Genomic DNA, 122,500 nt, shown 5'->3' with positions numbered 1-122,500 from the left:
ACCTCCCCTACTGATAGCAGCACCTCCCCTACTGATAGCAGCACCTCCCCTACTGATAGCAGCACCTCCCCTACTGATAGCAGCACCTCCCCTACTGATAGCAGCACCTCCCCTACTGATAGCAGCACCTCCCCTACTGATAGCTGCACTGCCCCTACTGATAGCAGCACCTCCCCTACTGATAGCAGCACCTCCCCTACTGATAGCAGCACTGCCCCTACTGATAGCTGCACTGCCCCTACTGATAGCAGCACCTCCCCTACTGATAGCAGCACCGCCCCTACTGATAGCAGCACTGCCCCTACTGATAGCAGCACTGCCCCTACTGATAGCAGCACTGCCCCTACTGATAGCAGCACTGCCCCTACTGATAGCAGCACCTCCCCTACTGATAGCAGCACCTCCCCTACTGATAGCAGCACTGCCCCTACTGATAGCAGCACCTCCCCTACTGATAGCAGCACCTCCCCTACTGATAGCAGCACCGCCCCTACTGATAGCAGCACCGCCCCTACTGATAGCAGCACCGCCCCTACTGATAGCAGCACCTCCCCTACTGATAGCAGCACCTCCCCTACTGATAGCAGCACTGCCCCTACTGATAGCAGCACCTCCCCTACTGATAGCAGCATCTCCCCTACTGATAGCTGCACTGCCCCTACTGATAGCAGCACCTCCCCTACTGATAGCAGCACCTCCCCTACTGATAGCAGCACTGCCCCTACTGATAGCAGCACCTCCCCTACTGATAGCAGCACTGCCCCTATTGATAGCAGCACCTCCCCTACTGATAGCAGCACCGCCCCTACTGATAGCAGCACCTCCCCTACTGATAGCAGCACTGCCCCTACTGATAGCAGCACCTCCCCTACTGATAGCAGCACCGCCCCTACTGATAGCAGCACCTCCCCTACTGATAGCAGCACCTCCCCTACTGATAGCAGCACCTCCCCTACTGATAGCAGCACCGCCCCTACTGATAGCTGCTTTAGTACAGTTGTCTTTATATGACTGAGACATGTGGTTGTCTCCCCAAGCTACCTTAAGGTGATGGTACTACCTGTCAGTTCCTCTGGATACGAGTGTGTGTTGAATCTCTAACATGTAAATGTGTATTTGTGTTCCTCGCTGCTGTTGATGGTTCCTGTGTCTCCAGACTGATCGCCTCATTATCAAAGGAGGAAAGATCGTTAATGATGACCAGTCTTTCTACGCAGACGTCTATGTGGAGGATGGCACCATCAAGTAAGAAGTTACTGTTAACACACACACAGATACACACACACACACACACACATACACACACACACACACACACACACACACACACACACACACACACACACACAGATACACACATACAGACGTCTATGTGGAGGATGGCACCATCAAGTAAGAACTTACTGTTAACACACACACACACACACACACACACACACACACACAGATACACACACACACACACAGATACACACACACACACACACACACACACACACACACAGACAGATTGACACACAGACAGATTGACACACACACACATACATACAGACAAAGACACAGGCAGACGGAGAGGCAGACAGACATATAGACACAGGCAGACAGACAGGCAGACAGAGGCAGACAGAGAGGCAGACAAACATAAAGACACAGGCAGACAGACATATAGACACAGGCAGACAGAGAGGCAGACAGACATAAAGACACAGGCAGACAGAGAGACAGAGAGACAGACAGACATAGAGGTAGACGGAGAGCCAGACAAACATATAGACACAGCAGACAGAGAGGCAGACAGACATATATACACAAGCAGGCACACACACAGACAGGTAGGCAGACAGTGAGGCAGACAGAGAGGCAGATGGACATATAGACACAGGCAGACAGACAACCAGACAGAAAGGCAGACAGACATATAGACGCAGACAGGCAGACAGAGAGGCAGACAGACACACAAACTGTTGTTGCTGTTAAAATGTGACCATTGTCCTGTACCATGGCCTGTGTCCTCCTCACCAGGCAGATCGGTGAGAACCTTTTAGTTCCAGGAGGGGTGAAGACGGTTGATGCCTACGGACACATCGTGATCCCCGGTGGCATCGATGTGAACACCAGCCTCCAGACCTCCCAGCTGGGAATGAGCCCTTCAGATGACTTCTACCACGGGACCAAGGCTGCCCTGGCAGGGGGCACCACCATGATCAGTAGGGTTCCTCTATTATACTGCTGACCCTAACCCTAACTAACCCTAACTAACCTTAACTAACCCTAACCTTAACTAACCCTAACTAACCCTAAACTTAACTAACCCTAACAAACCCTAACTAACCCCAACCTTAACTAACCCTAACCTTAACTAACCCTAACTAACCCTAACCTTAACTAACCCTAACTAACCCTAACCTTAACTAACCCTAACCTTAACTAACCATAACCTTAACTAACGCTAACCTTAACTATCCATAACTAACCTTAACTAACCTTAACTAACCCTAACTAACCATAACTAACCCTAACCTTAACTAACCCTAACTAACCATAACTAACCCTAACTAACCCTAACCTTAACTAACCCTAACCCTAACTAACTCTAACTAACCATAACTAACCTTAACTAACCCTAACTAACCTTAACTAGCTCTAACCTTAACTAACCCAAACCTCAACTAACCCTATCTAACCCTAACTAACTCTAACCTTAACTAACCCAAACCTCAACTAACCCTATCTAACCCTAACTAACCCTAACTAACTCTAACCTTAACTAACCCAAACCTCAACTAACCCTATCTAACCCTAACTAACTCTAACCTTAACTAACCCAAACCTCAACTAACCCTATCTAACCCTAACTAACCCTAACTAACTCTAACCTTAACTAACCCAAACCTCAACTAACCCTATCTAACCCTAACCTTAAAACCTCTTAAGGATCTGGGTATTTTACATACCCAAATCTAACTGCCTGTAGTTCAGGCTCTGAAGCAAGGATATGCATATTCTTGGTACCATTTGAAAGGAAACACTTGAAGTTTGTGAAAATGTGAAGGGAATGTGGGAAAATTTAACACAATAGATCTGTTAAAAGATAGTACAAAGAAAATACCAAACGTTCTTTTGTATTTTTTTTGTACCATCATCTTTGAAATGCAAGAGAAAGGCCATAATGTATTATTTCAGCCCAGGTGCAATTTAGCTGTTGTCCACTAGATGGCAGCACTGCATGTGCAAAGTGTTAGACTGATCCAATGAACCATTGCATCTCTGTTCAAAATGTTGTATCAAGACTGCCCAAATGTGCCTAAACTTTTCATGTTCAAAATTGTGCACTCTCCTCAAACAATAGCATGGTATAATTTTACTGTAAATTGGACAGTGCCGTTAGATTAACAAGAATTTAAGCTTTCTGCCCATATCAGATATGTCTCTGTCCTGGGAAATGTTCATGTAACTTACAACCTCATGCTAATCGCATTAGCCTATGTTAGCTTAACTGTCCGTTGGAAGGGACACTGATCCCAAAGAACTAACCCTAACTAACCTTAACTAAACCTATAGCACTGAGGGAGAGATCTAACAGTATAGTCTATCCAGTCCACAGAGATAATATACAGTAATATACAGCACTGAGGGAGAGAGGGTAGGGTAGCCTAGTGGTTAGAGTGTTGGACTAGGAACCGGAAGGTTGCAAGTTCAAATCCCCGAGCTGACAAGGTACACATCTGTCGTTCTGCCCCTGAACAGGCAGTTAACCCACTGTTCCTAGGCTGTCATTGAAAATAAGAATTTGTTCTTAACTGACTTGCCTAGTTAAATAAAGGTAAAATAAATTTTTAAAAATAGAGAGAGTAGAGTCTTTCCAGTCCACATAGATAATATATTATATAGCACTGAGGGAGAGATCTAACACTATAGAGTCTATCCAGTCCACTGAGATAATATATTATACAGCACTGAGGGAGAGATCTAACACTATAGAGTCTATCCAGTCCACAGAGATAATATGTTATGTAGCACTGAGGGAGAGATCTAACACTATAGAGTCTATCCAGTCCACTGAGATAATATATTATACAGCACTGAGGGAGAGAGAGAGAGATCTAACACTACAGAGTCTATCCAGTCCACATAGATAATATATTATATAGCACTGAGGGAGAGATCTAACACTATAGAGTCTATCCAGTCCACTGAGATAATATATTATATAGCACTGAGGGAGAGATCTAACACTATAGAGTCTATCCAGTCCACAGAGATAATATATTATACAGCACTGAGGGAGAGAGAGCGAGATCTAACACTATAGAGTCTATCCAGTCCACAGAGATAATATATTATATAGCACTGAGGGAGAGATCTAACACTACAGGGTCTTTTCAGTCCACAGAGATAATATATTATATAGCACTGAGGGAGAGATCTAACACTACAGGGTCTTTTCAGTCCACAGAGATAATATATTATATAGCACTGAGGGAGAGATAGAGAGATCTAACACTATAGAGTCTATCCAGTCCACAGAGATAATATATTATGTAGCACTGAGGGAGAGATCTAACACTACAGGGTCTTTTCAGTCCACAGAGATTATATATTATACAGCACTGAGGGAGAGAGAGAGAGATCTAACACTATAGAGTCTATCCAGTCCACTGAGATAATATATTATGTAGCACTGAGGGAGAGATCTAACACTACAGGGTCTTTTCAGTCCACAGAGATTATATATTATACAGCACTGAGGGAGAGAGAGCGAGATCTAACACTATAGAGTCTATCCAGTCCACATAGATAATATATTATATAGCACTGAGGGAGAGATCTAACACTACAGAGTCTATCCAGTCCACTGAGATAATATATTATATAGCACTGAGGGAGAGATCTAACACTATAGAGTCTATCCAGTCCACTGAGATAATATATTATACAGCACTGAGGGAGAGATCTAACACTATAGAGTCTATCCAGTCCACAGAGATAATATATTATACTGCACTGAGGGAGAGATAAAGAGCTCTAACACTATAGAGTCTATCCAGTCCACTGAGTTAATATGTTATGTAGCACTGAGGGAGAGATCTCACACTATAGAGTTTTTTCAGTCCACAGAGATTATATATTATATAGCACTGAGGGAGAGAGAGAGAGATCTAACACTATAGAGTCTTTTCAGTCCACTGAGATAATATATTATACAGCACTGAGGGAGAGATCTAACACTATAGAGTCTATCCAGTCCACTGAGATAATATATTATATAGCACTGAGGGAGAGATCTAACACTATAGAGTCTATCCAGTCCACAGAGATTATATATTATACAGCACTGAGGGAGAGATAGAGAGATCTAACACTATAGAGTCTATCCAGTCCACAGAGATAATATATTATGTAGCACTGAGGGAGAGATCTAACACTACAGGGTCTTTTCAGTCCACAGAGATAATATATTATATAGCACTGAGGGAGAGATAGAGAGATCTAACACTATAGAGTCTATCCAGTCCACAGAGATAATATATTATGTAGCACTGAGGGAGAGATCTAACACTACAGGGTCTTTTCAGTCCACAGAGATTATATATTATACAGCACTGAGGGAGAGAGAGAGAGATCTAACACTATAGAGTCTATCCAGTCCACATAGATAATATATTATACAGCACTGAGGGAGAGATCTAACACTATAGAGTCTATCCAGTCCACAGAGATAATATGTTATATAGCACTGAGGGAGAGATCTAACACTATAGAGTCTATCCAGTCCACTGAGATAATATATTATACAGCACTGAGGGAGAGATCTAACACTATAGAGTCTATCCAGTCCACTGAGATAATATGTTATGTAGCACTGAGGGAGAGATCTAACACTATAGAGTCTATCCAGTCCACTGAGATGATATATTATACTGCACTGAGGGAGAGATAAAGAGCTCTAACACTATAGAGTCTATCCAGTCCACTGAGTTAATATGTTATGTAGCACTGAGGGAGAGATCTCACACTATAGAGTTTTTTCAGTCCACAGAGATTATATATTATATAGCACTGAGGGAGAGAGAGAGAGATCTAACACTATAGAGTCTTTTCAGTCCACAGAGATAATATGTTATGTAGCACTGAGGGAGAGATCTAACACTATAGAGTTTTTTCAGTCCACAGAGATTATATATTATATAGCACTGAGGGAGAGGTAGATCTAGTATAGGGAGATTGATAGTTTGAAGGCTTTGAAGAGAGGGAGGTTGGGGTGGTATAGGGAGAGGGAGGGAGGGAGGAGGGGGTGGTACAGGGAGAGAGGGGTGGTATAGGGAGAGGAAGGGAGGGAGGAGGGGGTGGTACAGGGAGAGAGGGGTGGTATAGGAAGAGGGAGGGAGGGAGGAGGGGGTGGTACAGGGAGAGAGAGGTGGTATAGGGAGAGGGAGGGAGGGAGGTGGTATAGGGAGAGAGGGGTGGTATAGGGAGAGGAAGGGAGGGAGGAGGGGGTGGTACAGGGAGAGAGGGGTGGTATAGGAAGAGGGAGGGAGGGAGGAGGGGGTGGTACAGGGAGAGAGGGGTGGCATAGGGAGAGAGAGGGAGGGAGGGAGGAGGGGTGGTACAGGGAGAGAGAGGTGGTATAGGGAGAGGGAGGGAGGGAGGTGGTATAGGGAGAGAGGGGTGGTATAGAGAGAGGGAGGGAGGGAGGTGGTATAGAGAGAGGGAGGAGGGGGTGGTACAGGGAGAGAGAGGTGGTATACGGAGAGAGGGGTGGGAGAGGGATGGAGGGAGGTGGAACAGGGAGAGGGAGGGAGGTGGAACAGGGAGAGGGATGGAGGGAGGTGGAACAGGGAGAGAGGGGTGGTAGAGGGAGGGAGGTGGAACAGGGAGAGGGATGGAGGGAGGTGGAACAGGGAGAGAGAGGTGATTATTAATGGAGAGGGAGGGAGGAGGCGGTGGTACAGGGAGAGGGATGGAGGTGGTATAGAGAGAGGGAGGGAGGTGGAACAGGGAGAGGGAGGGAGGTGGAACAGGGAGAGGGAGGGAGGTGGTATAGGGAGAGGGAGGGGTAGGGCAGCTGCCTCTGGGTCAGATCAGAGGGAGACAATTTGTGTTTCTTTGTGGCAGCGAGTGAGACAGGCTGAGAGGGAATCTCTCTGAGCGGTTATAGACGGGGGGGGGGGGGGGGGGGGGGGAGAGAAAAAGGGGGCAACGGAGGAGAGCATGTCTGAGTGCTGCAGTTAGATCATCTGAAACAGGGTCACGCTATCCAAGCCTGTCAGAGAGACTTTACTCTGAACTCTTTACCCTCAAACCGTCCCCCTGCTCCTATTGGATCTGTGTAAACAGCAGCACAGACCCCATACGGCTGTTATGTGAGCTGTGTTTTTAGGGATGGAACATTGGAGGAAATATCAGCCTGATGTTTTTAATGGATACTGCTGTGACTTTGCGTCGTCTACGTTATTCGTGGATCGTCATCGATCTTGAATGAAAGAAACTGAGTTGAAGTTCACTGCTCAGTGTGTGGTTTCCTCTCTCCCCTGTCAGTCCCATAGTTGACCCTGTCCTCCTCTTCTTCTCTCCTGTCCTATAGTTGACCTGGTCCTCCTCTTCTTCTCTCCTGTCCTATAGTTGACCTGGTCCTCCTCTTCTTCTCTCCTGTCCTCTAGTTGACCTGGTCTTCTTCTCTCCTGTCCTATAGTTGACCTGGTCCTCCTCTTCTTCTCTCCTGTCCTCTAGTTGACCTGGTCTTCTTCTTCTCTCCTGTCCTATAGTTGACCTGGTCTTCTTCTTCTCTCCTGTCCTATAGTTGACCTAGTCTTCTTCTTCTCTCCTGTCCTATAGTTGACCTGGTCTTCTTCTTCTCTCCTTTCCTATAGTTGACCTGGTCCTCTTCTTTTTCTCTCCTGTCCTCTAGTTGACCTGGTCTTCTTCTTCTCTCCTGTCCTATAGTTGACCTGGTCTTCTTCTTCTCTCCTGTCCTATAGTTGACCTGGTCCTCTTCTTCTTCGCTCCTGTCCTCTAGTTGACCTAGTCTTCTTCTTCTCTCCTGTCCTATAGTTGACCTGGTCCTCCTCTTCTTCTCTCCTGTCCTCTAGTTGACCTGGTCTTCTTCTTCTCTCCTGTCCTATAGTTGACCTAGTCTTCTTCTTCTCTCCTGTCCTATAGTTGACCTGGTCTTCTTCTTCTCTCCTGTCCTCTAGTTGACCTGGTCCTCTTCTTCTCTCCTGTCCTATAGTTGACCTAGTCTTCTTCTTCTCTCCTGTCCTATAGTTGACCTGGTCTTCTTCTTCTCTCCTGTCCTATAGTCGACCTGGTCCTATTCTTCTCTCCTGACCTCTAGTTGACCTGGTCTTCTTCTTCTCTCCTTTCCTATAGTTGACCTGGTCCTCTTCTTCTTCTCTCCTGTCCTATAGTTGACCTGGTCTTCTTCTTCTCTGCTGTCCTATAGTTGACCTGGTCCTCCTCTTCTTCTCTCCTGTCCTCTAGTTGACCTGGTCTTCTTCTTCTCTCCTTTCCTATAGTTGACCTGGTCCTCTTCTTTTTCTCTCCTGTCCTCTAGTTGACCTGGTCTTCTTCTTCTCTCCTGTCCTATAGTTGACCTGGTCCTCTTCTTCTTCGCTCCTGTCCTATAGTTGACCTGGTCTTCTTCTTCTTCTCTCCTGTCCTCTAGTTGACCTGGTCTTCTTCTTCTTCTCTCCTGTCCTATAGTTGACCTGGTCTTCTTCTTCTTCTCTCCTGTCCTATAGTTGACCTGGTCCTCTTCTTCTTCTCTCCTGTCCTATAGTTGACCTGGTCTTCTTCTTCTCTCCTGTCCTCTAGTTGACCTAGTCTTCTTCTTCTCTCCTGTCCTCTAGTTGACCTGGTCTTCTTCTTCTCTCCTGTCCTATAGTTGACCTGGTCTTCTTCTTCTCTCCTTTCCTATAGTTGACCTGGTCTTCTTCTTCTCTCCTGTCCTATAGTTGACCTGGTCTTCTTCTTCTCTCCTGTCTTCTAGTTGACCTGGTCCTCTTCTTCTCTCCTGTCCTATAGTTGACCTGGTCTTCTTCTTCTCTCCTGTCCTATAGTTGACCTGGTCTTCTTCTTCTCTCCTTTCCTATAGTTGACCTGGTCCTCTTCTTCTTCTCTCCCGTCCTCTAGTTGACCTAGTCTTCTTCTTCTCTCCTGTCCTATAGTTGACCTGGTCTTCTTCTTCTCTCCTGTCCTATAGTTGACCTGGTCTTCTTCTTCTCTCCTGTCCTATAGTTGACCTGGTCCTCTTCTTCTCTCCTGTCTTCTAGTTGACCTGGTCCTCTTCTTCTCTCCTGTCCTATAGTTGACCTGGTCTTCTTCTTCTCTCCTGTCCTATAGTTGACCTGGTCTTCTTCTTCTCTCCTTTCCTATAGTTGACCTGGTCCTCTTCTTCTTCTCTCCTGTCCTCTAGTTGACCTGGTCTTCTTCTTCTCTCCTGTCCTATAGTTGACCTGGTCTTCTTCTTCTTCTATCCTGTCCTATAGTTGACCTGGTCTTCTTCTTCTCTCCTGTCCTATAGTTGACCTAGTCTTCTTCTTCTCTCCTGTCCTATAGTTGACCTGGTCTTCTTCTTCTCTCCTTTCCTATAGTTGACCTGGTCCTCTTCTTCTTCTCTCCTGTCCTCTAGTTGACCTGGTCCTCTTCTTCTCTCCTGTCCTATAGTTGACCTAGTCTTCTTCTTCTCTCCTGTCCTATAGTTGACCTGGTCTTCTTCTTCTCTCCTGTCCTATAGTCGACCTGGTCCTATTCTTCTCTCCTGACCTCTAGTTGACCTGGTCTTCTTCTTCTCTCCTTTCCTATAGTTGACCTGGTCCTCTTCTTCTTCTCTCCTGTCCTATAGTTGACCTGGTCTTCTTCTTCTCTGCTGTCCTATAGTTGACCTGGTCCTCCTCTTCTTCTCTCCTGTCCTCTAGTTGACCTGGTCTTCTTCTTCTCTCCTTTCCTATAGTTGACCTGGTCCTCTTCTTTTTCTCTCCTGTCCTCTAGTTGACCTGGTCTTCTTCTTCTCTCCTGTCCTATAGTTGACCTGGTCCTCTTCTTCTTCGCTCCTGTCCTATAGTTGACCTGGTCTTCTTCTTCTTCTCTCCTGTCCTCTAGTTGACCTGGTCTTCTTCTTCTTCTCTCCTGTCCTATAGTTGACCTGGTCTTCTTCTTCTTCTCTCCTGTCCTATAGTTGACCTGGTCCTCTTCTTCTCTCCTGTCTTCTAGTTGACCTGGTCCTCTTCTTCTCTCCTGTCCTATAGTTGACCTGGTCTTCTTCTTCTCTCCTGTCCTATAGTTGACCTGGTCTTCTTCTTCTCTCCTTTCCTATAGTTGACCTGGTCCTCTTCTTCTTCTCTCCCGTCCTCTAGTTGACCTAGTCTTCTTCTTCTCTCCTGTCCTATAGTTGACCTGGTCTTCTTCTTCTCTCCTGTCTTCTAGTTGACCTGGTCCTCTTCTTCTCTCCTGTCCTATAGTTGACCTGGTCTTCTTCTTCTCTCCTGTCCTATAGTTGACCTGGTCTTCTTCTTCTCTCCTTTCCTATAGTTGACCTGGTCCTCTTCTTCTTCTCTCCCGTCCTCTAGTTGACCTAGTCTTCTTCTTCTCTCCTGTCCTATAGTTGACCTGGTCTTCTTCTTCTCTCCTGTCCTATAGTTGACCTGGTCTTCTTCTTCTCTCCTGTCCTATAGTTGACCTGGTCCTCTTCTTCTCTCCTGTCTTCTAGTTGACCTGGTCCTCTTCTTCTCTCCTGTCCTATAGTTGACCTGGTCTTCTTCTTCTCTCCTGTCCTATAGTTGACCTGGTCTTCTTCTTCTCTCCTTTCCTATAGTTGACCTGGTCCTCTTCTTCTTCTCTCCTGTCCTCTAGTTGACCTGGTCTTCTTCTTCTCTCCTGTCCTATAGTTGACCTGGTCTTCTTCTTCTTCTATCCTGTCCTATAGTTGACCTGGTCTTCTTCTTCTCTCCTGTCCTATAGTTGACCTAGTCTTCTTCTTCTCTCCTGTCCTATAGTTGACCTGGTCTTCTTCTTCTCTCCTTTCCTATAGTTGACCTGGTCCTCTTCTTCTTCTCTCCTGTCCTATAGTTGACCTGGTCTTCTTCTTCTCTGCTGTCCTATAGTTGACCTGGTCCTCCTCTTCTTCTCTCCTGTCCTCTAGTTGACCTGGTCTTCTTCTTCTCTCCTTTCCTATAGTTGACCTGGTCATCTTCTTCTCTCCTTTCCTATAGTTGACCTGGTCCTCTTCTTTTTCTCTCCTGTCCTCTAGTTGACCTGGTCTTCTTCTTCTCTCCTGTCCTATAGTTGACCTGGTCTTCTTCTTCTCTCCTGTCCTATAGTTGACCTGGTCCTCTTCTTCTTCGCTCCTGTCCTCGAGTTGACCTAGTCTTCTTCTTCTCTCCTGTCCTATAGTTGACCTGGTCCTCCTCTTCTTCTCTCCTGTCCTCTAGTTGACCTGGTCTTCTTCTTCTCTCCTGTCCTATAGTTGACCTAGTCTTCTTCTTCTCTCCTGTCCTATAGTTGACCTGGTCTTCTTCTTCTCTCCTTTCCTATAGTTGACCTGGTCCTCTTCTTCTTCTCTCCTGTCCTATAGTTGACCTGGTCTTCTTCTTCTCTGCTGTCCTATAGTTGACCTGGTCCTCCTCTTCTTCTCTCCTGTCCTCTAGTTGACCTGGTCTTCTTCTTCTCTCCTTTCCTATAGTTGACCTGGTCCTCTTCTTTTTCTCTCCTGTCCTCTAGTTGACCTGGTCTTCTTCTTCTCTCCTGTCCTATAGTTGACCTGGTCCTCTTCTTCTTCGCTCCTGTCCTATAGTTGACCTGGTCTTCTTCTTCTTCTCTCCTGTCCTCTAGTTGACCTGGTCTTCTTCTTCTTCTCTCCTGTCCTATAGTTGACCTGGTCCTCTTCTTCTTCTCTCCTGTCCTATAGTTGACCTGGTCTTCTTCTTCTCTCCTGTCCTCTAGTTGACCTAGTCTTCTTCTTCTCTCCTGTCCTCTAGTTGACCTGGTCTTCTTCTTCTCTCCTGTCCTATAGTTGACCTGGTCTTCTTCTTCTCTCCTGTCCTATAGTTGACCTGGTCTTCTTCTTCTCTCCTGTCCTATAGTTGACCTGGTCCTCTTCTTCTCTCCTGTCTTCTAGTTGACCTGGTCCTCTTCTTCTCTCCTGTCCTATAGTTGACCTGGTCTTCTTCTTCTCTCCTGTCCTATAGTTGACCTGGTCTTCTTCTTCTCTCCTTTCCTATAGTTGACCTGGTCCTCTTCTTCTTCTCTCCCGTCCTCTAGTTGACCTAGTCTTCTTCTTCTCTCCTGTCCTATAGTTGACCTGGTCTTCTTCTTCTCTCCTGTCCTATAGTTGACCTGGTCTTCTTCTTCTCTCCTGTCCTATAGTTGACCTGGTCCTCTTCTTCTCTCCTGTCTTCTAGTTGACCTGGTCCTCTTCTTCTCTCCTGTCCTATAGTTGACCTGGTCTTCTTCTTCTCTCCTGTCCTATAGTTGACCTGGTCTTCTTCTTCTCTCCTTTCCTATAGTTGACCTGGTCCTCTTCTTCTTCTCTCCTGTCCTCTAGTTGACCTGGTCTTCTTCTTCTCTCCTGTCCTATAGTTGACCTGGTCTTCTTCTTCTTCTATCCTGTCCTATAGTTGACCTGGTCTTCTTCTTCTCTCCTGTCCTATAGTTGACCTGGTCCTCTTTTTCTCTCCCGTCCTCTAGTTTACCTAGTCTTCTTCTTCTCTCCTGTCCTATAGTTGACCTGGTCTTCTTCTTCTCTCCTGTCCTATAGTTGACCTGGTCCTCCTCTTCTTCTCTCCTGTCCTATAGTTGACCTGGTCCTCTTCTTCTCTCCTGTCCTCTAGTTGACCTGGTCCTCTTCTTCTCTCCTGTCCTCTAGTTGACCTGGTCCTCCTCTTCTTCTCTCCTGTCCTATAGTTGACCTGGTCCTCCTCTTCTTCTCTCCTGTCCTATAGTTGACCTGGTCCTCTTCTTCTCTCCTGTCCTCTAGTTGACCTGGTCTTCTTCTTCTCTCCTGTCCTCTAGTTGACCTGGTCTTCTTCTTCTCTCCTGTCCTATAGTTGACCTGGTCTTCTTCTTCTCTCCTGTCCTATAGTTGACCTGGTCCTCTTCTTCTCTCCTGTCCTATAGTCGACCTGGTCCTCTTCTTCTCTCCTGTCCTATAGTTGACCTGGTCATCTTCTTCTCTCCTGTCCTATAGTTGACCTGGTCCTCTTCTTCTCTCCTGTCCTATAGTTGACCTGGTCTTCTTCTTCTCTCCTGTCCTATAGTTGACCTGGTCTTCTTCTTCTCTCCTGTCCTATAGTCGACCTGGTCCTATTCTTCTCTCCTGTCCTCTAGTTGACCTGGTCTTCTTCTTCTCTCCTTTCCTATAGTTGACCTGGTCCTCTTCTTCTTCTCTCCTGTCCTCTAGTTGACCTGGTCTTCTTCTTCTCTCCTGTCCTATAGTTGACCTGGTCTTCTTCTTCTCTCCTGTCCTATAGTTGACCTGGTCTTCTTCTTCTTCTATCCTGTCCTATAGTTGACCTGGTCTTCTTCTTCTCTCCTGTCCTATAGTTGACCTGGTCCTCCTCTTCTTCTCTCCTGTCCTATAGTTGACCTGGTCCTCTTCTTCTTCTCTCCTGTCCTATAGTTGACCTGGTCTTCTTCTTCTCTCCTGCCTATAGTTGACCTGGTCCTCTTCTTCTTCTCTCCTGTCCTCTAGTTGACCTAGTCTTCTTCTTCTCTCCTGTCCTATAGTTGACCTGGTCTTCTTCTTCTCTCCTGTCCTCTAGTTGACCTGGTCTTCTTCTTCTTCTCTCCTGTCCTCTAGTTGACCTGGTCTTCTTCTTCTCTCCTGTCCTCTAGTTGACCTGGTCTTCTTCTTCTCTCCTGTCCTATAGTTGACCTGGTCCTCTTCTTCTCTCCTGTCCTATAGTCGACCTGGTCCTCTTCTTCTCTCCTGTCCTATAGTTGACCTGGTCATCTTCTTCTCTCCTGTCCTATAGTTGACCTGGTCCTCTTCTTCTCTCCTGTCCTATAGTTGACCTGGTCTTCTTCTTCTCTCCTGTCCTATAGTTGACCTGGTCCTCTTCTTCTCTCCTGTCCTATAGTTGACCTGGTCTTCTTCTTCTCTCCTGTCCTATAGTTGACCTGGTCTTCTTCTTCTCTCCTGTCCTATAGTCGACCTGGTCCTATTCTTCTCTCCTGTCCTCTAGTTGACCTGGTCTTCTTCTTCTCTCCTTTCCTATAGTTGACCTGGTCCTCTTCTTCTTCTCTCCTGTCCTCTAGTTGACCTGGTCTTCTTCTTCTCTCCTGTCCTATAGTTGACCTGGTCTTCTTCTTCTTCTATCCTGTCCTATAGTTGACCTGGTCTTCTTCTTCTCTCCTGTCCTATAGTTGACCTGGTCCTCCTCTTCTTCTCTCCTGTCCTATAGTTGACCTGGTCCTCTTCTTCTTCTCTCCTGTCCTATAGTTGACCTGGTCTTCTTCTTCTCTCCTGCCTATAGTTGACCTGGTCCTCTTCTTCTTCTCTCCTGTCCTCTAGTTGACCTAGTCTTCTTCTTCTCTCCTGTCCTCTAGTTGACCTGGTCTTCTTCTTCTTCTCTCCTGTCCTCTAGTTGACCTGGTCTTCTTCTTCTCTCCTGTCCTCTAGTTGACCTGGTCTTCTTCTTCTCTCCTGTCCTATAGTTGACCTGGTCCTCTTCTTCGCTCCTGTCCTATAGTCGACCTGGTCCTCTTCTTCTCTCCTGTCCTATAGTTGACCTGGTCATCTTCTTCTCTCCTGTCCTATAGTTGACCTGGTCCTCTTCTTCTCTCCTGTCCTATAGTTGACCTGGTCTTCTTCTTCTCTCCTGTCCTATAGTTGACCTGGTCCTCTTCTTCTCTCCTGTCCTATAGTTGACCTGGTCTTCTTCTTCTCTCCTGTCCTATAGTTGACCTGGTCTTCTTCTTCTCTCCTGTCCTATAGTCGACCTGGTCCTATTCTTCTCTCCTGTCCTCTAGTTGACCTGGTCTTCTTCTTCTCTCCTTTCCTATAGTTGACCTGGTCCTCTTCTTCTTCTCTCCTGTCCTCTAGTTGACCTGGTCTTCTTCTTCTCTCCTGTCCTATAGTTGACCTGGTCTTCTTCTTCTCTCCTGTCCTATAGTTGACCTGGTCTTCTTCTTCTTCTATCCTGTCCTATAGTTGACCTGGTCCTCTTCTTCTCTCCTGTCCTCTAGTTGACCTGGTCCTCCTCTTCTTCTCTCCTGTCATATAGTTGACCTGGTCCTCCTCTTCTTCTCTCCTGTCCTATAGTTGACCTGGTCCTCTTCTTCTCTCCTGTCCTCTAGTTGACCTGGTCTTCTTCTTCTCTCCTGTCCTCTAGTTGACCTGGTCTTCTTCTTCTCTCCTGTCCTATAGTTGACCTGGTCTTCTTCTTCTCTCCTGTCCTATAGTTGACCTGGTCCTCTTCTTCTCTCCTGTCCTATAGTCGACCTGGTCCTCTTCTTCTCTCCTGTCCTATAGTTGACCTGGTCATCTTCTTCTCTCCTGTCCTATAGTTGACCTGGTCCTCTTCTTCTCTCCTGTCCTCTAGTTGACCTGGTCTTCTTCTTCTCTCCTGTCCTATAGTTGACCTGGTCCTCTTCTTCTTCTCTCCTGTCCTATAGTTGACCTGGTCTTCTTCTTCTTCTCTCCTGTCCTATAGTTGACCTGGTCCTCTTCTTCTTCTCTCCTGTCCTATAGTTGACCTGGTCTTCTTCTTCTCTCCTGTCCTCTAGTTGACCTAGTCATCTTCTTCTCTCCTGTCCTCTAGTTGACCTGGTCTTCTTCTTCTCTCCTGTCCTATAGTTGACCTGGTCTTCTTCTTCTCTCCTGTCCTATAGTTGACCTGGTCTTCTTCTTCTCTCCTGTCCTCTAGTTGACCTGGTCTTCTTCTTCTCTCCTGTCCTATAGTTGACCTGGTCTTCTTCTTCTCTCCTGCCTATAGTTGACCTGGTCCTCTTCTTCTTCTCTCCTGTCCTCTAGTTGACCTAGTCTTCTTCTTCTCTCCTGTCCTATAGTTGACCTGGTCTTCTTCTTCTCTCCTGTCCTCTAGTTGACCTGGTCTTCTTCTTCTTCTCTCCTGTCCTCTAGTTGACCTGGTCTTCTTCTTCTCTCCTGTCCTCTAGTTGACCTGGTCTTCTTCTTCTCTCCTGTCCTATAGTTGACCTGGTCCTCTTCTTCTCTCCTGTCCTATAGTCGACCTGGTCCTCTTCTTCTCTCCTGTCCTATAGTTGACCTGGTCATCTTCTTCTCTCCTGTCCTATAGTTGACCTGGTCCTCTTCTTCTCTCCTGTCCTATAGTTGACCTGGTCTTCTTCTCTCCTGTCCTATAGTTGACCTGGTCCTCTTCTTCTCTCCTGTCCTATAGTTGACCTGGTCTTCTTCTTCTCTCCTGTCCTATAGTTGACCTGGTCTTCTTCTTCTCTCCTGTCCTATAGTCGACCTGGTCCTATTCTTCTCTCCTGTCCTCTAGTTGACCTGGTCTTCTTCTCTCCTTTCCTATAGTTGACCTGGTCCTCTTCTTCTTCTCTCCTGTCCTCTAGTTGACCTGGTCTTCTTCTTCTCTCCTGTCCTATAGTTGACCTGGTCTTCTTCTTCTCTCCTGTCCTGTAGTTGACCTGGTCTTCTTCTTCTTCTATCCTGTCCTATAGTTGACCTGGTCTTCTTCTTCTCTCCTGTCCTATAGTTGACCTGGTCCTCCTCTTCTTCTCTCCTGTCCTATAGTTGACCTGGTCCTCTTCTTCTTCTCTCCTGTCCTATAGTTGACCTGGTCTTCTTCTTCTCTCCTGCCTATAGTTGACCTGGTCCTCTTCTTCTTCTCTCCTGTCCTCTAGTTGACCTGGTCTTCTTCTTCTCTCCTGTCCTCTAGTTGACCTGGTCTTCTTCTTCTCTCCTGTCCTATAGTTGACCTGGTCCTCTTCTTCTCTCCTGTCCTATAGTCGACCTGGTCCTCTTCTTCTCTCCTGTCCTATAGTTGACCTGGTCATCTTCTTCTCTCCTGTCCTATAGTTGACCTGGTCCTCTTCTTCTCTCCTGTCCTATAGTTGACCTGGTCTTCTTCTTCTCTCCTGTCCTATAGTTGACCTGGTCTTCTTCTTCTCTCCTGTCCTATAGTCGACCTGGTCCTCTTCTTCTCTCCTGTCCTCTAGTTGACCTGGTCTTCTTCGTCTCTCCTTTCCTATAGTTGACCTGGTCCTCTTCTTCTCTCCTGACCTCTAGTTGACCTGGTATTCTTCTTCTCTCCTGTCCTATAGTTGACCTGGTCTTCTTCTTCTCCCCTGTCCTCTAGTTGACCTGGTCCTCTTCTTCTCTCCTGTCCTATAGTTGACCATGTGGTCCCTGAGCCTGGTGCCACTCTCCTGGGGGCCTACGACCAGTGGAAGGACATAGCAGACAGGGGGTCCTGCTGTGATTACTCCCTCCACATGGACATCACCCGCTGGCACGACGGACTCTTTGAAGAGATGGAGAGTCTGGTGAAGAATAAAGGTATTGTTTCAGGATGTTCTGGATCTACCTGTGTAGATAGTACCTGATGTTCTGGATCTACCTGTGTAGATAGTACCTGATGTTCTGGATCTACCTGTGTAGATAGTACCTGATGTTCTGGATCTACCTGTGTAGATAGTACCTGATGTTCTGGATCTACCTGTGTTGATAGTACCTGATGTTCTGGATCTACCTGTGTAGATAGTACCTGATGTTCTGGATCTACCTGTGTAGATAGTACCTGATGTTCTGGATCTACCTGTGTAGATAGTACCTGATGTTCTGGATCTACCTGTGTAGATAGTACCTGATGTTCTGGATCTACCTGTGTAGATAGTACTTGATGTTCTGGATCTACCTGTGTAGATAGTACCTGATGTTCTGGATCTACCTGTGTAGATAGTACCTGATGTTCTGGATCTACCTGTGTAGATAGTACCAGTGTCTGTCTTCAAATCTCAATCTGTCTGACACAAAACCACCCAATATGACTCTTAAATCGTATCTGATACTGTGTTGTTACTGGTGTTGTCGTAATGTATCTGATACTGTGTTGTTAATGGTGTTGTGGTAATGTGTCTGATACTGTGTTGTTAATGGTGTTGTGGTAATGTGTCTGATACTGTTGTGGTAATGTATCTGATACTGTGTTGTTAATGGTGTTGTGGTAATGTATCTGATACTGTGTTGTTAATGGTGTTGTGGTAATGTATCTGATACTGTGTTGTTAATGGTGTTGTGGTAATGTATCTGATACTGTGTCGTTAATGGTGTTGTGGTAATGTATCTGATACTGTGTTGTTAATGGTGTTGTGGTAATGTATCTGATACTGTGTTGTTAATGGTGTTGTGGTAATGTATCTGATACTGTGTTGTTAATGGTGTTGTGTTAATGTGTCTGATACTGTGTTGTTAATGGTGTTGTGGTAATGTGTCTGATACTGTTGTGGTAATGTATCTGATACTGTGTCGTTAATGGTGTTGTGGTAATGTATCTGATACTGTGTTGTTAATGGTGTTGTGGTAATGTATCTGATACTGTGTCGTTAATGGTGTTGTGGTAATGTATCTGATACTGTGTTGTGAATGGTGTTGTCGTAATGTATCTGATACTGTGTTGTTAATGGTGTTGTGGTAATGTATCTGATACTGTGTTGTGAATGGTGTTGTCGTAATGTATCTGATACTGTGTTGTTAATGGTGTTGTGGTAATGTGTCTGATACTGTGTTGTTAATGGTGTTGTGGTAATGTGTCTGATACTGTGTTGTCAATAGTGCCGTGGTAATGTGTCTGATAATGTATTGTTAATGGTATTGTGGTAATGTGTCTGATACTGTGTTGTTAATGATATTGTGGTAATGTGTCTGATACTGTGTTGTTAATGGTGTTGTGGTAATCTATCTGATACTCTGTTGTTAATGGTGTTGTGGTAATGTGTCTGATACTGTTGTGGTAATGTATCTGATACTGTGTTGCTAATGGGGTTGTGGTAATGTATCTGATACTGTGTTGTTAATGGTGTTGTGTTAATGTGTCTGATACTGTGTTGTTAATGGTGTTGTGGTAATGTATCTGATACTGTGTTGTTAATGGTGTTGTGGTAATGTGTCTGATACTGTTGTGGTAATGTATCTGATACCGTGTTGTTAATGGTGTTGTGGTAATGTGTCTGATACTGTTGTGGTAATGTATCTGATACTGTGTTGCTAATGGGGTTGTGGTAATGTATCTGATACTGTGTTGTTAATGGTGTTGTGGTAATGTATCTGATACTGTGTTGTTAATGGTGTTTTGGTAATGCATCTGATACTGTGTCGTTAATGGTGTTGTGGTAATGTATCTGATACTGTGTTGTGAATGGTGTGTGGTAATGTATCTGATACTGTTTTGTTAATGGTGTGTGGTAATGTATCTGATACTGTGTTGTTAATGGTGTTGTGGTAATGTGTCTGATACTGTGTTGTTAATGGTGTTGTGGTAATGTGTCTGATACTGTGTTGTTAAATGGTGTTGTGGTAATGTGGCTGATACTGTGTTGTTAATGGTGTTGTGGTAATGTGTCTGATACTGTGTTGTTAATGGTGTTGTGGTAATGTGTCTGATACTGTGTTGTTAAATGGTGTTGTGGTAATGTGGCTGATACTGTGTTGTTAATGGTGTTGTGGTAATGTATCTGATACTGTGTTGTTAATGGTGTTGTGGTAATGTGTCTGATACTGTGTTGTTAATGGTGTTGTGGTAATGTATCTGATACTGTGTTGTTAATGGTGTTGTGGTAATGTATCTGATACTGTGTTGTTAATGGTGTTGTGGTAATGTGTCTGATACTGTGTTGTTAATGGTGTTGTGGTAATGTATCTGATACTGTGTTGTTAATGGTGTGTGGTAATGTATCTGATACTGTGTTGTTAATGGTGTTGTGGTAATGTGTCTGATACTGTGTTGTTAAATGGTGTTGTGGTAATGTGTCTGATACTGTGTTGTTAATGGTGTTGTGGTAATGTGTCTGATACTGTGTTGTTAATGGTGTTGTGGTAATGTGTCTGATACTGTGTTGTTAATGGTGTTGTGGTAATGTGTCTGATACTGTGTTGTTAATGGTGTTGTGGTAATGTATCTGATACTGTGTTGTTAATGGTGTTGTGGTAATGTATCTGATACGGTGTTGTTAATGGTGTGTGGTAATGTATCTGATACTGTGTTGTTAATTGTGTTGTGGTAATGTATCTGATACTGTGTTGTTAATGGTGTTGTGGTAATGTATCTGATACTGTGTTGTTAATGGTGTGTGGTAATGTATCTGATACTGTGTTGTTAATGGTGTTGTGGTAATGTATCTGATACTGTGTTGTTAATGGTATTGTGGTAATGTATCTGATACTGTGTTGTTAATGGTGTTGTGGTAATGTATCTGATACTGTGTTGTTAATGGTGTTGTGGTAATGTGTCTGATACTGTGTTGTTAATGGTGTTGTGGTAATGTATCTGATACTGTGTTGTTAATGGTGTTGTGGTAATGTATCTGATACTGTGTTGTTAATGGTGTGTGGTAATGTGTCTGATACTGTGTTGTTAATGGTGTTGTGGTAATGTGTCTGATACTGTGTTGTTAATGGTAATGTATCTGATACTGTGTTGTTAATGGTAATGTGTCTGATACTGTTGTGTAGTTTGACTTTGAATCCCCCATGAGTCTCATGAGGAGCTGCTTTCCTGCTGCTCTGCCTCCCTCATGTCAATGGAACACACACACACACACACACACACACACACACACACACACACACACACTCATTAATCCACACAGACACACTCACTAATCCACACAGACAGCCATGCAGCCCACCAACTCTCTCTCACCCAGCTGAACTACACTCACTCATGCACTCACACACACACAAAACCACTCACTCACTCACACACACAACCACACACACACACACAACCACACAACCATATGCACACACAGGAGCGCACAGACATATACACACATCTGCACATGCTTGTGATTTTCAAATAAGAGAAATTCACACACACACACACACACACACACACACACATACACACACACACACACTGCTGCTCTACCAAGCCTCCCTCATGTCCATGGAACACACATACACATACACACACACACACACACACACAAACACACACACATATACACCTGTGTCCGTGCAGCTAGACGATTACTGCAGGTGACAACACAACACTAGAGACACATACTGTACATGAGATGATGTCCACACTCACTAATCCACACAGACAGCCAGACAGCCCACCAACTCTCTCTCACCCAGCTGAACTACACTCACTAATCCACACAGACAGCCAGTCAGCCCACCAACTCTCTCTCACCCAGCTGAACTACACTCACTAATCCTCACAGACAGCCAGTCAGCCCACCAACTCTCTCTCACCCAGCTGAACTACACTCACTAATCCACACACACACACACACACACACACACACACACACACACACACACACACACACACACACACACACACACACACACACACACTCATTAATCCACACAGACACACTCACTAATCCACACAGACAGCCATGCAGCCCACCAACTCTCTCTCACCCAGCTGAACTACACTCACTCATGCACTCACACACACACAAAACCACTCACTCACTCACACACACAACCACACACACACACACAACCACACAACCATATGCACACACAGGAGCGCACAGACATATACACACATCTGCACATGCTTGTGATTTTCAAATGCGAGAAATTCAATTCCTTGAAATGGTTTGAAATGTGTTATGTTTGAATTTATCCAGGAGTCAATTCCTTCTTGATCTTCATGGCTTACAAGGACAAATTCCAGAGCTCAGATAGTCAGGTAAGTTTTATTTCTTCAAACAATTTATTCAGACGTCTCTAAAATGTAATGTAAACAATAACCTTGGGTGTTTCTCAATATGCGTACTACCGTACTCCGTACTCTCACGCTCCAAGTGTATTTTCTGAGGACGTTCTCTTGAGTAAAACATTCCATTTGAGCAGCACTCCCCCTACTGTATTACCTCACCACCCCTACTGTATTACCTCACCACCCCTACTGTATTACCTCACCACCCCTTACTGTATTACCTCACCACCCCTACTGTATTACCTCACCACCCCTACTGTATTACCTCACCACCCCTACTGTATTACCTTACCACGCCTACTGTATTACCTCACACTGAGCAGCACTCCCCCTACTGTATTACCTCACCACCCCTACTGTATTACCTCACCACCCTTACTGTATTACCTCACGCTGAGCAGCACTCCCCCTACTGTATTACCTCACGCTGAGCAGCACTCCGCCTACTGTATTACCTCACGCTGAGCAGCACTCCCCCTACTGTATTACCTCACGCTGAGCAGCACTCCCCCTACTGTATTACCTCAGCACTCCCCCTACTGTATTACCTCACGCTGAGCAGCACTCCCCCTACTGTATTACCTCACGCTGAGCAGCACTCCCCCTACTGTATTACCTCAGCACTCCCCCTACTGTATTACCTCACACTGAGCATCACTCCCTCTACTGTATTACCTCACGCTGAGCAGCACTCCCCCTACTGTATTACCTCACACTGAGCAGCACTCCCCCTACTGTATTACCTCACGCTGAGCAGCACTCCCCCTACTGTATTACCTCACGCTGAGCAGCACTCCCCCTACTGTATTACCTCAGCACTCCCCCTACTGTATTACCTCACACTGAGCAGCACTCCCCCTACTGTATTACCTCACGCTGAGCAGCACTCCCCCTACTGTATTACCTCAGCACTCCCCCTACTGTATTACCTCACGCTGAGCAGCACTCCCCCTACTGTATTACCTCACGCTGAGCAGCACTCCCCCTACTGTATTACCTCACGCTGAGCAGCACTCCCCCTACTGTATTACCTCACGCTGAGCAGCACTCCCCCTACTGTATTACCTCACGCTGAGCATCACTCCCCCTACTGTATTACCTCACGCTGAGCAGCACTCCCCCTACTGTATTACCTCATGCTGAGCAGCACTCCCCCTACTGTATTACCTCACACTGAGCAGCACTCCCCCTACTGTATTACCTCACGCTGAGCAGCACTCCCCCTACTGTATTACCTCACGCTGAGCAGCACTCCCACTACTGTATTACCTCACGCTGAGCATCACTCCCCCTACTGTATTACCTCACGCTGAGCAGCACTCCCCCTACTGTATTACCTCACGCTGAGCAGCACTCCCCCTACTGTATTACCTCACGCTGAGCAGCACTCCCCCTACTGTATTACCTCAGCACTCCCCCTACTGTATTACCTCACGCTGAGCAGCACTCCCCCTACTGTATTACCTCACGCTGAGCAGCACTCCCCCTACTGTATTACCTCACGCTGAGCAGCACTCCCCCTACTGTATTACCTCAGCACTCCCCCTACTGTATTACCTCACGCTGAGCATCACTCCCCCTACTGTATTACCTCACGCTGAGCAGCACTCCCCCTACTGTATTACCTCACGCTGAGCAGCACTCCCCCTACTGTATTACCTCACGCTGAGCAGCACTGCCCCCTACTGTATCACCTCACGCTGAGCAGCACTCCCCCTACTGTATTACCTCACGCTGAGCAGCACTGCCCCTACTGTATTACCTCACGCTGAGCAGCACTCCCCCTACTGTATTACCTCAGCACTCCCCCTACTGTATTACCTCACGCTGAGCAGCACTCCCCCTACTGTATTACCTCACGCTGAGCAGCACTGCCCCTACTGTATCACCTCACGCTGAGCAGCACTCCCTCTACTGTATTACCTCACGCTGCACCTCTGTCACGAACCGGCTCAAAGCCCGTAACAAAGGGAGACAACGTGGAGATAAGGAGTAACAAAATATGTATTTATTAACTAAAGCAACTAAGGAAAATATACAATGGTGTGTGTAATCAGTAATCAGTAGTGTAAGTGAGTGTTATGCATGCATGAATGTGATAATGCAGGGTGTTGAAAGGTGCCAAAGCAAACAAACAAAAGGCCACCAAGAACCACAACACGATCTACAAAGGTGTCTGCATGGAGAGAGTCTCCCAGCATGAATGTGGAAGAGGTCTATTTATCCTGGGAGACACCTGGCCCAGGTGTTTCCCATGTAGCTGACGACCCTCCCAACTCCGCCCACCGGCATCCTAATAAGGAAACAAGAACAAAAGAGAGGATACGGCAGACAGAGTGGGAGGGTCGTCACACCTCCACATTCATTGAACCTTCTTCCAGCCAGGACAATGGCAACAATAGATACCAAACAAGAGAAGGCTTTTAGAGCATGAGAGTGTGGAGCACGGTCCTCTGCATTTTGATTAACCCCCCCCCCCCCCCACCCCCACACTCCTTGTTTTTATCTCTTTCCCATGCCAGATGTATGAGATGTTTGGTATCATTAGAGACCTGGGGGCCATCGCTCAGGTTCACGCTGAGAACGGGGACATCATTGACGAGGTAGGCTACTGTACTGTTGACTTGAAAGACTGGCCTTTGACAGTGACTGGGCAGATCTCTCCTGGGCAAAGGTCATCTTCAGTTGACATATTTCTATCTATATAGGAGCAGAATAAACTGCTGTCTTTGATTGCACCATGTGAAGTGTAGTTTCCGTCTTCCCCCTTCTATCTATATAGGAGCAGAAGCGACTACTGGAGCTGGGGATCACTGGGCCTGAGGGACATGTGCTGTGTCACCCAGAGGAGGTAGGGACTTCCTGTCTCTGTGTAAACAATAGCCTCATTTACATGATCACACTACAGTATCTTGTTATGAGCCTGTGTTACTGCTAGTGACAGAGTGGTTTGAAACCGAGAGACTAGACATGCCATTGCTTGTTGAAAATACCTTGTGGATGAATTTTCCACTCTCAATAATAATGGAAATGAGACTGAATATTGTAATCTCAATCAATCAATCACATGTATTTTATTAAAGCCCTTTTTACATCAGCTGTGGTCACAAAGTGCTCAAACCCCAAAGAGCAAGCAATGTCAATGTAGAAGAACAGTGGCTAGGAAAATCTCTCTAGAAAGGAAGGAACCTAGGAAGAAACCTAGAGAGGAACCAGGATCGGAGTGGCCAGTCCTCTTTTAACATTTTTTTAAATATTTATTTAACTGGCAAGTCAGTTAAAAACATTCCTATTAACAATGACGGCCTCCCAAAAGGCAGAAGGCCTCCTGCAGAGACGGGGGCTGGGATTAAAAATAAATAAATACAATATAAATATAGAACAAAACACACATCACTAGAAGAGAGACAACACAACACTACATAAAGAGAGACCTAAGACAACAACACATAGCAAGGCAGCAACACATGACAACACAACATGGTAGCAACACAACATGACAACAACATGGCAGCAACACAACATGGCAGCAACACATGACAACACAGCATGGTGGCAACACAACATGACAACAACATGGCAGAAACACATGACAACACAGCATGGTGGCAACACAACATGACAACAACATGGCAGCAACACATGACAACACAGCATGGTGGCAACACAACATGACAACAACATGGCAGCAACACATGACAACACAGCATGGTAGCTACACAACATGACAACAACATGGCAGCAACACATGACAACACAGCATGGTGGCAACACAACATGACAACAACATGGCAGCAACACATGACAACACAGCATGGTAGCTACACAACATGACAACAACATGGTAGCAACACAACATGGCAGCAACACATGACAACACAGCATGGTGGCAACACAACATGACAACAACATGGCAGCAACACATGACAACACAGCATGGTGGCAACACAACATGACAACAACATGGCAGCAACACATGACAACACAGCATGGTAGCTACACAACATGACAACAACATGGTAGCAACACAACACCACATAAAGAGAGACCTAAGACAACAACACATAGCAAGGCAGCAACACATGACAACACAGCATGGTGGCAACACAACATGACAACAACATGGCAGCAACACATGACAACACAGCATGGTGGCAACACAACATGACAACAACATGGCAGCAACACATGACAACACAGCATGGTGGCAACACAACATGACAACAACATGGCAGCAACACATGACAACACAGCATGGTAGCTACACAACATGACAACAACATGGTAGCAACACAACATGGCAGCAACACATGACAACACTGCATGGTAGCAACACAACATGACAACAACATGGTAGCAGCACAACATGGCAGCAACACATGACAACACAGCATGGTAGCAACACAACATGACAACAACATGGTAGCAACACAACATGGCAGCAACACATGACAACACTGCATGGTAGCAACACAACATGACAACAACATGGTAGCAACACAACATGGCAGCAACACATGACAACACAGCATGGTAGCAACACAACATGGTAGCACCACAAAACATGGTACAAACATTATTGGGCACAGACAACAGCACAAAGGGCAAGAAGGTAGAGACAATACATGTTGCAAAGCAGACACAACTGTCAGTAAGAGTGTCATTGATTGAGTCTTTGAATGAAGAGATTGAGATAAAACTGTCCAGTTTGAGTGTTTTGTTCCAGTCGCTGGCTGCAGCGAACTGAAAAGAGGAGCGACCCAGGGATGTTTGTGCTTTGGGGACTTTTAACAGAATGTGACAGGCAGAACGGGTGTTGAATGTGGAGGATGAGGACTGCAGTAGATATCTCAGATAGGGGGGAGTGAAGGGGTGTTGTATGTGGAGGATGAGGGCTGCAGTAGATATCTCAGATAGGGGGGAGTGAGGCCTAAGAGGGTTTTATAAATAAGCATCAACCAGTGGGTCTTGCGACAGGTATACAGAGATGACCAGTTTACAGAGGAGTATAGAGTGCAGTGATGTGTCCTATAAGGAGCATTGGTGGCAAATCTGATGGCCGAATGGTAAAGAACATCTAGCTGCTCAAGAGCACCCTTACCTGCCGATCTATAAATTCTGTCTCTATAATCTAGCATGGGTAGGATGGTCATCTGAATCAGGGTTAGTTTGGCAGCTGGGGTGAAAGAGGAGCATTTTACGATAGAGGAAACAAAGTTTAGATTTAACTTTAGCCAGCAGCTTTGATATGTGCTGAGAGAAGGACAGTGTACCGTCTAGCCATACTCCCAACTACTTGTATGAGGTGACTACCTCCAGCTCTAAACCCTCAGTGGTAGTAATAACACCAGTGGGAAGAGGGGCATTCTTCTTACCAAACCACATGACCTTTGTTTTGGAGGTGTTCAGAACAAGGTTAAGGGTAGAGAAAGCTTGTTGGACACTAACAATGTTTTGTTGTAGAGCATTTAACAGTATAAGACTGTATCATCTGCATATAAATGGATGAGAGAGCTTCCTACTGCCTGAGCTATGTTGTCGATGTAAATTGAGAAGTGCCTTAAACCACTGCGCCACTCGGGAGTCGTAGTGTTACTCAAGTGATTTGTGGTCGTCACTAGTTACCACAGCCACAAAGTCATAAACCTATTTCTCCCATTTCTCTTCTTCAAATCTGATTTTAAACCTAAGCCTACACTCTTAGAAAAAAAAGTGTTATCTAGAACCTAAAAGGGTTCTACAGCCGTATAACTATTTTTGGTTCCAGGTAGAACCCTTTTCGTTTCCATGTAGAACCCTTTCTACAGAGGGTTTTTACATGGAACCCAAAAGAGTTCTACCTGGAATCAAAAAGTGTTCTCCTATGGACACTTTTGGTGTGTAACCTGAACCACACTGCAAACCTTATGCCTAAACCGAACTTAAAATACATGTTTAAAATGATGATATTGCCAATTTTGACTTTGTGGCTGTTGTACCTAGTAGAAACCGTGATTTGTGGCTGCAGGTAGCCTAGTGGTTAGAGCAGGTAGCCTAGTAGTTAGAGCAGGTAGCCTAGTGGTTAGAGCAGGTAGCCTAGTGGTTAGAGCCAGGTATCCTAGTGGTTAGAGCAGGTAGCCTAGTGGTTAGAGCCAGGTAGCCTAGTGGTTATTGCAGGTAGCCTAGTGGTTAGAGCAGGTAGCCTAGTGGTTAGAGCAGGTAGCCTAGTGGTTAGAGCGTTGGGCCAGTAACCGAAAGGTTGCTATATTGAATCCCCGAGCTGACAAGGTAAACATTAACTGCTGACAAGGCAGTTAACCCACTGTTCCTATTCCGTCATTGTAAATAAGAATTTGTTCTTTAACTGACTTGCCTGGTTAAATGAAAAATAAATGTTGGTTGAGATGTTACAGTAAGGTTTTTTAATTTGTGACCACTAGGTGGAGACAGAGGCAGTGTACCGGGCCATCACCATCGCCAAGCAGGCCAACTGTCCTCTCTACATCACCAAGGTGATGAGCAAGTCGGCTGCTGATGTCATCGCCAAGGCCAGAAAGAAGGGTGAGACTGGGTTTAGCGATTCAATAACAACTTTATTTTGAAATAATTTCTGTATCATACATTCTTTGTTAACTTTGATGGCTAAACACATTTGTTGTTGACCTGGCAAAAAATGTCTGAAAAAGCTGATATTTCTTGTACAAATGCCTCGTCTTTTTTCATTGGATGATTTTCAGGCATGGTGGTTTATGGCGAGCCAATCACAGCCAGCCTTGGGACAGACGGATCACACTATTGGAGTAAGAACTGGGCTAAGGCAGCAGCGTTCGTCATGTCCCCGCCCCTCAGCCCAGACCCCAGCACCCCCGACTACCTCAACTCCCTGCTTTCCTGGTGAGAACACATACGCTGCGTTTACACAGGCAGCCCCATTCTGATCTTTCCCATTTATTGACAAAAGATCTGATTTGATTGGTCAAAAAATACAATTTTGTTTTGCAAAAGATCAGAATTGGGCTGCCTGTGTGAACGCAGCCATAGAGACACAGAAACTAGAATGAAGACAGAACGTTTCTGAATTCTATCTGAATTACTTTGTCTGCATCTAGCACATACTTCGAAGCTCTCACGGACACCGTTGGAAGCTCTCACGGACACTGTTGGAAGCTCTCACGGACACCCTTGAAAGCTCTCACGGACACCCTTCAAAGCTCTCAAGGACACCCTTGAAAGCTCTCACGGACACCCTTCAAAGCTCTCACGGACACCCGTGAAAGCTCTCACGGACACCCTTGAAAGCTCTCACGGACATTGTTCAACGAAGAAAAAGTACAATCACCCTAAAGCAACCAGAAAACAGATTACAGCTTCTGTTCTCTTAGTCATCCCTGATGGTGACTCACTGTGCTGTTCTCTTAGTCATCCCTGATGGTGACTCACTGTGCTGTTCTCTTAGTCATCCCTGATGGTGACTCACTGTGCTGTTCTCTTAGTCATCCCTGATGGTGACTCACTGTGCTGTTCTCTTAGTCATCCCTGATGGTGACTCACTGTGCTGTTCTCTTAGTCATCCCTGATGGTGACTCACTGTTGTTCTCTTAGTCATCCCTGATGGTGACTCACTGTGCTGTTCTCTTAGTCATCCCTGATGGTGACTCACTGTGCTGTTCTCTTAGTCATCCCTGATGGTGACTCACTGTGCTGTTCTCTTAGTCATCCCTGATGGTGACTCACTGTGCTGTTCTCTTAGTCATCCCTGATGGTGACTCACTGTGCTGTTCTCTTAGTCATCCCTGATGGTGACTCACTGTGCTGTTCTCTTAGTCATCCCTGATGGTGACTCACTGTGCTGTTCTCTTAGTCATCCCTGATGGTGACTCACTGTTGTTCTCTTAGTCATCCCTGATGGTGACTCACTGTGCTGTTCTCTTAGTCATCCCTGATGGTGACTCACTGTGCTGTTCTCTTAGTCATCCCTGATGGTGACTCACTGTTGTTCTCTTAGTCATCCCTGATGGTGACTCACTGTGCTGTTCTCTTAGTCATCCCTGATGGTGACTCACTGTGCTGTTCTCTTAGTCATCCCTGATGGTGACTCACTGTGCTGTTCTCTTAGTCATCCCTGATGGTGACTCACTGTGCTGTTCTCTTAGTCATCCCTGATGGTGACTCACTGTGCTGTTCTCTTAGTCATCCCTGATGGTGACTCACTGTTGTTCTCTTAGTCATCCCTGATGGTGACTCACTGTTGTTCTCTTAGTCATCCCTGATGGTGACTCACTGTTGTCCTCTTAGTCATCCCTGATGGTGACTCACTGTGTTGTTCTCTTAGTCATCCCTGATGGTGACTCACTGTGTTGTTCTCTTAGTCATCCCTGATGGTGACTCACTGTTGTCCTCTTAGTCATCCCTGATAGTGGCTCACTGTGTTGTTCTCTTAGTCATCCCTGATGATGACTCACTGTGTTGTTCTCTTAGTCATCCCTGATGGTGACTCACTGTGCTGTTCTCTTAGTCATCCCTGATGGTGACTCACTGTGCTGTTCTCTTAGTCATCCCTGATGGTGACTCACTGTGCTGTTCTCTTAGTCATCCCTGATGGTGACTCACTGTGCTGTTCTCTTAGTCATCCCTGATGGTGACTCACTGTGCTGTTCTCTTAGTCATCCCTGATGGTGACTCACTGTGCTGTTCTCTTAGTCATCCCTGATGGTGACTCACTGTTGTCCTCTTAGTCATCCCTGATGATGACTCACTGTGTTGTTCTCTTAGTCATCCCTTATGGTGACTCACTGTGTTGTTCTCTTAGTCATTCCTTATGATGACACACTGTGTTGTTCTCTAAGTCATCCCTGATGGTGACTCACTGTTGTTCTCTTAGTCATCCCTGATGGTGACTCACTGTTGTCCTCTTAGTCATCCCTGATGGTGACTCACTGTGTTGTTCTCTTAGTCATCCCTGATGGTGACTCACTGTTGTCCTCTTAGTCATCCCTGATGATGACTCACTGTGTTGTTCTCTTAGTCATCCCTTATGGTGACTCACTGTGTTGTTCTCTTAGTCATTCCTTATGATGACACACTGTGTTGTTCTCTAAGTCATCCCTGATGGTGACTCACTGTTGTTCTCTTAGTCATCCCTGATGGTGACTCACTGTTGTCCTCTTAGTCATCCCTGATAGTGGCTCACTGTGTTGTTCTCTTAGTCATCCCTGATGGTGACTCACTGTGCTGTTCTCTTAGTCATCCCTGATGGTGACTCACTGTTGTCCTCTTAGTCATCCCTGATGGTGACTCACTGTGTTGTTCTCTTAGTCATCCCTGATGGTGACTCACTGTTGTCCTCTTAGTCATCCCCGATGATGACTCACTGTGTTGTTCTCTTAGTCATCCCTTATGGTGACTCACTGTGTTGTTCTCTTAGTCATTCCTTATGATGACACACTGTGTTGTTCTCTAAGTCATCCCTGATGGTGACTCACTGTTGTTCTCTTAGTCATCCCTGATGGTGACTCACTGTTGTCCTCTTAGTCATCCCTGATAGTGGCTCACTGTGTTGTTCTCTTAGTCATCCCTGATGATGACTCACTGTGTTGTTCTCTTAGTCATCCCTGATGGTGACTCACTGTGCTGTTCTCTTAGTCATCCCTGATGGTGACTCACTGTGCTGTTCTCTTAGTCATCCCTGATGGTGACTCACTGTGCTGTTCTCTTAGTCATCCCTGATGGTGACTCACTGTGCTGTTCTCTTAGTCATCCCTGATGGGGACTCACTGTGCTGTTCTCTTAGTCATCCCTGATGGTGACTCACTGTGCTGTTCTCTTAGTCATCCCTGATGGTGACTCACTGTGCTGTTCTCTTAGTCATCCCTGATGGTGACTCACTGTTGTTCTCTTAGTCATCCCTGATGGTGACTCACTGTTGTTCTCTTAGTCATCCCTGATGGTGACTCACTGTTGTTCTCTTAGTCATCCCTGATGGTGACTCACTGTTGTTCTCTTAGTCATCCCTGATGGTGACTCACTGTTGTTCTCTTAGTCATCCCTGATGGTGACTCACTGTTGTTCTCTTAGTCATCCCTGATGGTGACTCACTGTGTTGTTCTCTTAGTCATCCCTGATGGTGACTCACTGTTGTCCTCTTAGTCATCCCTGATGATGACTCACTGTGTTGTTCTCTTAGTCATCCCTTATGGTGACTCACTGTGTTGTTCTCTTAGTCATTCCTTATGATGACACACTGTGTTGTTCTCTAAGTCATCCCTGATGGTGACTCACTGTTGTTCTCTTAGTCATCCCTGATGGTGACTCACTGTTGTCCTCTTAGTCATCCCTGATGGTGACTCACTGTGTTGTTCTCTTAGTCATCCCTGATGGTGACTCACTGTTGTCCTCTTAGTCATCCCCGATGATGACTCACTGTGTTGTTCTCTTAGTCATCCCTTATGGTGACTCACTGTGTTGTTCTCTTAGTCATTCCTTTTGATGACACACTGTGTTGTTCTCTTAGTCATCCCTGATGGTGACTCACTGTGCTGTTCTCTTAGTCATCCCTGATGGTGACTCACTGTTGTTCTCTTAGTCATCCCTGATGGTGACTCACTGTTGTTCTCTTAGTCATCCCTGATGGTGACTCACTGTTGTTCTCTTAGTCATCCCTGATGGTGACTCACTGTTGTCCTCTTAGTTATCCCTGATGGCGACTCACTGTGTTGTTCTCTTAGTCATCCCTGATGGTGACTCACTGTGTTGTTCTCTTAGTCATCCCTGATGATGACTCACTGTTGTCCTCTTAGTCATCCCTGATGGTGACTCACTGTGTTGTTCTCTTAGTCATCCCTGATGGTGACTCACTGTTGTCCTCTTAGTCATCCCTGATGATGACTCACTGTGTTGTTCTCTTAGTCATCCCTTATGGTGACTCACTGTGTTGTTCTCTTAGTCATTCCTTATGATGACACACTGTGTTGTTCTCTAAGTCATCCCTGATGGTGACTCACTGTTGTTCTCTTAGTCATCCCTGATGGTGACTCACTGTTGTCATCTTAGTCATCCCTGATGGTGACTCACTGTGTTGTTCTCTTAGTCATCCCTGATGGTGACTCACTGTTGTCCTCTTAGTCATCCCTGATGATGACTCACTGTGTTGTTCTCTTAGTCATCCCTTATGGTGACTCACTGTGTTTTTCTCTTAGTCATTCCTTATGATGACACACTGTGTTGTTCTCTAAGTCATCCCTGATGGTGACTCACTGTTGTTCTCTCAGTCATCCCTGATGGTGACTCACTGTTGTCCTCTTAGTCATCCCTGATAGTGGCTCACTGTGTTGTTCTCTTAGTCATCCCTGATGGTGACTCACTGTGCTGTTCTCTTAGTCATCCCTGATGGTGACTCACTGTTGTCCTCTTAGTCATCCCTGATGGTGACTCACTGTGTTGTTCTCTTAGTCATCCCTGATGGTGACTCACTGTTGTCCTCTTAGTCATCCCCGATGATGACTCACTGTGTTGTCCTCTTAGTCATCCCTGATGGTGACTCACTGTTGTTCTCTTAGTCATCCCTGATGGTGACTCACTGTTGTCCTCTTAGTCATCCCTGATAGTGGCTCACTGTGTTGTTCTCTTAGTCATCCCTGATGGTGACTCACTGTGCTGTTCTCTTAGTCATCCCTGATGGTGACTCACTGTTGTCCTCTTAGTCATCCCTGATGGTGACTCACTGTGTTGTTCTCTTAGTCATCCCTGATGGTGACTCACTGTTGTCCTCTTAGTCATCCCCGATGATGACTCACTGTGTTGTTCTCTTAGTCATCCCTTATGGTGACTCACTGTGTTGTTCTCTTAGTCATTCCTTATGATGACACACTGTGTTGTTCTCTTAGTCATCCCTGATAGTGGCTCACTGTGTTGTTCTCTTAGTCATCCCTGATGATGACTCACTGTGTTGTTCTCTTAGTCATCCCTGATGGTGACTCACTGTGCTGTTCTCTTAGTCATCCCTGATGGTGAATCACTGTGTGGCCCTCTTAGATGATGACTCACTGTGCTGTGATCTGACTGTCCTGTTCTCTTGGTCCACAGTGGTCTGACTGTCCTGTTCTCTTGGTCCACAGTGGTCTGACTGTCCTGTTCTCTTGGTCCACAGTGGAGACCTTCAGGTGACGGCCAGTGGCCACAGTACCTTCTCGACGGCCCAGAAGGCTGTTGGGAAAGACAACTTCACCCTCATCCCTGAGGGAACTAACGGCATCGAGGAGAGGCTAGCCATCGTCTGGGAGAAGGCTGTGGTATGTTTTGTTGTTTTATTTTCTAAAGGTTTATTTTTTGTCATTGTATGCTTTACAGGGAAATAAAGAGTTTTTGTAGTTGGCCTGATTCAAAGTGGTGCTGCAGCTGTATATATGATCTGGAGGCAGCAGTTTAGACAGCTAGATCACCGTAGGGCACCCCTGTTTCTGTTGTTGTTGTTGCTTCTTCTTCTTCTTCTTTTTTCTATTCTTCTTCTTCTTCCTGTTCTTCTTCTTCTTCTTTTTTCTATTCTTCTTCTTCTTCCTATTCTTCCTATTCTTCTTCTTCTTCTTCTTCTTCCTATTCTTCTTCTTCTTCTTCTTCTTCTTCTTCTTCTTCTTCTTCTTCTTCTTCCTATTCTTCTTCCTCTTCTTCTTCTTCCTATTCTTCTTCCTCTTCTTCTTCCTCCTATTCTTCTTCTTCTTCTTCTTCTTATTCTTCTTCTTCTTCTTCCTATTCTTCTTCTTCTTCTTCTTCTTCTTCTTCTTCTTCTTCTTATTCTTCTTCTTCTTATTCTTCTTCTTCTTCTTCTTCCTATTCTTCTTCCTCCTATTCTTCTTCCTATTCTTCTTCTTCTTCTTCTTCTTCTTCTTCTTCTTCTTCTTCTTCTTCTTCTTCTTCTTCTTCTTCTTCTTCCCCTTCTTCTTCCTCCTATTCTTCTTCCTCTTCTTCTTCTTCTTCACTGGTTTTCACAGTGATGCGATATGTCTTTAACAGTAACGTCTTTGCATTGTTGTATAAAAGACAGCTCTCTCCTGATCGTGAAGAGGATGTGTTGTTCTGTATTCCCCAGGCGACAGGCAAAATGGATGAGAATGAGTTTGTTGCGGTGACGAGCACCAACGCTGCCAAGCTGTTCAACCTGTATCCTCGTAAAGGAAGGATCGCTGTGGGGTCAGACGCAGACATCGTGATCTGGAACCCCAAGGAGACCAAGACCATCTCAGCCGCGACCCACGCACTGGTACACACACACCAACACACCAACACACACACACACACCCTCCCTCTCTCCTTCTCTTTCACAGTCAACCTCCAGACATCATTCAGACATTCCTCTCAAATGTGTCTGTCTGCCTGTCAGGGAGGAGTTTTGTCAGTCTGTCTGTACAATGATATCATGTTTGAGCTGGATGTTCATTATTCTGTCCTTGTGTGTGTTTCCAGACAGTGGAGATTAACATCTTTGAGGGCATGGAGGTCCGGGGAGCCCCGGTTGTGGTGATCAGCCAGGGGAAGATCGTCCTGGAGGGGGGAAAGCTGAACGTCACAGAGGGCTCTGGACGCTTCGTACCCAGAAAGGCTTATCCTGACTTCATCTACAAGAGGATCAAAGCACGCAGCAAGGTAAGAGAAGAGAGGTAAAGGCTAACCAGGTTAAGAGCTAGGGGCTACGAACCAGCAGGGTAAGAGAAGAGAGATGAAGGCTAACCAGGGTAAGAGCTAGGGGCTAACAACCAGCAGGGTAAGAGAAGAGAGATGAAGGCTAACCAGGGTAAGCGCTAGGGGCTAACAACCAGCAGGGTAAGAGAAGAGAGATGAAGGCTAACCAGGGTAAGAGCTAGGGGCTACGAACCAGCAGGGTAAGAGAAGAGCGATGAAGGCTAACCAGGGTAAGAGCTAGGGGCTAACAACCAGCAGGGTAAGAGAAGAGAGATGAAGGCTAACCAGGGTAAGAGCTAGGGGCTAACAACCAGCAGGGTAAGAGAAGATAGATGAAGGCTAACCAGGGTAAGAGCTAGGGTCTAACAACCAGCAGGGTAAAAGAAGAGAGATGAAGGCTAACCAGGGTAAGAGCTAGGGGCTAACAACCAGCAGGGTAAGAGAAGAGAGATGAAGGCTAACCAGGGTAAGAGCTAGGGTCTAACAACCAGCAGGGTAAGAGAAGAGAGATGAAGGCTAACCAGGGTAAGAGCTAGGGGCTAACAACCAGCAGGGTAAGAGAATAGTGGTGAAGGCTAACCAGGGTAAGAGCTAGGGGTTAATGCTGGCAGGGTAAAAGCACAGCAGGGTAGGAGATAGTGGCTAATGCTAGCAGGGTAAGAGAACAGCAGGGTAGGATATAGTGGCTAATGCTAGCAGGGTAAGAGCTAGGGGCTAATGCTTGTAGGGTAATAGCTAGGGGCTAATGCTTGCAGGGTAATAGCACAGCAGAGTAGGAGATAGTGGCTAATGCTTGCAGGGTAAAAGCACAGCAGGGCAGGAGATAGTGGCTAATGCTTGCAGGGTAAAATCACAGTAGGGTAGGAGATAGTGGCTAATGCTTGCAGGGTAAAATCACAGTAGGGTAGGAGATAGTGGCTAATGCTTGCAGGGTAAAAACAGAGCAGGGTAATAGCTAGGGGCTAATACTTGTAGGGTAATAGCTAGGGGCTAATGCTTGTAGGGTAATAGCTAGGGACAATTGCTTGCAGGGTAATAGCTAGAGGCTAATGCTAGCAGGGTAATAGCTAGAGGCTAATGCTAGCAGGGTAAGAGCTAGAGGCTAATGCTTGCAGGGTAATAGCTAGAGACTAATGCTAGCAGGGTAATAGCTAGAGGCTAATGCTAGCAGGGTAAGAGCTGATGAGAAAATTGACCTACAGATAAATTACAGAAGCAGGGTAAGAGCTAGGAGCTAACGGCTAATACAAATAATATTACATTGGATTAACGTAGCGCCTTTTTACCTACTGAGGTACTCAAAGAGCTTTACATAGTAAGGGATAACTCACCTCATCCACCACCAATGTAATGGCACCCACTTGAGTAATTCACTTGACCGTTTTGTGCCAAAAGGTTTACCACTCATCAGCTAACATGGTGTGGAGGTGAGGAGTGATATATCCCAATTAGGAACGAAGGGGTTGATTAGGTGGCCATGATGGAATGGGGCCAGGTTGGGAATTTAATAAGCTAATGAAGACAAAGATGTTCTGTCCAGAAAGAGAAGCAGTAGGGGTGTTAAATGTCCTTGTCATTATCGTGTTGCAGATCTCACTTGAAGCAAGAGGGACATTTCATTGTCTTAAAGCTTTTGCCACCATTCAGTTGTATAATTTCTCAAAGCCCGCAGCAGAGTAAGAGATAAAATCAGAGAACCAGTGAAAGGTAAGAGCTGAGAGCTAAAGAGGAATATGAACAATCCATCCTCAAATGGCCCTGTCATTATCCTGTTGCAGAAGTCACCTAGAGCGAGAGGTAAACTTTACAGACAGAGGCCTGAAACTCTTACCACATTAGGTTTTTAAGAAACTGTGCTTTTGAAGTGCACTTGCAGCAATTTAAACACTAACGGCTAATGGCTAACGGCTAACGGCTAAGTCTAATGGCTAACGGCTAAGTCTAATGGCTAACAGCTAATGGCTAACGGCTAATGGCTAACGGCTAAGGGCTAATGGCTAACGGCTAACGGCTAAGGGCTAATGGCTAACGGCTAAGGGCTAATGGCTAACGGCTAAGGGCTAATGGCTATGCAGAGTTAAGAGTGTGATAGTATAAAGGTCCATCCCAACTTGTGCTTTTACAAAGGTGGCATAACTCTCTTTCCACCCTTTACTTACTGTATATTACACAGTAAATCACTTTTTAATGACTTTATCCTTTACATGACATTCACCTGACATTCTCTCCAGATGCTTGACAATCTACATTACCCTTTACATGACATTCTCTCCAGATGGTTGATGATCTACATTATCCTAACATGGCATTCTCTCCAGATGGTTGATGATCTACATTATCCTAACATGACATTCTCTCCAGATGGTTGATGATCTACATTATCCTAACATGACATTCTCTCCAGATGGTTGACGATTTCTATTATCCTTTACACGACATTCTTTCCAGATGGCTGAATATCTACATTATCCTTTATCAAATCAAATCAAATCAAATCAAATTTTATTTGTCACATACACATGGTTAGCAGATGTTAATGCGAGTGTAGCGAAATGCTTGTGCTTCTAGTTCCGACAATGCAGTAATAACCAACAAGTAATCTAACTAACAATTCCAAAACTACTGTCTTGTACACAGTGTAAGGGGATAAAGAATATGTACATAAGGATATATGAATGAGTGATGGTACAGAGCAGCATAGGCAAGATACAGTAGATGGTATCGAGTACAGTATGTACAAATGAGATGAGTATGTAAACAAAGTGGCATAGTTTAAAGTGGCTAGTGATACATGTATTACATAAGGATACAGTCGATGATATAGAGTACAGTATATACGTATGCATATGAGATGAATAATGTAGGGTAAGTAACATTATATAAGGTAGCATTGTTTAAAGTGGCTAGTGATATATTTACATCATTTCCCATCAATTCCCATTATTAAAGTGGCTGGAGTTGAGTCAGTGTCAGTGTGTTGGCAGCAGCCACTCAATGTTAGTGACATTCTCCTCCCTCTCTAGATGGCTGATGCCCGTGGCGTCCCCCGAGGGAACTATGATGGACCGGTCCATGATGTCATCAGCATGACTAAGTCAGTGCCGGCCACTCCCTCCAGCAGGGGGCCCCAGTGCCCAGGGAAGGGCCCCCTCGGCCCCACCAGGAACCTGCACCAGTCTGGTTTCACCCTATCCGGTATGGGTAAGCTTCATCTACTCTTTACTGGGTGTGGATGTTTCTCCTCACTTTTTTAATTGAACCTTTATTCAGGGTTATTCTCATTAAGATCAAGTCTCTTTCACTCTCTGGAAGTACCAGACAGGTGTAACAGATGTGAAACGGCTAGCTTAGTTAGCGTGGGCGCTAAATAGCGTTTCAATCAGTGACGTCACTTGCTCTGAGACCTTGAAGTAGTAGTTCCCCTTGTTCTGCAAGGGCCGCGACTTTTGTGGAGCGATGGGTAACGATGCTTCGAGGGTGACTGTTGATGTGTGCAGAAGGTCCCTGGTTCGCGCCCGGGTATGGGCGAGGGTACGGTCTAAACTTATACTGTTACACAGGAAACTGTCTCCTTTTGTCTTGATGTCAGGGCTGTATTATTTCATTATTTATTTGTCCTTCCTTTTCTCTCTGTGTCTCTGTCTATAAGCATCCTAATCTCTCTCCCCCTTCTCACTCTCTCTCCCCCCCCCATCTCCCTCTCTTCCACGCTCTCCGTCTTCCTCCCTCTCCTTCCTTCTCTCTCACTCTGACCATCTCACTCCCATTCCCTTGTTTCAGGCAATCATCTTTCTAATTGGGAGTCCTGTTTTATCCTGTCAGTCTTATTACAGTCTAACTTCTAGCTCTGTTTACTGTCTCTGTTGAACCACACAGGACCAATTATAGCTACAGTATAGCTGTAGTTACATCTAAGGTCAGGGATTTGGGAAGCTGTACAATGGTAATTTCAAATCATAGTTATACTGTCTTACTCCTATCAGAACCCAACATGTACTCAATTGTTTGTAACGGATCTTTGTTCTTGTTCTCCGATACAGGAACTCAGATTGACGACCACATCCCACGACGCTCAGCACAGAGGATCGTGGCGCCACCCGGTGGCCGCTCCAATATCACCTCCCTGTCGTGAACCTGGGAGCTCCTTGCTCCTCACGTCTGCTGTAGGGAGAAAAATAAATCAACTACTGTAGCAATTACCAACTACATCAATCAAAACAAATCTCACCCGGCTTCCAGAACTAAACTCAACAGTGAAACCTGAACATGCAATCCTCTTCTCAGATACAACTGTAAAACAGTATACAGATTAGAACTACATTTACCACTAGTAGTTACCAACAGTATACAGCATAGAACTACAATTACCACTAGTAGTTACCAGTCATTCTATTTCTATGGTAGACACACCAACTGGTAAAACCCACTAACTTAGTACTTTGATCTGTCATCCTTTATCAATATTGTGATCAATTCCTCAATCAATTTATCTCATCACCCATCAATAGTCAACTGTCCCTGTCAGATCTCCATAGCATGCAGTTTAAACAGTCTCTGTCTCCTCAGTCAGATAACCGTCTCTCTCATCGTCTCCTCAGCTTCACTATAGCTTTACTAACATGGTGATACATGAGTCCTAGATGAAAGTAGTTCTCTTTAGACCACAGAATGCCTCTCAGCTCTCTCTCTCTCTCTCTCGTCGTAGTGATGCCTGCTTCTGCTTTCGCTTCAATGCTTCTAAGAAACTCTGTAGTTGAGTCCAACATGGAACTCTATTCCCTAGATAGTGCACTAGAGGACAAAAGTAGTGCGCTATCTAGGGAATAGAGGGCCATTTCAGACTGACGCGAACTTGTTGTCTCTCTCTGTTGTTATTTAGTCATGGCTGTAGGCTATTTAGGCTTCATCTTACCGTCTCTTACTGTTATATGCATGACTTTTCCTCTTCATCGTTACTCATTACAAATACAACAAGGAAAATAAGTGCGTGTTACTGTTACTGTGAACAGACTGTAGGGACAGTCCTCTAGTCACGCTTGTCTTACTATTATTATGATGTTTTATCCCAATGCAGGTGAGCTAACTTTGCTTCCATGGTATATTCAGTCAGTCAGAATAGGAACTTCGCCAATCCTTCTATTCAGTCAGTCAGAATAGGAACTTCGCCAATCCTTCTATTCAGTCAGTCAGAATAGGAACTTCACCAATCCTTCTATTCAGTCAGTCAGAATAAGAACTTCACCAATCCTTCTATTCAGTCAGTCAGAATAAGAACTTCACCAATCCTTCTATTCAGTCAGTCAGAGTAAGAACTTCACCAATCCTTCTATTCAGTCAGTCAGAATAAGAACTTCACCAATCCTTCTATTCAGTCAGTCAGAATAAGAACTTCTTCAATCCTTCATGTCTATATAGGAGGTACAGGGAAGCCCATATCATCTGTATATCTGTGTTTTTGTCTTTATAGCACAGCCATGTTCCACTGTCATCGTGTGACTTTTATATTTTTTGTATATAAAGACCAAACATCCTGGTGCTTTGAAACCCTAGCCTGGTTCAGCCATACTGAATGCTCCACTGACTTGGTGAAACAGAGCATAGCAGTCAGGATTCCAGGCTATCGAACACCCACGTTGTAACCAGGGATACACAGGGATACGTGGAGCTGTCAACAATAAAACAGTGGTTTTAAAAGTCTTTCGCTTTAAAAAAAAAACCTGACTCTTATTTGTAATGATTTTATTTAATTTTCTACCATTTCCTTTCTCTCTTTTTGTAGACTTCACGTTTGTACTTTTACATGGTCCGGTTGAGAAAGTGAACTTTATTTTGTTTGTTTGTTGCCTAAATAGACATCAACAACATTACCGTTGTTCTTGTTCAACAGTGTTGTAACTCGGTCAGTCTTTGGAAAGGTTGTTTGCATTCGTTAAGTGGTCATGTAAAAAAGGGCAAATGAAGTGGTCCATTTTTAGTCTTTTTCTACTGTTTCTGTGTCCAATGGAAATAGGATTTGTGTCCCGAAAGCTAATGTAAGCATGTCCTGAATAAAGTTTGAGGGGGAAAAGTGTAATTGGTTTATATTTGTTATTTGTAATGACAATGTCATAACATGTCTTATATACAGTTGATGTCGGAAGTTTACATACACTTAGGTTGGAGTCATTTAAAAGTCATTTTTCAACCACTCCACACATTTATTGTAAACAAACTATAGTTGTGGCAAGTTGGTTAGGATATCTACTTTGTGCATGACACAAGTCATTTTTCCAACAATTGTTTACAGACAGATTATTTCACTTATAATTCACTGTATCACAATTCCAGTGGGTCAGAAGTTTACATACACTAAGTCGACTGTGCATTTAAACAGCTTGGAAAATTCCAGAAAATGATGTCATGGCTTTAGAAGCTCCTGATAGGCTAATTGACATCATTTGCGTCAATTGGAGGTGTACCTGTGGATGTATTTCAAGGCCTACCTTCAAAATCAGTGCCTATTTGCTTGACATCATGGGAAAATCAAAAGAAATCAGCCAAGACCTCAGAAAATGAATTGTCTGGTTCGTCCTTTGGAGAAATTTCCAAACGCCTGAAGGTACCACATTCATCTGTACAAACAATAATACGCAAGTATAAACACCATGGGACCACGCAGCCATCATACCGCTCAGGAAGGAGACGCCTTCGGTCTCCTAGAGATGAACTTACTTTGGTGTGAAAAGTGCAATCCTAGAACAACAGCAAAGGACCTTGTGAAGATGCTGGAGGGAACAGGTAGAAAAGTATCTATATCCACAGTAAAAATGAGTCCTATATTGACATAACCTGAAAGGCCACTCAGCAAGGAAGAAGCCACTGCTCCAAAACTGCCACAAAAAAGCCAGACTACAGTTTGCAACTGCACATGGGGACAAAGATCGTACTTTTTGGAGAAATGTCCTCTGGTCTGATGAAACAAAAATAGAACTGTTTGGCCATAATGACCATCGTTATGTTTGGAGGAAAAAGGGGGAGGGTTGCAAGCTGAAGAACACCATCCCGACCGTGAAGCACAGGGGTGGCAGCATCATGTTGTGGGGTGCTTTGCTGCAGTAGGGACTGGTGCACTTCACAAAATAGATGGCACCACGAGGAAGAAAAAGTATGTGGGTATATTGAAACAACATCTCAAGACATCAGTCAGGAAGTTAAAGCTTGGTCGCAGATGGGTCTTCCAAATGGACAATGACCCCAAGAATACTTACAAAGTTGTGGCAAAATGGCCTATGGACAACAAAGTCAAGGTATTGGAGTGGCCATCACAAAGCCCTGACCTCATGCCTATAGAGAATTTGTGGGCAGAATTGAAAAAGCGTGTGCGAGCAAGGAGGCCTACAAACCTGACTCAGTTACACCAGCTCTGTCAAGAGGAATGGGCCGAAATTCCCCCAACTTATTGTGGGAAGCTACCCAAAACATTTGACCCAAGTTAAACAATTTAAAGGCAATGCTACCAAATACTAATTGAGTGTATGTTAACTTCTGACCCACTGGGAATGTGATGAAAGAAATAAAAGCTGAAATAAAGAATTCTCTCTCCTATTATTCTGACATTTCACATTCTTAAAATAAAGTGGTGATCCTAACTGACCTAAGACAGGGAGTCTTTACTAGGATTAAATGTCAGGAATTGTAAAAAACTGAGTTTAAATATATTTGGCTAAGGTGTATGTAAACTTCCGACTTCAACTGTAGATTCAATATGACTCTGCACAAATCAAGTTGGTCTCTTACATGTCTCTCTGTTGTTTGTGACATCTCCATTGGTACATAGTTAACTCATCTGAGTGTGTGTGTCTGTGTGTGTGTGTGTGTGCCTGTCTGTGTGTGTGTCTGTGTGCGTGTGACTATATGTGTTCCTGTGTGTGTGTGTGACTGTATGTGCAAGACTGCATGTGTTCGTGTGTGTGTGTGTGTGGGGGGGGGGGGGACTGTGTGTGTGTGTGTGTGTGTGTGTGTGTGGGACTGTGTGTGCGTGACTGTGTGTCTGTGTCTGTGTGTGTGTGTGCGTTACTTGTCTGTCTGTGTGTGTGTGCGTTACTTGTGTCTGTCTGTGTGTGTGTCTGTGTCTGTGTGCGTGTGAATGTATGTGTTACTGTGTGTGTCTGTGAAAGGTTAAGAACATGGCTGCGTGCCAACGAGCCTCTACTCTGGAGGGCTGGAGGATCCAGTTCCCTCTGTAAGGAGTCACATGACAAAGGTGCTCTGGTCTGACACACACACACGCACACGCACACATACACGCACACACACACCAGACAGACAGAAACAGGTGCCATGTCATCCCAGGATTATAATGTGTTGTGTAACAGCTGGGGTATGGTTCATGTGATCTGAAAGTTTATGCTCCCTCACTCTGCTGTGAAAGTTTACGCTCCCTCACTCTGTTCTGAAGGTTTACACCCTCCCTCACTCTGCTCTGAAAGTTTATGCTCCATCACTCTGATCTGAAGGTTTACGCTCCCTCACTCCGCTGTGAAAGTTTACGCTCCCTCACTCTGCTGTGAAAGTTTACGCTCCCTCACTCTGCTGTGAAAGTTTACGCTCTCTCACTCTGCTCTGAAAGTTTACGCTCCCTCACTCTGATCTGAAAGGTTACACACCCTCCCTCACTCTGCTCTGAAGGTTTACGCTCCCTCACTCTGCTGTGAAAGTTTACGCTCCCTCACTCTGCTCTGAAAGGTTACACACCCTCCCTCCCTCTGCTCTGCTCTGAAAGGTTACACACCCTCCCTCACTCTGCTCTGAAAGGTTACACACCCTCCCTCACTCTGCTCTGAAAGGTTACACACCCTCCCTCACTCTGCTCTGAAAGGTTATACACCATCCCTCACTCTGCTCTGAAAGGTTACACACCCTCCATCACTCTACTCTGAAAGGTTACACACCCTCCCTCACTCTGCTCTGCTCTAATAGATTACACACCCTCCATCACTCTACTCTGCTCTGAAAGGTTACACACCCTCCATCACTCTACTGTGCTCTGAAAGGTTACACACACTCCATCACTCTGCTCTGCTCTGAAAGGTTACACACCCTCCATCACTCTGCTCTGCTCTGAAAGGTTACACACCCTCCCTCACTCTGCTCTGAAAGGTTACACACCCTCCATTGCTCTGCTCTGAAAGGTTACACACCCTCCCTCACTCTGCTCTGAAAGGTTACACACCCTCCCTCACTCTGCTCTGAAAGGTTACACACCCTCCCTCACTCTGCTCTGCTCTGAAAGGTTACACACCCTCCCTCACTCTGCTCTGAAAGGTTACACACCCTCCCTCCCTCTGCACTGCTCTGAAAGGTTACACACCCTCCCTCACTCTGCTCTGAAAGGTTACACACCCTCCCTCACTCTGCTCTGAAAGGTTACACACCCTCCCTCCCCTGCTCTGCTCTGAAAGGTTACACACCCTCCCTCACTCTGCTCTGCTCTGAAAGGTTACACACCCTCCCTCACTCTGCTCTGAAAGGTTACACACCCTCCCTCTCTCTGCTCTGAAAGGTTACACACCCTCCCTCACTCTGCTCTGAAAGGTTACACACCCTCCATCACTCTACTCTGCTCTGAAAGGTTACACACCCTCCATCACTCTACTCTGCTCTGAAAGGTTACACACCCTCCATCACTCTGCTCTGCTCTGAAAGGTTACAAACCCTCCCTCACTCTGCTCTGAAAGGTTACACACCCTCCCTCTCTCTGCTCTGAAAGGTTACACACCCTCCCTCACTCTGCTCTGAAAGGTTACACACCCTCCATCACTCTACTCTGCTCTGAAAGGTTACACACCCTCCATCACTCTACTCTGCTCTGAAAGGTTACACACCCTCCATCACTCTGCTCTGCTCTGAAAGGTTACAAACCCTCCCTCACTCTGCTCTGAAAGGTTACACACCCTCCCTCACTCTGCTCTAAAAGGTTAAAAACCCTCCCTCACTCTGCTCTGAAAGGTTACACACCCTCCCTCACTCTGCTCTGAAAGGTTACACACCCTCCCTCACTCTGCTCTGAAAGGCTACACACCCTCCATCACTCTGCTCTGCTCTGAAAGGTTACACACCCTCCCTCACTCTGCTCTGAAAGGTTACATACCCTCCCTCACTCTACTCTGCTCTGAAAGGTTACAAAATCTCCCTCACTCTGCTCTGAAAGGTTACAAACCCTCCCGCATTCTGCTCTGAAAGGTTACACACCCTCCCTCACTCTGCTCTGCTCTGAAAGGTTACAAACCCTCCCTCACTCTGCTCTGAAAGGTTACAAACCTCCCTCACTCTGCTCTGAAAGGTTACACACCCTCCCTCACTCTGCTCTGAAAGGTTACACACCCTCCCTCACTCTGCTCTGAAAGGTTACACACCCTCCCTCACTCTGCTCTGAAAGGTTACACACCCTCCATCACTCTGCTCTGAAAGGTTACACACCCTCCCTCACTCTGCTCTTCTCTGAAAGGTTACACACCCTCCCTCACTCTGCTATGAAAGGTTACACACCCTCCCTCACTCTGCTCTGAAAGGTTACACACCCTCCCTCACTCTGCTCTGCTCTGAAAGGTTATACACCCTCTCTCACTCTGCTCTGAAAGGTTATACACCCTCCCTCACTCTGCTCTGAAAGGTTACACACCCTCCCTCACTCTGCTCTGAAAGGTTACACACCCTCCATCACTCTACTCTGCTCTGAAAGGTTACACACCCTCCCTCACTCTGCTCTGAAAGGTTACACACCCTCCCTCACTCTGCTCTGAAAGGTTACACACCCTCCATCACTCTGCTCTGCTCTGAAAGGTTACACACCCTCCCTCTCTCTGCTCTGAAAGGTTACACACCCTCCCTCACTCTACTCTGCTCTGAAAGGTTACAACATCTCCCTCACTCTGCTCTGAAAGGTTACAAACCCTCCCTCACTCTGCTCTGAATGGTTACACACCCTCCCTCACTCTGCTCTGTTCTGAAAGGTTACAAACCCTCCCTCACTCTGCTCAGAAAGGTTACAAACCCTCCCTCACTCTGCTCTGAAAGGTTACACACCCTCCCTCATTCTGCTCTGAAAGGTTACACACCCTCCCTCACTCTGCTCTGAAAGGTTACACACCCTCCCTCACTCTGCTCTGAAAGGTTACACACCCTCCATCACTCTGCTCTGAAAGGTTACACACCCTCCCTCACTCTGCTCTGCTCTGAAAGGTTACACACCCTCCCTCACTCTGCTCTGAAAGGTTACACACCCTCCCTCACTCTGCTCTGAAAGGTTACACACCCTCCCTCACTCTGCTCTGCTCTGAAAGGTTATACACCCTCTCTCACTCTGCTCTGAAAGGTTACACACCCTCCCTCACTCTGCTCTGAAAGGTTACACACCCTCCATCACTCTGCTCTGAAAGGTTACACACCCTCCCTCACTCTGCTCTGCTCTGAAAGGTTACACACCCTCCATCACTCTGCTCTGAAAGGTTACACACCCTCCCTCACTCTGCTCTGCTCTGAAAGGTTACACACCCTCCATCACTCTACTCTGCTCTGAAAGGTTACAAACCATCGCCCTGCTCTGAAAGGTTACAAACCCTCCCTCACTCTGCTCTGAAAGGTTACACACCCTCCCTCCATCACTCTGCTCTGAAAGGTTACACACCCTCCATCACTCTGCTCTGCTCTGAAAGGTTACACACCCTCCCTCACTCTGCTCTGAAAGGTTACACACCCTCCATCACTCTGCTCTGAAAGGTTACACACCCTCCCTCACTCTGCTCTGAAAGGTTACACACCCTCCCTCACTCTGCTCTGAAAGGTTACACACCCTCCATCACTCTGCTCTGCTCTGAAAGGTTACACACCCTCCATCACTCTGCTCTGCTCTGAAAGGTTACACACCCTCCCTCACCCTGCTCTGAAAACCACTGATACAAAACCACAACAGATCCAATTGCTTTATATGTCTTTATGTTCGTTCATATGGACAAGCTGTGGACAGGTGATAGGTTTTAAAACAGTTGTATGTTTCATGTTAACATTGTTACAGTACTTTAGGCCTGCCTAACTACAGTCATTTGTTTGTGTGCATAGATTCTCCTGAAAGCATGGGACAGGAAAACAAGCAAAACCTTTTATGCAAACAGTACAGAGTCTATCAAACGTTACAAACGCCTTGTATACTGTACCCTGTCACAGAAAACATATAATGCATCACATTGCTACTGTTAAATGAAATTAGTGCAAATCACATGGAGGTCATACAAGCCCTGCATTTATACCCTCTAATGTAAAGACTAAATGTGTTTTATAGCATGTTTACATTGCTGCACAATTCAATAATGATCTATTTAAATTAGAACACAGAGAGAGAGAGAGTCAGTAATTATCTAGTTAGATTACAACACAGAGAGAGAGAGAGTCAGTAATTATCTATTTAGATTAGAACCCAGAGAGTCAGTAATTATCTATTTAAATTAGAACCCAGAGAGAGAGTCAGTAATTATCTATTTAGATTAGAACACAGAGAGAGTCAGTAATTATCTATTTAGATTAGAACCCAGAGAGAGTCAGTAATTATCTATTTAGATTGGAACCCAGAGAGAGTCAGTAATTATCTACAGTGCCTTGCGAAAGTATTCGGCCCCTTTGAACTTTGCGACCTTTTGCCACATTTCAGGCTTCAAACATAAAGATATAAAACTGTATTTTTTTGTGAAGAATCAACAACAAGTGGGACACAATCATGAAGTGGAACGACCTTTATTGGATATTTCAAACTTTTTTAACAAATCAAAAACTGAAAAATTGGGCGTGCAAAATGATTCAGCCCCTTTACTTTCAGTGCAGCAAACTCTCTCCAGAAGTTCAGTGAGGATCTCTGAATGATCCAATGTTGACCTAAATGACTAATGATGATAAATACAATCCACCTGTGTGTAATCAAGTCTCCGTATAAATGCACCTGCACTGTGATAGTCTCAGAGGTCCGTTAAAAGCGCAGAGAGCATCATGAAGAACAAGGAAAACACCAGGCAGGTCCGAGATACTGTTGTGAAGAAGTTTAAAGCCGGATTTGGATATAAAAAGATTTCCCAAGCTTTAAGCATCACAAGGAGCACTGTGCAAGCGATAATATTGAAATGGAAGGAGTATCAGACCACTGCAAATCTACCAAGACCTGGCCGTCCCTCTAAACTTTCAGCTCATACAAGGAGAAGACTGATCAGAGATGCAGCCAAGAGGCCCATGATCACTCTGGATGAACTGCAGAGATCTACAGCTGAGGTGGGAGACTCTGTCCATAGGACAACAATCAGTCGTATATTGCACAAATCTGGCCTTTATGGAAGAGTGGCAAGAAGAAAGCCATTTCTTAAAGATATCCATAAAAAGTGTTGTTTAAAGTTTGCCACAAGCCACCTGGGAGACACACCAAACATGTGGAAGAAGGTGCTCTGGTCAGATGAAACCAAAATTGAACTTTTTGCCAACAATGCAAAACGTTATGTTTGGCGTAAAAGCAACACAGCTGAACACACCATCCCCACTGTCAAACATGGTGGTGGCAGCATCATGGTTTGGGCCTGCTTTTCTTCAGCAGGGACAGGGAAGATGGTTAAAATTGATGGGAAGATGGATGGAGCCAAATACAGGACCATTCTGGAAGAAAACCTGATGGAGTCTGCAAAAGACCTGAGACTGGGACGAAGATTTGTCTTCCAACAAGACAATGATCCAAAACATAAAGCAAAATCTACAATGGAATGGTTCAAAAATAAACATATCCAGGTGTTAGAATGGCCAAGTCAAAGTCCAGACCTGAATCCAATCGAGAATCTGTGGAAAGAACTGAAAACTGCTGTTCACAAATGCTCTCCATCCAACCTCACTGAGCTCGAGCTGTTTTGCAAGGAGGAATGGGAAAGAATTTCAGTCTCTCGATGTGCAAAACTGATAGAGACATACCCCAAGCGACTTACAGATGTAATCGCAGCAAAAGGTGGCGCTACAAAGTATTAACTTAAGGGGGCTGAATCATTTTGCACGCCCAATTTTTCAGTTTTTGATTTGTTAAAAAAGTTTGAAATATCCAATAAAGGTCGTTCCACTTCATGATTGTGTCCCACTTGTTGTTGATTCTTCACAAAAAAATACAGTTTTAAATCTTTATGTTTGAAGCCTGAAATGTGGCAAAAGGTCGCAAAGTTCAAGGGGGCCGAATACTTTCGCAAGGCACTGTATTTAGATTAGAACCCAGAGAGTCAGTAATTATCTATTTAGATTAGAACCCAGAGAGTCAGTAATTATCTATTTAGATTAGAACCCAGAGAGAGTCAGTAATTATATATTTAGATTAGAACCCAGAGAGTCAGTAATTATCTATTTAGATTAGAACCCAGAGAGAGAGTCAGTAATTATCTATTTAGATTAGAACCCAGAGAGTCAGTAATTATCTATTTAGATTAGAACCCAGAGAGAGTCAGTAATTATCTATTTAGATTGTAACCCAGAGAGAGTCAGTAATTATCTATTTAAATTAGAACCCAGAGAGAGAGTCAGTAATTATCTATTTAGATTAGAACCCAGAGAGAGTCAGTAATTATATATTTAGATTAGAACCCAGAGAGACAGAAAACAGTCACGTAGCTGCTTAAAAAATGCCTTTGCTGCAGTAAAGGTGCATCCCCATTAAAGCTAATGTTTTAACCTGTTCTGCAGCAACAGCTTTGTAATGTCCCTTCACTATAGGTTTACCAAATCAGCTCTTAATGAATGAACCAAGCTACTCCGCTGTAACTGTCACCTTCCCGGCTGAGATCCTCAGAGGGTGCCTCTTGCAGGTGTTGGAGAAGTAAGGGAACACTCTCTGGGTGAACTTGTGTTGGAACTTGTAGATGAGCGTGTTGTCTGAGGCGTCGGAGAAGATCACCCTGCCTCTGTCCCAGTCCAGCTGCACTCTGACCTCCTGGGGCCTTCTCTTCAGGACCAAGGGGGTGGCGGTGGCCGTGCGGGCGCGGTATTCACCTCCATAGTAGCAGATGGTCCACAGGCCCCTCTCTAGAATAGAATTCAATAGAATATAATGGAATAGAATAGAATGCAATAGAATAGAATGCAATAGAATATAATGGAATAGAATAGAATGGAATAGAATTGTTGCAATAGAATAGAATGCAATAGAATAGAATGGAATAGAATAGAATGCAATAGGATATAATAGAATGCAATAGAATAGAATGGAATAGAATAAAATGCAAAAGAATAGAATAGAATGCAATCGAATAGAATGGAATAGAATAGAATGCAATCGAATAGAATGGAATAGAATAGAATGCAATAGAATAGAATAGAATGCAATAGAATAGAATGGAATAGAATAGAATGCAAAAGAATAGAATAGAATAGAATGCAATATAATAGAATAGAATAGAATGCAATAGAATAGAATGGAATAGAATAGAATGCAATAGAATAGAATAGAATAGAATGCAAAAGAATAGAATAGAATGCAATAGAATAGAATGCAATAGAATAGAATGGAATAGAATAGAATGCAATAGAATAGAATGGAATAAAATAGAATGCAATAGAATAGAATGGAATAGAATGCAATAGAATAGAATGGAATAGAATAGATTATACATATATTGTATTTATTTAACCTTTATTTAACTAGGCAAGTCAGTTAAGAACAAATTCTTATTTACAATGGCGGCCTACTCCAGCCAAACCAATAGATACTTTATTGTCCATTTGAGAAAAGGTTTATTTTTGCACAACTTAACCGCCACACGTACACACATTCACAACGATTGGCACAGGGTCAGCCACAGAGCAGCGCCTCTGGACAGAGAGTTGTTGAAGTTATGTGCCTTGCTCAATGGCACAATGGCAAGAGACGGTACCTGGGCTCGGGGGGAACCACTCCTTCCTCGAGACCGTCTCCCATGCCACGCCCACGGCCCACTCGCTGTTCACGCCCACCTCCACGTCCCAGGTGTGTCGTCCGGAGTTGAAGCCCTCGGAACCCAGGACACACTCATAGTAACAGAACCTCTCTGGGTTGTCAGGGAGTCGCTCCTCCTCCTCTGTGTACCGCAGGCTGGTCAGATCATCAGACAGAGACAGGCAGACATCAGCCGTGTTGGGGTCAAGAGTCACAGGAGCTGGATGTGAGGGAAGGGAGGGATGGAGGGAGGGAGAGAGAGAGAGAGAGGGGAGGGAGAGAGAGAGAATGATTGATTGAGAGAGAGAGAGAATGATTGATTGAGACAGAGAGAGAGAGAGAGAGAGAGAGAGCGAGAGAATGATTGATTGAGACAGAGAGTACATTGAGTTATCATTCCTACGGTACTCAAAACACATTATCTGCACATGTATTGTGGTCTTATGGTCTCCCTCTACTCACTGTATGTAATGACGTCCTGCATCCTCTCCCAGACTCTGTAGTTGAGACAGCCCAGGTGTTTGGCCACATCCAGCAGAGCTCCTGTCACCTCCTCTGGCTCCTGTACTGTCACCTGAGTCCTGTAGGAGGAAGGTTCATGTGTCAACAGGTTTACAAAGGTAGCGGAGGTAGCCCATGCAGAGGTAGCCCATGCGAAATTTGGTTATAGGTGAGCTGAGATTAGGTTCAAAATTAGATTTGGTTTTCGGTGAGATTAGGTTGTAGGTGAGATTAGGTTGTAGGTGAGATTAAGTTGTGGGTGAGATTAGGTTATAGGTGAGATTAGGGTATAGGTGAGATTAGGTTAGAGGTGAGATTAGGTTATAGATGAGATTAGGTTGTAGGTGAGATTAGGTTATAGGTGAGATTAGGTTGTAGGTGAGATTAGGGTATAGGTGAGATTAGGTTGTAGGTGAGATTAAGTTGTGGGTGAGATTAGGTTATAGGTGAGATTAGGTTATAGGTGAGATTAGGTTATAGGTGAGATTAGGTTATGGGTGAGATTAGGTTATGGGTGAGATTAGGTTATAGGTGAGATTAGGTTGTAGGTGAGATTAAGTTGTGGGTGAGATTAGGTTATAGGTGAGATTAGGTTATAGGTGAGATTAGGTTATAGGTGAGATTAGGTTATAGGTGAGATTAGGTTATAGATGAGATCAGGTTATAGGTGAGATTAGGTTATAGGTGAGATTAGGTTATAGGTGAGATTAGGTTATAGGTGAGATTAGGTTATAGGTGAGATTAGGTTATAGGTGAGATTAGGTTATAGGTAAGATTAGGTTATAGGTGCTGAGATTAGGTTATAGGTGAGATTAGGTTGTAGGTGAGATTAAGTTGTGGGTGAGATTAGGTATAGGTGAGATTAGGTTATAGGTGAGATTAGGTTATATGTGCTAAATTAGGTTATAGGTGAGATGAGGTTATAGGTGAGATTAGGATTAAATGAGATTAGGTTATATGTGCTAAATTAGGTTATAGGTGAGATTAGGTTGTAGCTGAGAATAGGTTCAAAATTAGATGAGGTTATGGGTGAGATGAAGTTATAGGTGAGATTTGGTTGTAGCTGAGATTAGGCTGTAGGTGAGATTAGGTTATAGGTGAGATTTGGTTGTAGCTGAGATTAGGTTGTAGCTGAGATTAGGTTAGAGGTGAGATTAGGTTATAGGTGAGATTTGGTTGTAGCTGAGATTAGGTTGTAGGTGAGATTAGGTTATAGGTGAGATTAGGTATAGGTGAGATTAGGTTATATGTGCTAAATTAGGTTATAGGTGAGATGAGGTTATAGGTGAGATGAGGTTATAGGTGAGATGAGGTTATAGGTGAGATGAGATTGTAGGTGAGATGAGATTATAGGTGAGATGAGGTTATAGGTAAAATTAGGTTATAGATGAGATCAGGTTATAGGTGAGATTAGGTTATAGGTGAGATTAGGTTATAGGTGAGATTAGGTTATAGGTGAGATTAGGGTATAGGTGAGATTAGGGTATAGGTGAGATTAGGTTATAGGTGAGATTAGGTTATAGGTGCTGAGATTAGGTTATAGGTGAGATTAGGTTAGAGGTGAGATTAGGTTATAGGTGAGATTAGGTTATAGGTGCTGAGATTAGGTTATAGGTGAGATTAGGTTAGAGGTGAGATTAGGTTAGAGGTGCTGAGATTAGGTTAGAGGTGAGATTAGGTTATAGGTGAGATTAGGTTAGAGGTGAGATTAGGTTAGAGGTGAGATTAGGTTATAGGTGCTGAGATTACAAGATGCACAACTATGAAGGAAAAGAATAGTGCAACACACCCACCTCTCAGAGGTCCTCTTGAAGTTCTAATGGAAAATATGACGTCTTACTTGAAAGGCAAACAACAATATCCTTTTATTACAACCTCTTTTCATACCGTGATCTCGTTCTCTGATGAGTCCGTACCTTGAGGAAGATTATGTCATCACTAGTGTCCATGGCCTCCACCGTCACCTCAATGGCCTCAGCTAGAGAGTTGATCTGGTCTGTTGTTCTGTCTATCCTGTCCCTCATCCCCTGGGTCTTCTCCTGCTCCTCTTCCTTCAGAGCAGAGATCACAGCAGCTTCCTCGTCTCGGAGGAACTGGTGCAGCTTCTCAAACTGCTGCTGGACCAGGCACTCGGTCTGCTGTGCCTGGCTCTGCAGGGGTAAACGGGGATAGGGGACGACGGGATAAAGAAGGAATGAAAGGAGGACATGTAGGAGATGGAGGGAATATCAGAATCCGAATGACCTCATCTCTATCAATACTTTAGCAGTTTATCAAGTGGGATTAGGAGCTCAGGAAATGATGTCAATGATAATGTATACCACTGGATCTACTGTCTGATATCAATGATAATGTACTTCGACTGGATCTGCTGTCTGATATCAATGATAATGTACTTCGACTGGATCTACTGTCTGATATCAATGATAATGTACTTCAACTGGATCTATTGTCTGATATCAATGATAATGTACTTTGACTGGATCTACTGTCTTATTTATAGTATGATAATGTACTTCGACTGGATCTACTGTCTGATATCAATGATAATGTACTTCGACTGGATCTGCTGTCTGATATCAATGATAATGTACTTCGACTGGATCTACTGTCTGATATCAATGATAATGTACTTCGACTGGATCTACTGTCTGATATCAATGATAATGTACTTCGACTGGATCTGCTGTCTGATATCAATGATAATGTACTTCGACTGGATCTACTGTCTGATATCAATGATAATGTACTTCGACTGGATCTACTGTCTGATATCAATAATAATGTACTTCGACTGGATCTCCTGTCTGATATCAATGATAATGTACTTCGACTGGATCTATTGTCTGATATCAATGATAATGTACTTCGACTGGATCTACTGTCTGATATCAATGATAATGTACTTCGACTGGATCTACTGTCTGATATCAATGATAATGTACTTCGACTGGATCTACTGCCGGATATCAATGATAATGTACTTCGACTGGATCTACTGTCTTATTTATAGTATGATAATGTACTTCGACTGGATCTACTGTCTGATATCAATGATAATGTACTTCGACTGGATCTCCTGTCTGATATCAATGATAATGTACTTCGACTGGATCTCCTGTCTGATATCAATGATAATGTACTTCGACTGGATCTACTGTCTGATATCAATGATAATGTACTTCGACTGGATCTGCTGTCTGATATCAATGATAATGTACTTCGACTGGATCTACTGTCTGATATCAATGATAATGTACTTCGACTGGATCTACTGTCTGATATCAATGATAATGTACTTCGACTGGATCTACTGTCTGATATCAATGATAATGTACTTCGACTGGATCTACTGTCTGATATCAATGATAATGTACTTTGACTGGATCTCCTGTCTGATATCAATGATAATGTACTTCGACTGTATGATATTGATATTGTACTTTGACTGCATCTACTGTTTCAACATCAATCCCAGTTATTGTGCTGTTACCATTTCACAGTCCTGATGGGAGTATATTTGATCAATGGTATGACACAGAACTAGTCTCATTCAAACCCAGAAATGATCCATTGTTCTGTCTATCGGATGGATCTGACGCCTTCTGACCCCTCCTAACCTTGATGTGTTCAGCCTGACCCCTCCTAACCTTGATGTGTTCAGCTGACCCCTCCTAACCTTGATGTGTTCAGCTGACCCCTCCTAACCTTGATGTGTTCAGCCTGACCCCTCCTAACCTTGATGTGTTCAGCTGACCCCTCCTAACCTTGATGTGTTCAGCTGACCCCTCCTAACCTTGATGTGTTCAGCCTGACCCCTCCTAACCTTGATGTGTTCAGCTGACCCCTCCTAACCTTGATGTGTTCAGCCTGACCCCTCCTAACCTTGATGTGTTCAGCTGACCCTCCTAACCTTGATGTGTTCAGCTGACCCCTCCTAACCTTGATGTGTTCAGCCTGACCCCTCCTAACCTTGATGTGTTCAGCTGACCCCTCCTAACCTTGATGTGTTCAGCTGACCCCTCCTAACCTTGATGTGTTCAGCTGACTCCTCCTAACCTTGATGTGTTCAGCTGACCCCTCCTAACCTTGATGTGTTCAGCTGACCCCTCCTAACCTTGATGTGTTCAGCTGACTCCTCCTAACCTTGATGTGTTCAGCTGACCCCTCCTAACCTTGATGTGTTCAGCTGACCCTCCTAACCTTGATGTGTTCAGCTGACCCCTCCTAACCTTGATGTGTTCAGCCTGACCCCTCCTAACCTTGATGTGTTCAGCCTGACCCCTCCTAACCTTGATGTGTTCAGCTGACCCTCCTAACCTTGATGTGTTCAGCTGACCCCTCCTAACCTTGATGTGTTCAGCCTGACCCCTCCTAACCTTGATGTGTTCAGCTGACCCTCCTAACCTTGATGTGTTCAGCTGACCCCTCCTAACCTTGATGTGTTCAGCTGACCCCTCCTAACCTTGATGTGTTCAGCTGACTCCTCACAGGTCTGCTTCACAGTGTTCAGAGCCTCCAGCTTCTCTTGTAGAGGTCTCAGGGCAGACGTCAGCTCCCTCTGGGGTCAGAGGTCAGTGGTTAGAGAGAGGTCAGGGGTGAGTCAACATACACATATGTGTGACAGTGATCAACCAAAGATTGTCTCCATCACACCTGGTTAGGGTTTCTAACAATCACGTCAGATCAGTTGTACTGTAGGGGAGAGTGGGGTAAGTTGAGCCAAAGGGGTAAATTCAGCCAACCTTGTTTCTAGGAAATCATACACAAAATGTATCATTTTACAAAATATTTAGAAAGAGGTCATAATTCCATGGCGTCTGTGAAGGAAGAAACCACGTGGAAAAAGTGATAAGAAAGAGGTCCAAAAAAACGTGGTTTTAATGATGTTTGTATCTAAACCAAAGTAGATCATATTAAGATTGTTTTATACATCAGTTGGGGTCTATATCAGCTTCAATATGAGGTCTTAAACCTGGCATGAAAGTGCCTCCTTGTAGCTGTGTGGACTAATACAGTCAAAATATTTTCCTTTGGGTTAAGTTGAGCCAATGGCCATTGGTTAAGTTGAGCCAATGGTTGAGCCAATGTCCATGGGGTAAGTTGAGCCAATGGCCATTGGTTAAGTTGAGCCAATGGCCATTGGGTAAGTTGAGCCACTGGTTGAGCCAATGACAATTTGAGCAAATTGAAGTGTTTTCTTCCCAGGCAAAATCCAAGGCATTATCTCTGGCATTATCTCTGGGATATGAGGTAACAACAGGGCCTGGCCCATGTTAAAAGTGTTTTAAAAAGTACAAAGTGTTTCTTAGGTGTTAAGCCTGAGTTCAAAGATGCTTAAAATGTTGTTTTTAAAAAAAGTGATTGTGATTTGGGAAATAAAAATTGACATGTTTTTTAACAAGGTAGTGGTAAAATTGAATTCAGTTGAGAAATTTGTAGGCGGCTTATCTTACCCTGTCCCGGGCTCAACTTACCTCATACGTAAGGTATGCCAAGAGACAACTTTTTTGACAAGCTATATTTTGAAAACTGTAATGTTTACATGAATTCTGATTATATTCATGGAGCCGTGTTGGTTGGGAGTGTTGGGATGGTGTGCGACTGGACTGTGTTTCCCCCGAGGAGCAGTTGTAGTTATGTCACAATTGGCCACTGAACTATTGCAGCTCTGCGTTTGTGGACTCTGAATTCCGCTTTCGTCTCTGAGTATCTGTGTAGGTAGTCAGTCACAACACTCTCACCTTGCAGTCGTGCACAGCCTCCTCCGTGGGACAACACTCGTGGTCGTCGTGCTCCTCGCTCTGACACGCCACACACACCATCTCCTTGTCCTCCACACAATACAACGTCAGCCTCTCCCCATGCAGAGGACACAGCTCCCTGTCCCCGTCCTCTACCCCTCCATCCCTGGCACGCCGCGGCTGCCCTTGGAACAGGGAGTCCAGCAGTCTCTTCAGGACGCAGTCCAGCAGGTCTCTGCCATAGCAGATGGTACAGCCCCCCTGGCCCAGCTCGCCCTCACACAGCCCCAGGCAGGCCTCACACAGGCTGTGGCCACACGGCAGGACCAGGGGCCCTGCTCCCTGACAGCCCGGGCACACAGCCTCTTCCCTGGGGAGAGAGGGCTCATCACCCTTTTGCTGCTCAGACGCCATGGAAACAGATTGATCTCTCCTTGATCACTGGATCTTTGATAGGTGCCTCTTGCTACAGTATTATGGTCTGTTGCTCTGCTACTCTCTGCAGCCGCTTGCTTAATGTTTCATGCGTAGCAGTGATTACACAATCACTGGTGCTGTTTGGCCACAACAGGAAACCCCCCTGGTGGCTATTTATAGTCAGGTGTTACTGTTTTTAGACAGACGGACGGACAGCTCTCAATGGCTCGTCTCAGAAACATGACCCTTAAACAGAAGTTTCAAAATGTTTCAGCTCCGTGTTCATCCTTTTCCAGCACCACCCCAACATCAACATCTGGGTAAACGATGTGTATTCTATGTGTTCTAGTAAACCTGATAGAGGAAGATTCATTCGGGAAGTTTTCAGACTTTTTACCACGTTTTTGTTATGTTACAGTTTAATAAGAAAATGTCTTCATAAAATCTACACACAATACCCCCATAATGACAAAGTGAAAACAGATTTTATAGAAATGTATTAAAAACATAAATACCTTTATTTATATAAGTATTCAGACCCTTTGCTATGAGAATCGAATTTGAGCTCAAGCGCATCCTGTTTCCATTGATCATCCTTGAGATGTTTCTACAACTTGATTGGAGTCCACATGCAGTAAATTCAATTGATTGGACATGATTTGGAAAGGTACACACCTGTCTATATAAGGTCCCACAGTTGACAGTGCATGTCAGAACATAACCAAGCCATGAGGTCGAAGGAATTGGCACAGATCTGGGGAAGGGAAACAAAACATTTATGCAGCATTGAAGGTCCCCAAGAACACAGTGGCCTCCATTATTCTCAAATGGAAGAAGTTTGGAACCACCAAGACTCTTCCTAGAGCTGGCCGCCCAGCCAAACTGAGCAATGGGGGGGAGAAGGGCCTTGGTCAGGGAGGTGACCAAGAACTCGATGGTCACTCTGACAAAGCTCCAGACTTCCTCTGTGGAGATGGGAGAACCTGCCAGAAGGACAACCATCTCTGCAGCACTCCACCAATCAGGCTTTTATGGTAGAGTGGCCAGACTGAAGCCACTCCTCAATAAAAGGCACATGACAGCCCGCTTGGAGTTTGTCAAAAGGCACCAAAAGGACTCTCAGACCATGAGAAACAAGAATCTCTGGCCTGATGAAACCAAGATTGAACTCTTTGGCCTAAATGCCAAGCTTCACGTATGGAGGAAACCTGGCACCATCACTACGGTGAAGCATGGTGGTGTTAGCATCATGCTGTGGGGATGTTTTTCAGCGGCAGGGACTGGGAGACTAGTCAGGATGGAAGGAAAGATGAACAGAGCAAAGCACAGAGAGATCCTTGATGAAAACTGCAACAAACTGCAACAGACACTCAAACTAGACAGTTTTATCTCCATCTCTTCATTCAAAGACTCAATCATGGACACTCTTACTGACAGTTGTGGCTGCTTTGTGTGATGTATTGTCTCTACCTTCTTGACCTTTCTGCTGTTGTCTGTGCCCAATAATGTTTGTTCCATGAGTCAGTTAACAACCATGTTGTGTGTGTGTGTGTGTGTGTGTGTGTGTGTGTGTGTGTGTGTGTGTGTGTGTGTGTGTGTGTGCGTGTGCGTGTGCGTGTGTGTGTGAATTAGTGTGTGTTTGATAGGTCTCCATGTTGTTGTCATGTTGTGTTGCTACCATGCTGTGTTGTCATGTGTTGCTACCATGCTGTGTTGTCATGTGTTGCTGCCTTGCTATGTTGTTGTCTTAGGTCTCTCTTTATGTAGTGTTGTGTTGCTACCATGCTGTGTTGTCATGTGTTGCTGTCATGCTATGTTGTTGTCTTAGATCTCTCTTTATGTAGTGTTGTGTTGCTACCATGCTGCTGCCATGTTGTGTTGCTACCCTGCTGTGTTGTCATGTGTTGCTGCCTTGCTATGTTGTTGTCTTAGGTCTCTCTTTATGTAGTGTTGTGTCGTCTCTCTTTATGTAGTGTAGTGTTGTCTCTCTTGTCGTGATGTGTGTGTTTGTCCTATATTTTCATTTATTTATTTTAAATGTTCAATCCCCGTCCCTGCAGGAGGCCTTCTGGTAGAACCTCATTGTAAATAACAATTTGTTCTTAACTGACTTGCCTAGTTAAGAAAGGTTAAGTATCAAATATGGGTTAACTGCCTTGTTCAGGGGCAGAAGGACAGATTTTTACCTTGTCAGCTTGGGGATTCGATGCAGGAACCTTTTGGTTACTGGCCCAACGCTCTAACCACTAGGCTACCTGATCTAACCACTATGCTACCTGATCTAACCACTAGGCTACCTGCTCTAACCACTAGGCTACCTGATCTAACCACTAGGCTACCTGCTCTAACCACTAGGCTACCTGCTCTAACCACTAGACTACCTGCTCTAACCACTAGGCTACCTGCTCTAACCACTAGGCTACCTGCTCTAACCACTAGGCTACCTGCTCTAACCACTAGGCTACCTGGCTCTAACCACTAGACTACCTGCTCTAACCACTAGGCACCCTTCTCTAACCACTAGGCACCCTTCTCTAACCACTAGGCTACCTGCTCTAACCACTAGGCTACCTGCTCTAACCACTAGGCACCCTTCTCTAACCACTAGGCACCCTTCTCTAACCACTAGGCTACCTGCTCTAACCACTAGGCTACCTGCACTAACCACTAGGCACCCTTCTCTAACCACTAGGCACCCTTCTCTAACCACTAGGCTACCTGCTCTAACCACTAGGCTACCTGCTCTAACCACTAGGCACCCTTCTCTAACCACTAGGCACCCTTCTCTAACCACTAGGCTACCTGCTCTAACCACTAGGCTACCTGCTCTAACCACTAGGCTACCTGCTCTAACCACTAGGCTGCCTTCTCTAACCACTAGGCTACCTGCTCTAACCACTAGGCTACCTTCTCTAACCATTAGGCTACCTGCTCTAATCACTAGGCTACCTGCTCTAACCACTAGGCTACCTTATTCTAACCACTATGCTACCTGCTCTAACCACTAGGCTACCTGGTTCTAACCACTAGGCTACCTGCTCTAACCACTAGGCTACCTGCTCTAACCACTAGGCTACCTGCTCTAACCACTAGGCTACCTGGTTCTAACCACTAGGCTACCTGCTCTAACCACTAGGCTACCTGTTCTAACCACTAGGCTACCTGATCTAACCACTAGGCTACCTGATCTAACCACTAGGCTACCTGCTCTAACCACTAGGCTAACTGCTCTAACCACTAGGCTACCTGGCTCTAACCACTAGACTACCTGCTCTAACCACTAGGCACCCTTCTCTAACCACTAGGCACCCTTCTATAACCACTAGGCTACCTGCTCTAACCACTAGGCTACCTGCTCTAACCACTAGGCACCCTTCTCTAACCACTAGGCACCCTTCTCTAACCATTAGGCTACCTGCTCTAATCACTAGGCTACCTTCTCTAACCATTAGGCTACCTGCTCTAATCACTAGGCTACCTGCTCTAACCACTAGGCTACCTTTTTCTAACCACTATGCTACCTGCTCTAACCACTAGGCTACCTGGTTCTAACCACTAGGCTACCTGCTCTAACCACTAGGCTACCTGCTCTAACCACTAGGCACCCTTCTCTAACCACTAGGCACCCTTCTCTAACCACTAGGCTACCTGCTCTAACCACTAGGCTACCTGCTCTAACCACTAGGCTACCTTCTCTAACCACTAGGCTACCTGCTCTAACCATTAGGCTACCTGCTCTAACCACTAGGCTACCTGCTCTAACCACTAGGCTACCTTCTCTAACCACTAGGCTACCTGCTCTAACCACTAGGCTACCTGCTCTAACCACTAGGCTACCTTCTCTAACCACTAGGCTACCTTCTCTAACCATTAGGCTACCTGCTCTAATCACTAGGCTACCTGCTCTAACCACTAGGCTACCTTATTCTAACCACTATGCTACCTGCTCTAACCACTAGGCTACCTGGTTCTAACCACTAGGCTACCTGCTCTAACCACTAGGCTACCTGCTCTAACCACTAGGCTACCTGGTTCTAACCACTAGGCTACCTGCTCTAACCACTAGGCTACCTGCTTTAACCACTACGCTACCTGGTTCTAACCACTAGGCTACCTGCTCTAACCACTAGGCTACCTGGTTCTAACCACTAGGCTACCTGCTCTAACCACTAGGCTACCTGCTCTAACCACTAGGCTACCTGCTCTAATCACTAGGCTACCTGCTCTAACCACTAGGCTACCTGGCCCTAACCATTAGGCTACCTGCTCCAACCACTAGGCTACCTGCTCCAACCACTAGGCTACCTGTAGCCCTAGTATCCACCTCTGTGTTGATGAGAGTGTTTGGGTTGAGATATGTGCTCTGCAATTCATTTCTACCCAGAGCTCTCCCTGGTAAACTGCCATTGACACTGTAATTGTATCATGTAACACTGACAAATACCTGATATATTGGACAACTTATCCAAGGAGGGAAATCTCTTATTCAAAAAGAGTAAAGCCAGATCAGAGCAGAGGCTTCTGGTTCACATGCTAGCACCGTACTCATCAAGGCTATGTTTATTGAATCCCAAAATAACAATGCACTCACACTTGCTAAAAAAAAATAGCTTACAAAAATCACATTAACAATTCAGATGAAAAGTACTTAATGAATTTATGTTCACATACATTCAGTAGGCCCGACCTACATTCACCGTGCATTGAGATGTTTCTACATGTGTTTATGTTCACATACATTCAGTAGGCCGACCTACATTCACCGTGCATTGGGATGTTTCTACATGTGTTTATGTTCACATACATTCAGTAGGCCGACCTACATTCACCGTGCATTGAGATGTTTCTATGTGTATTTATGTTCTAATACATTCAGTAGGCCGACCTACATTCACCGTGCATTGGGATGTTTCTACATGTGTTTATGTTCACATACATTCAGTAGGCCGACCTACATTCACCGTGCATTGAGATGTTTCTATGTGTATTTATGTTCTAATACATTCAGTAGGCCGACCTACATTCACCGTGCATTGGGATGTTTCTACATGTGTTTATGTTCTAATACATTCAGTAGGCCCGACCTACATTCACCGTGCATTGAGATGTTTCTATGTGTATTTATATTCACATACATTCAGTAGGCCGACCTACATTCACCGTGCATTGGGATGTTTCTATGTGTGTTTATGTTATAATACATCTGACATACACTGAGTGGACAAAATATTAGGAACACCCACTTCCTGATATTGAGTTGCACCTCCCCCTTTTGCCCTCAGAACAGCTTCAGATGTTAGTGCATGGACTCTACAAAGTGCCGAAAGTGTTCTACAGGGATGCTGACCCATTTCACACTTTAGCAGACACTCTTATGACTTGAGTGACTTGAGTTAAGTGCCTTGCTCAAAGGCACGTCGACAGATTCTTTCCCCCCTAGTCTGCTAGGGGATTCAAACCAGTGATCTTTCAGTTACTGACCCAACGTTCTTAAGTGCTAGGCTACCTACAGTAGCACCCTGTACTTCCCCCAGTTGTTCTCAAGTTGGCTGGATGTCCTTTAGGTGGTGGACCATTCTTGATACACACGGGAAACTGTTGAGCATGAAAAACCTAGCAGCGTTGCACTTCTTGACACAAACCGATGCGCCTGAAACGTTATGGGCGGTAGGTGTTATGGGCGGGACCTAGGGGTGCTGGCCCGCCCTACCTACCTCCTTGCCCGTCCAAATAAAATATAGAAAATATTGATCATTTATTTGACCAAGACGCGACGCGCGCAGACAGAAATACGCATAAATCTCAGATAAAGCATTCGAGCGAGCGAAAAAGCATCCCTCTGTCTCCGTATGTGATGCTGTCTGGACAAAAGGAGTATGACATGTAGTACCTTTTCCTGCCAGATAGCATCAGATACATGGTCTACACCTTAGGAAACAGAGGGGCGCTGTTTCTCTCGCTAGTTTCAGCATAGAGGATTAGGCGAAGCGAGAGGACTCACTCTCGCCAAAATAAATCCTGAATTAACCCATAGCGTTTCTATGGGTATGATATGCAAGACCTAAGCTTGCAGCCTGCATTCCCGCCTTTGGGACGACTCATATTGTTAGAACGGAGACATCAACGTCTCGTCATTATATATAGTTATCTATGGTTTCAGCCAATTGCGAATTAGAAAGGAAAGTTAGCGGGAGCACGGTGTTCAGATGCTTGCTTCCCCTAAAGTAATTGATGTTTTATCAACATTAAATATTTACTTCTGTCTCAATAAGATAATTCTAAATACTTTACCAGAGAGCTAAACTTAGTCACAGAGCATCATAAACGGCAGGTAGCCTGGGGGTAGAGTGTTGGGCCAGTAACCGAAAAGTCGATAGATCGAATCCCCAGAGCTGACAAGGTAAAACATCGGTCGTTCTGCCCCTGAACAAGGCAGTTAACCCACTGTTCCTAGGCCGTCATTGTAAATAATATGTTGTTCTTAACTAGTTAAATATGCACGGGAAACTGTTGAGCATGAAAAACCTAGCAGCGTTGCACTTCTTGACACAAACTGATGCGCCTGAAACGTTATGGGCGGGACCTAGGGTGGCTGGCCCGCCCTACCTACCTCCTTGCCCGTCCAAATAAAATATAGAAAATATTGATCATTTATTTGACCAAGACGCGCGCAGACAGAAATACGCATCAATCTCAGATAAAGCATTCGAGCGAGCGAAAAAGCATCCCTCTGTCTCTATGGATTGCTATGGATTGTTTGCCTATTCCTATTTGGGAAACCAGCAATTTGGGCAGTGCGCATGGCAATAGACCTCGCTGATTATTGAGTTGTGGCTGTCAGTGAAAAACATCTCAAATGTGTGAAGATAATGTGTCTCGAGACTAATTTAAAAATTTTGCAACAAGAAGTAGGGGAGAGATGTGTGGCGAAGATATGGGCGTCTCTCTCCAGAATGTTCCCCCTGCGGTCTCCTGACAATTATTGCACATTCATTGTTGTGAATTGTTTGCTCTTCGATTGTTTGTTTTGTTCAATTCTCCATCATATATGTAACCAGTAGGCATAGTAGATGTGCCGTTCATCCCGTCATTTGGTTACATTTCTGTTAATGCATGTATTTACAGTCATTTACCGTTCTCCTTCCCGGAGTGGAAAAACGTTGTTTGCATAGTTCAAAACCTGATACACTTGTGAGAAACAACAAGTACGGGTTTATTTTATATCCATCTGAGAGAGCAATGAGCATGTATGTGGGTTCTCTGTCCTGATAACGTTGAGTCATAGCTCAAGTCAAGACAGATGGAAAGGGAGGCTGAGTAGAGCATTCATGAGAACCTGCATTTTCATCAGGATATTTTGCTGTTTGTATTTGTCGGCTTTAGGCCTATGTAATCTATTGTTTATTTGTCGGCTTTAGGCCTATGTATTCTATTGTTTATTTGTCGGCTTTAGGACTATGTATTCTATTGTTTATTTGTAGGCTTTAGGCCTATGTATTTTACTGTGTTAAGGTGTTCTTAACGTTTCGTATACTCAGCGTATGTTTATACAGTAAAATCATAAAATCAGATCTGATCCATAGAGGAGAGAGGAGTTCAGGGGTTAGTCCTGGGGGGCGTCTAGGGTCTCCAGCGTCAGCCACAGCCCCCCCTCGGCCCTGAGCACCAGCTGGGGTAGCCTCCTCACCTCCACCCCCCCAGGGGTCAAACGGAACCTCCTCAAGGTCAGCGCCACCACCACACGCAGCTCCGCCATGGCAAACTTCTGACCTATACAGTTCCTATAGCACAGAATGATCTGTGATGGTTAATATTGTATCATCATAGCCTGGTCTCCGGATCTGTTTGTACTGTCATGCCATGCACAAACGGATCAGGGAACAGGTTCTAAACATTAGGCTATGTTATGCCTGGGCTGTGATGCTAATGTGTATAAAGATAATGTCAATTAGAATCCACACCTAGGTCCTGAAGAGAAAGGTATGAAGGCATGGGATGAACGGTCCTTTGAGTTCTCAGGGTCGAAGCGCATGGGATTGTAGACCTGGAGAGAAGAAGAGTGAAATGCCATCAGACTAAAGTGACTGTCAGCGGCACTGTGAGAGGATATTAGGAGCTCGTCAGAGCCCTGAGTGTCGATGGAGTAAACTGTACTAACGTCTGGGTCAGGCCAGATCTCAGGGTTGTGATGGTTCCCATAGATGCTCACCAGACAGATGCTACCTGACGTGGAAAAAAGACATTAGACATTAGTATTAGAAACGCACAGGCTCCGCACACCTGAGGATCTGTCTTCTTCAGCTATCTATTTCCTGTGTTTACGTTGCCTTTCCGTTTATAGTCTATAAAAACGCTGAAGCTTCGCCAGGGATTTAACGCACCGTCTCCACACTACCAGTCAAAAGTTTGGACACACCTACTCATTCCGGGGTTTTTCTCTTTGCATATTTGAGCTGTTCTTGCCTTAATATGGACTTGGTCTTTTACCAAATAGGGCTATCTTCTGTATACCACCCCTATCTTGTCACAACACAACTGATTGGCTCAAACGCATTAAGAAGGAAAGAAATTCCACAAATTAACATTTTACAAGGCACACCTGTTAAAATCTGTCGTTCTGCCCCTGAACAGGCAGTTAACCCACTGTTCCCAGGCCGTCATTGAAAATAAGAATTTGTTCTTAACTGACTTGCCTGGTTAAATAAAGGTAAAATAAAAAAATAAAAATAAAAAATTTAAATGCATTCCAGGTGACTAGCTCATGAAGCTGGTTGAGAGAATTCCAAGCGTGTGCAAAACTGTCATCAAGGCAAAGGGTGGCAACTTTGAAGAAACTCAAATATAAAATAGATTTTGATTTGTTGAACACTTTTTTGGTTACTACATGATTCCATATGTGTTATTTCATAGTGTTGATGTCTTCACTATTATTCTACAATGTAGAATTTTTAAAAAAAAAATAAAGAAAAACCCTTGAATGAGTAGGTGTGTCCAAACCTTTGACTGGTATTGTATGTCACAAAAAAAAGAGAATACATTTTTCGTGGAATTTAAAAAAAAGTTGAAATGTTCACAAATTAGATCAGCTGAAATGACAGCAACTTCTGAAATGAACACCTGGATTGTTTCAGTAAAGCATGTTTAATCTAGACCCAAGAGTGTTGATTTCTAATCAGAGTGTATCCTGCTATCCACACATTTGTTGAATTATGCAACAGAACGCGACAACAACAGTAAGTCATGAGGCAGTCTAGACAGAGCAGGCAGGGTAGACAGAGCAGGCAGGGTAGACAGAGCAGGTAGTCTAGACAGAGCAGGTAGGGTAGACAGAGCAGGCAGGGTAGACAGAGCAGGTAGTCTAGACAGAGCAGGCAGGGTAGACAGAGCAGGCAGGGTAGACAGAGCAGGTAGTCTAGACAGAGCAGGTAGGGTAGACAGAGCAGGCAGGGTAGACAGAGCAGGTAGTCTAGACAGAGCAGGCAGGGTAGACAGAGCAGGTAGTCTAGACAGAGCAGGCAGGGTAGACAGAGCAGGTGGTCTAGACAGAGCAGGCAGGGTAGACAGAGCAGGTAGTCTAGACAGAGCAGGCAGGGTAGACAGAGCAGGTGGTCTAGACAGAGCAGGCAGGGTAGACAGAGCAGGTAGTCTAGACAGAGCAGGCAGGGTAGACAGAGCAGGTAGTCTAGACAGAGCAGGCAGGATAGACAGAGCAGGTAGTCTAGACAGAGCAGGCAGGGTAGACAGAGCAGGTAGTCTAGACAGAGCAGGCAGGGTAGACAGAGCAGATAGTCTAGACAGAGAAGGCAGGGTAGACAGAGCAGGGAAGGTAGACAGAGCAGGTAGGGGAGACAGAGCAGGTAGGGTAGACAGAGCAGGTAGTCTAGACAGAGCAGGTAGTCTAGACAGAGCAGGTAGTCTAGTCAGAGCAGGCAGGGTAGACAGAGCAGGTAGGGGAGACAGAGCAGGTAGTCTAGACAGAGCAGGTAGTCTAGTCAGAGCAGGCAAGGGAGACAGAGCAGGTAGTCTAGACAGAGCAGGTAGTCTAGTCAGAGCAGGCAGGGGAGACAGAACAGGTAGTCTAGACAGAGCAGGTAGTCTAGACAGAGCAGGTAGACTACCTGGGGAGACAGAGCAGGTAGTCTAGACAGAGCAGGTAGTCTAGTCAGAGCAGGTAGTCTAGTCAGAGCAGGCAGGGTAGACAGAGCAGGCAGGGGAGACAGAGCAGGCAGGGGAGACAGAGAAAGTGTTTGGTGGTTGTAGCCCTGTTCCTCCCCTTTATGTCTGACCCGTCCCCCTGCCCTCACCCTGTGGTATGACCCGTCCCCCTGCCCTCACCCTGTGGTATGACCCGTCCCCCTGCCCTCACCCTGTGGTATGACCCGTCCCCCTGCCCTCACCCTGTGGTCTGACCCGCCCCCCTCCCCTCACCCTGTGGTCTGACCCGTCCCCCTCCCCTCACCCTGTGGTCTGACCCGTCCCCCTCCCCTCACCCTGTGGTATGACCCGTCCCCCTGCCCTCACCCTGTGGTCTGACCCATCCCCCTGCCCTCACCCTGTGGTCTGACCCGTCCCCCTCCCCTCACCCTGTGGTCTGACACGTCCCCCTCCCCTCACCCTGTGGTATGACCCGTTCCCCTCCCCTCACCCTGTGGTATGACCCGTCCCCCTGCCCTCACCCTGTGGTATGACCCGTCCCCCTCACCCTGTGGTATGACCCGTCCCCCTGCCCTCACCCTGTGGTATGACCCGTCCCCCTCACCCTGTGGTCTGACACGTCCCCCTCCCCTGTGGTATGACCCGTCCCCCTCACCCTGTGGTATGACCCGTCCCCCTCACCCTGTGGTATGACCCGTCCCCCTGCCCTCACCCTGTGGTATGACCCGTCCCCCTCACCCTGTGGTACAACCCGTCCCCCTCACCCTGTGGTATGACCCGTCCCCCCTCCCCTCACCCTGTGGTACGACCCGTCCCCCTCACCCTGTGGTATGACCCGTCCCCCTGGCACCGTCATGTCCTTCGTGTATCGTCTGGTGACAGCAGACACGGGGGAGTGCAGTCTCAGAGACTCTTTAATACACATGGTGGTGAAGGGGAGGCTGCTCAGGTCCTCCCTGCAGAAACACAACACACCAGGCACTCTTTTATGGATCATTCACACACACAGAAAGGACTGGTCTGTTTTGAGAGTCTTGGCCTACAGAGATCCCCAGACTCCTCTTATTAACGTGGTATCCTCTCTGTGGTTTTGGGAGTCTTGGCCTACAGAGATCCCCAGACTCCTCTTATTAAAGTGGTATCCTCTCTGTGGTTTTGGGAGTCTTGGCCCACAGAGATCCCCAGACTCCTCTTATTAAAGTGGTATCCTCTCTGTGGTTTTGGGAGTCTTGGCCCACAGAGATCCAAGAATACTCTTATTAACGTGGTATCTTCTCCTTGTATCATATAAAGAACTAGACCGATGAGAACACATTCCTGCCATGTTGAGATGAAGAGAGGACGGGACTTTTCATTATTACAAATGTGACCTATTTGAGAAAGGCCTGTGGTATGAACTGTCCCCCTGCCCTCACCCTGTGGTATGACCCGTCCCCCTGCTCTCACCCTGTGGTATGACCTGTCCCCCTCACCCTGTGGTATGACCCGTCCCCCTGCCCTCACCCTGTGGTATGACCCGTCCCCCTCCCCTCACCCTGTGGTATGACCCGTCCCCCTCCCCTCACCCTGTGATATGACCCGTTCCCCTCCCCTCACCCTGTGGTATGACCCATCCCCCTCACCCTGTGGTATGACCCATCCCCCTCACCCTGTGGTATGACCCGTCCCCCTCACCCTGTGGTATGACCTGTCCCCCTCACCCTGTGGTATGACCCGTCCCCCTCCCCTCACCCTGTGGTATGACCCGTCCCCCTCCCTCACCCTGTGGTATGACCCGTCCCCTTCCCCTCACCCTGTGGTATGACCCGTCCCCTTCCCCTCACCCTGTGGTATGACCCGTCCCCTTCCCCTCACCCTGTGGTATGACCCGTCCCCCTCCCCTCACCCTGTGGTATGACCCGTCCCCTTCCCCTCACCCTGTGGTATGACCCGTCCCCCTCACCCTGTGGTGTGACCCGTCCCCCTCACCCTGTGGTATGACCCATCCCCCTCACCCTGTGGTATGACCCGTCCCCTTCCCCTCACCCTGAGGTATGACCCGTCCCCCTGCTCTCACCCTGTGGTATGACCCGTCCCCCTCACCCTGTGGTCTGACCCGTCCCCCTCACTCTGTGGTATGACCAGTCCCCCTCACCCTGTGGTATGACCAGTCCCCCTCACCCTGTGGTATGACCCGTCCCCCTCACCCTGTGGTCTGACCCGTCCCCCTCACCCTGTGGTATGACCCGTCCCCCTCACCCTGTGGTATGACCCATCCCCCTCACCTTGTAGTATGACCCGTCCCCCTCACCCTGTGGTATGACCCGTCCCCCTCCCTCACCCTGTGGTATGACCCGTCCCCCTCCCTCACCCTGTGGTATGACCCGTCCCCCTCTCCTCACCCTGTGGTATGACCCGTCCCACTCACCCTGTGGTCTGACCCGTCCCCTTCCCCTCACCCTGTGGTATGACCAGTCCCCCTCACCCTGTGGTATGACCCGTCCCCCTCACCCTGTGGTATCACCCATCCCCCTCACCCTGTGGTATGACCCGTCCCCTTCCCCTCACCCTGTGGTATGACCCGTCCCCCTCACCCTGTGGTATGACCCGTCCCCCTCCCCTCACCCTGTGGTATGACCCATCCCCCTCCCCTCACCCTGTGGTATGACCCGTCCCCCTCCCCTCACCCTGTGGTATGACCCGTCCCCCTCACCCTGTGGTCTGACCCGTCCCCTTCCCCTCACCCTGTGGTATGACCCGTCCCCCTCACCCTGTGGTATAACCCGTCCCCCTCACCCTGTGGTATGACCCATCCCCCTCACCCTGTGGTATGACCCGTCCCCTTCCCCTCACCCTGTGGTATGGCCCGTCCCCCTCACCCTGTGGTATGACCCGTCCCCCTCACCCTGTGGTATGACCCGTCCCCTTCCCCTCACCCTGTGGTATGACCCGTCCCCCTGCTCTCACCCTGTGGTATGACCCGTCCCCCTCACCCTGTGGTCTGACCCGTCCCCCTCCCCTCACCCTGTGGTCTGACCCGTCCCCCTCCCCTCACCCTGTGGTATGACCCGTCCCCCTCACCCTGTGGTATGACCCGTCCCCCTCACCCTGTGGTATGACCCATCCCCCTGACAGAAACAAAGACAGACAGGCAAGCAGACAGACAGACTGACGGACGGACAGACAGACAGGTGCTGACCAGTCTAAGTCCTCTGTCTTTCGGTCTTGTAGCAGGTCGTTGACCTCGGCTCTACAGCGGTCCTGGTAGTCCTGATGCTGAGACAGGTTATACAGAACCCAGCTGATCCCGCTGGCCGTGGTGTCATGACCTGAGAGAGAATAAAGTCTCAAAGTGGTTTATGATAGAATATACTGCCAGGGTAAAATACAGTAGTTTATGATAGGATATACTGCCAGGGTAAATACAGTAGTTTATGATCGGATATACTGCCAGGGTAAATACAGTAGTTTATGATAGGATATACTGCCAGGGTAAAGACAGTAGTTTATGATAGGATATACTGCCAGGGTAAAGACAGTAGTTTATGATAGAATATACTGCCAGGGTAAAGACAGTAGTTTATGATAGAATATACTGCCAGGGTAAATACAGTAGTTTACGATAGGATATACTGCCAGGGTAAATACAGTAGTTTATGATGGGATATACTGCCAGGGTAAAGACAGTAGTTTATGATAGAATATACTGCCAGGGTAAATACAGTAGTTTATGATAGAATATACTTCCAGGGTAATTACAGTAGTTTATGATAGGATATACTGCCAGGGTAAATACAGTAGTTTATGATAGAATATACTGCCAGGGTAGTTACAGTAGTTTATGATAGGATATACTGCCAGGGTAAATACAGTAGTTTATGATAGGATATACTGCCAGGGTAAATACAGTAGTTTATGATAGGATATACTGCCAGGGTAAAGACAGTAGTTTATGATAGAATATACTGCCAGGGTAAAGACAGTAGTTTATGATAGAATATACTGCCAGGGTAAATACAGTAGTTTACGATAGGATATACTGCCAGGGTAAATACAGTAGTTTATGATAGAATATACTGCCAGGGTAAATACAGTAGTTTATGATAGAATATACTTCCAGGGTAATTACAGTAGTTTATGATAGGATATACTGCCAGGGTAAATACAGTAGTTTATGATAGAATATACTGCCAGGGTAGTTACAGTAGTTTATGATAGGATATACTGCCAGGGTAAATACAGTAGTTTATGATAGGATATACTGCCAGGGTAAATACAGTAGTTTATGATAGGATATACTGCCAGGGTAAAGACAGTAGTTTATGATAGAATATACTGCCAGGGTAAAGACAGTAGTTTATGATAGAATATACTGCCAGGGTAAATACAGTAGTTTACGATAGGATATACTGCCAGGGTAAATACAGTAGTTTATGATAGGATATACTGCCAGGGTAAAGACAGTAGTTTATGATAGAATATACTGCCAGGGTAAATACAGTAGTTTATGATAGAATATACTTCCAGGGTAATTACAGTAGTTTATGATAGGATATACTGCCAGGGTAAATACAGTAGTTTATGATAGGATATACTGCCAGGGTAAATACAGTAGTTTATGATAGGATCTACTGCCAAGGTAAATACAGTAAAGGATAGGGTGGATCTGAACACTCGAGGATCACCTCCAAACATGAAAGTGTCTGCCTCTGCTTTTATCTCCTCATCTGTGAGACCATGACCATCCTCATCCTTTGACAGCAGTAACAAATCAATGAAGTCTGCTACTCTTTTCTTCTTCTTCTCCTCCCCTCCTGTGGTGTCAGTGTGGCTCTCTGGCTCCCCCCGGTGGAGAAGCTGTGCTCTGCGCTCCTGGACAACAGTCCTGGTGAACCTGTGTATAGGGTTGTAAGAACTCGAGTTACTTTCTGAAAATTCCAAAGTATTCCAGAAATCCTGTTTGGGGGAAATCTTGGATTTCCAGCTTCCAGGTATCTTCCAAAAGGAATTTCAGGAAAACATTAGAATTTCAGGGAAATCTTCAGCCAATCTTCTTACCCGTGTACTACACTACAGGCCTGTTTGAAGCGCTGTCCCTCTGGGGACCTCCAGTACAGATAGTCCCAGTGGTGCAGGATACGTCCTCTCCGCTCGATCACCAGGGTACTCAGCTCAAATATGGCTGCTATGTACTCACTGGAACTCCTGGACGAAAGGAAAGGAGCCATCAGACAGAGTTAGATAGAGGAGGGAGGATGGAGACAGGGTTAGATAGAGGAGGGGGGGTGGAGACAGGGTTAGATAGAGGAGGGAGGATGGAGACAGGGTTAGATAGAGGATGGAGACAGGGTTAGATAGAGGAGGGAGGATGGAGACAGGGTTAGATAGAGGAGGGAGGATTGAGACAGGGTTAGATAGAGGAGGGAGGATGGAGACAGGGTTAGATAGAGGAGGGAGGATGGAGACAGGGTTAGATAGAGGAGGGAGGATGGAGACAGGGTTAGATAGAGGAGGGAGGATGGAGACAGGGTTAGATAGAGGAGGGAGGATGGAGACAGGGTTAGTTAGAGGAGGGAGGATGGAGACAGGGTTAGAGAGAGGAGGGAGGGTAGAGACAGGGTTAGATAGAGGAGGGAGGGTGGAGACAGAGTTAGATAGAGGAGGGAGGGTGGAGACAGGGTTAGATAGAGGAGGGAGGGTGGAGACAGGGTTAGATAGAGGAGGGAGGATGGAGACAGGGTTAGATAGAGGATGGAGACAGGGTTAGTTAGAGGAGGGAGGATGGAGACAGGGTTAGAGAGAGGAGGGAGGGTAGAGACAGGGTTAGATAGAGGAGGGAGGGTGGAGACAGAGTTAGATAGAGGAGGGAGGGTGGAGACAGGGTTAGATAGAGGAGGGAGGAGGGAGACAGGGTTAGATAGAGGAGGGAGGATGGAGACAGGGTTAGATAGAGGAGGGAGGATTGAGACAGGGTTAGATAGAGGAGGGAGGATGGAGACAGGGTTAGATAGAGGAGGGAGGATGGAGACAGGGTTAGTTAGAGGAGGGAGGATGGAGACAGGGTTAGAGAGAGGAGGGAGGGTAGAGACAGGGTTAGATAGAGGAGGGAGGGTGGAGACAGAGTTAGATAGAGGAGGGAGGGTGGAGACAGGGTTAGATAGAGGAGGGAGGGTGGAGACAGGGTTAGATAGAGGAGGGAGGATGGAGACAGGGTTAGATAGAGGATGGAGACAGGGTTAGTTAGAGGAGGGAGGATGGAGACAGGGTTAGAGAGAGGAGGGAGGGTAGAGACAGGGTTAGATAGAGGAGGGAGGGTGGAGACAGAGTTAGATAGAGGAGGGAGGGTGGAGACAGGGTTAGATAGAGGAGGGAGGAGGGAGACAGGGTTAGATAGAGGAGGGAGGATGGAGACAGGGTTAGATAGAGGAGGGAGGATTGAGACAGGGTTAGATAGAGGAGGGAGGATGGAGACAGGGTTAGATAGAGGAGGGAGGATGGAGACAGGGTTAGATAGAGGAGGGAGGATGGAGACAGGGTTAGATAGAGGAGGGAGGATGGAGACAGGGTTAGATAGAGGAGGAGGGTGGAGACAGGGTTAGATAGAGGAGGGAGGATGGAGACAGGGTTAGATAGAGGAGGGAGGGTAGAGACAGGGTTAGATTGAGGAGGGAGGATGGAGACAGGGTTAGATAGAGGAGGGAGGATGGAGACAGGGTTAGATAGAGGAGGGAGGGTAGAGACAGGGTTAAATAGAGGAGGAGGGTAGAGACAGGGTTAGATAGAGGAGGGAGGGTGGAGACAGGGTTAGATAGAGGAGGGTAGAGGGGACTATGGTTACTGGGCTCTTGTCTCAGTATCAGAGGTAGAAGGTTACTGGACTCTTGTCTCAGTCAGTATCAGAGGTAGAAGGTTACTGGACTCTTGTCTCAGTATCAGAGGTAGAAGGTTACTGCGCTCTTGTCTCAGTATCAGTGGTAGAAGGTTACTGGGCTCTTGTCTCAGTCAGTATCAGAGGTAGAAGGTTACTGGGCTCTTGTCTCAGTATCAGAGGTAGAAGGTTATTGGGCTCTTGTCTCAGTATCAGAGGTAGAAGGTTACTGGGCTCTTGTCTCTGTATCAGAGGTAGAAGGTTATTGGGCTCTTGTCTCAGTAACAGAGGTAGACGGTTACTGGGCTCTTGTCTCAGTATCAGAGGTAGAAGGTTATTGGGCTCTTGTCTCAGTATCAGAGGTAGAAGGTTACTGGACTCTTGTCTCAGTATCAGAGGTAGAAGGTTATTGGGCTCTTGTTTCAGTCAGTATCAGAGGTAGAAGGTTACTGGGCTCTTGTTTCAGTATGAGAGGTAGAAGGTTACTGGGCTCTTGTCTCAGTCAGTATCAGAGGTAGAAGGTTACTAGGCTCTTGTTTCAGTCAGTAACAGAGGTAGAAGGTTACTGGGCTCTTGTCTCAGTATCAGAGGTAGAAGGTTATTGGGCTCTTGTCTCAGTATCAGAGGTAGAAGGTTACTGGGCTCTTGTCTCTGTATCAGAGGTAGAAGGTTATTGGGCTCTTGTCTCAGTAACAGAGGTAGACGGTTACTGGGCTCTTGTCTCAGTATCAGAGGTAGAAGGTTATTGGGCTCTTGTCTCAGTATCAGAGGTAGAAGGTTACTGGACTCTTGTCTCAGTATCAGAGGTAGAAGGTTATTGGGCTCTTGTTTCAGTCAGTATCAGAGGTAGAAGGTTACTGGGCTCTTGTTTCAGTATGAGAGGTAGAAGGTTACTGGGCTCTTGTCTCAGTCAGTATCAGAGGTAGAAGGTTACTAGGCTCTTGTTTCAGTCAGTAACAGAGGTAGAAGGTTACTGGGCTCTTGTAATATTAAACATAGACTACTCACTCCTGGCAGTTGCTGTTGTAGCTGAAGGTACATCTGAGCAGACTGTCCAGAGTCATCAGGCTGATGTGATTGAACATGTCCTGGCGGCTCTCTCCCTCGGCCACCAGGCGGCGCCACTTAGACTGACGCCAACCAACAGGGGAGAGACCATAGAGTTAATTAGAGGAGTCATCTTTGTATCTGTCCTATTAAGGTGTCTGTGACAGCCTCAGTAACACTGCCCGTTCTATCTCCATTTTGAAGTAGTCCATTTTCTTATTTCTTAGTGTTTTTAAAAAGCCTAAAGCTAATATTGGTGATTTACAGCCACCTGCAGTGCTGGAGTCCTGAATCATATCTTGTGTCATGTATTTATTGTGGCCACTAGATGGCAGTGATATAGCTTAAAGCCATTTACAAACACTGCAGCCAGGCGACAATGCTCTGATATTTGGCTGATCACTTAAAACCCATAGGAATCCCCACCAAGTTGACTTCTTTAAAATGGTGGAATCACTCAAAGGCAATGTACATGCTAAAGTGGGTTATGTCCATAACAAGTCCTCCAACTAACTCTATGGGAGACATTTGTGTTGCCTACCTCACCACATCGCCACACTACCTCTTACATTCTTACACCAGGTGAGGCTGGTGGGAGGAGCTATAGGAGGACGGGCTCATTGTAATGGCTGGAATTGAACCGATATAGCTCCTCCCACCAGCCACTTCTGTCTGATACACTGTATCTGAAACCTAATCATCTGAAACCCAACCAAAACAAAAAGCAAATGCATCAAACTCATTGGATGTAAAACTCATTGGATGTAAAAGTCATTGGATGTTGTCATTGCGTGCTATGAATACGGGACCAAATACTTCACTTTTTACTAGTTCGCTCCCCTAAAATGGGAGGTCTATGTACAAAAACTGCTGTAATTTCTAAACGCTTCACCCGATATGGATCCAAAGTTTTCAAGTATAGAGCTAAAATAAGTTTTAAAAAATAATAGTTCACTGTCCCAATAATTACGGAGGGCAGTTTAAAAACAGAGAAGCTGATGCAAAAAAAAATAAAACTTGTAAACTATACTATATATATATATATACAACTTGTTTCTCTAACATATTTAATGGGCCAAATGAGTTGATTTCTTGATTGCTACTTAAATGAACCCACGTAATGGCTGCTGTTGCTCCATAGACTCACATGCATGATGTCTGAGGAGTGGTTGAAGATCTTCACATAGTTCTTGAGGATGTCGAAGTGGAATGCAGGAGTGAGTAGACGTCTACGACGAGACCAGTCCTCTCCGTTACTCAGGAGAAGGCTCTGTCCTGTATGACAATATTACTGTGACTGTGACCAGGATAGAGGATCTGAGAGTACTGTATATAGTATAGGAAATATTACTGTAACTGTGAGAGAAGGAGAAGACTCTGTCCTGTATGACAATATTACTGTGACTGTGAGAGAAGGAGAAGACTCTGTCCTGTATGACAATATTACTGTAACTGTGAGAGAAGGAGAAGACTCTGTCCTGTATGACAATATTACTGTGACTGTGAGAGAAGGAGAAGACTCTGTCCTGTATGACAATATTACTGTGACTGTGAGAGAAGGAGAAGACTCTGTCCTGTATGACAATATTACTGTGACTATGAGAGAAGGGGAAGACTCTGTCCTGTATGACAATATTACTGTAACTGTGACCAGGATAGAGGATCTGAGAGAACTGTATATAGTATAGGAAATATTACTGTAACTTTGACTACGACAGAGGATCCTAAAGTACTGTATATAGTATAGTAAATATTACTGTGACTGTCCCTGGTACAGAGGATCCTAAAGTACTGTATATAGTATAGGAAATATTACTGTAACTTTGACTAGGACAGAGGATCCTAAAGTACTGTATATAGTATAGGAAATATTACTGTGACTGTCACTAGGACAGAGGATCCTAAAGTACTGTATATAGTATAGGAAATATTACTGTGACTGTCACTAGGACAGAGGATCCTAAAGTACTGTATATAGTATAGGAAATATTACTGTGACTGTCACTAGGACAGAGGATCCTAAAGTACTGTATATAGTATAGGAAATATTACTGTGACTGTCACTAGGACAGAGGATCCTAAAGTACTGTATATAGTATAGGAAATATTACTGTGACTGTGAGAGAGGATTTGATTTGAGAGTGTATTGTATGGGTAAAGTAAATGAAAGGTGTTCATGTTTTGTACTTACCCAGCCATGGTCTCAGGAACCCATAGAAAAGCTCATCTTTGACTGTGATGGAAGCTGCAAGGATGGAAAAAATGGTGAAGGCGATTCAGAAAAATAGTCACTGTTGGTCTACTTGCTAAGGAGAAAAGCAGACAGCATGGCAGCAGGAAGTAGGGGTGCAGAGGGTACGGCAGCACCACCTGGTGGTGAGATGGTAAAACCATGTGAGGGAGTTATTTTTTCCACAAGCCTTTTTCTCATGACAAATTAACTAAACTTTAAACACACTGGCTAGCTAGCACACTAGAGCCAGTAGCACAATGGACAACCAAATCACATGTTTAGACCTATCTTCTCTGTCTAAACCGACAAACATTTAAGCCTAATTGAGATGCGAGGTAGCCTATCTAATTTGCAAAATTAAGACCTACAAGAGTCAATATATAACCAATTCTACATGACACGGTAGCCGTTAGGGGGTTATAACCAATTGTAAATGACACATTGGCCATTAGGGTGGTTATAACCTATTCTAAATGACACAGTGGCCATTAGGGTGGTTATAACCTATTCTAAATTTCAAACTAGCAGTTAGGGGGGGTTATAACCTATTCTAAATGACAAACTAGCAGTTAGGGGGGGTTATAACCTATTCTAAATGACAAACTAGCAGTTAGGGGGGTTATAACCTATTCTAAATGACAAACTAGCAGTTAGGGGGGTTATAACCTATTCTAAATGACAAACTAGCAGTTAGGGGGGGGGTTATAACCTATTCTAAATGACAAACTAGCAGTTAGGGGGGGGGGTTATAACCTATTCTAAATGACAAACTAGCAGTTAGGGGGGTTATAACCTATTCTAAATGACAAACTAGCAGTTAGGGTGGTTATAACCTGTTCTAAATGACAAACTAGCAGTTAGGGGGGGGTTATAACCTATTCTAAATGACAAACTAGCAGTTAGGGGGGGTTATAACCTATTCTAAATGACAAACTAGCAGTTAGGGGGGTTATAACCTATTCTAAATGACACAGCAGCCATTAGGGTGGTTATAACCTATTCTAAATGACAGACTAGCAGTTAGGGGGGTTATAACCTATTCTAAATGACACACTAGTAGTTCGTAAAAAAGCCTAAACTAGACGAGAAGCATCTTTTATTCCAAAACTTTAGCTCGTGATTGGAACACATATTTCCCCACTTTAATCAATCAGTACATTTTGAATGTGTGATAAGGCTGTCATGACTTGGCAAAAAAAATGTAGCTTGTGTCCTGTTTGTGTATCCCATCAGTGTGTTTTTGTAGGCAACTATGTCTGTAGGCCTAATGGGAGCTTGGGTGAGCAGGACGGGAGTGTGTATGGGAGCTTGGGTGAGCAGGACGGGAGTGTGTATGGGAGCTTGGGTGAGCAGGACTGGAGTGTGTATGGGAGCTTGGGTGAGCAGGACGGGAGTGTGTATGGGAGCTCGGGTGAGCAGGACGGGAGTGTGTATGGGAGCTTGGGTGAGCAGGACGGGAGTGTGTATGGGAGCTTGGGTGAGCAGGACGGGAGTGTGTATGGGAGCTTGGGTGAGCAGGACGGGAGTGTGTATGGGAGCTTGGGTGAGCAGGACGGGAGTGTGTATGGGAGCTTGGGTGAGCAGGACTGGAGTGTGTATGGGAGCTTGGGTGAGCAGGACGGGAGTGTGTATGGGAGCTTGGGTGAGCAGGACGGGAGTGTGTATGGGAGCTTGGGTGAGCAGGACGGGAGTGTGTATGGGAGCTTGGGTGAGCAGGACTGGAGTGTGTATGGGAGCTTGGGTGAGCAGGACGGGAGTGTGTATGGGAGCTTGGGTGAGCAGGACGGGAGTGTGTATGGGAGCTTGGGTGAGCAGGACGGGAGTGTGTATGGGAGCTTGAGTGAGCAGGACGGGAGTGTGTATGGGAGCTTGAGTGAGCAGGACGGGAGTGTGTATGGGAGCTTGGGTGAGCAGGACGGGAGTGTGTATGGGAGCTTGGGTGAGCAGGACTGGAGTGTGTATGGGAGCTTGGGTGAGCAGGACGGGAGTGTGTATGGGAGCTTGGGTGAGCAGGACGGGAGTGTGTATGGGAGCTTGGGTGAGCAGGACGGGAGTGTGTATGGGAGCGATCAGCCCCCCCCCCCCCCCCCCCCCCCCTATTTGAAACATCTTGCTGCAGCTATGACAGACACCCTATTAGTCTATGGGCCAGTGGGAAAAGGCATCCACTTTAGGGTGGCAAAGCTTTGATGGTATTCAGTTGTTCTCCACAAGCCCCTGATCATATTAAATATATAACCTCTCCAAATAAAATGATGTTTTCACACATTTATATACAGTATCTTGTTGAATACGAGTCTAAAATGTTTGAAGGCTGATTAAAGAATGTTGAAGAGAAGTTGGAATGTTCACATGCTCGTTGAAAATGACTGGTTCAAACAGCAATGGATCCTTCCTATTGGATGGATGTTATGTTATAAACCACGAGATTGGTCCATTTTTTTGGGGGGGGCTGTTGTGTCTAATGATTTACCTCGACTGATTCACCATTGAAACCAGAGTGTTTCAAACAGCATTGGATCCTTCCTATTGGATGGATGTTATGTTAAAAACCACGAGATTGGTCCATTTTTTGGGGGGGCTGTTGTATCTAATGATTTACCTCGACTGATTCACCATTGAAACCGGAGTGTTTCAAATAGCAGAACAACATTTTTGTTTTTAGGGAAGTCGGTCACGGAAATAAAGATATCTATATCTGGTACCATGTTGTTTTTCATAGTTGACACAATACTCTGCTGTATATTAACACCCAGCATGCTGACAGGGAAGGTGTGATCTGTAAGATACCACAAACAAACAACTTAAGTAGTAATTGTTTTTACTTAAGTACTTCACACCCTCGTCACGTGGTAACAGAGCACATCCTTATACTGCCCATTCTGTCTCCTTACACCACTACATGAATATGTGTATAACATTGGTACCCTCTCAAGGTGGCCCCATAGACATGTCATTACCAATCCCAATTGGTTCATACCTTAAATAGTGTTGTGTCATCAAGTGAATAATATATCAAATTGAGTTAGTATGAGAAGATTGTTCCCTGACAACACCGAACTAGATTTCATTCCCTCAGTCTATGACCCCTAACTAACTGCATAAGGGGTCGTAACATGTAATGTAGTGATGGCCACATTTAGCTACCATGTTATTGATATCGAAATATTACCCACGGACATGGATGGATCTTACTGAAAATGGTTTGTTAGACTTTGCCAGCCCAAAGTAGACAAATGTGTGAAATGTGGCCCTCTGGTCCATGGACTAAATGAAGTGGTATTCCGTATACAGGGCACACTGTTCATTAGGGCACACTGTTCATTAGGGCACACTGTTCATTAGGGCACACTGTTCATTAGGGCACACTGTTCATTAGGGCACACAAGTAAAAAAACTTTTGAAACATTTAGCAATGGGAAATGAAAATGAGCACTTCTTATTGGACAATTCCAGTTAGTCCCTCCCGGGTTACAGTTGGTTTTCTTCAGTTTGGTGCCCTAATGAACAGCACCCAGGAGTGAAAGATGTATGTACCTGGTGCCAGCAGCAGAGGCTTGATGTAGTCAGGGTGGAAGAGTCGTACCAGGGAGTAGAAGGGGCCCAGAAACCAGGAGCAGGAGTGGCTGTAGGTTCTTACCAACTGATCCACCGCCTGCAGGCCCTCCTCCGTGCTCCGCATCTACACACACACACACACACACCACACACACACACACACACCACACACACCACACACACACACACACACACACGTAGGTAGAAACACACACCACACACACACACACACACACACCACACACACACACACGTAGGTAGAAACACACACACACACACCACACACACACACATAGGTAAACACACACACACACGTAGGTAGAAACACACACACACCACACACACACGTAGGTAGAAACACATTTTGTTTATAATATATGAATAAAGATAAACAAGTATATTTCATTAGGGAAACAAAGAAAGGCCTACAGTGTTGGGGAGGCCTACATCAAAGGCCTACAGTGTTGGGGAGGCCTACATCAAAGGCCTACAGTGTTGGGGAGGCCTACATCAAAGGCCTACAGTGTTGGGGAGGCCTACATCAAAGGCCTACAGTGTTGGGGAGGCCTACATCAAAGGCCTACAGTGTTGGGGAGGCCTACATCAAAGGCCTACAGTGTTGGGGAGGCCTACATCAAAGGCCTACAGTGTTGGGGAGACCTACATCAAAGGCCTACAGTGTTGGGGAGGCCTACATCAAAGGCCTACAGTGTTGGGGAGGCCTACATCAAAGGCCTACAGTGTTGGGGAGGCCTACATCAAAGGCCTACAGTGTTGGGGAGGCCTACATCAAAGGCCTACAGTGTTGGGGAGGCCTACATCAAAGGCCTACAGTGTTGGGGAGGCCTACATCAAAGGCCTACAGTGTTGGGGAGACCTACATCAAAGGCCTACAGTGTTGGGGAGGCCTACATCAAAGGCCTACAGTGTTGGGGAGGCCTACATCAAAGGCCTACAGTGTTGGCAACATTAGGGAGGCTGGGGGGGGAGGTTCCTCCAGCATTGGGACATTTGAAGGTAATGTTTCATGCTGTACTATTGCTGAAACCAAACTTCCATGTGCAATATCCAGTCACGGGTGTCACAAAAACCCACTGCTGAAACAACAGCAGTACTGATACAAAGCTACTCCTTTCTAGCCGCAGGCTGGGGGATAGTGGTGTGGAACGAGTGGCCAATAAACACTTTACAAGGAGATGTTTTGTACTGTAAAGGGCAGGACGACTGGAGTTGTAAAAACAGACTCGTTTTCAGTGTTGACGACTGGAGCTGTAAAAACAGACTTGTTTTCAGTGTTGACAACTGGAGTTGTAAAAACAGACTCGTTTTCAGTGTTGACGACTGGAGCTGTAAAAACACACTCGTTTTCAGTGTTGACGACTGGAGCTGTAAAAACAGACTCGTTTTCAGTGTTGACGACTGGAGCTGTAAAAACAGACTCGTTTTCAGTGTTGACGACTGGAGCTGTAAAAACAGACTCGTTTTCAGTGTTGACGACTGGAGTTGTAAAAACAGACTCGTTTTCAGTGTTGACGACTGGAGCTGTAAAAACAGACTCGTTTTCAGTGTTGACGACTGGAGCTGTAAAAACAGACTCGTTTTCAGTGTTGACGACTGGAGCTGTAAAAACAGACTCGTTTTCAGTGTTGACGACTGGAGCTGTAAAAACAGACTCGTTTTCAGTGTTGACGACTGGAGCTGTAAAAACAGACTCGTTTTCAGTGTTGACAACTGGAGCTGTAAAAACACACTCGTTTTCAGTGTTGACGACTGGAGCTGTAAAAACACACTCGTTTTCAGTGTTGACAACTGGAGTTGTAAAAGACAGACTTTAGTTTTCAGTGTTGACAACTAGAGTTGTAAAAGACGGACTTTAGTTTTCAGTGTTGACAACTAGAGTTGTAAAAGACGGACTTTAGTTTTCAGTGTTTGTGGTGCAACACTTACAGTAGCTTACCCTTCTGAACAACAGGAAGAACCTTTTCCTGTCAACAAAGCACTGTTGCCTAACAGTCAGCTTCACTAGCCTAATACAAAATGGTGGTCACTGAGACTTAAAACATCCACTGAATTCACAACAACAACAAAAACATTTCCTTTCCCTGGAGCAACATACATTTAAATTAATATTGGATCAGCTTTATTAACCAAAGTCAAAAAAAAAATCATCTCAACATGCAGGTTGTAGTGTAGGGGTTAATGTCCTATCAATTCCATCCATTCATTCAGTCTGTACACATACATACACACACACACACAGAGAGTCTGTTTTCTCACCTCTCCCAGGTGTCCCATCAGCCAGTTTTGTGTGGGGGGTTTACTGAAGCACCGGAGACGTCTGGTGAACTGAGCATGGCTCCACAGCAGACAGACGACACGGAGGGACAGGAGGAGGAGGACAACCAGAGCAGAGAGCTGGAGGAGAACATAGAGGGAGCAGAGAGGAGACAGGAGACGACCCAGACCCAGGAGTCCATCTAGCAGACGATCCAGCACGGCATCAATAACAGCCATCCTGCATAGAAACAATACCATCAACCTTAAGTCAAATAAAGCTATTCTACTCTACTGTTTTCTATTCTGTTTTCTATCCTAGGGTTTTCTATTCTACTCTACTGTTTTCTACTCAACTCTATTCTAGTCTCTACAGGTAAAGTTCTAGTCAGTATCTGGTAAGTCTCTACAGGTAAAGTTCTAGTCAGACTCTATTCTATTCTACTGTTTCCTACTCTACTCTATTCTATTCTATTCTATATTACTCTATTCTATTGTTTTCTACTCTACTCTTCTACTGTTTTCTTCTCTATTCTACTGTTTTCTATTCTACTCTACTCTACTGTTTTCTATTCTACTCTACTCTACTGTTTTCTATTCTACTCTACTGTTTTCTACTCTACTCTATTCTATTCTACTGTTTTCTACTCTACTCTATTCTACTGTTTTCTACTCTACTCTATTCTACTGTTTTCTACTCTACTCTACTCTATTCTACTCTACTCTACTGTTCTCTATTCTATTCTACTCTATTCTACTCTATTCTACTGTTTTCTATTCTACTCTACTGTTTTCTTCTCTACTCTATTCTACTGTTTTCTTCTCTACTCTATTCTACTGTTTTCTATTCTACTCTACTGTTTTCTATTCTACTCTATTCTACTGTTTTCTATTCTACTCTACTGTTTTCTATTATACTCTACTGTTTTCTACTCTACTCTATTCTACTCTACTGTTTTCTTCTCTACTCTATTCTACTGTTTTCTTCTCTACTCTATTCTACTGTTTTCTATTCTACTCTACTGTTTTCTATTCTACTCTATTCTACTGTTTTCTATTCTACTCTACTGTTTTCTATTATACTCTACTGTTTTCTACTCTACTCTATTCTACTCTACTGTTTTCTATTCTACTCTATTCTACTGTTTTCTATTCTACTCTACTGTTTTCTATTCTACTCTATTCTACTGTTTTCTATTCTACTCTACTGTTTTCTATTATACTCTACTGTTTTCTACTCTACTCTATTCTACTCTACTGTTTTCTATTCTACTCTATTCTACTGTTTTCTATTATACTCTACTGTTTTCTTCTCTACTCTATTCTACTCTACTGTTTTCTACTCTACTCTATTCTACTCTACTGTTTTCTTCTCTACTCTATTCTACTGTTTTCTATTATATTCTACTGTTTTCTACTCTACTCTTTTCTACTGTTTTCTATTATACTCTACTGTTTTCTACTCTACTCTACTGTTTTCTACTCTACTCTATTCTACTGTTTTCTACTCTACTCTATTCTACTGTTTTCTATTATACTCTACTGTTTTCTACTCTACTCTATTCTACTGTTTTCTACTCTACTCTATTCTACTGTTTTCTACTCTACTCTATTCTACTGTTTTCTATTATACTCTACTGTTTTCTACTCTACTCTATTCTACTGTTTTCTATTATACTCTACTGTTTTCTACTCTACTCTACTGTTTTCTACTCTACTCTATTCTACTGTTTTCTACTCTACTCTATTCTACTGTTTTCTATTATACTCTACTGTTTTCTACTCTACTCTACTGTTTTCTACTCTACTCTATTCTACTGTTTTCTACTCTACTCTATTCTACTGTTTTCTACTCTACTCTACTCTACTGTTTTCTATTATACTCTACTGTTTTCTATTCTACTCTACTGTTTTCTTCTCTACTCTATTCTACTGTTTTCTTCTCTATTCTATTCTACTGTTTTCTACTCTACTCTACTCTACTGTTTTCTACTCTACTCTACTCTACTGTTTTCTACTCTACTCTATTCTACTGTTTTCTACTCTACTCTACTCTACTGTTTTCTACTCTACTCTACTCTACTGTTTTCTATTATACTCTACTGTTTTCTATTCTACTCTACTGTTTTCTTCTCTACTCTATTCTACTGTTTTCTACTCTACTCTACTCTACTGTTTTCTACTCTACTCTACTCTACTGTTTTCTACTCTACTCTACTCTACTGTTTTCTACTCTACTCTACTCTACTGTTTTCTTCTCTACTCTATTCTACTGTTTTCTACTCTACTCTATTCTACTGTTTTCTACTCTACTCTATTCTACTGTTTTCTACTCTACTCTATTCTACTGTTTTCTACTCTACTCTATTCTACTGTTTTCTACTCTACTCTATTCTACTGTTTTCTTCTCTACTCTACTCTACTGTTTTCTATTATACTCTACTGTTTTCTATTCTACTCTACTCTACTCTACTGTTTTCTACTCTACTCTATTCTACTGTTTTCTACTCTACTCTATTCTACTGTTTTCTACTCTACTCTACTCTACTGTTTTCTATTATACTCTACTGTTTTCTATTCTACTCTACTGTTTTCTTCTCTACTCTATTCTACTGTTTTCTACTCTACTCTATTCTACTGTTTTCTACTCTACTCTACTCTACTGTTTTCTATTATACTCTACTGTTTTCTATTCTACTCTACTGTTTTCTACTCTACTCTACTCTACTGTTTTCTATTATACTCTACTGTTTTCTATTCTACTCTACTGTTTTCTTCTCTACTCTATTCTACTGTTTTCTACTCTACTCTATTCTATTCTACTGTTTTCTACTCTACTCTATTCTATTCTACTGTTTTCTACTCTACTCTATTCTATTCTACTGTTTTCTTCTCTACTCTATTCTATTCTACTGTTTTCTATTATACTCTACTGTTTTCTACTCTACTCTACTGTTTTCTACTCTACTCTACTGTTTTCTACTCTACTCTATTCTACTGTTTTCTACTCTACTCTACTCTACTGTTTTCTATTATACTCTACTGTTTTCTATTCTACTCTACTGTTTTCTACTCTACTCTATTCTACTCTACTGTTTTCTTCTCTACTCTATTCTATTCTACTGTTTTCTACTCTACTCTATTCTATTCTACTGTTTTCTACTCTACTCTATTCTATTCTACTGTTTTCTACTCTACTCTATTCTACTGTTTTCTACTCTACTCTATTCTATTCTACTGTTTTCTTCTCTACTCTATTCTATTCTACTGTTTTCTATTATACTCTACTGTTTTCTACTCTACTCTACTGTTTTCTACTCTACTCTACTGTTTTCTACTCTTCTCTATTCTACTGTTTTCTACTCTACTCTACTCTACTGTTTTCTATTATACTCTACTGTTTTCTACTCTACTCTATTCTACTGTTTTCTACTCTACTCTATTCTATTCTACTGTTTTCTTCTCTACTCTATTCTATTCTACTGTTTTCTATTATACTCTACTGTTTTCTACTCTACTCTACTGTTTTCTACTCTACTCTACTGTTTTCTACTCTACTCTATTCTACTGTTTTCTACTCTACTCTACTCTACTGTTTTCTACTCTACTCTACTGTTTTCTACTCTACTCTACTGTTTTCTACTCTACTCTATTCTACTGTTTTCTACTCTACTCTACTCTACTGTTTTCTATTATACTCTACTGTTTTCTATTCTACTCTACTGTTTTCTACTCTACTCTATTCTACTCTACTGTTTTCTACTCTACTCTATTCTATTCTACTGTTTTCTACTCTACTCTATTCTATTCTACTGTTTTCTACTCTACTCTATTCTACTCTACTGTTTTCTACTCTACTCTATTCTATTCTACTGTTTTCTTCTCTACTCTATTCTATTCTACTGTTTTCTACTCTACTCTATTCTACTGTTTTCTATTATACTCTACTGTTTTCTACTCTACTCTACTGTTTTCTACTCTACTCTATTCTACTGTTTTCTACTCTACTCTATTCTACTGTTTTCTATTATACTCTACTGTTTTCTATTCTACTCTATTCTACTGTTTTCTACTCTACTCTATTCTACTGTTTTCTATTATACTCTACTGTTTTCTATTCTATTCTACTGTTTTCTTCTCTACTCTATTCTACTGTTTTCTACTCTACTCTATTCTACTGTTTTCTACTCTACTCTACTCTACTGTTTTCTACTCTACTCTATTCTACTGTTTTCTATTATACTCTACTGTTTTCTATTCTACTCTACTGTTTTCTACTCTATTCTACTGTTTTCTACTCTACTCTACTGTTTTCTACTCTACTCTATTCTACTGTTTTCTACTCTACTCTATTCTACTGTTTTCTACTCTACTCTATTCTACTGTTTTCTACTCTACTCTATTCTACTGTTTTCTATTATACTCTACTGTTTTCTACTCTACTCTATTCTACTCTACTCTACTGTTTTCTACTCTATTCTACTCTACTCTACTGTTTTCTACTCTATTCTACTGTTTTCTTCTACTCTACTGTTTTCTACTCTACTCTATTCTACTCTACTCTACTGTTTTCTACTCTACTCTATTCTACTCTACTCTACTGTTTTCTACTCTACTCTATTCTACACTATTCTACTGTTTTCTTCTACTCTACTCTACTGTTTTCTACTCTATTCTACTGTTTTCTTCTACTCTACTGTTTTCTATTCTACTTTATTCTACTCTACTCTACTGTTTTCTACTCTACTCTATTCTACTCTACTCTACTGTTTTCTACTCTACTCTATTCTACTCTACTCTACTGTTTTCTACTCTACTCTATTCTACTCTACTCTACTGTTTTCTACTCTACTCTATTCTACTCTATTCTACTGTTTTCTTCTACACTATTCTACTGTTTTCTTCTACTCTACTGTTTTCTACTCTATTCTATTCTACTCTACTGTTTTCCACTCTACTCTATTCTACTGTACTCTACTGTTTTCTACTCTATTCTACTCTATTCTACTGTTTTCTATTCCACTCTATTCTACTCTACTCTACTGTTTTCTACTCTATTCTACTGTTTTCTATTATACTCTACTGTTTTCTACTCTATTCTACTGTTTTCTATTATACTCTACTGTTTTCTACTCTACTCTATTCTACTCTACTCTACTGTTTTCTACTCTACTCTATTCTACTCTACTCTACTGTTTTCTACTCTACTCTATTCTACTCTATTCTACTGTTTTCTTCTACACTATTCTACTGTTTTCTTCTACTCTACTGTTTTCTACTCTATTCTATTCTACTCTACTGTTTTCCACTCTACTCTATTCTACTGTACTCTACTGTTTTCTACTCTATTCTACTCTATTCTACTGTTTTCTATTCCACTCTATTCTACTCTACTCTACTGTTTTCTACTCTACTCTATTCTACTGTACTCTACTGTTTTCTACTCTATTCTACTCTATTCTACTGTTTTCTATTCCACTCTATTCTACTCTACTCTACTGTTTTCTACTCTATTCTACTGTTTTCTATTATACTCTACTGTTTTCTACTCTACTCTATTCTACTCTACTCTACTGTTTTCTACTCTACTCTATTCTACTCTACTCTACTGTTTTCTACTCTATTCCACTCTATTCTACTCTACTCTACTGTTTTCTATTCCACTCTATTCTACTCTACTCTACAGTTTTCTACTCTACTCTATTCTACTCTACTCTACTGTTTTCTACTCTACTCTATTCTACTCTATTCTACTGTTTTCTACTCTACTCTATTCTACTCTACTCTACTGTTTTCTACTCTATTCTACTCTACTCTACTGTTTTCTACTCTATTCTACTCTACTCTACTGTTTTCTACTCTACTCTATTCTATTGTTTTCTTCTACTCTATTCTACTGTTTTCTATTCTACTCTACTCTACTGTTTTCTACTCTACTCTATTCTATTGTTTTCTTCTACTCTACTCTACTGTTTTCTACTCTACTCTATTCTATTGTTTTCTTCTACTCTATTCTACTGTTTTCTACTCTACTCTATTCTATTGTTTTCTTCTACTCTATTCTACTGTTTTCTATTCTACTCTACTCTACTGTTTTCTACTCTACTCTATTCTATTGTTTTCTTCTACTCTACTCTACTGTTTTCTACTCTACTCTATTCTATTGTTTTCTTCTACTCTATTCTATTGTTTTCTTCTACTCTACTCTACTGTTTTCTACTCTACTCTATTCTATTGTTTTCTTCTACTCTATTCTATTGTTTTCTTCTACTCTATTCTACTGTTTTCTATTCTACTCTATTCTACTGTTTTCTATTCCACTCTATTCTACTCTTCTCTAGTCTAGTCCATCCTGTATGATAGAGAGTAGAGACCCAACAAGGGTTGAGAACACATAGAAAAACGTCCCGCTTGGTCAACAGAAACAGAAGCTCTTCAACACGATGCATCTCAACTGATGTAATACTGTGCTCATAGACTGTGAAGTAGGCCTACACAGTGCAAAGAGAATCCAATTCTCGGTGAATAACAATATATCCTAAACCAACTCAGTACGCTCGGTATGATGGCTTTTCTAGCTTCAATAAATAATGACTGACATCTACAGTAGTCCTAATTATAGCTGGTCGTCTGCTCACACAGATACTTGCCTTTCTTAGAAGATCTGACTGGCTTGCTTTAGTTCCTCTCGTGCATTGAGACAGTCTCACCCTTTCAACATCTCTTTATCTTAATCTCTTCCACCACACACTGGCTCAACACACAACAGGAACCTACAACAGGAACCTACAACATGCTCTAACCCTATGGGCCCTGGTCAAAAGTAGTGCACTAGAAAGGGAATAGGGTGTCATTTGGGAGACAGTCACCATGCGGGTGTTGATATTTTAAAGGATGTGTTGCGCTGTACAGTTATATTATACAGTTACATTGCATACTGTAGGCATGTAGGCAATTTTCTTCCCACTGATTCTCCTTAAAACTACAACTCCCAAATAGCCTACTCTGTGATTTTCCACCGCTCTCCCACATTCTGATGCCCAGAGGCATAATTTTTTATCATATCCCAAAGGTGTTTTTTCAATTCTTCCAAGGTTTCATGACTTTGCCAATCAACTTTTTCTTAACAAATCTGAATAATTGTTTAATGTTTCTGTATCAATAATTTAAAAAAATGTATAAGCCAGCGCGCTGGGCTGTCACGCCCTAGTTGGCTTGAGAGGTTTCTTACCACGGTTGGCTCGGAAGGCGCCCATCCCATGTCAGTCCTCAGGATCGTCGCTACACCTCCACCGGTGTTGTGCCGAAAGTCCTTCACGTGGACGGGCACACACTCAATTCTTCATTGTTGCAACTTTCTGGTTGAGATTTCTGCTCTTCACTCCGTTGTCAGTTCACATTTCACTGATCTTAGTAGCAGAAAGTAGGTTTTATTTGTGTCCTTCAAGGCAGCTGTCAGTGATCCCGTTAGGCTGCGTTTCATAAAACATTTTTGTGGCGGTTTGATGGCGGGGGAGGCACAAGTAATGTCTGCAGTTTTGGGTTTGGCTATTTTGTTTTAAATTTATTAGTCTATAAATCTCTTTGCCAAAATTCGTCATCTCGCCCATGTCTAATTTGACTAGTAGTTCTGAAATGTTTATCGCTTGCCTACATTTTACTCCCTCTGTTTAATATAACACATACTTTAATGAATTTCGTCTGCCTATCCTGCTGAATTTTGTTCTATAGAAAGCATTTGACTGTGTGCCACAGAAAGTATGACTCTGGTGACAAAATTAAGTAAATTATTGGGGGGGGGGGGGGGGGGGTTTGGCAAGTCCATCTGTATTCTTTGTAGCTGTTTACATACCACCACAGTCAGAGGCTGGCACAGCTGTATTCCACCATAAACAAACAAGAAAACGCCCACCCAGAGGAGGCGCTTCTAGTAGCCGGGGACTTTAATGCAGGGAAACTTAAATCAGTTTTACAAAATTTCTATCAGCATGTTAAATGTGCAACCAGAGGGAAAATAACTCTGGACCACCTTTACTCCACACACAGAGATGCAAACAAAGCTCTCCCTCACCCTCCATTTGGCAAATCTGACCATAATTCCATCCTCCTGATTCCAGCTTACAAGCAAAAATTAAAGCAGGGAGCACCAGTGACTAGATCAATAAAAAAGTGGTCAGATGAAGCAGATGCTAAACCACAGGACTGTTTTGCACAGACTGGAATATGTTCCAGGATTCCTACGACGGCATTGAAGAGTACACCACATCAGTCACTGGCTTCATCAATAAGTGCATCGATGACGTCGTCCCCACAGTGACCTACATACCCCAACCAGAAGCCATGGATTACAGACAACATCCGCACTGAGCTAAAGGCTAGAGCTTCCGCTTTCAAGGAGCGGGACTAACCCGGAAGCTTCTACGAAATCCCGGAATGCCCCCCGACGAACCACCAAACAGGCAAAGCGCCAATACAGGACTAAGATCGAGTCATACTACACCGGCTCTGAAGCTCATCGGATGTGGCAGGACCTGCAAACCATTACACACTACAAAGGGAAGTACAGCCGAGAGCTGCCCAATGACACGAGCCTACCAGATGAGCTAAACTACTTCTATGCTCGCTTCGAGACAAATAACACTGAAACATGCATGAGAGCACTAGATGTACCTGAAGACTGTGATCACGCTCTGCGCAGCCAATGTGAGTAAGACCTTTAGACAGGTCAGCATTCACAAGGCCGCAGGGCCAGACGGATTACCAGGACGTGTACTGTGAGCATGGGCTGACCAAATAGCAAGTGTCTTCACTGACATTTTCAACCTCTCCCTGTCCGAGTCTGTAATACCAACATGTTTCAAGCAGACCACCATAGTGCCTGTGCCCAAGAACACTAAGGTAACCTGCCTAAATGACTACCTTCACGTCTGTAGCCATGAAGTTCTTTGAAAGGCTGGTCATGGCTCACATCAACACCATCATCCCAGAAACCCTAGATCCACTCCAATTTGCATACCTCCCCAACAGATCCACAGATGACGTAGTCTCTATTGCACTCCACACTGCCCTTTCCCACCTGGACAAAAGGAACACCTATGTGAGAATGCTATTCATTGATTACAGCTCAGTGTTCAACACCATAGTGCCCTCAAAGCTCATCACTAAGCTAAGGACAGTGGGACTAAACACATCCCTCTGCAACTGGATCCTGGACTTCCTGACGGGCCGCCCCCAGGTGGAAAAGGTAGGTAACAACACATCCGCCACGCTGATCCTCAACACAGGGGCCCCTGTGTGTGCTCAGGCCCCTCCTGTACTCCCTGTTCACTCATGACTGCACGGCAAGGCACGACTCCAACACCATCATTAAATTTGCCGATGACACAACAGTGGTAGGCCTGATTACCGACAACGATGAGACAGCCTATAGCGAGGAGGTCAGAGACATGACCAGAGACCTCTCCCTCAACGTGATCAAGACAAAGGAGATGATTGTGGACTACAGGAAAAGGAGGGCCGAACAGGTCACCATTCACATCGACGGCGCTATAGTGGAGCAGGTTGAGAGCTGTTCCTTGGTGTTCCTTGGTGTCCACATCACCAACAAATGATCATGGTCCAAACACACCAAGACAGCCGTGAAAAGGGCACAACAAAGCCTATTCCCCATCAGGAGACTGAAAAGATTTGTCATGGGTCCTCAGATCCTCAAAGTTCTACAGTTGCACCATCGAGAGCATCACTGGTTGCATCACTGCCTGGTATGGCAACTGCTCAGCCTCCGACCGCAAGGCACGACAGAGGGTTGTCAAAGACTCCAGCCACCCTAGTCATAGACCGTTCTCTCTTCTACAGCACGGCAAGTAGTACTGGAGTGCCAACTCTCGGTCCAAAAGGCTTGTTAACAGCTTCTACCCCCAAGCCATAAGACTCCTAAACAGCAAATCAAATGGCTACACAGACTATGTGCATTGCCCACCCCCCTTTACGCCACTGCTACTCTCTGTTATTATCTATGCATAGTTACTTTAATGACTCTACCTACATGTACATATTACCTCAATTACCTCAACTAACCGGTGTCCACACATATTGACTCTGTACCAGTACCCCCTGTATAGCCTCGCTACAGTTATTTTACTGCTGCTCTTTAATTATTTGTTACTCTCATTTTACATTTTTTAATTAACACTTATTTTTCTTAAGACTGCGTTGTCTTAAGGATCCGCACCTTTTTTTCAATTTCACCTAAAATGACAAGTAAGCATTTCACTATAAGGTGTACACTTGTTGTACTCTCATGTGACAAATCAAATTTGATGTGACCCTAGATCAGCTAGATGCAGGCAAGAGTGTGCAAGGCGGTATTGAATGTGTCACTGACTGTCACTTTGATTACTCAAAATTATATTTTTTATTTAACCAGGCATGTCAGTTAATATCAAATTGTTATTTACAATGACACCCTACCCCGGGAAACCCAGACGACGCTGGCCTACCCCGGCAAACCCAGACGACGCTGGCCTACCCCGGCAAACCCAGACGACGCTGGCCTACCCCGGCAAACCCAGACGACGCTGGACTACCCCGGCAAACCCAGACGACGCTGGCCTACCCCGGCAAACCCAGACGACGCTGGCCTACCCCGGCAAACCCAGACGACGCTGGCCTACCCCGGCAAACCCAGACGACGCTGGACTACCCCGGCAAACCCAGACGACGCTGGCCTACCCCGGCAAACCCAGACGACGCTGGACCAATTGTGCGCCGCCCTATGGGACAACCAATCACGGCCTTATGTGATACAGCCTGGATTCGAACCAGGGACTGTAGTGATGCTTCTTGCACTGAGATGCAGTGCCTTAGGCCACTGCTGCGCCACTCATGGAGCCCTCTTGATCTGCGCACCTACGTTGTAAACTTTCATTCATAGGCCAGGTTGTAGCAACCTCATGATGCGTATAGGGACAATTTGAGTATCATGTAGTAGCCTAAACCTATGGATGTTACATAGAGCTGGGTGAATGACAGTAACCTAAACCTATGGATGTTACATAGAGCTGGGTTAATGGAATATGAACGACAGTGACCTAAACCTATGGATGTTACAGAGAGCTGGGTGAATGGAATATGAATGACAGTGACCTAAACCTATGGATGTTACATAGAGCTGGGTGAATGGAATATGAACGACAGTGACCTAAACCTATGGATGTTACAGAGAGCTGGGTGAATGGAATATGAATGACAGTAACCTAAACCTATGGATGTTACATAGAGCTGGGTGAATGGAATATGAACGACAGTGACCTAAACCTATGGATGTTACAGAGAGCTGGGTGAATGGAATATGAATGACAGTAACCTAAACCTATGGATGTTACATAGAGCTGGGTGAATGAAATATGAATGACAGTAACCTAAACCTATGGATGTTACATTGAGCTGGGTGAATGGAATATGAACGACAGTGACCTAAACCTATGGATGTTACAGAGAGCTGGGTGAATGGAATATGAATGACAGTGACCTAAACCTATGGATGTTACATAGAGCTGGGTGAATGGAATATGAATGACAGTAACCTAAACCTATGGATGTTACATAGAGCTGGGTGAATGGAATATGAATGACAGTAACCTAAACCTATGGATGTTACATTGAGCTGGGTGAATGGAATATGAACGACAGTAACCTAAACCTATGGATGTTACATAGAGCTGGGTGAATGGAATATGAATGACAGTCATCCAATTCGCTGTAAGAGAAATAAGGGCTCTCTAAAAAATGACATCATCCTTCCTCATGTTAACGACCGCCGCTAATGTACAGTGTTCTTCAATCAAATACATTTTAAATAATTATAATCTTCAATTAAGATTTCTAAATATTAATCTAGCCTAATTGTTTAGTTTTTAGTGTGTAATGTGTTCTTCAATCAAATACATTTTGAACAATGAATCTTCAATTAAGATTTATAACTATTAATCTAGATAATTGTTTAGTTTTTCATGATTTCGTGGGCACTAATCAGACAATTTTATTTTCCTCCTGAAAGGTCAATTAATCCATCTGAATGTGCAAAAGCCTGTTGTGTATTAGTGTGTTTATAATGCGCATTACCGTAATTTCACCACTAGAGGGCTGGAGGGAAACACTAATCATTATGGAACTTTTGTATTTCTGACAAAAATCAGATATTCAAATTTTCGAATGATAAATCGGTATCCCAATTGTCAGTGTTTATCCATTTATGTGCATCTGGGTTTTAGTTAACCCAGAACTAAAATCTTGTGTAATTGAGTCAGATGCACGATTACCATTTATAAATGTTTACATTTTCTGTCCACACCAGGTTATTGTATGCATAATCTGTGACAAAATTCGAATGCAGTTGTCTCTGGAGAACTTGATCTAAGAATTTCCGCTCAATCTCCCAAAAATGTTTTCGCTCAATTAGTTACCATGGTTACGCATATATTCCTCCCATTTGTTTATTTTCAAAACATTCCAATTTGGGCGTGTCCATATAGGTCAATTCCCCAGAGTGTAAAAGGTTATAACTAGAACTATACTTTATGATGTAATGGATTATCAATCTTTGCATCCATAGCTCTGTTCAGGAATTTGAAAGTGATTACATTTCTCCAGCCTCAACCCTCAGCTCTTAACCAAAACAAGTGTTGTGGTTTAAACCCCAGATTGCTCCTTTAGTTAAAGTAAGGTATTTTTTTATGGTATGAAAAAATCTGTTTTCTGAGAAATAAGTCCACAGTCACAAAGGAAGTGTATGTAGGCCGACATGTTTTTAATCAATGCTCAACATTGCACCATGAAAATCATATTTTATGAAACACAGGAAATTGACAAGACTTTGGTCTTGTTTATTCAGATTCTTTTCCCTGTAAGAAGAAAGAAATAACAGAATGGATCAGTATTAATAATGAACATGATAAATATATCAACACTTGGTAATAACAGAATGGATCAGTATTAATAATGAACATGATAATTATATCAACACTTGGTAATAACAGAATGGATCAGTATTAATAATGAACATGATAATTATATCAACACTTGGTAATAACAGAATGGATCAGTATTAATAATGAACATGATAATTATATCAACACTTGGTAATAACAGAATGGATCAGTATTAATAATGAACATGATAATTATATCAACACTTGGTAATAACAGAATGGATCAGTATTAATAATGAACATGATAATTATATCAACACTTGGTAATAACAGAATGGATCAGTATTAATAATGAACATGATAAATATATCAACACTTGGTAATAACAGAATGGATCAGTATTAATAATGAACATGATAAATATATCAACACTTGGTAATAACAGAATGGATCAGTATTAATAATGAACATGATAATTATATCAACACTTGGTAATAACAGAATGGATCAGTATTAATAATGAACATGATAATTATATCAACACTTGGTAATAACAGAATGGATCAGTATTAATAATGAACATGATAATTATATCAACACTTGGTAATAACAGAATGGATCAGTATTAATAATGAACATGATAAATATATCAACACTTGGTAATAACAGAATGGATCAGTATTAATAATGAACATGATAAATATATCAACACTTGGTAATAACAGAATGGATCAGTATTAATAATGAACATGATAAATATATCAACACTTGGTAATAACAGAATGCATCAAGTATTTAAGACTACTCAGCTTGAAATTTTATCTCATATCTTAAATACATTTGAGTGATTGTTAAACATCAGTATTGACCTCTGTGAAGAATGAATCATAGGTGGTGTTGATGTGGTCATGTTTGAACATGAGTCAGGTGTAGGTTTAGCAGCACTTCTATACCTTTCCAGAGTCACGGGTCTTGGCTCTGAGCTTGTTGACCTGAGTCTCAGCGATGTCAGCACGCTCCTCAGCCTCTTCCAGCTCATTCTGAACCTTCCGGAACTTAGACATGTGCTGGTTGGATGCTTCCTCCTGGGTGAGGAAAAGAGACGAGAGCATAACATCAGTATTGAAAGTTTGGAGCTTCAGGTACCAAATTAATATATATTTTAAAAATGTATTTTAACGTTTTTTTTAATTGACATATTTAGGATAGCATTGTACAGTATATATGGGGAGATAGATGATACAGAAGAGAAAGTGATTGGTGGAACAGAGGATCAATCTGCTGCTTCCAGGGCCATGTGATCCAGGAGAGTCAGCACCACCTCTCTACTTTAAAATGTTACACATAGGAAGAGTCACTGTGCGTACATTTCTTCAGCAATTACTTGCACTATCAACTGAGTGATGTTGACGGTTGTGCAGTAACAACACTTCAACTAAACTGACTAAACTTTTGTAATGTCTACTAGGGAATGTAACCTTTCAGAGTATTTAACTAAGTCTGTGACTCACCGCTTCCTCAGCCTGCCTCTTGTAGGCCTTCACTTTCATCTGCAGCTTATCTACCAGGTCCTGAAGTCTGGCAACGTTCTTCTTATCCTCCTCAGTCTGTGGGAGAAGTTACAAGAATCACTAGTCCATAGTTTAACACACAAACCAGTGTGCTTTAGTGTGTGAAGAATGCACTTTCTCTTACCTGGTAAGTGAGCTCCTTGACTCTGCGCTCATACTTGCGGACTCCCTTGACCGCGTCTACACCTCTTCTCTGCTCGGCCTCCACCTCAGTCTCGAGCTCACGCACCTTTGTGGACGAAATAAACGTCGGCATTTATGTGAGGTGGTGAAGTCAGACATAACAAATCTTTGTAAAACAGGAATGTTCTTCAGCTAGTCGAGGAGGCACAAGTGTTCCTATGTACTTTTACGATTTTAATTAAAGGGGTCTATAATAAAAATAAAAATACATTTCATTATGTAGGTGGGTTATTGAGAGAACTCATCAATACACAATAGCCCTGTGGATAACATAACTGATTTGGCAGGCGAAAACCTGGGAAGAATCCATTCAGGAAGTATTTTTTTGGTTGGTTTTGTAGTTTTCTATACAATGCCATTACAGTATCCATTGACTTAGGACTCAATTTGCACTAGATGTCAACAGTCTTTAGAAATGGTTTCAGGCTTGGATTACTGAAGAAAACGAGCAAACAAAACTGAGGTTTTTGGATATAAAGACACTTTATCGAACAAAAGGAACATTTATTTAGTAAAGTAATTTCTTCTGAGTGCCACCATATGAAGATCATCAAAGGTAAGGGATTAATTTTATCTCTATTTCTGAGTTATGTAATGCTTCTGCTTGGCTGGTTACTGTTTGTAATAATTTGTCAACTGGGATATGTTCTCAAATAATTGTAAGGTATGCTTTCGTCGTAAAGCATTTTAAAAATCTGACACCGTGGTTGGATTCACAAGAAGTTAATATTTAAACCTATGTAAAATATGTTTTGTTTTCTGAATTTTTATAATGAGTATTGCTGTATTTAAATTTGGCGCTCTGCAACCTCACTGGATGTTGGCTAGATGGGACGCTAGCTTCCCACATACCCTAGAGAGGTTAAATCATTCAACAACTTTTATTAATGCAATTGCAGACAGAAGTTGTCAACAGGAACATAGCATGCATGTTTCCGAGTAAGTTCTGCAAAATACTCAAGGGTCCAAGATATTTTATAAAACCTGAAGTCCAGCCTTAGTGATGTCACTGCCTATGTCATTACCTTCTACTCATGAGACCAAGCCAATGCATCCACAGCTACACAAACAAAGCGTTTCAGTGTTATCTTAAAGCTTAGCAGTAATTGTCCACACCCCAATTTGATTTATAATGGAATGTTTGACTAGTCTCTTAACTCTTACACTCCCTGGGGAGTTCTGTGTCTCTGCATCTCTTTTATATTTTAGGCTCTTCTCACAGACAGCCTGAACTCACACATTTCTCAGACAGTTTCTTTATAAGAGGCAGAGACTAGAAATGTACTGTGGAACAATATTAAACCTCATAATGTATATTGTTAATCTGTAGCCTAGGACCCTATAAATGTAAGGAGGGAGGGGGTATTGTAAACCTCTCCTCTTTAATTAGTACAACATAAGCATAATCAATTATTATAATATATCAAACATTTGGTACAGCCCCTATCATAACCACTAGGTGAACCCCTGACATTCTCAAACCTTACTGCTGAAAGACTTTAGCTTTTAAGAGTTAATTACTCAAAATTGTAATAATAAAACTTATAAAATGTATTTAAACACATCTTCAGAGGGCACTTAATAAACATGTATTTTCCTACAAAATACCCAGAATGCCATATTCAAATCTTACCAAAAGTAGATTTCTTTGTGTGAGAAAATATAAATGTTCGCCAAAGTGAGGCATTTTCCCCCAACATACCTTATTTTTATATGATCAAATACATTTCCAGCAATCTGTTTTTCCATCCACCCTGCTGTTAACTCACCCTGGACTCCAGTTTCTGGAGCTGCTTCTTGCCTCCCTTCATGGCCAGATTCTCAGCCTCATCCAGACGGTGCTGCAGGTCCTTGACTGTGACCTCCAGGTTCTTCTTCATCCTCTCCAGGTGAGAGCTGGTGTCCTGCTCCTTCTTCAGCTCCTCAGCCATCATGGCCGCCTGGAATGGTAGTTAGTTTCATTTATGCACCAACTGGCACCAATCATAAAGCTCCTTTGGGATCTTTGGTGTGGTTAAACCAGCCCAGCGACTGCTGGCCCTTGGGGACAAATCAAGTTGATGTAATTCAAGGACTCACGTCAGTGATGGCCTTCTTGGCCTTCTCCTCTGCATTCCTGGCCTCCTGGACGATGTCGTCCACCTCTCCCTGCACCTGAACCAGGTCAGTCTCCAGCTTCTTCTTGGTGTTCGCAAGGCTGGTGTTCTGAAGGAGGAAACAAGGCGATTTGTTTGATTCTCAAGAGAACTTACACAAGGCTGAAATTATGAAAATCTAAAAGCAAGCACTGTTGAATTCTATGTGTGTGTAAACAGTTTGCTTGGTTGAGTTTCATTAGAAATGGCTTTTGACCCGTACCTGGGAGTGCAGCAGTCCGACACGCTCGCTGGCGTCCACCAGCTCAGTCTCAGCCACTTTGCGGCCTCTCTCTGTCTGCTCCAGAGCAACTCTCAGCTCCTCGATTTCTGCCGCCATCAGACCGTTTCTGCGCTCCACCATGGCTGCCTGCTCCTTCATATCCTCTGCGGCGCGGACGGCATCATCAAGGTGCAATTGGGCATCCTGGGGATCACAATAAATTAGGAATTGTGGAAGTCGGGCAATACAATCGGTGAGAGAAATGTTAATGGGTAAAAATGTCCCTAATATCCCTACCTTTCTACACTCCTAGAATTAGTGGTGAGTAGAGGAACCCTGGAGATTCTCAAGGAACCCCTAGAGTTCCTCAAGGAACCATTGCTAGTCAATGGTTCATATTTTCACATTTGGTTAGTTGATGTGGTTCTTGGGTAAACCTTTAATTGTTAAATGTAGCAAGGGTTCATGGAGGATCCCTGGAGTCGAGGCATGGCTTAGTCGGGGCATGGCTTTAAGATAGATATTTTTTGGGCCGACCGTTAGAGTAAATTTAATTCCTGTTCATCTGTTCTGTTGTATTGTCATCACATGTTCAGGTTGAACACTGACAGTTTTGTTGCTTCAATGAGGCCAGTGGAGGTGTATGAATTCTTCAAAAGCAAATCCCAAAGTTGGAATATTTACAACGTTCTTATTGTATGTAATCAGCAATTAAAAATGATTATATTAGAAAACTCAATATGCAAAAATATTGAAGGAACATTTCAATTTGCAGTATACTAACTTAACATGATGAACAGGAATAACATTTATGCTAATGCTTGACAAAAAAATAACCCTCCAATAAGCAGAGGTGTGGACTCGAGTCACATGTCTTGGATTCGAGTGACAAATATGATGACTTGCAACTCAACTTTGACTTTAACACCATGACTTGTGACTTAACTTGGACTTGAGCCTTTTGACTCAAAGAGCACATTATGACTTGTTTAGGACTCGAAACTCAAGACTTGAAACTTGTCGGTCTTGACTTGAGACTTGACTCGGACTTGCCTGTCTTGACTTGGGATTTGAGTACTAAGACTTGAGACTTACTTGTGACTTGTAAAACAATGACTTGGTCCCACCTCTGCCAATAAGCCACATCTCCAATCTGATAGAATGACACCTCCATAATATATTATATATTATTATTATTATTATTATATTATTATATTATATTATTATATATTATATTATTATATATATATTATATATTATTGAAAAGGTTCAACATTTAACCCCTCCCATCACAAAAAAGATAACAGTTTGAAACTTTACACAGAGGTCAAAGGTCCATTTCAGAGGGGTTCCTCTTGGAACCTTTTTCAACTGGGAAGATTCTGCCGGTGCGGCAACCCAAAACGTTCTTCCAGGCCCCTTTACTTCAAAGAGTGTACAGTACAATAGTCCAGTCTATTACATTCCTCTGATCTATTATTTTCTACTGATTCACAAACAAATCCCTCCCCATGTTCAGGTTGTTGAGCCTGATGTCCAAGTCCCTTTACCTTGAACTGTCCCTGGACGTTCCTCAGCTGTTTCTGGGCCTCAGCGGCCTGCCTGTTGGCGTGGCTCAGCTGGATCTCCATCTCATTCAGGTCTCCCTCCATCTTCTTCTTCACCCTCAGGGCGTCATTCCTGCTCCTGACCTCAGAGTCCAGGGTGCTCTGCATGGAGTCAACCACCCTCTGGCTGTTCCTCTTGATCTGCTCCATCTCCTCGTCCTTCTCAGCGATCTTCCTGTCCACCTCACCCTTGATCTGATTCAGCTCCAGCTGCACACGCAGAATCTTGGATTCCTCGTGCTCCAATGTGCCCTGGACAATGAGAAGCAGTCAAGCGAATTGTGCTCAATATATTAGCATGTGTATTTCACAAAGAATTAAATACTGTGTATATGATGACAATATAAACCAATACGTGAAGCACTGGATTGTAGTTGGTATAGGCAAGTGTAACACTGCTATTCCAATCAAACAGCTGTAGTTTGTACCTCAGCCTCCTCCAGAGCGGTCTGGATCTCAGACTTCTCTGTCTCCACGGTCTTCTTGGCCTTCTCCAGCTCATGGATGCTCTTGCCAGTCTCTCCGATCTGCTCAGTCAGGTCAGAGATCTCCTCTGCACACACAAACACAGAAGCTGTTTAGACTTGGGAGACTTTCAGAGGATTTCACCAATGCACTGAAGTTTATATTGAATCCTAATAACAGATAATTAATTATGAGCACTTCATACTGTCCTGCAAATCTAATTGCCACCCCACATCATTGGGTTGTTCAAAGGAATACCAATTACAAGTTCCAAAAAATATATATATTTTAAAATGTATATAAAAATTCTGAGATTGTGTAATAGCAATTTGATATAATGTTGATGATTCCAGTCGATTCCATTTTCAAACACTGGTCAAATATCATGCAAAAATAACTGCTGTCAAATGCTCACGTTGCAGGTTCTTGTTCTCTCTCTTCAGAGTCTCCAGATGATCCAGAGCCTCCTCGTAGGAGTTCTTCATCTTGAAGAGTTCAGTGCTCATTGAGCGAGCCTCCTTCTGAGCTCCTTCCAGCTCAGCCTGGCCCTCCTCATACTTCTGCTTCCACTCTGCCAGAACCTGGGGAAATCCATGGGACTTTCATTACAACTCATTGAAAGAGAGTTTTCAATCGGAAATATGCTAAAATTATACTGCAACTGATCAAATAGCAGACAGAAAATATCACCCTAGAGAGCGGTTTATAAATGTTCACCTTGTCAAAGTTCCTCTGCTTCTTGTCAAGGTTAGCGGCCATGGCGTTGGCTCTCTCAACGTCAATCATGAGGTCCTCCACCTCTCCCTGCAGTCTCTGCTTGGTCTTCTCCAGGGAGGCACACTTTGAGTTGGTCGCCTCAATGGTCTCCTCAGCCTCCTGCAGACGCTGGGCCAGCTTCTTCCTGTTGGACAACAGCGGGTGGTGTCATGGTGAGTAACTTGTTGTGAAACAAATACTGCACTACATATTGAAGTAACATTTTCTCAGATCCCCAACCAGCCTCACCATCCACAGCCTTTATTTTAGTCTTTACTATTGAGAGCAACTCACTTGGCCTCCTCCAGCTCCTCTGTGCGTTGGATGGCATCAGTTTCATACTTAGTCCTCCACTGAGCCACCTCACTGTTGGCCTTGGACATGCCGCGCTGCAGCTCTGCCTTGGCCTCCTGCTCCTCCTCAAACTGCTCTCTCAGGAGATCACAGTCATGGCGGGCAGACTGGACACCATGGGCCAGTGCGTTTTTAGCCTGAGAGATAAAGAAAGACAAAGAGAGATTAGAGAGGGAGAGTAAAACAGATGACAGTAGAAGTCTCTGAGGGAGGTGTAGAAACAGTCTATGTGTAGATAAAGCTCTAAACTGTGCCTTACCTTGACCTCCTCCTCAATCAGTCTCTTCAGCTCCTCCACCTGCTGGGTGAAGGCCTGTTTGCCTCTGGTCAGCTGAGACACCAGGGCTTCCTTCTCCTCCAGCTGGCGACCAAACTCACCTGCAGGGAAAGAGGAACATCTTGTTATGGGGACTCTGTTCTCGAAGATTGACATTTTATTTTCAGGAATCGTAGTGCAGAAACTGTGTGGACTGAATTTACAGCCCCCAACACATGTTATTGTGTACTACTGAGGTGAACTATATTGGTTTGTTGTTCATTGTTGGAGGTACCATTTTCTGTCAGGAGTCTGGCCCTCTGTCCGCTGATGTCGTTGACCTGACGAGCATTCTCATCATTCTTAGTCTTGAGCTCGCTCAGCTGGTCCTCAAGAGTACGGCACATCTTCTCCAGATTGCCCTGTTAGTGAAACATATGGGACTGTCAACTTCAGTTTATTGAATGGTAATTTAGCTGACCATCCTCAACACTGCTTGACCAAAACATCACTACTCACCTTAGTCTTGGCGACAGCCTCCATGTTGCTGGAGAGGTCATCAATCTCCATCTTGTACTCGCTCTTCTCCTTCTCCAGCTTCTGCTTGACGCGCTGCAGGTTGTCGATCTGCTCCCCGAGCTCAGCCACACTGTCGGCCTGCTTCTTGCGCAGAGCGGCGGCTGTGGCCTCATGCTGCAGGGTGGACTCTTCAAGATCACGACGCAGCTTCTGGAACTCAGCCTCGCGCTTTTTGTTCATCTCAATCTGAGCAGCAGTGGCGCCTCCGGCCTCCTCCAGTCTCTCGCTGATCTCCTCAAGTTCCCTGGAGAGATCGGCCCTCTGCTTCTCAACCTTGGCCCTGGCAGCACGCTCAGCCTCAATTTCCTCCTCCAGCTCCTCAATACGGGCCTAGAAAAAGGGTCAGGGGCAGGGGGAATGAACACTACAATACAGTTGAAACAATTGAACCTCACTACATAATAATAGCATGTACTGTATATTTAGCATAAATGTGTTTATACATAGCCAGCAACACTAACATATTTACTATATTCATTAGACAGTGGCCCATGCAGGAACCAAACTAACAACGGTAAGAAGCAACATCTTTGCATAGATTAGAAGCACCCGCAAGAAGCACCATCTTCCATCTTACTGAGCCATCAGAATCCACCAGGAAGAATGTGTGCTAGTGTAACGGATGTAAAACGGCTAGCTAGTTAGCGGTGGTGCGCGCTAAATATCGTTTCAATCTGTGACTTCACTTGCTCTGAGACCTTGAAGTAGTTGTTCCCCTTGCTCTGCAAGGGCCGTGGCTTTTGTGGAGCGATGGGTAACGATGCTTCGTGGGTGACTGTTGTTGATGTGTGCAGAGGGTCCCTGGTTCGCGCCCGGGTATGGGAGAGGGGACGGTCTAAAGTTATACTGTTACACTACCAGAAGAAATGCATTGGTTATTTTCCTGTACTGGAGCTTAGATCCTGTACTGTACCTGGAGTTCCTTGATCTTCTTCTGCAGCTGAGCTCCCAGAGACTGCTCATCCTCTATCTTGCTGAGGAGCTGGGTGGTCTCAAACTCCTTCCTAACAAACACAAACACGTTGATTGTAAAGTTGGATTAGGTTAGACAGTGTAAAAGGAGCCTAAGCTACCATTCACTTTGCTTTTAAGAATCACATACAAAGACTATTTCATGATTACAAGAATGAGCCAAGAAGAACCATTATGTTGATCAAGAAGGCAGGGAATACTGTAGTCATTTATTTGTGTTTACTTCTTGATTTTCTCATCAGACTGCTGCTTGTCATTCTCCAGGTCCATTATGGACTCCTGGGCCAGTTTCAGATCTCCCTCCAGCTTTCTCTTGGCTCTCTCAAGGTCCATACGGAGCTTCTTCTCTTGCTCCAGAGAACCCTCAAGCTACAAGATATAAACAGACATGTGTTGGTCAAATCTAAACAACTGTAGATAAAATCATCCTGCATACTATCAAGGCCAGAATGTCAAACTCCACTCACGTCGTCCACTTGCTGTTCCAGCTTGGTCTTGGCCTTGGTCAGAGTGTTGACTTTGTCCTCCTCTGCCTGCAGGTCGTCCAGTGTCTGCTGGTGGGCCTCTTGGAGGGCTTTCTTCTCCTTGGTCAGCTTGGCAACACTCTCATCCACAGACGCCATCTCCTCTGTCAGGTTTTTAACCTGAAAACGGCCACAACAAACGTAGTTTTTGGTTAATTCACCATAAGTGAAGTAGCAGTAACAAGTGGGTAGCAGAACATGCAATGAATATTTTGTTTTCTACCTTTATTTAACTCGGCAAGTCAGTTAATAAGAAATTCTTATTTACAATGACAGCCTAGGAACAGTGGGTTAACTGCCTTGTTCAGGGAAAGAATGACAGATTTTTTACCTTGTCAGCTCTGGGATTCGATCTTGCTAACTTTCAATTACTAGTCCAACACTCTTAACCACTTGACTACCTGCCACCCCAGGTATACTCCCATGTGGGGAGTACACCATATTACACTATTTTGTGTCTTAATTTTTACTGCACTCACAAAAAGACTTGACTTCCATTTCTGTTTTGAGTTCATCATTCTTTGGATTATTGTTTGGTTAGACTGTCTACAAGACCTTGTTTTCAGTGGCGTGCTTCTCCTTCTCCACTTTGGCCAAGGTGAGCTCCAGGTCATCAATGTCCTTCTTCAGCTCAGAGCACTCGTCCTCCAGCTTCCTCTTCTTGGCAGTCAACTCAGCATTCATCTCCTCCTCATCCTCCAGCCTCTCAGTCGTCTCTTTGAGTTTGGCCTCCAGCTGGATCTTGCTCTTGATGAGCCCCTCACACCTTTCCTCAGCATCGTTCAGATTCTCTGAATCCTGGTTTCAGAACAAGAGAAAAAAACTGTGTTTTCACTTTGTGTATCAACATTTAGACCTTATTTAGTCAAATAATTCAGAGCAAATCAATTAAATGTTTTAAATATAAATATATACCATGGGCATTTTCTTGAGTTAGCCACATAGCGATTGTGTTAGTATCTGTGTACTTGTGTGTCTAAATGTGCTCTGATGAGGGTTGTTGCTCACTCACAGATGCGACTTGAAGCGCCAGGTCATTCTTCTCCTGCACCATGGCCACCATCTTCTCCTCCAACTCCTTCTTCTTGGCCAGAGCCTTGGCCAAGTCCGACGTCATCTTCTCATAGTTCTCCTTCATGTTGGCCAGCTCCTTCTCAGTCTCAGCGCTCTGCAGCAGGGGCTTGATCTTGAAGTACAACTTCATCCATGGCCAGGTTTTCACATTCATGAATGAACGGATGTTGTACTGGATGGTGAAGACGGAATCTCTGGTCCACAGAAAGGATAGAGTGACATGGTGAGTGACATGGTGAGTGATATGGTGAGTGACATGGTGAGTGACATGTTTAAAGATTATTAGGAAAATGATGATTAAATGACTGAACAATATTCTCATTTTAAATAGAACTGTAACAAAGTAAACTTATATTCTGTTTTATTATATCTGATTAACAATATGAGTTCATAAGAAGGGATTGTGTGACACAAACAAGGAGTAATTAAAGTTAATGAACACCATTCCAACTAGGAAGAAAGGAATGGGTTGTGGATTAAGTAAACAGATAAGGTTAACCTATGGTTGAACCAAAGAAATGAGCTCTGGTGTGTTTTAGATAAGGCAGTGAGTGCATTCCTAGGTTTTCTGTTAGTTAGAACTGTCAGCTAAGTGGTGATCGATAATGGTGAGGAGTCAAAAGTTAATTCAGTTGTGTTGTGTGTCCTGTGTATGTGCTAGGGGGATCAGAATTAACTTTGAATGAACTTTTAAAGTTCCCTTTGTCTCGGTCGAGAGGAGGAGATTAATTTTAGAAAAAATGAAATGACGTCATGTTATTGTATATAAACTGTTGCTCGTGGTAACGTGGCAGCGCCCTCCGAGAATATATTCTGTTACCTATTATTGATAAGACTGGTCTCCGTCTATTTTATGCAAACAAGAACCTTACAAATTCTCATTAAAATAGATTAAGGGAATTCAATTAATGAAAACACATTGGAATAATTAAATTACAGTAACAAAGATCTCCTCCAGTTTTAAAGAGGAGGACTTTAAAACTACATTCTGGGATTTGAAGAATAACAAAACAGGGACCCTGACATGTTTTGTATACAGCTGAGGAATGGGGATAGGGAAATGAAACCCCTCTTAAATGTATAGATAGCGCTACATAGGGAATGACTGACAAGTAACCCTAAGATCATGAGGAATTTCATATTATTCCAGAGAAAATGGGTAAAAATCACTTATTTAAATAACAATTGAACTGCTTGCTAAATCCCAACCTGCTGCTTTAATAGAATATTATAACATGTGCTTTCTCATCCTGAACAACTCACAGCATATTCAGTACACGATCATTATACATTACATGCAGGTGTTTGACAGAATTCTTTGCCAAGATGTCTACTCTTCCTCACCTCCTCTCCATCATCTTGGTGAACTCTCTCCTCATGAGGAATCCACGGCTGAGAGCCTGGACCATGCCGACCAGAGAGGCCAGCTTCTCATCTCTCATCTCCTCCAGGACACCCAGCAGACCGGCTTTGAAGAACACCTGACACAGGTTGACATGGTCAATTATGGAACCAGTCAGGTGGAAAGAGATAGAAAGTGTTTTAGCTGTTGTTTTTATTTCTTTACTTAACTTTTCTTCACCTCATACATTTTTTTTATATAGAAATTTGTTTTTACTTGGGGGTATTTGACTGACCTTGGTGTGTCCAAACTTGTAGTCCTCGTGATTCACATCAATGGACCCAAGCAGCTTCTCAGAAGCCTTCTTGTTGTCCATGAACTGGCCCTCGGGGATGACACTGGCATTCAGTACTTTGTACCTGAATCAGGAGAAATGTCAAGATGTAATAGGTTGGTTATATTACGTAAAATAATAAGGCTATTCTGATGTTGAGAAAACCCTTAGAGATCATATTTCTGTGTGTGCGCGCTCGTGCGTGCGTGTACCTCTGCTTGAAGTCAGCATAGATGATTCTACTGGGGAAGCCCTTCCTGCAGATCCTGATACCCTCCAGAACACCATTACACCTGAGCTGGTGGATAACCAGGAAGTTCTCCATCAGACCTGGAAACACAAACCAAGTCTCTTTAAATACTCATAAACAGGTTATAGACTGGTTTGTTAGTGTTACTGACTCTGTACTGACAAGATGTCATATTTAACTCAACCTCTATTGTACCTGGAGTCTTTGACTCGTTGGGGATCAGGCAGCGTACAAAGTGAGGATGAGTGCTCCTCAAGTTGGTCATCAGCTTGCCCAAGTTCTCCTGTAAGAGGGTTACAAACCATGTTCTCAGAAATAATTTCTGATAATCACTACAGCTGAATATCCACATTTTAAAAGCTCACCCTGAACTGGGAGGACACAGTCTGCATGGAACCACCCTTCTTCTTGCCTCCTTTCTTGGTTGTATCTGTTATAAATGAGAGAATCTCATGTTAATTTCACATTTATCTTAATGCAAGTGCTGCCAATGAGATTGTGTAAAATAACACCTGTTGAATGAGTAAATTAACCCAGTAAATCACCCTGACAAATTGTGATACATTTAAAGCACTAATCAGCAGTTGAAACAATAACAAAATATGCTCCCTGCCCCTGTTTCGATAAAAAACTGAGAGATATGAATGGAGAAACATAACCACTCAAATTTATAGACAGATCTATGCATTAAAGGACTGACCATCCATGATATCAAAATGATAGTATGAATAATGTTTTGAGGCTGTAAAGTGCATGTTTCCCTTTACTTTCCTTACAAACATTAAAACAAGCTCATATTTTGGGTTCTGATGGGGTACGACAGGCGAACTAAGCCGATGTTCTTTAAGAAAAAATGTTCAAGAATGAATGGGTACATATCTTTTAACCTCTAACCTCTACATCCACGAATGGATGTAGCAACTGCAGACTGAGCCTTTAAAGAATATGGGACTGATTTGTAACTAGTTCTTCATGAAATATTTTGATGTTCTGCTAATCTTACCCTCAGGTGGGGCAGCGACATACAGGGTCGCCATCAGTTTGACTGAAGACTTCCCGTACAGCTGAAGAACTGAGTCGTTCAGGGGGTCCTTGTTCTTGTCCAGCCAGCCAGTGATGTTGTAGTCCACTGTGCCGGCATAGTGCACCAGGGAGAAGTGGGCCTCTGCCTTGCCTTTGGCTGGCTTGGGCTTCTCAAATGCCTTGTTTTTGCCAAGATGCTGGTCATACAGCTTGTTCTTGAAGGAAGTGTCTGAAGCCTTGGGGAACATGCACTCCTCTTCAAGGATGGAGAAGATGCCCAATGGCTTTACGAAAAGAGATGTACATCAAATTAGTGATATTTACATTTAGGATCACATTTGTTCTTTTAGCAATTATGCTATTATGAGAGTATCTTCATTTAGGGGCACAATAGGAAACATATTGAGTTCTCAACAGTCGTACCATGTGATAATATCTCCATATGAGCTTTGCTGTTGAGGTCCATTATAATCCTGACAGACAGCTTACCTTCTCAATAAGCTCAATGCAGGCAGCCAAGTCCATGCCGAAGTCAATGAAGGCCCAGACGATTCCCTCCTTCTTGTACTCCTCTTGTTCCAGGACAAACATGGTGTGGTTGAAAAACTGTTGCAGTTTCTCATTGGTGAAGTTGATGCACAGCTGCTCCATGCTGTTGTACTGTTAATGGAATTTCAGAAGTGATCATTTCATCATCATACAAGTCTGTAATCCCTCTCAATCACAACTAATTGTCTTGTTCTGGTCTCAGACTCACGTCAAAGATCTCAAACCCGGCAATGTCGAGCACACCGATGTAGAACTGCCTTGGATTCTTGGTGTCCAACATCTCGTTGATACGGATGACCATCCACAAGAACATCCTCTCATAGATGGACTTGGCCAGAGCCGAGACTGAGTTATTAACCTGCAATGATAATACCTCAAATGAATACATGAGATATTGACCATGTCTAGTAACAAGGTGAAAAGAGCTCGGGGAAAACATCACCACTATTCAAAACAAGCAATTCACTCATCACCAAAAGATGTATGGTGCTCAGAAAATGGTAGATGCTGTGTTTGGCCGCCTTACCTGAGGCACAGTCTGTCCCTTGGTCACATACTCGTTGCCGACCTTCACTTTGGGGTAGCACAAAGCCTTCAGCATCTCAGCTGAGTTCAGGCCCAGCAGGTAGCCGATTTTATCAGCCACTGGAGAGAGAACCAACAACAACAGACTCAGAAACACAAGATCACTTGTTTCTTTTCGGACAAGTTTTTTGTGGGTCTAGGTTTTGATTTGAACCCACATTCATAATTTTAAATCATTTCTGGAGGTTGTAAATTGGGCTCCATAAATGATCTCCTGCCAGACTTTGAGGAGGCTCTGTCTATCTTACATATTGTATATCTATGAGTGGGACTGGGAATGGGACTAATGCTTTACATATTGTATATCTATGAGTGGGACTCACCCTCTGTGCCGTCTGGCTCGGCCTGCTCCTCACGCTGCTTCTGCTTGAATTTCAAGTTGCCATGGTGCAGTACAGCTCCTGTCAGCTTGTAGATGCTGATCTTCTCATCATTAGTGAAGCCCAGGATTGTAATGGCATCCTGGCATTAGACAGGAAGTACAACGGTGATGAACTCAACGGTAGTTTTCTCACATACAGTACACTACAGTTCTGTTTTCTCACCAGAACAAATGGGATGGACATTTGACTGGCTTCTCAGATCCACGTGATTACACTTGACCAACACTGGTAGATGACATCACAAGATACATTTGACACAGTTCCACAGGGACTTAGTGACACTCTCTTGTGGATGTCTTACATGTACAGTATGGGCCTCAAGGTGAAGTGTGAAGGCATGAAGAGTTCCTTGAGTTAGTTTAGTTAGGCACATGCCTAACTAACTGTCATCGGACTTTCATAATTCCTATATGTGTTCATTAATTAAATTCACTTAGTCTATTTTAGGAGAATTTGTAAGATTCTTATTTGCATAAAATAGACTGAGACCAGTCTTATCAAAATTAGAAAAATATTATTTATTCTCGGAGCGAGCTGCCATGAAACCACGAACAACAGGTTATGTACAAAATATGACGTCATAGGTTATAAAATGTCCTTCCTCCTATCGACCAGGACAAAACAGGTTCAAAAGTTTATTCCAACCCCCTAGCTTTGCTCGCTCACTCCAGACACACACTTATCAAGATTCACTTCTGCAATCTTCACCTTCATCCATCACTATTTAGAAAACAGTTCCAGATGATGGAAAACCCAGGAAAACACTGCTGCCTTATCTGAACATCCCAGAGCTAAGTTGAGTCGGTTCAACCACACGTTAACGATCCTTTCTGCTTACTTAAAAACCCACAATCCATTTCCTCCCCAACCTGGTTGGAATGGTGTTTATTATGTTTAATTACCCCCTGTTTCATGCTACACAATCCCTTCCTTATGAATTAACATTATTGATCAGATATAATAAAACAGAGTATAGTTTAATTAGTTATAGTTCTATTTAAAATGTAGTTATTGTTTAGTTATTATTCATAAAATTCCTAACACTAACTCAAGGCATTTAGAATCAAACAAACAAATACATGAAAATTCCCAGCAGCCACCAGGTTGGAATTGCACAGTGCATTCAGTGTGTATGGTGGTCCTACCCATTCCATATATAGAATATGATGAACCCTTTGTTTGACTCACGTCTGTGGCATCCAGCTCTTCCTTGTCGTTGATGCTGGCCACAGTGATCTGACCCTGACTGCACATGGGGAAGTCGTAGGGGTTGGTGGTGATGAGTGACATTTCTATGGACAACAGAGGATGTCTTGTCAGTTAAATCTCTTAGAATTGTACTGTCCTACCTTTACAGTATCTCTCCTTTACTCAATAGATGGACTCAATGATGTAGTATAAAATAAATATTATCAACTGAGACTCGTGGACTAGTGCATCACAGTCCATTACTTGATAGATATTTCCCAAAGACCTGACCCATATCTAGATGCCTTGTTACCATGGATGTACTCATTGTAATAGTATTTATAATGGAGGTAGGAAACATTCCCCCTGAACCCCTACTTTGCCTCACCAATAATGTCAGGTTTGTGATTGGTCATCATCTGGAAGAAGATGTGGTAACCTCTCTCATCGGGAAGCTGGAAGGACACTCTGGACTTCTCTAGAAGGTCTGAGAGAGAGAGAGAGAGAGAGAGAGAGAGAGAGCGAGAGAGAAGAGTGAAGAGTGAAGAGTGAAGAGTGAAGAGTGAAGAGTGAAGAGTGAAGAGAGGAGAGAGAAGAGAGAAGAGAGGAGAGAGGAGAGAGGAGAGAGAAGAGGGAGAGAGAGAGAGCATTGGATAAAGCTTATCTCCCCAAAAAGTCTGTGTGAATTTAGTAAAGATTTGAGAAACAATGAAAATCAACTCACAGGTCTCAATGTCAGCTTTAGCCAGTTTGCTACCTTGGAAGTGAATCCTGATGAATTTACCCTAAAGTAGAGCATGGGGGTTAGAAAGAGGTTAACTAAATACATCTAGCATTTTACTTTCATAGACCCCTTTAAATGTTACAGTTTGTTGGACATCTATTGATACAACAGAAGGGAAATACTGAAATACATTTGTCCAATATTAGATCACTTTCCCAGTGTGCCCTTCATACTTACGAAGCGAGACGAGTTGTCGTTCCTCACTGTCTTGGCATTACCGTAAGCCTCCAGCAGAGGGTTAGCAGCAATGATCTGATCCTCAAGAGACCCCTGATTGAGACAAACACAAGTTGCTCAGAAACTGGTAAAGTTAGTTATTCTCGATTGCTTGATCACAGCCCACCAAACTGAAATGTCTTACAAAGGTTCAACATACCTGCATTTTGCCTGGTTCTGCTTCCTTCTTGGCACCAGACACTGCAATGGTGGCAAAGTACTGGATGACACGCTTGGTGTTGACAGTCTTTCCTGCACCGGATTCTCCGCTGGTTAATATGACAGAAAAACAGGGGTTTTAGTCACATGTTTGAATGTCAGATCGTCTTACACTAATAAATAACATTGAAAAATACACTGTTGACGTATTTTAATTCATAAGTAAATCATTAACAAATATCCCCGCTCATCGACTCATTCCTATGCGTAGCCTAATCCATTCATAATGTAATATATCACACCCAAGTGACACAACATAATGCAGTAGAAACATTTTCTCAAGTGAGATTTTAGTAAACAACTTACGTAATCAGGACGGACTGGTTCTCCTGGTCTGCAACAAAACAACATATTGATTATCATACTCAAGCAACATTATGGGGACATTATTGAATTCATAGCATCATCATGGATTTAAATTAGGAACCTTTTCCATTCAAGGCCAGTCAAATCAGATGTTACCAGCAAACTGTTCTAACGTAGTCTTCTAGTCAGCAGATACATCCCTAAAACATATTTTAACTTCCATCCATCCTTCCATTAGAGCTCATACCAATCTGCATGAACTGAAAGGCGTTGTCAGAGACGGAGAAGATATGGGGTGGAGCCTCCATCCTCTTCTTCCCTCTGTAGGCGTTAACAACCTCCATGTCATACACAGGAAGCCACTTGTAGGGGTTCACTGTGGCACAGAACAGCCCAGAGTAGGTCTGGATGAACGAGAATAAATTCAATTAGGGGATTAGAACAATCAGATTGACGTTTACCTGGATTTATGTGAGGATGTGGGTGTACTATGGTATAGTAATGTAGGTCTACTGTATTTGGTCTGTTTTGGTTTCTACCATGACTTTATGTGTAGTACTGTATGTGTGTGTATGTTTAGACAGGTATCTTACATAGATCATCCATGCTGCATAACGCTCTTTGAGGTTATACAACACAGAGGCTTCATTCAGGTAGGTCATCATGGCCATGTCCTCAATCTTGTCGTACTTAGGGGGGTTCATCTGGTAGACGTCTGCATCTTTGAACACTTTTCCTTCCTGAAACAGTCAGAAATCTAGATTATACACAGATCAAACTGGGCAGGACTGAATTCTGTTTGCTCATTAAATACAAGTTCAATCTTTAAAAAAAAATCATGTTTAACTGCAAACCTCAATCTAATCCAACTACTTTGTCATCAGCCACTGACACACATGGTGATTCTTAACTAGTCAGTACAGAACATGTCATGCTATTTTTAAATATGTTTTTCAAGGTTATATTCTACTGCTGTTATTGATTTCATTTGGTCTATTGGCATGTTTTGATTATTGTGATATTAATTTCAAGACAGAGTAATTTGAATACTTTTCAAATCAGGCTTACCTCCTTAGTGCCGTCCGGATGCGCGACTGTCACAGTACACTTTCCTTCAGCCCTGGCAGTGACCAAACCCTTAAGGTAAAGCTCCTTGGTGTCTGCGACATAGCAGGCGTTCTTTGAATCAAAGGGTGCGGTTTGTGCCTCCATCCTCTCCTTCTCAGGCTTACGGAGGTATATGGCAGCCTTGCCGTAGATTTGCATCTCCGCGTCCGTACTCATGGTGACGGATCACTAGGAAAGAGGCGAAACAAGAAACATGATTGACTCTGTGGTGCTTCCTCCACAGTCAACAGAGTTGTGAGGGGTTTCTCTAACTGAACATTTGTCACTTTTCTTTTGAAGACTCAAAATATCTCACCTTCTTTTTCCCCTTCTACAGATGAATTTGTACTTCTTGGAGAACCCTGGGAAACATTAGGTTGTGAATACGCACAAGTCTAAAGCATTATCATTTAGCCCCCCGAAGAGGTAGAAACCATTTAGAACTGTATAATTCAACCCAATCATGACAACCTTGTCCAATTAAACTACAGGTGCAACTGGTGACTTCCATTTTCCTGGTGACAACTCACTTAACTACACATTCTGTCAAGAATTCAAACAAATACCCCTGAAAACCCAGTTACATTATAAACCAACCCGTCCATTTATAAACAGCAGGAGAACCACTTTTGACAGTAAATAAAAGCTAAAAAAGTTTAAAGTAAAACACATTTAAAGTATAAACATTTTAAATGAATGTCAGTTGATTGTATATATTGTACATATTGTATAATCTGACAATGCAGAGATAATGTAAATGACTAAATGCAGAAGTCAACTGAAACAGTGCATTTAGCCACTGCCTCACATGCTGAGTGCTAAGATGACACAAATGTAAACATGTGAGGAGGTGGAGAGAGTCTTACCACAGAGGAAGAAGGTGTCTGACTTATGGATGCTGGGGTCTCAGCCTGCTTATATCTGGTTGAAACTGACAACCAGGCAAAAGTTAATTATGGACCACTCTGGTAAAGGACATGGATTGACTGAGAGCCCTCTGTGTTTCTGTGTCTCACTAGCGCCACCAACTCCCAGGAGCGCCACACTCCCATTACATTACTTTTTAATGCAATAGTTGGTTTTAAATTGAGTTGAGTTTACATCAATAAAAGATGTCATTAATAATAATTATGACCGTATCAAAAGTTTGCGATATCAGATTGACTCCAATGTTTCTACCATAGCGCCTCAAATACTGTAATGGAGTTCCTGTTAACCCAATACCACTAAAAACATTTCAGAATAATCTGACCTTATTTCATTACATTTTAGTTACGTTCATCTTCATCAACAACTTAATGTGTTTTTAAACCGATTGTTTTATACTTTGCTTTCAAACAAATCTGAATCTGTCTCCTCAGTCACCACATACTTGTGATCTATCATATTAAATGCATATTTAAAAGCTATAAAAGTGTTAAATCAACGGTGTAGTTATTTATCTACAGTATGATCTATTGAAGATGCTGCAGGAGCTTTTAATCGTCTCACATGTCAGTTGTCTAAAACGGTCCAGGAGGATTCTTAAGGCTTACATAACATCAGTACAGTATTTAAATCATCTTATCCACTCATGTTTCTGACAGCCATGTCGCTGCCTCAAACTTTTATTACACTCTGAGGGAAACCGTTTAGCAGCTGGCTTCTATAAAACTGCTTTAAAATGACTATATAGTTACAATAGAGTAACAGATTCCTTTCCATTTCCATTACATTTGAATTAATCCTTTACAATACAGTTTTAATATCTTTTTAATATATTTCTAACAGACAGCTCTAGCAAATCAATTTGTATTGGTCATATACTGTACACGTGTTTAGCAGATGGGGTTAGCAGATGGTGTTGTTGCTGGTGTGGCGAAATGCTTGTGCTTCTAGTTCCGACAGTGCAACAATATCTAACAAGTAATATCTAACAATTTCACAACTTATACCTCAATGCAACTTGTGAAGGAGACATCATCAGCAGAGGCATTGCTTTAAATCATGTTTAGTACATGTGTTTGTTCAAGGTCTTCTTTATGGACAGGCATTTCACATTCTTCGAACTCTATCAAATCTTTTGTGTTTCAAAACCTCTGCATTTAATAGTCGTTTAAATGTTATTTGTGTCTAATAGGGTTCCAGCTATATTAATGCTCAATAGGGTGAATCCGTACATAACGTTCAGACAGAAATGTATTGTGTAGAATAGATATGACTGTCTGTCAGGTAGAATAGAGAATCATGTCAGCTCTATTCAATACATTTCTATCAGCAACGTTCAGAACATTTCACCTGAATACCTCCTGTTTGTTCTGTGAGCAGTGTCCACCCAGCACATCAGTACAAGAAGCCCCATAGAGGGGAGCTGCTGGATGCACTAGTTGAGCAGATGCCACTGTTATTAGACACAAGATATTTACTTGGCGTGTTTGTGGGTGGAGGGAACATCAACACCATGCAGACTAAGAGTTTATGACATTCAAAGTTATTTTAATGTGCAAAGATCTGGCATGATATTCGACCTGTGTTTTGGTATCCGAGGGACATAGTGCTGGTGTGGAATAAGAGCCTGCACACCATGTGGATGGGGTCTGTCCAGAACAGGAGTTTCTGGCTTCTGACACACTGTTAACTGGCAGATGTCATTAAACCTTTGAGTAAACTGACATAATAAAACTGTCATTGTACATAGTTAACATATTTTGGCCGGACCTTGGGGGGATCGGACAGTAACTCTTGATCCAAGACATTTTAATGGTGCTTTCAACGACTTAGGCTCGCAAAGTAGTTTAATCACCACAGACAGGAGTTTGCCTGAGACAACTGAGACACTCAAGAGGCTCTGGCACTTTTAACATGATTCAGTCCATTAAAATGTCAGAGTCAAAATGTACATCTGGATATGACATGTCACATGCTGTGGCATGGATCCACAGAACAACCAAGCTGGATTCCTTCAGTTCTTATTCAGATCTCAATTATCTCATATATGACATGTCACATGCTGTGGCATGGATCCACAGAACAACCAAGCAGGATTCGATTCCTTCAGCTCTTATTCAGATCTCAATTATCTCACTGTCCATCTATTATGGTGGCCAACGTCATCAATGTCAGGACCTCGTGATCGACCAATAAGGTCTAAATAATGTGCTGTTCTGTACCGGATCTCTCTGTGGTCCACATTACAGGTTATGAGGTATTTTCTGCACGCAGTGTGAAGTCAATGGAGGGGTAAATGTAATATTCAACTCAGACATTTACAAGGAGAAACACATGGATCAATTAGCCGTTGTGTTTTTCTATCAAGCTTTACAGATCTTTAGACAAACTTACAACATGTTACAAGAAGTAGTCCACATGATGACCCCCCCCTGTCAGTGAACTTCTCCAGCCAACGGCCACGTTCCCGAAACTGGGTGTCAGAATTACATGCAGACTAAAGTTGTTTTGGAATGTTACCCGCTGACATAGAAATGTCAAAGTATCAAACCCCAACTGCTGAGCTGTTGTTGACACTCCAATTTCATCCCATACAGTCGATAGCAGAGTTGCAAGAAGTACAGTCTACCAAATCAACAGATGAGTTACGAGCCCAATATGGCCATGTTCAGTGTCAGAAATACATCCAGCTTCCACAGCAATCTCTAAGGTAATTTAGCGTTGCTTCGTTGCTTTGTTGGCAGATCTGCTGCTATTTGAGCCGTGTTCCAGAGGATACGGCCTCCTTCTTTATGGACTGCCTTATTTTTAGACTCACCAACTTGTTCATGGAATTAGGATCAGTCCACACCGTCCCCTCTCTCATCCTCCCAGAGCAGGCCAACCTGTACACAGACACAGGGGAAATACTGCCCATTTAATGGTAAAACCCTGTCCGACTCTAACATCTAGCACCTGGAAATAATCACAGTAGGTGACGCATGTCACACAGAGAACATACATACAACTGGGAATCCCACACACATAAGAGTCTGGGGGAGCAGGGGACTCGTCCTAACCAAGCCTTTAGTAGAGTCTGGGGGAGCAGGGGACTCGTCCTAGCCAAGCCTTTAGTAGAGTCTGGGGGAGCAGGGGACTCGTCCTAGCCAAGCCTTTAGTAGAGTCTGGGGGAGCAGGGGACTCGTCCTAGCCAAGCCTTTAGTAGAGTCTGGGGGAGCAGGGGACTCGTCCTAGCCTAGCCTTTAGAAGAGTCTGGGGGAGCAGGGGACTCGTCCTAGCCAAGCCTTTAGTAGAGTCTGGGGGAGCAGGGGACTCGTCCTAGCCTAGCCTTTAGTAGAGTCTGGGGGAGCAGGGGACTCGTCCTAGCCAAGCCTTTAGTAGAATCTGGGGGAGCAGGGGACTCGTCCTAGCCAAGCCTTTAGTAGAATCTGGGGGAGCAGGGGACTCGTCCTAGCCAAGCCTTTAGTAGAATCTGGGGGAGCAGGGGACTCGTCCTAGCCAAGCCTTTAGTAGAGTCTGGGGGAAAAGGGGACTCGTCCTAGCCAAGCCTTTAGTAGAGTCTGGGGGAGCAGGGGACTCATCCTAGCCAAGCCTTTAGTAGAGTCTGGGGGAGCAGGGGACTCGTCCTAGCCAAACCTTTAGTATGGTCTGGGGGAGCAGGGGACTCGTCCTAGCCAAGCCTTTAGTAGAGTCTGAGGGAGCAGGGGACTCGTCCTAGCCAAGCCTTTAGTAGAGTCTGAGGGAGCAGGGGACTCGTCCTAGCCAAGCCTTTAGTAGAGTCTGGGGGAGCAGGGGACTCGTCCTAGCCAAGCCTTTAGTAGAATCTGGGGGAGCAGGGGACTCGTCCTAGCCAAGCCTTTAGTAGAGTCTGGGGGAGCAGGGGACTCGTCCTAGCCAAGCCTTTAGTAGAGTCTGGGGGAGCAGGGGACTCGTCCTAGCCAAGCCTTTAGTAGAGTCTGGGGGAGCAGGGGACTCGTCCTAGCCAAGCCTTTAGTAGAGTCTGGGGGAGCAGGGGACTCGTCCTAGCCAAGCCTTTAGTAGAGTCAGTGACAGCCCAATCCACTAGACGAGGCCAATGATCAACGTTTACAAGTGAAACACTTCACATCCAGTCACACTGTTTGGAAGACTGATTTAAATAATGGGGGAAATGGAAACTTTTGACTGGTACTGTATATCTTAAATGAAAACATTTTCATGAATAAGTCGATATAATCAACAAGCCCATTCAAAAGACAGGACCCAGAAGTATGACGCAGGACGACACCACTTGCAAATCGTATTAAGAGCAGCTGTAATGGGGCGTCATGGCGGTGCGGAAGGGACGTCATGAATAGGTCTCGCATCACCATCAGCACCCTAAAGAAATAATGTGTTTTTCACGCACAAACTCCATATACTGGAAACACCCGTACGGAACGCCTAAGCCTAAGACTATGCATTTCATGAAATATAGAGTTTCTGGAGCTGGTACAAATGTGCACTGCTCATGCTATTTAAGATACAAACATTTTTAAATATTTTTAATTGTGTTTCCTTCTACACACACCTGGGTCTACTGTGGAGATCCCCTGCCAGTTTCCTATAGAGCACACACACACACACACACACACACACACACACACACACACACACACACACACACACACACACACACACCACAGTAGTCTAGCCAGCCCATGGAGAAGCCCTTGCTGAGTCCTGCATTGATCCCTGTTTCCTAAAACACTGACACACTTTGTCTATAAATAGACTGGCCAACCACCTGTCAGAGAAAGCCTTCCCTACATGTTGACTCCCAGAGGTCAGGGTGGAGAGGTTAACTGTGTTGAATAGTTACACTACATGTTGACTCCCAGAGGTCAGGGTGGAGAGGTTAACAGTGGTAATTTAACTGTTTGTTTTGGACATTTTTAGGCTCCTCCCATTTCCCTCCAGAATCTCTTTCGGGGATTCTACTAAGCTAACATATGGAATTGTCATTTCCCTCCAGAATCTCTTTCGGGGATTCTACTAAGCTAACATATGGAATTGTCATTTCCCTCCAGAATCTCTTTCAGGGATTCTACTAAGATAACATATGGAATTGTCATTTCCCTCCAGAATCTCTTTTGGGGATTCTACACAGCTAACATATGGAATTGTTTTAAGATGGTCATACCATGGCTAATTGAGCTATTTCATTTTGAATTTTAGGAACCCTTTAGGTATACAAAATATATTTAAAAGTTGTCCTCTACTACAGTACATAGATGTGGAATTGCGACATAGTCGGATGTGGAGGGTTGAGACACGTCCGAGGCAAAAAAACTGATATTTGTAGATTAAATTGAAGGATTTTTATGGGTAGTTTTTGAATTATGCTAATTATATTTAATCTTGGGCAGGGACATCGACCTTAGGG

General features: G+C 44.0%; 4 protein-coding genes across 6 annotated transcripts in view; 1 reads left to right on the top strand and 3 right to left on the bottom strand.

The window, feature by feature from the left end:
- Nucleotides 1-41,601, top strand: part of LOC118936689 (dihydropyrimidinase-related protein 2-like) — a 50,597-nt gene extending 8,996 nt beyond the window's left edge. For 2 of the 3 annotated variants that reach the window (XM_036988617.1, XM_036988624.1), the window contains exons 2-14: nt 1,157-1,245; nt 2,023-2,207; nt 17,312-17,476; nt 21,787-21,848; nt 24,401-24,481; nt 24,661-24,729; nt 28,298-28,418; nt 28,595-28,751; nt 34,003-34,144; nt 34,939-35,109; nt 35,313-35,492; nt 38,552-38,729; nt 39,569-41,601. In XM_036988617.1, the coding sequence (XP_036844512.1) occupies nt 1,157-1,245; nt 2,023-2,207; nt 17,312-17,476; nt 21,787-21,848; nt 24,401-24,481; nt 24,661-24,729; nt 28,298-28,418; nt 28,595-28,751; nt 34,003-34,144; nt 34,939-35,109; nt 35,313-35,492; nt 38,552-38,729; nt 39,569-39,660 (1,692 nt within the window). In that variant the 3' untranslated portion in view covers nt 39,661-41,601. The remainder of the gene's footprint in view (nt 1-1,156; nt 1,246-2,022; nt 2,208-17,311; nt 17,477-21,786; nt 21,849-24,400; nt 24,482-24,660; nt 24,730-28,297; nt 28,419-28,594; nt 28,752-34,002; nt 34,145-34,938; nt 35,110-35,312; nt 35,493-38,551; nt 38,730-39,568) is intronic. The other variant, XM_036988621.1, reaches the window with a different exon arrangement.
- Nucleotides 41,602-49,738: 8,137 nt separating this feature from the next.
- Nucleotides 49,739-58,351, bottom strand: LOC110531853 (zinc-binding protein A33). The gene is made up of 7 exons (XM_036988609.1): nt 57,726-58,351; nt 56,447-56,542; nt 53,898-54,131; nt 53,775-53,797; nt 51,943-52,061; nt 51,440-51,700; nt 49,739-50,591 (listed from the first exon to the last, which is right to left on the bottom strand). The coding sequence occupies exons 1-7, from the start codon at nt 58,137-58,139 to the stop codon at nt 50,317-50,319; spliced, it is 1,422 nt and encodes a 473-aa protein (XP_036844504.1). The 5' UTR covers nt 58,140-58,351; the 3' UTR covers nt 49,739-50,316.
- Nucleotides 58,352-65,511: 7,160 nt separating this feature from the next.
- LOC110531710 (cytochrome P450 4F3) lies at nt 65,512-91,035 on the bottom strand. The gene is made up of 13 exons (XM_036988590.1): nt 90,907-91,035; nt 84,260-84,497; nt 81,962-82,106; nt 78,383-78,436; nt 77,339-77,466; nt 76,153-76,274; nt 73,335-73,481; nt 72,962-73,170; nt 71,476-71,605; nt 69,120-69,253; nt 66,301-66,365; nt 66,104-66,186; nt 65,512-65,923 (listed from the first exon to the last, which is right to left on the bottom strand). The coding sequence occupies exons 2-13, from the start codon at nt 84,494-84,496 to the stop codon at nt 65,746-65,748; spliced, it is 1,632 nt and encodes a 543-aa protein (XP_036844485.1). The 5' UTR covers nt 84,497; nt 90,907-91,035; the 3' UTR covers nt 65,512-65,745.
- A 6,008-nt stretch (nt 91,036-97,043) lies between these two features.
- On the bottom strand, nt 97,044-117,083 carry LOC110518968 (myosin heavy chain, fast skeletal muscle-like). Its single transcript, XM_036988600.1, has 41 exons — nt 117,036-117,083; nt 116,486-116,531; nt 116,131-116,358; nt 115,656-115,802; nt 115,310-115,466; nt 115,063-115,090; nt 114,698-114,806; nt 114,499-114,591; nt 114,262-114,322; nt 113,926-114,024; nt 113,538-113,641; nt 112,290-112,428; nt 111,908-112,026; nt 111,590-111,739; nt 111,322-111,492; nt 110,813-111,116; nt 110,175-110,239; nt 110,005-110,092; nt 109,772-109,889; nt 109,521-109,644; nt 109,228-109,364; nt 107,822-108,077; nt 107,365-107,607; nt 106,753-106,929; nt 106,509-106,654; nt 106,227-106,317; nt 105,254-105,643; nt 105,030-105,156; nt 104,738-104,856; nt 104,419-104,615; nt 104,086-104,269; nt 103,784-103,949; nt 103,332-103,456; nt 102,847-103,155; nt 101,297-101,500; nt 101,018-101,143; nt 100,708-100,878; nt 98,880-98,984; nt 98,696-98,791; nt 98,138-98,269; nt 97,044-97,158 (listed from the first exon to the last, which is right to left on the bottom strand). The coding sequence occupies exons 3-41, from the start codon at nt 116,344-116,346 to the stop codon at nt 97,141-97,143; spliced, it is 5,811 nt and encodes a 1,936-aa protein (XP_036844495.1). The 5' UTR covers nt 116,347-116,358; nt 116,486-116,531; nt 117,036-117,083; the 3' UTR covers nt 97,044-97,140.
- Between the last annotated feature and the right edge of the window lie 5,417 nt (nt 117,084-122,500).

This window comes from Oncorhynchus mykiss, chromosome 1, assembly GCF_013265735.2.
Source record: "Oncorhynchus mykiss isolate Arlee chromosome 1, USDA_OmykA_1.1, whole genome shotgun sequence".
Classification (NCBI taxonomy): domain Eukaryota; kingdom Metazoa; phylum Chordata; class Actinopteri; order Salmoniformes; family Salmonidae; genus Oncorhynchus; species Oncorhynchus mykiss.
This window is presented reverse-complemented; position numbering and strand designations above follow the sequence as displayed.

Bases quoted from the DNA above. Each gene is read 5' to 3' on its own strand.
- LOC110518968 (XM_036988600.1), bottom strand. From the start codon at position 116,346: ATGAGTACGGACGCGGAGATGCAAATCTACGGCAAGGCTGCCATATAC. The intron at 115,803-116,130 runs GTAAGCCTGATT...TGACTGTTTCAG, and splicing joins ATCCGGACGGCACTAAGGAG to GAAGGAAAAGTGTTCAAAGA. The intron at 101,144-101,296 runs GTACGGGTCAAA...TTCCTCCTTCAG, and splicing joins TCGGACTGCTGCACTCCCAG to AACACCAGCCTTGCGAACAC.
- LOC110531853 (XM_036988609.1), bottom strand. From the start codon at position 58,139: ATGGCGTCTGAGCAGCAAAAGGGTGATGAGCCCTCTCTCCCCAGGGAA. The intron at 53,798-53,897 runs GTACGGACTCAT...ATTTTCCATTAG, and splicing joins ATGACATAATCTTCCTCAAG to AACTTCAAGAGGACCTCTGA. The intron at 51,701-51,942 runs GTGAGTAGAGGG...CCTCACATCCAG, and splicing joins GCAGGACGTCATTACATACA to CTCCTGTGACTCTTGACCCC.
- LOC110531710 (XM_036988590.1), bottom strand. From the start codon at position 84,496: ATGGCTGTTATTGATGCCGTGCTGGATCGTCTGCTAGATGGACTCCTG. The intron at 76,275-77,338 runs GTGAGTCTATGG...GGTTGGCGTCAG, and splicing joins ACTCCTCAGACATCATGCAT to TCTAAGTGGCGCCGCCTGGT. The intron at 71,606-72,961 runs GTGATCCTCGAG...ATTCTCTCTCAG, and splicing joins AGACACTTTCATGTTTGGAG to GTCATGACACCACGGCCAGC.